The sequence below is a fragment of the Nymphalis io genome, chromosome 21, assembly GCF_905147045.1.
Source record: "Nymphalis io chromosome 21, ilAglIoxx1.1, whole genome shotgun sequence".
Taxonomy (NCBI): domain Eukaryota; kingdom Metazoa; phylum Arthropoda; class Insecta; order Lepidoptera; family Nymphalidae; genus Nymphalis; species Nymphalis io.
The window spans coordinates 5,575,477-5,719,655 of record NC_065908.1 but is presented as its reverse complement, the minus strand read 5'-3'; the positions used below and the strand labels follow the sequence as shown (position 1 = coordinate 5,719,655).

Genomic DNA, 144,179 nt, shown 5'->3' with positions numbered 1-144,179 from the left:
CTAAAAGAAAACACAGGATTATAATCAAATTCAAATTATTTTCTACTTACGTTTTAATTAAAATATGTTTTGTTTAAGTCTTACGAGCGCATTTGAATAGTTTCACAAGATTAATTTAAATTTAAAGTCACAACATGTTCCGAATGTAGATTCAGTCATGCTAGGATAAGCACTAGCGAGGAGTGCGGGGGGGGGGCGGTATTACCTTTGCCACCTGAGGAGAGCTCCGCCGAGCCACGAGCGGAGCAAAGCACGGGAGAGGCCGCGGATGCGTTATATCAACACGATCCTGTAGCCTCTGTGATCCGTGCCGAGAACGGCCATCGCAGGGGTTTTAGTGCGTAAGAATCCCACAATACCCAGTTCCCCCCCCATGGGAGCTGGGTACCTTTCTGAAGGTTTCCACTGCGTAAAAAAAAAGAAAAAGGCTAAGTGAAACGAATCGTCTGTTAGGTAGTACCCATCCAGACGGATTATAATATTTTTATTTAAATATATATTTATAGATACCGTCATACTTTGTACTTTACCCCGTCTTATTGCCTCTACTGGTGAAAGGGGTCTGGTTCATTTTTCGCTCAGACAATCGGAATTGCGATCCAAAGGAAAAATGCTACTAGCATTCTTGCCACCATTTCATGCGGTCACGATTTGTACAGTAGTAACGTCCTGTTAATGTCCTATTGCTGGGCTAAGGCCTCCTCTCCCTTTTGAGGAGAAGGTTGTTTGTACATTAACTATTTTTATTTGTATTAATTGAAGGCTTTAATGTAAATATATGTATATTTTAGTATATATTAATAAAATTTAATAATGCATTTCTATCTACACAATTATCAGTCTATTTATAGATGTTATAGTCTTGGGTTGAATATTAAGTTTTTCGCATATTTGTTACTTTCGCTACTTGGTTTAATATAGAATAAACGGTAGCACAATTTGATATAATGTATATTAAGGTTATGGAAGTAAAAAAGGTTTTTATATAATAATATAATTTTAAATAGAGAAATATATTAGCGTTTGTATTTAGTAAATAAGCTGCCTCGTTGCTCTTGGTCTAGCTAATAAAGCCGTAGATCGGGTCAATAAAAGTGATTGGGTTAATCTATCGATAAATTATCAGTAGCAGTTAAGAGTTTGCAAGTTGCCAGGGTTCACAGTGCCTTGGAAAGGACGTAAAGCCGTTATGTACGGACAGAATGTTTGGTTTGTCACGTGACATCCTCCAGTCCTGTAGGGTTGCTGTCTCTCGTTATTAGAGTAAGAAATAATGAGTATACCTGTCTTAGTGCTCGCTTGTGCACTGTCGTGTTTCCACCGTTGCTGTTTAGTATCTTTGAAGACGCGGTGATTGAAATCGTTTACAATGCAATCTTTGAAAATTTGTATACACACATCATACACGAGTATCTTGTTATTATACGACGAAACCAAGTTAGTATATTGTGTGAATAATTACCGAGACTAACATAGTTATAAATCAAATCTAAAACGCTTTAACACTGTAGAATTTAGATCAGCCATTTTAAACCCACGTGTAATGACACGTAAGATGAAAATGAAAACCAATGGGTAGGAAATTTTTCGTCTAAATAGTGCAATAAACATGCATTAAGGTTTTTTTTAAGCTCAGTAAGACTTATAATAATACTTGGTGGCTCTGTGCAAGCCCTTTGGGTATTACCACTCACTCATCATATATTCGACAACCAAATAGCAATACTTAGTATTGTTGTGTCCCGGTTAAAAGAGCGAGTGAGTTAGTGTAACATTTACGAGGATCGTAACAGCTTAGTTCTCAAGGTTGGTGGTGCATTGGTGATATAGAAATGGTTAATTTTCTTACAACGCCCGTCTCTATGGGCGGCTTTTATCTCGTACAGACAGATTTTCTCTCATTGTTTTACTTTACTAACGAGCACTAGGTGAATTATAAACACAAATTAAGCACATTAAAACATATATACATGGCCAGGTTTAAACTAGCAATCTTCGGTTACGATTCACGTATTCTAGTCACTGGACCCTCTCTTTTATAACCTTATATTTTTGTTTAATTTTTTATTGTATTTTTTTTTCAAATATTTAAATTATCATTTAAAGCTAAAACTCTGTATCAACAATAACTGTTTGTTCCGAATTAAGACTTTCTTATTCATATTATTTAAAAAAAAAAAACTTGTTACAACGCTGTTTAATGATATGGTTAATTATATTCTCATATCAAAAGTGACGTGACAATGTAAGGTCCACGAGAATAAATTACGCGATCAACTCATCATTTCACGATGATTTATATTGTACATATTTGGTAAAAAACACACTAAAAAGTACAAAGAAACAGGATATCAAAGTGAGAAATTTTGATATAGTTCTTAGTTATATTTGTTAACACTATAAGTAAACTAAATTTTATAAAAAAAACAGTCTTAGACGTCACTTGTAAAATTCAAAGTATTAAGTTGTTTTTTTTATTATGACGTCATAGAACAAACTCACTAAATGATACGACACGCGCTAAGTAATTTTCTTCTATTCGATGAAATCTCTTAAGAGCGCCGTAAAGCACGTCTTCCTAATTCCTTTATCAGATTACTTGCAACGTAAGCAAACCTTAAGAATCTACAATGTGAAACTTGCTCGCATATATAATTCATTTTTATCATATTACCATTATTGTACATATTTGCTCGAGTGTAATTTGAATAATGCAATATCACATACTAATATTGAAGAGGGCAGTTTATCGGTTTGCTTCGTTCAATTGACATAGTTGTGTGATTGAAATCGCGAAAGTTAAAAATAAATAATTTTTAAATGTAATTTATCGTCTAACTTGGACGGCAGCTAGTCATGATATTCAAATCCAGGTTTTGAAAGGTTTTTTTATTGAACAGTGAAAATATTTTCTGTTGGTATAATATCATAGACGTTATTTACATTCGCGTGCTTTTGAAAACAAATAATTCCGTATTTATAATTATATTCATTTTTTATTTTTTTTATTAAGTTACTTACCATTATAAATGCATGCATGCAGTGGATTGGATGTTTTTTTATTGAATCGTTCTGCTGGAGCTGGAACAGCGTGGTGAAATAAGCTCTAAACCTTTTCCTCGGTAGGAGAGGATTCACTAGCCCGGTGATAAGATTTCAGGTTTACTCTTAAGCTACACGATTGCAATAGAATGCGTATAAAAGCGATACTAAAAAATAATAATCGTCATTATTAATTGGCAAGAAAACATCATCTGACGAACACTAACAACCTATCAGATATATTTTAATGAGATGAAAAATCTATGATAAGCTAAATTAGATCTTAAGTTAGTCTTGTTTGTTATTCCTAAAACGCTTTATTTAAATGTAAAAAATGTTGTTTAATTTAGTTACGTAAAAAATAGGTACGGAGCCACTTAATAATAATGAAAGAGCTTCAGTTTCAGGTAAAAAAAACGTAGCGTGCGCTAAGATATATTAGCAGTCAGCGAGTTAATATAGCCGGATATATCGCTTGGTGCTGTATTAACTTTAGTTTTCTGTACATAACTTAGTTAGATATATAACTAAGTTAGAGCGATTATATAATATTTAAAGAGTAAGACGCGATTTTGGTAAATAGTCAGTACAGTACAGTACAGTAACAGCCTGTTAATGTCCCACTGCTGGGCTAAGGCCTCCTCTCCCTTTTTGAGGAGAAGGTTTAGAGCTTATTCCACCACGCTGCTCTAATGCGGGTTGGTAGAATACACATGTGACATAATTTCAATGAAATTAGACACATGCAGGTTTCCTCACGATGTTTTCCTTCACCGTCAAGCACGAGATGAATTATAATCACAAATTAAGCACATGAAAATTCAGTGGTGCTTACCCGGGTTTGAACCCACGATGATCGGTTAAGAATCACGCGTTCTAACCACTAGGCCATCTCGGCTTATTGTCATAAATAAATAATCGGTAAATAGTCAACACCCAATATATATACATATAAAATAATATTTTTTATTACAATGTACAGAAAGCTAAATTAATAACAACAGTTAAAATTTTACGTATCAGACCTTACGTTAGCTCGAAAATTACGCAAAATAAATAAAAACTTGTCGAATATTGTTTTAGGTATGAAGTGTGATTAAAGAAATCGTTACCGTAAGCCCTTAGTAAGCGGCTAGTTTATAACACTATTTAAATTTCAAATAATATAGCCAATTTATTATCTTAAATATTTTCCTAATATTTGAATAAATCTTGAAAGTAAGCAATTTTACAATAACAAATCTGATAATATAGAACAAAAATACATATTTTCGTAAGCATATTGTATCAGATATGCGAAAAAAATTTAATCCCGTAAACATTGCAACATATTGATTTTACCTCCACGCTGTTATAAATAAAAACAAAAATGATCCGTAGGAATTTATCGTGCAAACGTATATGGGAAAATTGAAAACGCTCCATAAATTGCAAATAGCTACGACGGAATAATACCTTATTGATTAAAACATATTTGATAACTTGTTTTTTTTTTAAAGTAATTTACATTCAAGAATTTTGTTGTAGATATCTTACAAATAATAATAATAATTATTATTATTATACCAACTATTATACAAGACCTTTAAATATATTTTTTCGTTTCCCCCATATCAACGGGGGGTTTTTGGTAGGACTCAGCGTTGCTGGGCACTTAAACACTAGCGACTTGTATCTTGGTGGGCGTTACGGAATCGCTTGCGCATATTACCGTGACGTCCCAATGGGTAGCCCACCTTTGCAGGCCTCTAATTCCTAAGGGGATTTTCGGGGTACAGAGTACCCCTAGCCTCGGCGGCACTTACGTTGAAGAGAAATGGCGTGCTTATGGTCAGCGAAGGCAATGCAATCCTAACTCCTACTCTGCGGCCTTCATCTGTAACATGACATTTTCGCAGACGGAGCCATCTCCGTCCAGCAGTTCTTTCTAAGGAAGATGGCGCTTGTCAGAATCGGCAGCGAGAAGTTTCCGCTTACGATGGCCGCCTGGGAATATATTTCCCACTTCATCAGGGTGTGATGCGCCATGTCCGACGGTGCACATTCGTGGCAGGAGTGTGTTTGGCCTTGCTTTCCGTTGCTGCTACCTACCAACCACATGTGTATTCCACCAAGCCGCATTGGAGCAGCGTGGTGGAATAAGCTCCAAACCTTCTCCTCAAATAGGGAGAGGAGGCCTTAGCCCAGCAGTGGGACATTTACAGGCTGTTACTTTACTTTTACTTTACCTACCAAAGTAACCATGTATGGTAAGCACCTTCCTCAGCATGTGCTTATAATCGCCATTGCGGCAAAAACCCTGGAAACTAAGACGCATTGTATACTGGCTTACTCATTCTTCAAACCGGAACACAACAATACTTAATGTTGCTGTTTGGCGTTAGTATATCTGATGTGTACATATTCAGGTGGGCATTAATTTATTTATAATCAGCTTACTTCAATGATAATATTAACATTGAAACTTGTTTATTATCCGGAACAACTCAACTATTTCAAATATAATATTTCGTAGCGGCCTGGGCTTGAAAGATAGTTCTGTAATTGATAGCGGTACTCTATGAATAATATTAAGTTAGCTCGATTCCTAGAATCAGAGAATTGCGACGTAAAGTTAGACCTATAGGGACTTGTAGGAGATATATATAACGTACGTATATACTCTGATATAGTAAGCACATTAAATGGCATGTGAGGATGTGATGGGTTATGAGTCTACTTTGCCTTAATTGGTTTTTGTTTGGTGGTAGGAAATTTGTAGGGTATTTACTTTTTTTAAATTAGCAATCGTTTCCATTGTTCTTCAATAACAGCTCGTAAATCTTCTATTGCTAGTCAAAAACCTTAAGGACTTCTCTTTCTTGTTTTGCTTAACGACCAGGTTTTTCACTTTATTAGTCGTTTCATAATATATCTGATAAAATTTTAAGTGAAACAAAGTCACAGGCTTTTATTTTTAATTTCATTCAATCAGAGATAAATTATAAATACATATTAGGAATTTGCTTTATCTGTGCTTTCTGTATTCGTCTCTCTCTTCTCTCTCTATATTCTTTTAAGGTCAACTTTTAATGACTACTGAGCCGGCATTTGAGTTATATGTTTGTTAAATATTTTACTCTGATACCTAACATCATCAATATCATAAATCGTCAACAGTCAATTAGTCAATCAGCTGGATAGTGGCTAAGATCTCTCCCAAGGTATGCCAAAACTCTCTGTTCTCTGCCTTCCGCATCCAGTTGAGCCCCACCACTTTCTTCACGTCATCGGTTTACCTGGCTGGGGGAGCTACGCTGACTTATCTGTTCCAACTACTATCGGTGCTTCGACATGTTTTAAGATAGCCGATCTAATCCTACTAGTAATTCAATATCATGTGCTATTTATAATAGCTTGGATTATTACTGATCTTGTAGTGTTATTACTTGAGTATAAGTTTTATTTTTTGTGTCGAAGCTATATTCAACTACGAATACTTAAGTTAATATATATATTTATTGATATTTTAATGATGTTTGAATGATATAGTATTTAATGTTTAATGAAAATATAAATAATAACATAGTATTTAACCGATTATTATTTTAGTTAATATATATATGTTATGTGAGGTTGATTGTTTGTTAGAATCCGCTTATCCCAAGATCTACAAGTCCGATTCGATAAAATATTTTTCTGTTCGATAAACTATTTATTTAAGAAGGTTATAGAGTATATTCTATAACATTACTCTACGCTACTTTACTTTTATATATCTCACTCTACTTAGTGTCAAAGAGTAAATTGTAATTTGTCCCTTAACCCGTTATAAATGGATGAAGATTAGTAAGCATATTGTTATCACATAGGGACTAATCACTCACATAAATCTGTCAAGTCCCCACTTCAAAATACAAGGTATATTTACCCGATATATCAAATAACTGTGTCAAGAAATAGATCCAAAATCCGTAAATGGGCTTTTGATCGATTATGATGTATGTTCATTTCATCGTACAAATAAAACAGTAACTATTTTATCAAATTATATTTAAAAAAAAATTTACGTGCTTTCGATATCTTTATGTATATAAAAGTTGAAATAATAATACAAGAACATTCAATTCACGCTTGTCACGTCAATGGTCTAAATTTAAAGCGGGTGAAACTGCGAAACGAATTTTCTTATATAATAATATAATGTACTAAAACCTTCTCAGAAACGCGTATTCTGGTATAAGTTTTTTGTATACATAAATACAAAAAAAAACTAACGATAATCTTAACAATGGATATTTCAATTGGCACAAATACCTTTTTTATTTGTATTGCAAAATTAATATCGACATACATATATTGTATTGAAGTTGGCTGTTTAATTAAAAACATAATATAACAATATTTACACTCGTATAAAAGTATAACTTATTTATATAATAGTAGGTAGTACTGGTGGTAGGGCTTTGTGCAAGCTCGTCTGGGTAGGTACCACCCACACATCAGATATTCTACCGCAAAACAGCAATACTTGATATTGTTGTGTTCCGGCTTGAAGGGTGAGTGAGCCAGTGTAATTACAGGCACAAGTGACATAAAATCTTAGTTCCCAAGGTTGGTGGCGCATTGGCTATAAGCGATGGTTGACATTTCTTACAATGCCAATGTCTAAGGGCGTTTGGTGACCACTTACCATCAGGTGGCCCATATGCTCGTCCACCTTCCTATTCTATAAAAAAAAAAGTATAACTTACCCGTAGCTTGAAAGTTGAACTTTAAGACTAACAAAAAGTTATTATTTATCTAAATAATAATCTATTAATATTGTTTGTTTTTTCTTTGATCTTCATAAATGGAACTGTCAGTCATATATCAAATACCAATTTTGTTTGTATTTGATATTTTTGACTTAACAAGGTTTAACGCTGGTGCGATTGCGCGATGCAGCTAGTTTGATATATTGCCCTTGATTGCTTCGCTGGCCTAGTAACATGATGTCCTGTACATCTACTGGTGGTAGGGCTTTGTGCAAGCTCGTCTGGGTAGGTACCACCCACTCATCAGATATTCTACCGCAAAACAGCAATACTTGATATTGTTGTGTTCCGGTTTGAAGGGTGAGTGAGCCAGTGTAATTACAGGCACAAGGGACATAAAATCTTAGTTCCCAAGGTTGGTGGCGCATTGGAAATGTAAGCGATGGTTGACATTTCTTACAATGCCAATGTCTAAGAGCGTTGGTGACCACTTACCATCAGGTGGCCCATATGCTCGTCCGCCTTCCTTTTCTATAAAAAAAAAAAAAAAAAAAAAAAAAAAAATCATAATATCGCCTAAAAAGCCTTTTTTTAGGTAAAATAAGTCAATACTACATGTGAATCTTCACCAAAGATTGCAGATTCAAACCCGGTCAAGCACCACTGAATATTCATGTGCATAATTTGCTTTCATAATACTCCCTTGCCTTGGCAGTAAAGAAAAAAATATGAGATTTTTTAAAATATTTTATTTCGAATTTTAAAGACACAGACGAAGCTTAGCAGTTTTGATAATATGATAGTTTGGGTAATATTTAAGTGTATTTCACATTTAAATATTATAATTAATTTTTTTTAATATAATTTGTTGGATATAATATTTTGATTTATTTTTCATATCTAATCATAAGAGTTTACCATGTTTATGCAAAGCAAGATCCTTGTCAAAATCTGTAATGACATGACACCAACACCGTTTCAAACGAACTTTAAGTAATGGTATATACGGGCAGAGTAAAATGAACTTTAACCATCTAATGATATAGTCTTATTTCCATTTATGCATAGAAAATATTACTATTATATAATAGTAATATTTCCTATGTATTTGCAACGCTTGATGCTAGTGACACGTTCTGATATTTATTTTTGCAAAAGCTTAACAAATGTCGGTATTGTGTCAATATTTTTGTTCGTAGCATGTGAACTGGGATAAAGAGATTAAATGTTATTCATTGGAAATATTTTCATATTGAAGTAAATAAATAAGAGTATTATATATTGCTTTGTACCTTTTCATGGATGCTTAGGAGATTATTTTCCAATCTGCTTATTCATTGTACTTTATATCCACCGGTTATTCTTGGACCTTTATAAACTGGAATTTGTTCGGGGTAAAAGTAACCTATGTATGTACTTATTATCGTAACAGTAACAGCCTGTGAATGTCCCACTGCTGGGCTAAAGGCCTCCTTTCCCTTTTTTTGAGGAGAAGATTTGGAGCTTATTTCACCACGCTGCTCCAGTGCGGGGTGGAATACACATGTGACAGAATTTCAGTGAAATTAGACACATGCAGGTTTCCTCACGGTGAAGGAAACCTCCGTAAAGCACGAGATGAATTATAATCACAAATTAAGCACATGAAAATTGAGTGGTGCTTACCCGGGTTTGAACTCATGATCATCGGTTATGATTCACGCGTTCTTACCACTGGGCCATCTCGGCTTGTATTTATTAGGCAATTTATAACTGTATAATGGCGTATATTACTAATCTGTAGCAATAGATAATGTTGATGGAATCTGTCACATTCCTGACTCGCTCTATCTAAATTTGCCACTGAGTATATATAGTCTGAAAGTGATAATCTTAAAATTATTAAATAAATTATAACTGTGCGAACAGTGGAAAGCTCTTCCTTAGTTTCGTTTACCATTTGATTCTCCGAAATTAGTTCAACGTAAACAATAATGTATGTGAATGCGAAAATCGCATAGATACATTGTACATTGCTCCATTGTTGTAGAAAAAATTAACTTCAATTAGTTTTTTTTTCTCTAAAATATGTAGCACCTCTGACTTGGTGGTAGGGCTTTATGCAAGTCCTAGGTAGGTATCACTTATTCATCACTTATTCTACCGCTAAACAGCAGTACTATTATTGTGTGTGTTGTGAGTGACTCTTCATTTTTTTTTACTTGTTTTAATTATATTTATTTAATCATAATTGTCGTTAGTTATATTCGTTTTTTTATTTGTTGAGCCACCTTTTGTTTGTCATTTTCAATTAAAGCGAAAACTACTTTAAAACATGAACATTATTCACAGCTTATTGCATAATTACGATAACAATTATTATGTACTTATACTTACTAATAATATAAATGCAAAAGTAAGTACGTTTATTTGATTTCACGTCTTAACTACTCAATCGATCATCTTTCGTAGCTCGCTACAAAATCTGACTACGACGTAGCAAATCGTAGATCACATATGTTATTTCCTCTATGCCAGCGATACTCAACCTTTTCTTTATGGGGGCCACAAACACGTTTTAGTCACGGTGTCGTGAACCGCAAAAAGAATTTGGATTCGGGATTGTTACAAATTAAATTAAACAACTATGAACGGATTTATCGCGTATATTTAAATATTTTTTATTATCATTTCATGATGTTTAACACTTTGCAGTGTCCGTGGTCACAAGCAGTTTTATAATTCAAATGACTTAGGTGTTTATAAAATGTTTGAAATTGAAAATAGTTAAAACTAAAGTAACAGCAGGCGGGCCAACCAGAAAAGCCCGGCGGGCTTATTCATCCTATTATAATGAAATCCGAAAATGTTTAATGTACATCTAAAAATTAGATTTACGTTATTGTTAAATGTGAGTTATGTATTTGTTCTCATTTACATAATAAAATTAATTTATGAAAAATATTATATATGAATCATATAATAAGTTTTATATATTTTAATTATATTGATACTTAAATATAAAAGAAGATTTGGAGTTTTGTTTTGGATAAATGGAAGAAATTTTTAAACATTATTTTGTAAATATTTTACATAATAACCCATAGTACCCGAAGAACCCGAACTATATCTATACAAACAAATAAAGTTTAAGCATATGTCTGTGATTTAAAAATAACTACCTTTTTACTTTATTATGTCTATTTGCAATCTACCCATTAATTTAAATATTTTATACGTATACTTCAATTAATGTATAATAATTATCATTATAAATTAATTCTCGCCGCGTGTTTGGCTAGTCTTATATTAATGTTAGCATGAGAATTAATCAGAGTTCCTAGAAGCTATTTGAGAAGATATTATATACATTGAATATTATTAAGGTAAATGTTAAATTATATTACCTTAAGAAGCTAATATAATTTCAACAGAAGTTCAAGTACGCGAATTTTAAACGGAATTGCGTATACATTAGGTATTACCGTTTAAAATGATAGTTTTAAATTATACATTATTCGAATCATGTTAAATTAGAACCATCAGCTATGCAACTGTCAAAAGGCATTAGTTTGTGCTGCTGTCTTCCAATTATGCGGTTGAATAAGCTAGAGTAATTACAGAGGCATAATATCTTGGAACCCAATTTAACGGTGATAAATATATATGGCAGGACTAATCCTTTCACGATAAAAACCCTTTGTGGTCGTATTATCCTAAAAAGTTAAAAACTCGACTTTTTAGAATATTACAAAATTTAATTGGAATAAGAACAAGTAGAAACATTACGTAGATTAACTAACAAACTTTGTATATTAGGTGAATATTTATAATGAATACGTTAAGCCGCGGCGAATTGTTTTAGTAGAATTTTTACACAAATATTTATTTCCTTCTGTTATCATTAATTTGACATTCGAAAGAAGTAGATAAAACATTGCCTAACTATATGAAGATATTCAACGTTCAAAAGTACGTTGATTATTATTTCTTCTTTATTTTATCGAGTTGGTTACTAGCATTTTACGAAAATAAAAATTCAATTTGGCTTAAAGCACGTACGCTAAAGTTACATAAAAAAAAAAATGTAAGCATATTAAATGCATTTAGGCTTAACGAAACCAATCTGCAGCCGTACCGTAATTGGTGAAAAAACATTAGGAAATGAAAACGATTTTAGGCACTTCATACTTAATTCTTGTTATTAAATTAATGTCAAATTAATTAAGGTTAAATAACTTTAAATTAATTGTAAATGATTGAATAAGATTAAATTATAATGAAAAAAAGTTCTTCACAAAATCAAAAGCCCTAACTTAACTTTCGTTCATCACGTCTAGCACTGAAAGTGTAAAACGAACATTAATACGTGTCCATGCAACAGATCAAAACAGGGCTATAAATTCGTTATTGTCGAAATGTCTAAGCGACAACCCGAATTTACTCGCTGGCGTTTGGCGATAGGTTTACAACATGCAATACGCACACGTTCAAACACGTGAACGTTGGATGATTGTAAAGATTTGTTTGTTTTTTATTATATTTATTTCCATCCTCCCAGATATTCAAATAAAGATGGTCCAGTGGTAAGAACGCTTGAATCTTAACCGATGATCGTGGGTTTAAACCCGGGCAAGCACCACTGAATTTTTATGTGCTTAATTTGTGATTATAATTCATCTCGTAGTATACCGTGAACGAAAACATCGTGAGGAAACCTGCTTGTGTCTAAATCCACTGAAATTCTGCCACATGTATATTCTACCAAGCCGCATTAGAGCAGCGTGGTAAAATAAGCTCCATACCTTCTCCTCAAAAAGGGAGAGGAGGCCTTAGCCCAGCAGTGGGAAATTCACAGGCTGTTACTGTAGATATTCAAATCTTTCTAAGGTTTTGTTTTTTGTTTAACATTATCATGTAAATAAGTTTATATTACAATGATTAAAGCGTTCCGTCAATTATTCAAAATAGATTCACAAAAATCTTATACATAAGTTATAATATTATAATTAATGTTACTTTATGGTTACTATATTTTATACTGTATTCCAGATCCCCCTAAGCTTAAAATATTATTATGCTAAATAATAATGATCAATGGTATTACGAATTGTTGTTCTCCAATTACCGGAGTGTAAGGATTACCTGTCACTATATTTAAATGTATAAGAAGGGCTCGATTAACGCCATATTAACTTAGTGTGTTTTATTCACAAAAGTGATTTTGTTTTTAATATCTTTGTTCTGGGACAATGTTCGTGAGTCATGAGATGATTTCCGTCGAGCTATTTCACCTCGTAAAGAAATACACAAAACCGGGTGCCAACCTTTGCTAGACGGAGAGACAACAAAAGAAGAAAAAATAAGAATATGTTTGGTGGTGACAGAATACTCAAACATCCACCAAATCTCAGTGGACTACCGTGGATGCTTCCATATCATATTACATATACAAAACATATAAATAACAAATTAAATTTAAAAAAAATCATAAAAATAATATATAATAAAATTTAATTAAGCTAAAACGAATACTGATTATTCGTGTGATATGTTAATTTTTGAAATTTGTATATACAAGTATATACTTAATTATGGCTAATCTTAATATGATTTTTTTGCCCTAATAGTCTGACTCACAGTTATATACATATATTATTTATTGTTAAATATGTAAGAAGTGTCAAGTAGCTAGCTATCCATGTGGAAATAGAAAGTGCCATCTGACCCACCAATTAGGTATTATCTTACCCGATTGTAATTTTCACTTAGCTCGAGGGTAAATTAGGTATATATATTCTTGGAAAGTAGGCTTTGCTATTTATTTACTTCATTTCGTTCGCACAACTGGATACCATAACATAAGCGCAATGTACATGAACACGAAAATAATAATAAAAGAATGAATTGTACTCTAGAACATGAAAACACAGCAAGCAACAATATAAAAGTGACTTCAACTCACTAGCAGCTCATAATAGTTCGCTTTACTTTTTATGAAAAAAAAAATTAATAATAGAAATTACCAACAACATTTTTCATCGTACATAAAATTGCTTTTGGGTTATAATTTTTTTTGGTTAATATTCGTTGAGTTTAGTGTTTTTTCTTTCTAATGGCTTAAGCAGAAGCTCAATTTAGCTTAAAGCGCTTATGCTAAAACTATATGAAAATATATAAACAGATTAAATTCAATTTGGATTAACGAAACTCATATCGTGTCTAAGCGTAATAAGCAAAAAAAAAAAACAAAAATTGAAGTCGATTGTTCTTCAATGTTTCTTCATCTTTTATTAAATTAATATTTAATTATTTGTGAAAGCTAATAACTTAATATTTAAAGTTTATAATTACGGCTTAAGATGAAATTATTAATGAACGTACTTTACCTTAAATTTGTAATTAATGGCTTTATATTAGCTGGATATTTAAAATACGACTAGCTATTCATCTCGGTTTCCACGAGTTGAATGAGATTCTACATAAAAAGTTTATATTTAAGGACGAATATAAAAAAATATGTTTTAAGGGTTATGCCTTTACTGGCGTACATAGAACATCTCACCGAAGTTTCATTACATTCGGGTGCAAAACTCCCGTACAAACTGTTCATAAATGAACGCTTATAGGACAGACAGAGACATTAATTTATATTTATTAATTTAAAAAGAACATCACTACGCTGATTTTTTTTATTTATTTTTTTCAGCCTTTGCCGTCCACTGCTGGGAGAAAGCATCCCCCATAGAACGCCAACCATCCCGATCTTGGGCAGTCCGCATCCATCCCGAATACATATATATATATATATATATATATATATATATGTATTCGGGATTTTTGCGATATTCTACCGCAAAACAGCAATACTTGATATTGTTGTGTTCCGGTTTGAAGGGTGAGTGAGCCAGTGTAATTACAGGCACAAGGGACATAAAATCTTAGTTCCCAAGGTTGGTGGCGCATTGGATATGTAAGCGATGGTTGACATTTCTTACAATGCCAATGTCTAAGAGCGTTGGTGACCACTTACCATCAGGTGGCCCATATGCTCGTCCGCCTTCCTATTCTATAAAAAAAAAAAAAAATATTATACAATATACAGTCGCTTACGGTTAAAACGCTGATTATATAGCTGCTTTATATAAAAAAATGTAAGTAGCTGTATATATATATATATATATCTTTAAGATATAATTAACCTCGACACCGTTTGACAGACCAACATGATAATTGGCACACATATATGTATTTGTGCTTATCCACGGAATTTTTATTAAATTTGTTGTAATTCACCGGTAACTGGTGCTACTAAATTTCTAAACTATTAAGCCGATTGCCATATAATTGGTAAACAATTGAGCATGAAGAATATTTTAACGCAAGTCAGGGATAATAGTTTACAAACGCACACGCCTGGCTTTATAAATATATAAACAACTATTTTGGAATACAGATTAATATTTTATATTATTAGGTAGGTAGGTACATATGAAATTAGCGTTTTGTCGTACTGACCACTTAGATCTGAAATATCTCCTTTTTGGTTAAGAATTCCAAATTCAAAATTTATAAATTCATTTAGCTGGTACATTTGAGTTTTGAGAACCGTCATTCATTTGTTTTTTCTTCATTATTTTTTTCTTTGGCGTCGCTTATTACCGCTCAATGGAAAACATGAAATATCGGTATATTTACGAGTACGTAGCACCAGTGCTGCAAAAACAGCTCGAACGATTAATGATGTGTACGGCGCTGGTGTCGCAAAAGAAAGCACGGTATGCTTTTGGTTTCAAGGTTTTTGTTCTGGAAATTTCGAACTTCAGAACCAACCGGCCGGCTGGGCGGCCGGAGACCAAAGTAGAAAATTAAGAATTGTGGAAGCGGATCCATCACAAAGCACTTCAGAGATAGCTGCAGGCTTCGGGGTAAGTGATAAAACTGTATTAATCCACTTGAAGTATATCGGGAAACGATGGGTATCGCTCAAGTTTTTTACTTTACCTCATGAATTGAGTGAATCGAACTTAAAAACACGCGTCGACTGCTGTGTTACTTTGCTTAACCGACACAATAATGAAGGGATTTTAAATCGAATCATTACTTGTGATGAAAAGTGGATACTGTACGATAATCGGAAGCGCTCTTTGCAATGGCTGAACCCTGGAGACACAGCCAAATCCTGCCTTAAACGAAAATTGACTCAGAAAAAGTAAATAAATAACCGAGATTTAATAAGAGACATTAAGAGAATATTTTATTTTTTTTCGGCGCTCTCTAGCCGTTCGAATTATTTAAACGATTAATATGGAGTGCATGCCACACGATAGTTTTTACGAGCGAATTACTCGAAAGAATAAATTAGCTATCAAAAATATGTTGTTCAAACTTCACTTTCGTTTTTTTACTGTTGTAAACTTATAAACGCCCTTTTTTAGACTAAGACTATTATATAATAGAACAATGATTAACAAATACCACTTCCAAGAAAGAAAAAAAAACTTCCAAAAAAGAAATTTTTGAATATAGACATCGTATGCAGATCTTGTCAATTCGTCCGATGGCCAAACCTTAGCAAATTCCAATAGAAACATATATTCAGTTATTCACTAAACATAAAATATGTGAATATCTGATTATACTAGTATTATAGTTTTTGAGTTGAGTTCAAGAGGAATCTTTTAGTGGAGAAAAATAACAACCACATATGTTTTTTGTAATTTTTAATTATAAAAAAGTCACACATGAATTATATTTAATAGAGATTGATTTCGTTATTTATAATCGCTCTAGGCCACTGCTGCTTCACGATAACGCAAGACCACACACTGCACAACAAACAATCACTAAGTTAGATAAGCTGCAATTGTAATGTCTGCGACATCCACCGTACTTCCCGGACCTAGACAAGGAAAAAAATTCAATTCCGATACGGCAGTCCAAACCGCTTTCTAAGAGTTTATTGATTCTCGCTCGATTCCCGATTCTCGAATCAATGAACTACCTATGAAATGGCAAAAGTGCATAGACAACAACGGTGCATACTTCGATTAATTAAATATATTTTACAAAAAAAAATGCTTTATATTCCTCCCGTACAAAACGCCAATTTTATATGTAAGGACCTAATATATATTCCATGGTCGTCCGATACAAAAAAAAATCATAGAAGACCTTCCTAAGAAACTGGTCCACACTTCTGGTGACCCCAGAGTTGGCGCTTATTTAGCCCAAAGGCTTAGTTTAGCGGTGCAGAGAGGAAATAGTGCCATCGTCTTGAGTACAATGCCACAGGACAATCTTATAGACGGCGTGTTTTTGCTTTAATTTTGTAATGTGTACTTTGTTCTTTTTATTTTAATTTTGTATTTTATAAAAATGCCTGTACACAGTTTCAGATAAATAATTTTCTATTTAAATGATTTCGAAAATTTCAAGATGGCAACGATGTTATTTTGAACAACTTTAGTGACATTAATTGCCTCTCCAGAGACCAGAAACAGGGGGATGCCGGTTATTACTGAATCTCATTTATGAAAAAGTGAGCCGCAGGGACACTTCAAAAGTAATGATGTTCTTGATACTAATACGAAATACAACCTCCGTTTTACAGTGACACTAGAAAAGAGTATGGATTTATAAATTAATAAGCCCTTAAAATGTATCTTAATGACATATTTTTATTTTAATGACAACACTTGCTTATTTGTTGTCAATTCCGACGGTAGGAAATAATAACACAAAAGTCTTATGCAGTTGTGTGTACATGGTTGTGTGTGTATCACTCGTTGCTTTAATTATTTACGAATACGCTTAAGCCTTGCTATGTAGTGCAAAAACTTTCCTTAAAAATATAAAATCTCGTCTTATTGCCTCTACTGGTGACAGGAGGGCTGGTTCATTTTTCGCCCCAAGGATAGGAATTGCGATTCAAAGGGGAAATGCTGCTAGCTATTCTTGCTATGATTCCACAAGGTCACGATTTGTACAGTAGGTATTTGTAATTCTTATTTTTATAAATTTAAGGCTTTAATGTAAATAATTCTGTAGTAGAATAATCTGTTTTTATTTTATTTTATTTCATATTTACTAATTGTTCTTTAATTAGAAATTATATCAATAAGGGCGTCCCAAGACTGCGTTATTTTTATCACAATCGTTGTTCATAATAAAATTGCTTTATAACATTATATTTTTTATTAAAAATTCCCACGGATTCGCTAACGTGGTATTCAGTTTGTTACAAAAATCCTTTAATAGCTGCTATTTTAACGTACATAACGCCTATTTGATTTATAAATCTGGCTGGTATCTTGCATAAAGCCATATTAAAAATTTCAGTTCATTGGAAATCTTAGACAGACATATAAATTTTATTTATTTGTTTAGATGCCTAAAATAGTGGATAAAAAAATATATATGAAAACTAAAAGTTGATATAGCTTTTGATGGACTCAATCGGTTTTGATAAAATAAAGACTAAACGGTACCGTGGAATACTTTTAACAATTACTAATTGCATTTGTAAATTTTAGCCGTTAAGAAAATTATCTCGGAGAAACGGAAAGATAGACAAAAATGAAAATAAATATTTTGGTAACTTGTAAATAACTATAGTTACGTAAAAATAGGCAGTTATTTTGAAAAAATAGACACGCTTCAATTTAATTTATTTGTACAATATAATAATGTCTTCCAGACCGATTTCGGCCACGGCGGCCAATCTCAAGAGAGATTAGCCAACTACGCAGGATATATTATAGTGCACACGTTTGTGCGCAAACACAGTTGCACTCTCTATTTCCTAACTCTCATAATCCAATGGGACGGCAATCCGACACGACTGGAAAGAGTTAAGCACAGAACCAACGGTTTTACGTGCTTTCCGAGTCACGGGAGTGTACACACTTCCAACTTTGTTGCAACTTTGCAGTTGTCGGCGGAGACCTCTCCTTGCCGAGCATCATCAACGCGATGCTCGGAAGTGATTAGTGCTGGTCGTAAATGGTCTCCTTCTGTGAAAATGTAATGTCACAGAAGGAGGCCGCGGAGCGGGAGCGGGAAGAGGACGCCACTGCAAACCTGCTTCGCCGAAGAAGACTGGGGAGAAGAATAAGGCGTTATGCGCACCTTTTCCCTCCACCGCAATAGGCGTCGCCGGGACTAGGGGGTTCTCAGTACCCTGGTAATCCTCCTAGAGAATGGAGGCGTCGCAGTAGCATGCGCAAGCGATCCCGTGGTGATCCTCGTTATGATGGAAAGGGTAGCGCTGGTTTTTTAGTGGGTATTCCGTTGTTCGGGGCGCACTCGGCGCCTCGGACATCGGCGAGCCCCACATATCCCCCCACTGTTCCCGTGGGGGAAACACGTAATGCGTTTTTCCAGCGTAAAAAAATAACAGATCTTTAATTATTGTGTTTTATATTTTATGAGATTATTTTTTATTATTATTAGCTCTATAATCACTTGGTGGTAGGGCGTTGTGTAAGCCCATCTGGGTAGGTACCACTCAGTCATTAGATATTTTACTGGTAAGCAGCAATACTTAATATTGTTGTGTTCCAGTTTGAAAAGTGAGTGAGCCAGTGTGACTACGTTTATTAGCGCATTGGCAATGTAATACAATGCCAATGTCTATGAGCGGTCGCCACTTATCATCAGATGGCCTATATGTCCGTCCGCTTATCAATATAATAAAAAAAAACACTGACAATAGGTGGCCATTAAGATTCCGGAATAAATAAAGTAATATATTAATTAACATATAATTCTCAATTTATTTATCAATTTTGTATGCGAAGTATGTTTGTTGTATCACGGATCCCAGATTGAAGAGAGAGTTAGCCAGTATAATATTAGATACAAGGGATATAACCCCTTGACAGTTCATGCACGAAGTAATAACTACTATTTACAGAAGACGCCTGCGAGACTCGATAGAGAAACGGTCCGTTGAATATCTTCGTGATAAAGATAAGCTTGAATTTCGCTCACACCTAGCAGCCGTATTCATAAACGTTGTTTAGCGAATCTTTAATTCAACTGTCATTTCACTCTTTCTACCATCATTGATTTGAAATTCGAAAGAAGAACAGGCTGTTACCTACATTTACTTACTTACCTACTTATACATTTAAACAGTTTGTTACTAGTATTCTTTTAGAACAATATTTACAAAAAGCAACAAAATAGTAGGTTAACTACTATTGGGCTAAAAGTTCTCAATTTGCTATTAATATAATATAAGGAACAATAATGGACATGCGTGCTGGTTAACCTTCGAAATAAACCGTAAAAATACGTACACATAAAATTTACTTTGTGAAATGTATATAATAAAATTGTCATATAACTCCAGTTTTCGAAATCCGAGCTTTTAACTTTAAACGCGATAAAACAATAACAAACCACAAACAACCTCTAAAACATAAAAAACCGCACTTCACAAAACCACGTGTAGGGTCACCCAATATGCGCATTTGTTTACTGAAATCTAGTCTTTATGTCAATATTTATAAAGTTCATATTGTAACTATGTTCATTTAGTTGAGATCGCTTTGCGTATCTCGATTCAGCGACAAAGGGGAATTCCGCAAACAATTTCCCTCAGAGCTTAACAAAGAATGTGAAAAAGGAGTGTGTTCGACTAAGTAGTAATATTTATAATATGTATATAGTAGCAATACATGTCATTACAGACTAATGAATATTTTGTATTAAAACTCTTATATGAATATATTTTAAAAGGAAACTCCAATACGTTTGTTTTTGTGAATAGTTTGGCGCAGAGGCTGTAAATTTGCGGAACAATTTTTTTTTTGCTGAGTTAGTTCAACTTACCCATCACATATTCTACCGCTAACCAGACAATGTTTAAGTCCTTAAAGTGTGTCACTGCTGCGTTAAGGCCTACCTCGTTTTGAGAAGAAGGATTGGAGCGTCTTCAAGCACGCTGATCCATTGTGAGCAGGTAGATACAAGTGGATCTACAAGTGATATAGTTTCAAACAAAAATTGCAGGTTGCTTTACGGTTTTCTTTCACGAAGGCATTCGATCGCTACACTTCTTGTTTTCCTTCGACCGACTCGTATGCCGTGACGGCAAACAGCATAACACTTATGCGGTCTAGGTCCTCTTTTCCGCTCTCTACTTGTGTGTGCATAGCGCGTTTTGCGTGGGTGTGTGAACTTTGCTATATATTTTAAATGTGTAATAAATATATATATCTATATTTACTTTCATATCGAAACTTATATTTGAATTTATTTTACTCCATAAATATAATATTTACGAAGTTGACTGTTGACATGAATGAATATGAATGAATATGAATATGAATACCCTGGGACATTTTTCACATCATTCATTCACGGCCATCTGATCCCAAATTAAGCTTGTCCAGAGCTTGTACTATACAAAACCAGACAACTGATATGCTACATAAACTATTTTTATTTTGTAAATACATACTTATATATATAATTACAACCAGACTCAGGACAAACAGACATGTTCATGCACACAAATATTTGTCCTGGGTGGGAATCGAACCCACAACCTTCGGCGTGAAAGACAAGCATCCACCAACTACGCCATCCGGCTCGTCAATGATCTGGGTGTAATTTTCTATATAATTATGTATTTACAAAAAAAAAGTAGTATATGTAGTATATCAGTTGTCTGGTTCCCATAGCACAAGCTTTGTACAAGCTTAATTTGGGATCAGATGGCCGTGTGTGAAAAATGTCCCAGGATATTATTATTTTCAAGATAGACGTAGTCCCATTTAGTAGAATTTAATGTAAGCAGTATCACATCAGCCTGGTATAAGCTCCAATCATTCTCCTCTAAAGGTAAAGAGCCCTTAGCACGGCAGTTGGACATTGACAGGCTGTTGCTTTCTATTATGTATATTATATTAAAATAATCAAATGTTGTCTTATCTCTTATGAGATTGAATACCATTGGCTACCATTGGTTATTTGATAATCATATCGAAATGTATGACGTAACATTAAGCATTCATCGTATTGACGACATGATATAAGTACCTACAGTTTTTCGCCCCTATTTTATCATCATCCTTCCTTAAACGCTTCGCTTGCTCATTTTTCACGCGCACGGCTTAGATTGGAATTTTCTATGGCTATTTGTGTTTTCAGGTTCTGTTCACGCGAGATCGAATATGTTTTTCCTAGGCAGGCAAATATACCGTGTCAAAGTTGTTCTATTGGCTCACTATCTATCTGAATGATTGCAACGTTGAATATAATAACTTGATATGCATAAAAATTCAAATATAATTGAAATTCGTAATATTATGTAAGCTGTAGATAAACAATATTTTTGTAGCAATATAGTACCTTATCCTCAAATATAAAGAACACTATGCCCAACTGTGGTATATATACAGACTGCTCCTTTATTTGACTTTTGGTCTCTTGGCCTTGGATATAAGACCACTGATGGTCCTGGGTTTATACCAGATCGGGTATCATTTTTATATTCATATATAATGTACTAGTCAAACTACCTTAAATTGCTGTTAATTCGTATTAAAGTTTAACAAGCTAGAGTATTCATCCGGATTTAACAAATTGTATTTTCAATGAAAGGAACTCTCATATTTGATTAATAGCAAAAATTTAATAGGGGTATATATATTTATATTAGATATATTATTCAAAATAATTTAAACATTGTTTAGCAACTTACTTAGTTAAACACTGATTTATTTCTTTCTCTCATTATTGATTTGACATTCGAAAGAAGAAGACACAGCGTTGTTTAACTAACTAGTCGCTAAGCAACGTTTATAATCCGTTTTAAAATAATTTGAATAACAACGGAGACTGATTAATATTTTTTTCTGTTCACTGCAATAAATAATTGATTAACAAATAATTTATTCGCATAATACAATGATTGATGAATTGAAACCTGTCGCGAATTAGAGAATTTTTGTAGATACTAAAAAAAAGATTAAGTATTAAGTGATTTACGATTTTTCATCTGCCATCTGCCATTATTAATCATAATGTTATACCTATTAGAAGTATTTCATAATGTTTGTTTAGCATCTGCAAATCATATTTCTCTTCCCGTCTATTTTGTACTTACTAATATTTTTTTTCCTTTTCTCTTTCTATTAAAAATAAAGATATGTTTAAACTATAAGCAAAACTTTTATACCGTACAAAGACTCGGTCTATGTCTAGTGTTAAAAGTCAACAAGCAACAAATTGCATCTGAAGAAACAGTAATATTGTTAATAAAATACCTTTTCAGATAATTGAAGTTGGAAATATTGCTACGAGTTATTATTTTACTAAGAAAAGCATACATACAGCGGTAGAAACGTGCGAAGCGGAAGCGATGCGAGACTTTTATAAATATGTCAAAATTGCGCATAAATAACGAACTCTTATCGTCTTTCTTTTATTAACCCATTGTGTGTTTAATAATATATATATTTTTATATAGAATAGGAAGGTGGACGAGCATATGGGCCACCTAATGGTAAGTGGTCACCAACGCCTATAGACATTGACATTGTAAGAAATTTTAACCATCGCTTTCATCACCAATGTGCCACCAACCTTGGGAACTAAGATTTTATGTCCCTTGTACCTGTAATTACACTGGCCCTTCAAACCGGAACACAACAATATCAAGTACTGCTGTTTTGCGGTAGAATATCTGATGAGTGGGTGGTACCTACCCAGACAAGCTTGCACAAAGCTCTACCACCAGTAAATATATATTATCAATTGCGTTATCTGTAGAGATCCATAGACTCATGTAATAAATACGTTACTTGTTATCACAAGTATTGATGTAACTTAATATTATATTACACTAGTTTTTCGCTATCGCTTAGCTTTTCCGCGCAAGTGTGGACCTACATTCATATTTGTAGGTGTGACGGATTGATTGGTGTAATTTAATTCGCTATTGAATTTTATTATTGTGTGCATTTAATTAAGCGTTTGGACATTGATAATACATAATGAAAATAGTAATAAGTAGATATGTATACAATTATTTAAATTCTGTTAGGTACAATTTTGGTGTCTTCAAATCCAGAGTAAACAGGTTTCTTATAGGCAAGCGTGCTACATCTTAGACCGTTTCCATGCTTAACATCCGGCAAGTCAACGGTCAAACGCTGGCCTATTAATTGTAAAACAAAATTAAGGGTCAACATTTCGGTGACTGGATAAGGAATAATCACTTTGAAATAGCACGGTAAGACTTTTTTTTTCTCGCAGTGGAAACCTTCAGAAAGGTACCGGTGACCCATGGGAGTGAAACCGGGTTATGTGTGATTCTTTCTCACTAAAACCACTGCGATGGTCGTCCTCAGCACGGATCAGAGAGGCTGCGGGATCGTGTTGATATAAGGCATCCGCGGCCTCTTCTGTGCTGTGCTCCGTGGCTCGGTAGAGCTCTCCTCAAGAGGCCAAGGTAATCTCGCCCCCCCGCACTTCTCGGTAGTACGTACGGCAGCGCGAGGCCATCTCGGCTGCTGTCCTCTTCAGGGCCGTCTGAAATAGGACACGTGAGGCAATAGGGTAATCTAATACGTAGAAGAAGAATTATTTAAAGTTATAAATTAAGTTATAAATTATTTACTTTTACCTTTAATTTCGATTATTATTTTCACTAAATCACACTTACCGTAATATATATATATAACGAAAAGAAATACGTCAATAAAAACTAACTTAAGTTCGGATACTGGCCGTTAATAAAATGAAAATGGGAAATAAATTAAAAAGTTTCATAATCAAATTGTCGCCATCTGCAGCTGCGTGACATTTCCTCCAGTCATTCAATATAAAGAGCTCTTTTCAATATATTCCTTCTCGTTGAGAAATACACTAAAAACCTTATTAAGGTGAACTTCTAATATTGACATCATATAATATATATTTTAAATGAATATGAAAGCAAATATGTTTACTTTTAAAGCCTTTAAAATTATTTATTTATTGTTAATATAAGGTGTTCCACCAGCATATTCACGAAATAAATATATATAAATCAATACAGTGATACAATATTACAGGCATTTACAATAATAAGGTATATAGATAACATAATAAACGAAGTAGTTGTAGAAGTCTAGTATAAAAATCGAATTTTAAATTTAATATTTATGAACGAACGCTCGATAATCCGCATGCATACGTGGCGACCAAATTTACCTTAAAAAGTAAGCTTTACCACCGTGCAGTCAGAGAGTAATCTGTGTACATCCCACGTGTTAACTTGGAAACTATTATGGCAAACGGTACCTGCCATATTGTATTTATTAAAGTGTTAGTGGAAATATATATTCTATAATTTTAATATTGAACTTATATAATATTAACGTTTATCACTTAACGTATAAATTAGAAGCGCTAAAGGTTAGTGTTATATCCTCTTAAGAATTTTTAGTAGACGGGCGGTGGCGTAGATGACGACTAATAATATTTTGTTGACAACCCGCGGTGGTGTGACAGAGACGGTGTCGAATTAATATCACAAAGAGCTGATATAACCACCGTTTTACTTATATTTTTGAAACAGTCATCTACTGTAAATGTAAAATGTAATGTTAAAGCTTGAGTTCGAATGTCGATAACATTCGAACACAAGTTAATGAAACAGCAACTGTATAGGCCATAAAGTTTAATCTTAAACTGACCAAAGGATCCATAGGACGATTTTTTTAAAGGCATTGTAAATTATTTTCTCGTAATATTATTATTTCTTGTGTCTAATCTACGAAACTTAAATTTTGGTCTTATCATATTACTAAAGATATAATTATTATTTAATAATTAATTTCACACTAGTATTGACTAATTTTTATTTATTTCATTATCAGCTCTCTATAGATCCGCCTACCGCCTTCGTGTTGGGGTTAGGGCGGACGTATAAGGGCGAACGCGGCGCTTCGCCACTCACTCGCGACTCAACTCGCCTCCCGACCACTCGGGGTGGCGTCGGACTCCAAACGACACTACGACCGCGCGCGTACGTATCAACATTTTTCTAACATGCTATTTTTTTTTTATTTGATGTGGTGTATTGTGGTGCTGCTCGGTGGGTTCTGTGTTAAGGTTTAGCGGTTAATATAGCGTTATTTTATTGCGTACAAAAATAACGGGACTTTTTTGCCGTAATCGTGCCGTAGGGGTTGTTTGAGATGATTTTTGATTGTTTCCTATATATCAGAGGCTTGAGAGGAATAGGAAATTGTCGCTTAATGTATTCGGTCTTTATATTTCTGTATTCAATTCTCAAAAGGTGAACGTTATAGCATTCATATTTCATTACATAGTGTCATTTTAAATGTAAAATAATTTATAATATTTTCACTGATAATTCTTACTATACAGATTAAGAGCTATTTCTTTCAATATTACAAGTTAACTATTAAAAGAATTGCGTTTTTAATGTGAAAATTTAATCGCCACGAAACGTATTTTGTAGTAACGTAATTAATATGAGTAAGTATAATTTGTTTAATGAAATTGTTGTACTAATCAATTTAATTATACTGACGACTCTGTGAAGGTCAGCATTACGATTAGTGACGTTGGCAGCCAAAATATTTCGTTATTTATTCATATTAATTAAAAATATTGTTAAAAATATTTAAATTAAGAATGCTAACGTTTGTAACAAGATAATGTTTTAACTTTAAAATAGCGCTTCGCATTTCATGACCTCAAATCCTGTATTGTAAATGAGCATTACCTTAAATGATTGCGATCTTTTTAAATGTCCATTCTTCATATTAATTCTATATTTTCTAGCAAATTAATTCGTATGTATGTAATATTTAGTTTAAATATGATGATATAAATATTTTTATATTATCACGAAAATACGTGATCAGATAAAAATATTACTACTAACCATCAGGTGGAGTAGAGTCATTTGCTCTCTCGTAGACATAAAAAAAACGTAAATTTGAAAAATTAAAAAAAATATATTTACCAGAACAGAATAATGTGGTGATGTTCTAGTGGTATTTTATATTGAAAAGACGTGATGTAAAAGTACTTTTTCAAATTTATTGCATTTTAATAAAATATAAAAAATATGTTTACATACTTGCCAGTTGAAAACGTTACTAATTGTTATCGCAATAAAAACTTTTTGTTATAAATAGGAACTATTTGTTATTTAATTGGAATTAGACTGACCTTCTTCAAACTATGATTCGATTTAATTTCTATATATTCAAATTAATATAAAAATAAAAACGAATACATTAAAATTATTATCGATACCAAAACTTTAAATTATAAAATATACCAGAACGCATATTATGTTTATATTTACTTGTAATACTAAATATTTCCTTACAAGTAAGAGACGAAAGAGTAAGTGATAAATTTACCCATAAAACAGGTTCTAGTTTGTTGACACGTAGATTTATCGAAGTAATTAATTTTTGTAAAATATTCTACGGGCAAATAAAGATTTAAACAACTTTCTAATATAAATAAAAAAATTCATTATCAATATGCTATACTACTAAATGAACCGAACAAACTTTCACGCCCATATACAAAATAAATACATAAGTAATAACTCGGTAAAAAAAAAACTTATTTAAACATGAGTATATATATTATCCCGAAACATCGTAACAAATCTAATATACCTCGATATATATAACGTTAGTAAAACTGAATTAACTAATAATTATAATAATATAAAAACTTTTTTAAGTATTTGAATAAAAATGATATGAATTAAAATAAATAACTAGGGAAAATAGCGATAAAAATAGTTTGAAATACATATCTAAAAAAATTTTTCCTTCTTGGGTCACCAAGCAGATGAGAAACATGAAAAAATATGGGTATTGTAATAATTTATAACTAAAGAATAACAATAAATATAAAACGTTAAAAAAGTATATAGTATACTAAATACGCTGCGGCGGCGAAGGCATAACGACCTAAGAGAGCGTCATTTGCCGTCATTTTGCGCGTCGTTTGCCGTCACGACATACGGGTCGTTCTTACCCCCAAGGCACACAAGGCATATATGTTAATGGAAAAACATGAATTATTATTTGTATAAAATTTAAGACGGTCATAAGAAAAAAAAATATTGAAATGTTAACTGAAATTATTTCACTTTTATAACATTTATGAATAATTTGATTTATAATTTGGCGAAATAGTTTAACTAAGGTATATCTTATTACAGTCTAGGTGTGTGCAATGTGGAAAGAGGTCTCATCATAGTGAAATGTTGATGCAAGACAATCTATCTTTGTATGTTAGACATGCGACGAACTTCAAAACTTGAGAGATTCGCCTGTTTGTATAGAGATTGCATATTATAATTATTATTATTATTGCTTTAAGGCTAATTGCAGATTTGCTTGATTGATTGAATTGAACCTATATAATTATTATTAAAAAGCCGAAATACCCTAGTGGTTAGAACGCGTGGCTACTGAATTTTCATGAGCTTAATTTTTTTTTTATAATTAATCTCGTGCTTGACGGTGAAGGAAAACATCGTGGGGAAACTACATGTGGGTAATTTTACTGAAATTCTGCCACATGTGTATTCCACCAACCCGCATTGGAGCAGCGTGGTGGTATAAGCTCAAACCTTCTCCTCAAAAAGGAGAGGGCATTCACAGGCGGCTAATAATATAATATAATACAATAAGTTCTTCGGGCTGTATTTTAGCCAAAGCATCTAAAAGCAATGAATAACCAATTTAAGCGTAAGTGCAACTACTTATGCACAAATGGTAGTGGACTCTCTGTACATTGTCATAGCTCAATAAAACTGCAATCCACTATGAAATAGGACAGATCAGACACATGGATTTAGGTGCTTTTCGAGCGATAAAAGTTGCAAAAATATTTCAATAAAATATACCCAACTTCAGGCTTTTATAAATTTATTTAAAGAATAAAATAAATAATTTTAACGGACTTGAATTAAGGTTAAGACCAAGATCTTAACATCTGGAAATATAAGTTGGCGATAACACAACGAGGCAATTACTCATTTAATAATACATATAGCAGAACACAGTTGAGGTTGCATAGTTAGTTTTGATACTTTTGCCCAGACTTTTAGAATATTAATGTTCATAAAGATAACATAACCATTTGGCTTAATTCTTTTCGACTCATACATACTCATAAACGTACTTAATCTAATAAATATGATTTATTTGAACATTGTAAAATGTATTCATATGAGCTTTATTATATTTTTTCCTACAATTCTAAAGTCCATGCAATAATACGAGCACTTAGTGTAATAACCCCACTGGAGTTAGGCGACAAATGCACACCTTTGCGCTATAATAGGCTTTATTGTGTAAGAATTAAAGATCACTATCGCATATGTTAATGGTGGTATTGACAATAGTAACAGGCCAATAAATAAGGTCTGAGTGGATTAACCCAGACATGCATAGTAAAAGGTACAACTATAGATACACAATTGCAAATGTCTGTAGGTATTTGTAAAGTCTTGTATTTAAGATAGTGTTCGTGGAATGCTCTTTGTTCATAGAAAATGAAATTGCATGTTTTTCCTAAAGCTGCGTCTCCACATAGGGAATATTGATGCACCTATTAGATCCGCCTTGATCAGATATGGCTATTTGGCTGTTTTAATTTAGTTTAGGAAGCCTTTAATCGATACGTATTTTGTGTTCCGCCAAACAATATATCGTTTTCTAATGTGACTAGACGATTGAAGTCAATCGAATAGATGGAGCGCCCTTTGGTATTAACACGGGTTGGTGACAAATGTTCCTGTAATGAGCTTAAGTTGTCAAAGAAATTAATTACAATGTTGAGCATTTTGAAGAATTGCATGCAGTCGCAATTATAAAAACTACCAACCCTTTTAACGGAACCGTAATTATGCTCTTAATTTCACTGTTAATCGTCGTATCTAAGTTATTTCGATTATATTTATTAAAACTTATCAATACTCTAATTATATTAATTCTTTTTTTGTTTTTAATAAATATTTAATAAATGCATTTGATAACATATAAAAATAATTTTAAGCAGATAAATTTAAGATATTATTTGATGTTAAAACAATAAATACATCACGATAAATGAATGTTGTTTTTTCAAAATTACCTCTAGTACTAATCTATAGTGGTATTATAACTCTGTATGTCTGTTACGTTTTCACGGCTAAACCACTAAACCGATTTTGATGAAATTTGGTACGAAGCAAGCTTGAACCCCAAGGAAAGACTAACAAACCATTTTTTACCTAACACCTGACCCAATAACACGCAGGTGATGTCGCGGGCGATAAGATAAATATAACAGAGATGACGTTTTAAAGAATTTGAATTGTACAAACCTTGATTTGTTACACGATTGCCCTAAAAGTAGTGTAATGTATACAGGGTTATGTTTATTTGTAAGTAAAGTTCTTTATTCCACCAAAACTTTCAAATGCCTTAACAGATTTGAATGTATGATGTTTAGTTAGGATGATCACATAATCCCGAATGACAATCGTTATAAATTCAATCATTTATTGATTCAGGACAGTCATGTGGTATTTGTGGTAGGGCGTTGTGGAAGCTCGTCAGGGTAGGTATCACCCACTTATCAGAAATTCTACAATAAAACAGCAGTACACCAAGTACTCATCGTTGTGTTCGAAGGGTGAGTGAGCCAGTAATTACATGCGCAAGGGTTCCCAAGGTTGGTGGCGCATTGGCGATGTAAGCCATGGTTAACATTTCTTACAATACCAATATCTATGAGCGTTGGTGATCACTTAACATCAGGTGGCCCAAATGCTCGTCCGCCTACCTATATTATAAAAAAAATATGTTTTCATGTGTTTAACCATGCAAAATCACGTAAAAGATTAGTAATTTTTCTTGGCACCACCCCTTTTCAATTTAAGTTTATGATGCTTGTTAAGTGTTGTCAGTGCGTATATATAGATTTTATCTTTCAATCATATGTAACCTCGTTTGGGTAGATACCACCAAGTCATCATTATTTTATCGCTAAGCATCAATACTTTGTAAATGAGTTATACATGTTTCGGCTTACATGGTAAAAAAATTGGTACAATTACACGAACAATACTATACTACTAATAATGGAATAATTTTCAATCGGTCGTAAGCAAAACGAATCGTTTTTTGAATATATCAATCGGCGTTTAGTTCAGTCATGTTTTCTTTAAAACTTATTCACCAATAAAGACTATTTTAAATAATGTAATATGTTATTTTATATAAATAAATATGCATTTAGAGAATTCAAAAAAGAAATTATTTGAATTATAATTATATATATATATCTTTAGTTTGTTCGTGTAATAGAAACCGATTATTCTATTACAATAAAAAAACAAATTGAATTTGAAATTGAACTTAGTTTGTGAAGCTGTATCAATCGGCAATCAAATATGTTGACAGTAAGCGTATTAAATCAAGGGAAATTATAATTTATTCCAATTCGCTGCGGAATTACGGGAATGGATATGTTTGTTTTATATTACATATAAAATATGGTTTTAATACAATAAAGCTAATAATTATGTCCTTATAATTAATATCGGTGTCAGGTATATTATATTATATTCTACCTCAAAACAGCAGTACTTGGTATTGTTGTATTCCGGTTTGAAGGGTGAGCGTGAGCCAGAGTAATTACAGGCATAAGGGACATAACATCTTAATTCCCAAGGTTGGTGGCGCATTGGTGATGTAAGCTATTGTGAACATTTCTTACAATGCCAATGTCTAAGAGCGTTGGTGACCACTTACCATCAGGTGGCCCATATGCTCTTAGACATTGGCATTGTAAGAAATGTCAACCATCGCTTACATATCCAATGCGCCACCAACCTTGGGAACTAAGATTTTATGTCCCTTGTGCCTGTAATTACACTGGCTCACTCACCCTTCAAACCGGAACACAACAATATCAAGTATTGCTGTTTTGCGATAGAATATCTGATGAGTGGGTGGTACCTACCCAGACGAGCTTGCACAAAGCCCTACCACCAGTAAATAATGGTATGAAAATAAAAATATACAGACATGCCTTAATTCCATGCGTGGCTTGGTACTCATCACGTGCCAATCCATCAGCTGTCAATTTGCATGTATTATATGTTTACATATTATGGCGTTTGAATTTTCTCAAAGAAATTCTCAATTTATCAAATCTATTCCATCATAAGTCAACAACGATAAACGATAAGTGATAACATATTTTATCTCAACTTGCAACACAACACTTATCATGTATCGTAAAAAAGACTGTTCCCCTTTTATTGCAAAGTATTTTTTATAGTCGGAATCAGCGCGTTACAAATAAAGTTTAATATTAAAATAATAATTTCCAAAGTAACACTTCTCTCCTTTTTGAGGAAAAACTTATTCCACCACGCTGCCCCAACACGTTTTAGTGGAAACATTTGTGACAGATTTTCACCCGGCACATGCAAGTTTCACCACGGAAAGTAGCCTTAACATACATAGCACGACCTGAATTATAAACAAAAATTAAGTAGTTGAAAATTTAGTTGCGTTTTCTTCAGTTTGAATCCGCAGCCTTCGGTTAAGATTGACGTGTTCTGCTGGATGATATCTGTTCTTTAAGTTTTTAATATTATCCTCAATTTCAAAACTGAAAACGTGACTATATTCGCTTTAATAAAACTATTCAAAATTACATTAAATCAGGGATGAGAAAGTAGAGAAGACTCGCCAGTATTGATATGTAGGTCGTATAAAAGTAATTTATGTGCTATTCTCCATTTGGTCTTGCAGTTCTGGATCTATGCCAGTACATTCTGTATTTGAAGGGCGCTTTTTTGAACTTATTTTTGAATTAAATTTTTCTACTTTGAAAATGAATTTACCTTGCTAACTGTAACAGGTGAACTAATCGATGACAAAGTCAAAATCTATATTCAATATAAAGCATTACACTTATGAAACAGCTAGATAACATGAAATTCCATCCATTTGTAACGTTACCGATACGTTTATAAACTTTTTTTTTAGGATTGACGTCACAACTCCATTTGTAACAACTTTTAAACAATCAATATATATATATATATATATATATATATATATATATATATATATATATATATATATATATATATATATATATATATATATATATATATATAGGGATGTTTGATTTTCATTCAGTAAATATAATAATAATCGTAAATTCTCATCATAAGCTTTTAAGTGTTGGTAGGGATAGCTGGTAACTGTAGAACTTGCTTGTTGATTATTATCAATAATCCTACTTATTTGGAAGGAAATGCCGCATACTTGAGAGGAACCGGCCAAAGAAAATAAGCAAGACTATATATTTTATTTAACTGACTTAAAAAAAGGAGGAGAACTCAAGTCTCTACGTATATATTTTTATATATGTTTAGGTATAACTTAGATATGATTTGAGGTGGATCTTGACCACACAGTCTTCGATTATAATTTCCCGTGGATCGATGTATCAAGATTGTATTAGAACAATCGTTCAAAAACCAACATATTTCGAACTCAATTTCAAGTATATGGATATCACTTCGCAAAGTACTAGATGATTTTACTGTTATTAATAAAAGTGGGCTAATATCCAAATCCTTAAACGAGAGAGATTCAATCACTTAGACCAGTTTCTTTTATTCTTATGATATATATTTTTTATTTATTTAACAAACAATAAAATATTTTCGTAATAGTTATAATCAGCGCGATAAAAACGTTAGTCGGTTTTACTGTGCGTGTTGTATTACCGTGCTGTGTTACATTGAATCTGATAAAAACAATATAAAATATTTTGAGGGTCAAATGTTTTTTTTGTTACGAGTAATATTTATTATACCATAAGTTAACATTAATTAACTTATTATTTGTTGAAATTAGAAATAGTAATAGTTACTACGATTTTGTTTACCCTTCAGAGCTAGTAAGTATATCACGAAGTGAAATTAGTTATTTATTATTCTGGGAAGGTTGTAGATAAGCTCCAATAGATGTTTCAAGATAAGACTTTGATTAGTTACATGGAGTTGATAAACAATTCTTAAATAATATATAACCAAAATCCTGTTTTAGTTGAAAAACAAGCATTTATTTAATTTTATCTATTTGTATGGGTAGTCGTGCAAATGAATTTAAAACCGTTTCCATCCAACCCAGCTTGTATTGATGATATCCAACCACCTAATTTGGTTGCACACCCTTTTTGTTTCGGTATCATTGTAATATTTCTAAATTTTATTAATTTTTTTCAATGCATCAATAAAAATAATTTTTCAAATGATTAAAAATGTTTTATTAAACAAAAACACAATATTGATTTTTATATGCTTTATTCATATATATTATTTAATCCTATTAATTTATAAGAAAATATTTAATTTAAATTTCAATTCTCGAAGCACATGTTCGCTTACATATAGTGACGCAACGTAAGCCGTAGCTTATGTATAGCTTATCTGTGAGCCGATATTACATGCTGAAAACGTATAAGGAAAAGTAGACACTACGAGTATTTATTTATATATAACATTCAATAGCAGTAAAAATAGTTATAATATATAAAACGCATGAAATAAAAAAAAAAATTATTATATCAGTTATATCTCCAACGCCCATAGACATTAGCATTGTAAGAAATGTTAATCATCGCTTACATCGCCAATGCGCATATTTATATATTTCATTCATTCACGTATATATATATATATATAGGCCTCTGCATCTTTGACAGATGATTTAAGCGGCATCGCGAAGGCACTTGCGTTCATGACTGAAAAGACCAATGCGAGAGAGGATCCTCCGGCCGCACTTCCGACAAGTGTATGCGCCCCCAGATCGGCGGGGGTTTGAAGCCCGCTCATAACGCCTAGTGCGTTTTTCTTTTAGTAGTTTAAACCAGTCATTGTCATGCTTTGATTGACCTTCGTGAATAAGGCGTCGCCACTTGGCACGGTCCTCTGCAAGTTCCTCCCATCGATTGCTAGGGATGTTAAACGCAACCATATCACGCTTAGCGCAATCTTTGTAACGGAGCATAGGCCGCCCAACAGACCTCTTTGCATCCACAACCTCTCCCAGTAGTATTTGCCTTGGTAGACGGGTCTGCTCCATTCGATGCACGTGTCCCAGCCACCGTAACCGTTTTTTTTTGAGAATGGCCATGATGCTAGGCAGCTGTGCCTCGCCTAGAACAGACTCGTTTGTCACGCGATCCTGCCATGTGATGCCCAGAATGTTCCGAAGACAGCGCAAGTGAAATGTGTTTAGTCGGCGTTCTTGTTTTGCGTACGTTGTCCACGTTTCTGCTCCATACAAGAGTGTGCTTAGGACACATGATTGGTAAACAAGCATTTTCATTTTTACCGTAAGATGTCTGTTATCCCAAGCCCTTGAACAGAGCCTCCCGAACATAGAGGCTGCTTTGCCGATGCGGAAGTCGATCTCTGCATCAAGCGAGAGATTGCTCGACAAATGCGACCCAAGGTAGCAAAATTTGTTAACCACCTGTAAAGGTGCGCCGTTAAGCAAGATGTCTGGTTGCTCTAAACATCCTTGCGCTAAAATAACGGTCTTCTTGCAGTTTATGGATATTGAGAAGAGGTCGCACGCTCTGGCAAATTTATCCATTAGACTCTGGAGTTGAGCTTGGTCATGAGAAACGAAGGCAGCGTCGTCAGCGAAGAGGAGACTATCTACAAATAGGTCCTCCCTGTAGCGTTTGGACTTGAGCATTGAGATGTTGTACAGCCTACCATCGGTTCGCGTGTGTAAGTGGACGCCTTGCTGTTCATCTCCAAAAGCAACCTTCAGAAGCACCGAGAAGAATATTCCGAACTAGGTGGGGGCCAGTGCACAACCTTGACGAACGCCACGGCGTACGTCGAATGGCGTGGATGCGTTGCCATTGTGCAGGACGGTGACTTCCATACCTTCGTGGAACGATTGCACTATCCTTAGGAGTTTTGGGGGGCATCCAATTCTGACAAGAACCGAGTACAACCCCTCTCTGCTCACGGAGTCAAAAGCCTTATTTAGGTCTACAAATGCAATGACTAGGGGGGTATGTTGCTCCCTACACTTTTCTTGTAGCTGTCTGAGTAAAAATATCATGTCGACAGTTGACCGTTGGGACCTAAAACCACATTGTGCCTCAGGGTATACGCGGTCGGCGAGCCTTTGTAGTTTGCCTAAAATGGCCATGGCAAAGGCTTTACTGACGATGCTAAGAAGAGATATACCGCGGTAACAGTTGCAGTCGCCACGATCGCCTTTGCCTTTATAAAGAGTGACGATGTTAGCATCTCGCATATCCTGAGGGACGTAGTTTTCTTCCCAGCACTTAGCCAGGTGGTTATGAAGGATGGGCAAGAGGCACTCAAGCTTGACGACTTCGGTGACAACATCGTCTTTTCCGGGGCTCTTTCCGCATTTGAGCTTCTTGACGGCCAGATAAAGTTCCTCTACTGTGGGTGCAACGTCTAGCTCGTGCCAAGTTGCCAGATTCGGGACAAGCTCCATTCCTTCTGGCTGAATATCCACTGGGCACGAGTAGAGCCCCTTGTAGTATTCTACCCATCTTGCCATCTGACGGGTGCTGTCTGTTATAACAGAACCGTCGGTTTCCTTGAGAGCTGCCGTCTTTGGAGAGGTGTTTCTATGGCGTTGATGAGATGGTTTCGAACCGCGAAACCTACACCGTGCTCTCGTGTTTCCAAGGAACTCTTGCCCTTCCAGTAAAAAGTGTAGTTAGCTTCACGCAAAGACCCTTCGTCTTCAGTTCTGGTCTGGCTACAATATCGATATTGAGCCTTTTAAGCTACACGTCGATACTGTAAGTTTTGCGCAGTTTTTGGGCGCAATCGGAGCTTCCGTAGGTGTTCGGGAAGCCTGTCTTCATCGTTCGGACATTCCATGTCGCAAAGCGCATGTAAGCAGCGTTGGTGTGGGTTTTGAGATTTTTGTTTCTTTGAGCAGGTGGTTAATGTCACAGCGTCAACGTCTAGCTGTAAGGCTTGTGTTCCGTTCACCCAGGCGGAATAAGTTAACGCTGAGGCGGATCAGTACCTTATTGATCGGAGGCTGCCCGACTTAAAGCAGGCGGTAACTGATCAATGGATCTACGATGGATCCTCCTACTGTCAAGAGTGGCCCCTGGCGTCCGCACTTACGCCTATTCGTGCTGACTTATAACCGGTGACTGCCACTCTCCGTGTTGTTTTCCACCTGCAAGACAGGTGAGCGAAGTGTCCTCTCCGTGGATGCTGCTACGCCTGGGCCTGGCGACTTTATGGCAACACGGGCTTGCCCAGTACCCATGCCACCCTCTCCTCCTCCCCAGCAGGATCCGCAGGAATGACGAGTCAATACGTGTGGTGCTGGTTTGGCCGCAGGTGACTGGCTTACGCCTAAACGGAGGCACCGCTCCGGGTTTAATATTAGTTTTCCTTCTTCTTTGGCGTGACGCTGGGATAATTTTGGGAAACAACGTATCAAGGAGAGGGGTGAGGATACTGTGATGATAGTGATTCCAACCAGCTATCGGACAGATAACTGGTAGATCCACCCTCTGGACAACACGTATATATAATATATGTAATAAGTAGCAAATTAAAATTTAGCGTGCAACTAAACGAGCAGATTAGAAATGTTTCTATTTTTCGGTAATGTTGGTACTCGTAGCTATCACTACCACAGGTATGATATAGTTAAATATACAAGTTTGATCATATTGAGTAAACTAAAGAGCTTTACTATTTATACGTGTGGACAAAAATATGTCACTTAAAATTTAGTCACTTTAAAACTTCATACGTGTTATATTAGAGGCAACGCTTGACATTTTTGCGATATTATTATTTTCTTATGGGAAAAAAGTCAATGGGCCTTTTTTCCGTTTATGTCCTTTTATTGACTGTCGATATATGCAAAGGTCCGTACCATATAAGGCATGGGTTGCTGATTTTGTTCATTGATGTGTTAATTACATCCGGTAATCTGTTTATTAAAAAATTTTTTTTTTCTATAAATACAGTATTAATATAATTCAATGGTCTCATTAGGGCGTTATGTAATGCTCAGTTACAAAAACAAAATAGAAATTTTATTTACGACAAAATTAGACCGGTTTGAATTGAAAAAAATCATAAATATATTTCATTATATTTATTAGATCGTAGGGCTTTGTTCAAGCCCCTCTGTGTCGGTACCGACTTATCACATATTCGGTTGTCCAACAGCGATACATAGTATTGTTATGTTCCGGTCTAAAGAGTGAATGACCCAGTGTAACTACAGGCTCAATTGACATAACATCTTAGTTCCCGAGTTTGATGATGCGTTATCTATGGGCGTTGGTGACAGACAAATGGGCCAACTGAATATGAGTTCAGTTGGTTCTCAGTTGGCCCATTTGCTTGTACACAGACAATATAACACCACGCTTTGACACACGGTGATATTGCAGTAACGTTTAACTCGGAAGAAGCCACGCAGAACAGCAAGTATAAGTATATACATATATACAAGTAAGTATGTACATAATATTCCGTACCTTTTGGTATTACGAATACATTTACTTACTAGTATATATTTTTAAGGTAGCTCTATTTTATCTTAAGATCCGTTGTAATCTGAAAAAGGCTTTCAGAAAATATGGTTTTCTTTTAAGTAAATTTCCAGCAAACAAAACACTATACTTTTATCCAATATAATATTAAGGAAATGAAGAAAATATTTTTTTTACTAAACATGTTCGCTCCGGAATGTAGTTTGTAAAAAAAGTTACGACAGTTATACCCAGAGGGCATCTGGCTGTTCAGCAATGATAATTCATTTTCGATGGGTAGAATGTACCCAAAGTTTGTCAGACACGGGTCCGTGAGTCTGTTTCTAGTGAACTACAAATTCAATAGAACAAAATATTAAAAGTAAACTTTTATACGTGTTTGATGACACGTGTATCGTGTATTTGATATCGCTTTTATTATGTAACCTTTATTGTTAGTTAGTTTCTTCGGTTTCGCGTGCATGTGGGAAAGTGTTCGGTATAAAATGTAATTTTCTGTATCGCTGACAACGTATATGCAAAATTTCATGATGAGCGGTTGAGTAGTTAAGACGTAACAAACAAACAAATTAACTTTTGTATCTATAATACTAAGTAAGGATGGTCCTCAGTCGTCAGAGAGTCACGGTAGTATGCGCAAGCGATCCCGTGGCGCTCCTCGTTTGACGGAAAGGATACCGCTGGTTTTTTAGTGGATATTCCGATGTTTGGGGCACACTAGGCGCCTTGGACGCCTTTACGCCGCCGGACCAATTTAATATATCTTTACTCTTATTATAATAAAGTTCATTTAATTCCCTTAATTTAAAATTACTAAGTTTATACAACGGCGCTGCCAAATTTTTTGCTTGATTTTCTATTAGATGTTATGTTTCTGCACGATGTTTTCATTCAATACCTAGATATATTATTAAAAAAAATTAGGCACTTTTGCACTCATCCGGGATTGATCCTGCAATCTTTAATATTAACGTTCTCTGGCCACTGGAATATCTCGAGCCTCTCGTTAAGTAGCTACTGCACGGTACTTTTACTTGAAGAAAAATACAAATATGTATTATAATATTTACTAGTTAGTAGGACATTGTGGAAGTCCGTCTGTGTACCATCAACTCATGACATATTCTACCGCCAATCAGCAAGACTGAGTATTGTTGTGTTCCGGTTTGAAGGGTGAGTGAGCCAGTTTAATTACAATTACAAGAGACATAACATCTTAGTTCCCAAGGTTGGTGACGCATTAGTAATGTGAGGTTAATGGTTACTATTTTTTAAAATGTCAATATCCAGTTGTGACCATCAGATGGACCTTTTGAAAATATTACCATAAAAAACGATTAAATGCAAACATAGACTAAAGATAAGATATTTACGATAGGTTTAACATTTAGTTCTAAAGATAACCCTAGTTTAAAATATTTTGCAATGCAAAATAAACAAATATTTTTTTTTGTGTAAAAATTATTGTTCTTTGTTCTTTTTGTAATTCGTGAAAGGTGTATTGTGAATCCGAAGCAGATATGTAAATACTACAATTTGCATATAATATGTAAAATTTAATTAAACTTCCAAATGAAATAGCATCGAGGATTTTATTCAACTTGTTACCTTGTTGGTGGTGAAATGAAATTAATATTTTGTGGTATAACCTTTTGGCACATTTCAGGTTTATGTCACTCTTAACTAAATTGTTACAACACTAACTGCTTGCGTGGTTTCACCCGCGGTAGACTGCTTCATTCCTCAGGGTTGTATAAATTTGCTTTTTAATATATGGGTTATAGAACACTATAAGATTTTCTCAGATCATACTGGTAGATCATAAGATTAGTGCATTCATATAAGCCCTTCTTTTTTATGTAAAAAATAGTTTAAGGTCACGTGTAAGGGGTGGGGGGGGGTGTTTAGGTACCCTAAGACCTATTCTATAACTCTGACGTAACCCTGATTTTGCATATGCGTATATGCAAAATTAAATGATGAACTGTTGAATAGTTAAGACGTAAAAGTGTAACAGTCACTTTCGCATTTATAATATCAGTTACGATATTTAACTGGTGATAGGACTTTGTGCAAGCTCGTCTGGGTAGATACCACTCACTCACCAGATATTCTACCGCAAAACAGCAGTACTCGTTATTGTTGTATTGCGGTTTGAAGGGTGAGTGAGCCAGTGTAATTACAGGCACAAGGGACATAACATCTTAGTTCTCAATGGTGGCGCATTGGCGATGTAAGCGATGGTTAACATTTCTCACAATGCTAATGTTTATTGGCGTTGGTGACAACTTACCATCAGGTGGCCGATATGTTCATCCGTCAACCTATACTATAGAAAAAAAAACAGTTTAAGAAGTTACAACATGCCTAAAGCCATCAGTAGTATATGAGCCATCTGCCGATGAGAAAGTTGCATATTAAATCCTGAGCTCTTAGGCTTTAGTTTTTTCCACCTAAGTGTTAAACTTATTGGAGAGGAAAATAGAATTAGTAATTCTTTTCAATAATTGCGTCGCACTTTCAAACAAGCATTGATTGTATTATTAAACTAAATTGTTTAAAATCGAATTTGTTATCTTGGCTATTGAAGAGTACACTACGTTTTATGTCATATACGGGTTTATTGTTAGCTGTTCAGATATTTTGGGATATTAACATTACAAAAACACTTTTCAAGTAATGTGACATTTTCATAAATCATTTTTATTTAAATAATGGACTAGAGATAAAATAGATCAATGGTAAGCAATTTATGACAATTCAAATCCATCAAGCTATTTGCAAAGGCAGGAAATCCTCACAAAAAAAAGAAAAAAAAACCTATCGAGGAGTATTTAAAATCACAGACACGACCTTGTTACATTTTAATTGTATATATTGCTAATAAATATTATATTTTAACATTTTCCTTTCAAGATTTTTTCGGAAATTAATTCACATATTTTTATTATACAAGTCCTGATTGTTTTTAGATATTTTTGATGATCATTGATCTTTTTGAAGATGAATAAAACAATATTTATGTATAAATTTGGACATGTTTTTTTAAAGACATTGTGGTAATAAAATATTTGTTTATTTTTCCGTCTTCAAAGGTGTTATTAAAACTTCAAATATTTTAAATTCTTTACAGTACGGTGACTGTCTCGTTAGTCTAGTAGCTAGCTTAAAAAGCTTTTGATTCCGATATCCTGGATTCAAGTCCCAGGTCGAGCTGAAAAGTAACTGTGTTTTTTTTTCTGCGAAAAATTCTAAGTAGCAGCGTAAAGTTCCTGCGCCATAGCTTCCGATTGTATCGGATTTTTCATCTCAGGTTTCGATGAGAATAAAGAAAAAGAAAGTGCACTTGTTTTCGAGCACAAAATTGTGCACTATCAAATGTAGTTTGAATTTTAATAATCGTATCGTATCGTAACAGGTTTGGAGCTTATTCCACCACGCTGCTCCAATGCGGGTTCGTGGAATACACATGTGGCAGAATTCCAGTGAAATTAGACACATGCAGATTTCCTCACGATGGTTTCCTTCACCGCAAAGCATGAGATGAATTATAATCACAAATTAAGCACATAAAAATTCAGTGGTGCTGACCCGGTTGGTGGTGTGAACCCGGGCAGGGTTTGAACCTACGATCATCACCGAGATGGTTCAGTGGTAAGAACGCGAGAATCTTAATTTTAATAAATGCATTATATATTATTTTTATTGTCTTGAAAGTGATTCTATATTTGTTCAATACAAATAAAAAATAAGTACTAAAAAAAAACATTACAAGAAATAGCAAGCAGCAACAGAAATACAATGCAGCATCATTTTTAAAATTTTACGAACAAATTCAATAGTGAATGGATGGAACAATAAACAACGCAATCGTTCGAGTTCTATTCTAAGTACATTGAACGGGAACTACCCTTGTTTATCAATAGTAAACGAAACACAGAAATTCACTTAATATCACAATGCAATATCCCTTAGCCAAACTAACTCCATTGCAACACCAAAGAGTTGACATTAAGAAGATTCTATCTACCATCATAATTAAAAGATATATTTTTTATATTAAATGTATAACTATTTATGTTATTCGGTCTAAAAATATTTATTTTATTAACAGTAAAAGGTCTTTTATATATACATTTAGTATTAAATAAGCACAATATATTAATATCTCAAGTCGGGTCTAAGTCAGAATAGCAGCAAGTAATTGCAGATACTGTCACAGATGTATATAAAAAAATTGCTAATTAATATAATTGTACGTTTGGTTTAAATTATATTGAGAGGAAACTGGGCTCTTGTGGACTATTTTATTTTTATTTTTTATTGTAACAAGTTTGAACTTACAATCAGTGGGGAGTCGAAGTGGTTTTTCGACCATGAGTTTAATGATTTTTAATATTTGTTGTTGTAAGTATTACAAGACAAATGGGATTATTAACAGAAATGCCAAATGTTATTTATTAAAAAAAATTTAAGCCTTAAATAGTTCAATATTTTTTTAACAAAAATGTACCCATTTATTCTGATATATACGTTCATCGCCAAGCATATAAAATTTATTATAAACACAAATAAAGCATAAGAAAATTCAGTGATACCCGGGTTTGAACCTAAAACCATCGCTTAACATTCACCGAGATGGGGCGAGATGGTCCAGTGGCTAGAACATGTTTTTTTTTTTTTATAGAATAGGAAGGCGGACGAGCATATGGGCCACCTGATGGTAAGTGGTCACCAACGCTCTTAGACATTGGCATTGTAAGAAATGTCAACCATCGCTTATAGCCAATGCGCCACCAACCTTGGGAACTAAGATTTTATGTCCCTTGTGCCTGTAATTACACTGGCTCACTCACCCTTCAAACCGGAACACAACAATATCAAGTATTGCTGTTTTGTGGTAGAATATCTGATGAGTGGGTGGTACCTACCCAGACGAGCTTGCACAAAGCCCTACCACCAGTAAATTTGTTTTTTCCTTAGAACACATATATTATAACAAAGCATTTTGTTGTTCAATCTTTATCATTGACCGTATCATTAAGATTCACCCATTTGGTTTCACTAACACATTTCAGCTCTAACATCATAAAGAATGACAAGTTGATCTTTGATTTACTTTCAGCAAAATAGATTCCATTTTTATTTTATCTATAGCAAAGGAAATTGTATAGAGATAACAAACGATGCTTCGGTAAACCTAAAAGCCATAGTAAAAGCTTTTACTATCTAAAAGGCTGGCCATAGAAAATAATGAACCTTATCTTAGTGATCGATCAAATTACTCGTTCATTTTGCTTCGTTGTATCTATTATATATGTATGTATAGTATATGCCACTTGATATTATATTTAATAGTTAGAAATATTCATACGTAAAGTACTGGAAAGACTCGGCCTTATATACTGTTCGATCCTTACAAGTAATTATTTAACCTTGCTTGTCAGTGAGTTGATTCTTGCTGAATTTTAAAACTCCATAGAATCACTCATTTTTTGCATGCATTTTGGGTGTTAGTAACTGAACAGACTTGCCAAAAGAGTAGCCAACAATTTTTCTGGTGATTCTGGTATTGTTCAGAATAAGCTTTAGAAAATTAGGCTATGCTATGCTTACATATTATTAATGCTTTATTAATATACAACATTTAAATTATGAATAAATCCCACTGATTTAGCAAAAATTAAAATTTTAAAATTTCATATTCATACCAATTTCCGTCAAGTTTTAAGTAATTTTATAAGTAACTTAAACACGTGGAATGCCATTATAAAGTTTAATGGTTCTTTTCTCGGAAAGAGATCTTGTAATGAAAAATATTTCTCCTCCGAGATTTCTTATCGAATTTATTTAATTCCGACAATTCGTTCAATGAGACATTTTTCAGATTCCCGTTCCAGGTTTACTTTTAAGCATTCTTCAAACTTAAATCAAATTTGTTTTATTTATGTAATAACTTCCACGCGCGGAAATCATCTGGATTTGGGAGTTTTTTTAGCCCTAAATAATCGATTTATTAGGGTTTTAGGGTATATAGCTTCAAACTACGGCCCTAAAGCTACTCCTAAGCAGTTACTATAAACGTTATCGACATTGTTCTGGCATTTCGTTAATGAATGCACTTCGTTATGTACCCATCGCTTATGTATTTATAGGAATTTATAATCATAATGTAAAGTGAGTGAAACCGTAGATAGTTTATTATATACAAGCGACTCAGCATGGTTGCAATTTCCTACTAAAGAAATATTTATTTTATAACGTTTATCTATTTGTTTATTTATGTACGTCATAAATAATATCAAAATTGATTTGTCGTAATTTTATTGTGAAACATAGATCAAAATTTGTGGATAAATTTTGATCTATGTTTATAGATTGAAATGGGTTATTTTAGCTGTCAATGTAAAAATTTTATTGTAACAGCTATCTCAGCTATGTGAACTATAATTTTTAAGAACATTAATATAAATGTATCTTCTCTAGTAAGCGTAAACTACGTAAGCGTACGATGATAGCTTTTTAACAAATTACCTTCATAGTTCAACCATTTTGTACAAAATAACTTTCTATCAATAAAAACCGTATCAAAATCCGTTGCATGATTTAAAGTAATAAGCAAAGACATAGTCAGGCAGACAGCGACTTTGTTTTATACTATTTAGATATTGTATGATGAATGAGTTCATTTCAGAAACTAAAAGTCGATTTGGAAAAATATCTTAACGCAAAATAATAGGATCCGTTTATTGTGTAATATAACTTCACTTTATGACCTTAAGGAGTGGAGCAGAAACCATAAACATCAATATGGTAAAGTGTATGAAATGGGTGTGTGTAATACTTTAACGTGAGTAAATTTAAAGCATTTAGACAGCTTATAAAAAAAACTCGAATTCTACAAGCCGATATAGTCTTGTGGTTAGAACACTATTATATATATTAGGACTTTAAACAAAGAGTAAACAGGTTCAAACTCTAACAGGCACTACTGAATTTTTAAGTGGTTAATTTGTGTTTATATTACTTCTCGTATTCGGTAGTGAAGGAAAATATCCTGAGGTAACTATATGGAAAGTGACCACATCTGTATCCAAGCCGTACTGGAGCAGCGCGGTGTAAAAAGCTGCTAACTTTCTCCTCTAAGGGGGTTCATAGCCCAGATGTGGGACATCATACTGGTACTTATATTAAAAATCAAAAAATTTTTATTCAAATAGACCTTTACAAGTACTTCCAATCGTCAAGTGCTACCAATATTATCCTCGTAACATTTAAAAATAAACGTAATATGTGGCTGATAACGAATCACCGTTAATTGGCTATTTTGTTAGCATCAGATTCAAAGTTTAATTAACATCGCTTAGGAAATTGGAACATATTATAATTAGAGCAATATCGTTAGCAAATTTCCAAAATCGATAACCGCTATCCGATATACCTTATAGCTATATATATGGCATTATTCTTAATTTAATATTTATTTATAAAGCTTATTGCATACATATGTATACATCTTACGGTATACGATACAAAAAACATATATTCAAAGAGTGCAAGGCTATAATAACAGCTTAAGAAAAGTAAGTGTAAACATATATTTTATTAAGTAAGTCAATCAAGACCTTATAAACGATGCTTAGCAGGCGATTAGTTAATCAATGCTGTATTCTTCTTTCGAATACCAAATCAATGATGATAGAAAGAGAGAAATCAGTGTTCAATTAAACAGCCGAAAAGCCTTAGGCCGAAGGACACGTTACAGAATTGATTTGCTTCATGAAATGTTAATATTTAATTCAATTTACATGCTATATAAATATTTATTATCTATTTATTCGTCGAATCAAATATTTATAGTGTAAAAATAAACAAGTTCATCCTTAACTTAAAGCATTGTATAGTTATATAACGCTTTGTCCCCATTTTCGAATGTCAAATTACTGAGGACGAAGAGATGAATAGTTGTATAAATATTCACCCGATTTATATCAACGTTCTTATTCGCTTGAATAGTCATTGTAATTAACTAATCAATTGAAAATTACGTTTATTATTAAGGCCGTTAATATGTTACACTCGACTGCTTAATCAAGATAATGAGACCAAATTAAAAATACACCTAATAATTTGTTCACAGCGGTTCTCACCGAGTGATAGAAATTATAATTTGTAATATTTGCGATATAGACTCCGTAGCGAGGCCGCTTTGGAGTTTTAATTTCAACTTTAAATTTCTACAAAACTCTTTCTAAAAAAAAATTTTAGGCACGTTTAACATAATTAATCTCTTATTTATTTAATCCAGTTACTGTAATAATAATTATAGTTTTTGTCATTACATTAAATTTTTTATTCGTCCTGTATCCTATTATTGTTTTAACATATTAATATGTAAGTCATACAAAAACATTGCTCATATATTCAATTTCAGTCAGCCAATGTCAATGACAAGCTATCTGTGGAAGAGATCTTAGTGTGTAATATACATTGTAAATGTGTATACTTAAATACAGGTGCACTTTGTATTTCTCCCGCATATAGAGTCCGAGGAGACAACAATCCGACACGACAGGAAATATTTCAAGCACAGGGTAAACAACTTGACGTGCATTTCCGGGAATTAAACAATGCCAACTCTCTAACGCTAGTTTACTACTGAGTATTGTTAGAAAACCCAAAAATGATTTTTCTCTTTCGTTTTTAATTTTGAACACATAACCTCGGGGTCTGCTCTCTAAAAAAACTAGATGCAAATAGCAGCAGTAGATATATAATTGGATAAAATACTTATTATAAAATTAAAAACAATTTTTGTATGTAATTTAAATAAAATTTAGAAACTATTGACGGCCTTTAATTTTTGTTAGAATGTAAATTCCGAACAAGTCTATATTTGGGGATTCAAAAGTACTTTTGATAAATACTAGCTTAGTACTTGTATACATAATAATATAATATAATAACATAATAGATCAAATAAAACTATATAGATTTAACTAGATTTAAATTTATTCGAACATTTTACAAGTAAAAAGGCTAAAAGTGTTATACTAAGCAGTTTTATTTGAAGGAAATATTGACATATTCTTGACTAACCTTTTGATGTGCAAGCAAATTTGATTTTTATTGTACGATGATAAGATGAAATTTCAATTGATACTAACTATACAGTTTACTTCAATCCATTCACTTTGAAACATTTCCAAGAGGTTTCAGCATCAGCAACAAAATATTTTTTTCGCCAACGATCTATTTGTTTAAGAATTCTGCTCATTATAAACTTAAATAAATTTCATTATAATTCATAAATTAGCTATAATTCATAAATAATTTTGTTTATATTTCATAAAATAAATAATTCATAAATTAAGGAACGTATAATTATAATAATTTATACTTGATTTTAAGAAACTAATTTGGCCAAATGATTAGAAAGCGTGAATTTTAAACGATGGTCGTGGGTTCAAGCATTTTCATGTGCTTAATTTGTGTTTATAATTCATCTCGTGCTTGACGGTGAAAGAAAACATCTTGAGGAAACCTAAATGTGTCTAATTTTACCAAATTCTTCCACGTGTGTATTCCATCAACCCACATTTAAGTAACGCTGTGGAATAAGCTCTAAACCTTCTTAAAAAGGTGAGGAGGCTTTAGCCAAGCAGTGGGACATTCGCAGGCTGTTACTAATGATATTTTAATTAACTCATCTGTCCATTGACTTAAAAGCTTGTAGATGTAGATGCGGATAGTTAGGAGGTAAAATATGATAAGTAGATGGTACCTAAACTTGCACAAAGTTCTACCACCAAGTAAATTAAGGCAACGAATTTAGAAGCAAGGAATGTAAGCGAGAGTAAAACGCAAGCGTTAATTGAATTCGGGATCTAGAGTGTTCGTTTTGATTGAACATCGTCATTAATCTGGCTGGTAAAATTTAAACGGCATTACTTAAAATAACTACTCGAGTCTATCAAGAGCTTTGTTTGCGAGTTCCTATAATGTAAAAGCTATTAAATAATAGTATCACAAATCTGACTACATTTTAGCTAATCCTAAAGGCAAATTTATTGTGTAGAAAATATATATGGACAAGATTAATATAAGTTATGATATTAGAATGATAACTGTTGATGTGTTTCTGTTAAGATCACCATTATCATTATCGCAACATTTAACAAGATCTAAAACCATTTTCAAATACTCCAACTCATCATTTAGATAAATACAAATTAATATGTTAAAAACTTTTTCTTCTTAGTGCACATTTTTAACGTTATAATTTCATTAATCCTGGTGGCTTGTGTTATTTATGTCCAGCCTGGTACGCCATCAATCTGACGGGCTTTACAGTTCTCATATCTGGGTCGTGCTTTTGTCAGTCAGCGTCCTCATTTAACACGTCACACATGAATGGCCAGTTAGCTGTGATTAAATGCACTTCACATTGTTTTATAATCCCTTATGGTAGCTATAAAGTTATTTGTTATGTCAGCTTTACGTTGACAGATTTCGTTTTATTTTTAACGTTAAATAAAATCAAAATATATGTTATTCAAGTAAACTCTTAAAATCGTACACACACATCGTGTGGTACACTTTAAAGTAAGAATATACAATTAATTTGTCTGGATTTTAATTCAACATGTTCTAAGTACTATAACTGGTAATTCAGTTAAAAGTAAAGTAACATGCCTGGGAATGTCCCACTGTTGGGCTAAGGCCTCCTTTCCTCTTTTGAGGACGAGTCTTACGCTACTTTGCTGCTCCAATGCAGGTTGGTAGATGCAACTAACTTACGGTTTTATTTTAAGAAAGAAACCACCCATAAAAGCTACAGGTCGAGATCAGGTCTAGGTCAGAATAAGCACCATAATCATTATTTATATTTCTTCCTATTTATAATTCATATTTATAACTTTTAAATTACTTTTTAACCAATATCATTGTATAGATAATCTTTTTATGAGAATAGAAAATTTACATCCACATGCTCATTATCGAATCAAACCAAATCTACTACCAGTTCGGAGAATTATACGAAGAAAAGAAATATTTTCTTTTTTTTTCATTTGGTTCACAATGCTCTCGTGAATGCATTTCATCTTTGATGGATCTTTTGTGTTTTCCCTTTTGACCATAGCCTTTCTTTAAGTGTATATTCGACAACAGTAATCAGGGCCACAGCAAAGTACAAATAGTATCTAATATTTTACTCACTCTCTTTCTCACACTCGGACGAAGCCACGGGTGTTATGCATATATGATTTGCCTATATTGGTATTATATATATTTTTTAATCTTGTACTTTGGCAACTTGTGATTATTTATTGCTACATTTTATCAGAATTACTTTATAGTTTTTAAGGCAATATTTAATTGAGTTGTCGTTAGAATAACATTATTAACATTCATTGATTCTCTTAGGACGTATGATTTTAATGGTATGGTTGTGTACTTCAATTAAAAAAAAAGTAACTCATGCGTTTTTATGTCTGTTCTTCTCGATAAAATTTCAGTTTCATTCCGAACCGCAGAATGGAGATACTTTATATTCAATTTATTCCTGCAACATAGTGATTCGAAAGTACGTATACTCTTATAGGTAACTTTAGTGAAGCATTAATATTTTTAAAAAAAATTACACCTAATCTCACCTAGATTGTAATTTTTTGGTATTTCTTATTAAATTTATAAATTTTATTTATATATTTTGCGTCAATAAAGTCAACAAAAATTAGCCCTATGCTATTTATGTTGGAATTTTTTTTCAAAGAATAAAATGGTTTGCATATTTCAAGAGAAATTTCTTTCTTGATAATAAACGTTGAATAGCAAGTCGCTATTACTTTCATTTTATAATATTAAAACATTTTTGCTTATTATGTAGATTCATCTACTTTTGTCTTAAAATAATGTTCTTCTTTTGTTTTAATTAAATAAAGAAATTTTTGAAATATTGCTATCTTAATTTTAAGAGGATTATTTCTATTAGATTTAGATTCGAATAAATTGAAAATCGAAGTATACTTGACGAACGTTAAGATCTCAAGAAGTATTAGTTAAAATGTTTAATGTTTATTAATAGAGTAATAAAGGAGAAATTATTATTTTATTCATATAAAAAATGCAAAATAAAATTCATGCTTGTCACGTTATTAATCTAAATTTATTTAGTAGTTATATCTGTTAGGTATTACAAAAAAAACCCTCTCTTCACTATATATACTTATATTTTACTATCAGTACCTATAGTTACATGTTTTGACGTTAATTTCAATTGGTGTTTATTTTAATTAAAATAATTGACCTCAAAATCATGAATAAATTCTTTATTCAAATAGGACCTTATGAAAACTTTTGAATTTACGAGATTAATATAGTTGTAAATGTAGTTCTATCAAAAATAACCGAAAAAAAATCTTAGCCTTTTAAAAATAATATGAGAAGTTATAACATAAATAAAATATAATATTTAAAAAAATATTGAATTATTTTTTTTATTTTACTATTAATAGGCCAGCGTTCGACCGTTGACTTGCCTGATGTTAAGCATCGACACGGTCTAAGATGTAGCACTCTTGCCTAAAAGAAACCTGTTTACTCTGGATTTGAAGATACCAACATTGTACCTATCGGGAAATACGGACTCAGGCAAAGCATTCCAAAGTTTCGCAGTGTGAATGATAAATGTAGACTCAAAGCGCTTCGTACGTAGGCGGGGAATTTCCACTGTGTACCTATGGCGCTTTGGTCGCGCTTGCCTGGCCGTTCGAATGTAAAAAGGGGCTGGAGGAATCAGTTCATGTAATTCCTGAGCACATTCTCCGAAATGTATCCCATAGAAGACTGAGAGTGATGCAACCACACATCGATGTTCCAGACTTTGGAGACTAGACTCGACCAATGTGTCGTCTCCTATCAACCTTCTGGCACGCCTCTCAATCAACTCTAGAGCCTGAAGGTGGTTCTTGGCAGAGCCATCCCAAAGGTGAGAGCAGTACTCCATACATGACCTCACTTGTGCTTTATATAAGTTGAGCAGTTGTTCTGGAGTAAAGTAACGTCTCACTTTGGAGAGGATACCAAGTTTTCGAGCGGCTATTTGGGCTTTGGACTCAATAAAAGAGCCGAAATTTAGAGTCGACGTGAGAGTAATGCCAAGAAGGGTCAAGATGGTTAGTTATAGGTACAGATACATTTCGGAAGGAGGTAGCTGGAATTCCCTCTTTTTGGCAGAAAACAAACACGCCTGCGTCTTAGATGCATTGAACTTGACCTGATTAGCATTGCCCCAATCGAACACTGCCTTAAGGGTCACGCTCAGGCGCTCTACCATGGCCTCTCTCTGAGCCTGGATTTGGGCCTCACTAGCTCGCGCGTTGGACTTGTAGCTCTCGACAACTGTGCAATCATCTGCGTACCCATGGATACTGGGCATCAGCAGATCATTAATGTGCAGCTGAAATAGTGTCGCCGAGAGCACTGGCCCCTGGGGAACACCGGCATTTATAGCCATTTGATCCGACGAGTGGCCATCAACCACTACTCGTAACGATTGATTCCTCAGGAAGTCTGAAATCCACGCACACAGGCTAGCAGGCAGGCCATATGCAGGAAGCTTGCTGATAAGGCCATCATGCCAAATCCTCAAATCCTTAAATCAAAGGCCTTCGAGATATCCAAAGAAACAGCAAGTGCCTCCCCGTGTTTCTCGATGGCCTCACTCCAGATGTGTGTGACGTACACCAGAAGATCACCAGTGGACCGGTTTCGGCGAAACCCGTACTGTCGGTCACTGAGAATGTCATTGGCTTCCAGGTACGTCAGGAGCCTAGTATTTAGGATATGTTCCATTGTCTTGCACGAACCGAGATGGGTCTGTAATTGGCAGGGTCAGCATGACTGCTCTTTTTAGGCACGGGCTGCACGTTAGCAAGCTTCCAGGACTTAGGCACTTGACCAGTCTCAAGAGAGAGGCGAAACAGACGTGTCAGGATAGGAGACAGTTCAGGTTCACAGTTCCTCAGGACAATTGCCGGAATGCCATCAGGTCCGCTTGCCTTGTTCACGTCTAGACTGCGTAGCGTTTTGCGAACTTCCTTTTGCCGAATGCGTATGTCACTCATATGAGTGTCGGCGCTAGGTGTTGCTGGAGGTGTTGCGCTACCAGTGTCAAGTACTCGTATAGCACCATGGACCAGCTGGGTAAGATCTAACGCTAAGGCTAACCTTCGCGTCTCTAACCCAGCATGGTCAGTGTCCTGGTATGGAAATAGCCACTCCTTGTGGTGGGCATTAAAATCCCCCAGAAACACCAATTGGGCTGTGGGGTACAACCGTTGAGCCGCATCAGCCGCCTCACTGAGGTATTCTGTGAGCCTTGTTGTCTCTTGATTCCCGCTGTGCGATCGGTAGACACAGGCATACAGGAATTTTTCCATACCCGTGTCCACCAAAGCCCATAGTACCGAAAATGTGGTGTCTTCAAATTGCCGGAGACGCCCATACGCCTGCTCGTGATTTAAAATTGTTCTCCAGGGTATACCCTGGGTAGGAAAGATACGATACGTCGGACGGACAACCAATCTGCGTCTCCGTAAGAAACAAGAGGTGGGGTTTCTCAGTCTCAAGGTGGTAGTGGACTGGCACGATATTAGAGTGCAACCCTCTAATGTTGCTGAGGTGCACTTTAAGCGAGAGGGAGTGCAACCGTTGTGAAACTTTCATCTTTTTTTGTTTCTTGGCCATTTGCTGCAGAGTTTAAAGGTAGAGAGTCGAAAGTAGAACTGTGCTGCTAAGACACGATGATACACACAAGGAATATCGCGCACACTGATGGGGGACTAGGCTGGAGACTGCGGGGACGCCCGAGCCCCCCCAAGGATGTCCATCGGGCCCTCTCATCCGGTCGCCGACAGGCACGATGGCGCAACCCCGGGATTTTTCGACAGTTGGCGGGGCAGCCTTTTGTGAGTGACTAGCTCAGTACTTGGGCCCCCATCTATCTACGGTCAACCAGCAGTGCACCGTGCCTCGGATCCCGCTACCCTCCACGATTAGTCTCCCGATGTTGCGATTCCAGTATGTATTGTTTTCGAGCTTTTGCAGGGACGCAACTGTTCTGACCCGGCTCTCAGAATGGTGTCACCGGACATCGTACCGGAACACAACAGCATTGTTTGGCGATACGGCTTTGTCCGGTGGGTGGTCACTAACCACGGCTGTGTCCTACCACCAGTTAGGTTGTCACCTGATTTGCACCACCCAGGGACCACGTGTGGGGTTACAAATTAAGGGTATTCTCCCACGGACGAGGGTGACTCGATCCCCATTTGTATTATCTATACATATTCTATATACAAATAAATAAAATTGAAGTGTCTGTGTGATTTTAAAATAATTGCCTATTTAACAATATAATAATTTAAATATTTTATATGAATAATTCGTACAGGCATTATGCACGTTAAAATGAAAGATATTCATTTTTCGAAGGATTTTTGGCACAGAATGAAGCTCATGTTGGCGAAGCTGTGGATTTTGCTTGTATTTTAAAATGATAAAAGTACGCTATATAAAAGTTAATGTTACTATTTTCTGCTTTTTAATAAAGAAATTGTCACACAGGTTTTAAATATTTAAAAGAAAATCACACACTTAAAACCGATATGATCTTTTTTTACCACCAAATTTGGTAGCACCAGAATAATACTACTAAAAACGCTTAAAAGAAAAATGAAAAACCAAAACGAAACGAATAAAAAAACAATTGTTATTTGAAAAGTCATTCCTCTGGACTACTTCTCTATTGTTTTAACATTTCGGATAGAGCGTCTCTTTTGAACAGTTTTTGTATATTTTAGTTCAGTAACTATGACATGAGATATTTTAAGCGTTTTTTTATTGTACAACAAGATCACTGGGATCTTTTTTTGTATTCGAGTTAAGTTACAGGCCGTCTAGCCATGTAAAAGTCGCAGGTTCGATTCTGACCCCTTGAGCTATTGTTGTCCCCACTACTAACACAAGCTGTTCGCTTAAATGGAGGGGTTAATAGGAATATAAATATTTTTTTCTTAAAACAGGTATTGTAAGTATTCTTTAAAAAAAACACTACAAAAGGCAAATCAAACTGTTATCCTGAAATATATTATTATTATTAAACAACTTTATTGCACAATCACAAAGAAAAAAAAGACAAAAATAAGTAAAATAGAAAAAGAAAAACAAAAGCTTAAGAATACTCATGCTATATAAGCATAATTGCGGACTGTAATATGATGCATCCAAGGGACGGTCTTATCAGTCAAGTGGTGATCTTTCCAGACAACCATGCATTGAGGTACTTGTATCGATATATGTTATTGTATAGCAATCAAAATATACAGGGACATGCTACAACTTAAACCAATAAAAAGATAAACCAAAGCCACCACCAAGCTAGAATCTATATTCTGAACCGATAGTAACATTAAATTAATTCCATTTTAAAAAAATATGCTCGCAAGAGCATATTTGAATAAAGTATATTTTGATTTTTAAAGCAAAAGGCATATTTATACAATTCCTCAAGTTCAGCGGTGGCCACCTAGCCATGTCAAAGTCGTAGATTTGAATCTAATCCTCGAGATCTCGTCCTTACTTTTGAAACTGGTTTTACGCCTAATTGGAAGGAATAATAGTAATTCGTAGAAAGTATATCCGTAATTACTTAAAAAAAGGTTGTTCGTGTTTTTTTAACAATAATCTATAACGGATTCGCTTATGTTTAGCAAGTGATTAGTTAAACAATGCTTATTTCGAATGTTAAATAATGTCAGTAAGAGATAAATGTTTAATAATACGTCACTAAGCTACGTTTATAAGTAAGATCATAATATAAAAGAGAGTTTACAGCATTTAAATATTAATAATGTTTTTGTTGGACTTTTATATAAATTGTTTTAAATAAGATATTATTAAATTTTATGTATTTGTGGATTTAACATACAGTTGTAAGACCAAACACCAGATCCAAATGCTTAATTAATGCTTGTATTTGTAATTGGTCTCCTATTCAATGGTGAAGGAAAACGTCGTGAGGAAACTTGCTTGTGTCAAATGATATTCTAATATACGTGTTTTATTAGAAACTTTTATTATATTATTGAAAACCAGTTTTGGAGTTGTGGACTTCATACCTCTCGAACGAGATGATTTTGTCCAGCTGTGGGATATTTACATACTGACACTTATTACTTAATATCTACCTGTTCCAGCTTCACAGGGTAGAATAAAGTTTTGCATTAACATATTTATATCGTAATAATGATACCTCTATTGGTTTACGTGGTGTGAACCATCATCAAATATTTCAGCCAATTTACACTACCTAAATGAATCATACACCTAACTTTTCTCATGAATCACTCCGTTCATTGGTGAAAATCGTATGAAAATCTGTTCGGCAGTTTGTGAGTTGATCGCGGTCTGACAGATAGACAGACATGGCGAGGGTATTTGTTTCATAATATTTAGAAATTCACTTTATGAGACTCAAAGCACACTTCCGGATAATGTTAGAAATTTTGTCCATTATTGCCCGATTTTTCACCAACCGAATAATTTGGAATGTTAGTACTAAATAAAAACATTTATATTACCATCCAGGCACATATTATATTGACAGTTTTATATCAGTAAAATAGCTAAATTGTATTAAAATGAGGTGTCGTGTCAGAACATAGAAGGTATTGCTCGCGGCGTTTTATATAATGCGTTTGAATGCGCTAGAAAATTTCCAAGCAATTTGCTTGAAATAAGTACACTTTACTCTCTTATTTTATATTCAGGCTGAGACGCGTGCTTAGAAAATTTAAATTTTAAAGTTTTGCGTTTCCTTTCCGCCTGTCTAAGTAAAAAAAAAAAAAACAAAAACAAAATACGACTGTCTTAAATAAATGAATGAATGATATAAGGATTTTAACGATACCTCCAATGTTTGTCAGGCATTTAAAAGTTATGGTGGAACAAACTCACATGAAGCCTGAAAACATAACAGTCCTTTTTTGAGCAGTCGTGTAACAAGAGAATTTAGGATCATTAAAGGCTTAAGGGGTATATGAGTAACTTTAACGTATTTCGAAGTTCCTGCAGCCACTAATACCAAAGCTGTAAGAAACCACAATCTATTAAAATTATAACGTCATTTAAAGTATCAATAGTATAAATCCTGTTATGAACTCATGTGAGTTTAAATTTTTTATATTTATTTGAAAAAAATCGATCCGTCAGTCGAAAAAAATATCTTTATAACCTATGCAAGGTTATAAAGATATTTTTGCATACATTTTATTTGCATACTTAAAGAAACACATCACAAAGGATGTAATACAAGGGAATTTATTATACAGTAACAGTAACAGCCTGTTAATGTCCCACTGCTGGGCTAAGGCCTCCTCTTCCTTTTGAGGAGAAGGTTTGGAGCTTATTATAGGTTTCGCTTAAAGGCACTGTTTAATTTTAGTAGTCCGTTCAAGTAGTTTTTCATACATATAATACATTTCTTTATTAATTAATCCTTTATTGCATACAATTTACAAATATTTAATAACATATAATAACAAGTAGAAAATATAGTTTGCAAAGGCGGCCGTATCACTTATAGTGACCTCTTCCAGGCAACCTCTGTAAAGAGAAATGTTTACGTATTTTTTGCATATTAAAAAAAAATAAAACAGACTTCCCTGCATTTAGGTACAAACTATAAATACAAAATTAACAGATAAGTTACCTATTACAGATATTTAAATTTAAAGTTTTTAGTTTCAGTGTAAATTCAAGCAAATATACGAAGTCAGTTTTATTTTTTTATCATAATGAATATATTTATACAATATTTAATATTGTGAATATTCAATTGGTATCGTCATATTGAAATCATTTATCGGTTTAAACAACAACGGTTTCAAACATTCAGTGGTATTTATTTTAAGCAGAGAGACTGACAGCTTCTTGAGAATATTCCTGAATTATATTTCGGAATGAAGAGTCTCTTGATTCCCGTATCTACACTGCCATGAACGTAATCTTAATTTAAATTGGTTGCTAAGTTACCAATAATTGTGAGCACTATATCAAAGGTAGTTAATAACATTTCAAAGGTTTGATATTTTAAAAGAAGACTTAAAAAGAAGTGAAAAAACTTTTTAAAAAACAAACTTTTATTTAAATGCGCTACAAAGAATAAAATAAACTTTTCCTTTAAAACTTTTACTATCAACTTAAATCATCATTACACAATGTATATGACATAAAAAAAAAGCTTGTCAGTACTTTTATTTAAAATTTTCAAAATAAAAACTAACCAGATCAAGTTATTTAATTTTTTTTATCTACGCAAGTAAATTTCGTATCATATTGTAGGAGTGCATCAAAAATAATTAGTCCGTCATCTTAGGTGTTCCGCCATGTAGCATTTAGAATGACGTCACACATAGCTGTGTGATCCAAACTATACAAAATTTCAGCTCAATTGGTTGAGATTTGCTTCAAAATTGAATTGCAAGATTTCACCCGAACAAACATACATTGCAAGTTAAATAAAAGCTTGTAAAAAAGAGGAGACGGTCCTTAATTCGTATGTCAATATATATATATATATATGTATGTTCGCGTTTATTATTTTGTGTATAAACTGATTTTAATGAAGATTTTTATATAGGGTTAAGTATGCTTAAGATAGTCTTCTCTTTAATTGGAATTGAATATTATTGGATAATATTGTATTGATTTGAAGTGTTCATTCAGGCTAACTATCAATATTTTTTTTAAATAGATTTTTTTTTATAATGGCATTGTTTCAAAGCGATGAAATGATGATGTTTGTTTGTATATATAACACACCGTTGGTACTTTACGAAGTTTTAAATCTAAAAGTCCTAGATTATGAACCTATGTATTCTAATAGGTTTTTCTTATTAGGACTTAGGAATTGGTAGTTATACACTTTTGTGCTACATGAATTACTCTTGTTTGCTATAGCTCCATTAATTCATACAATTGGGATGCTCAGTAAGTATCTAATGAGTAACCATGTCACGTATTGGTATTTACAATTAATTAATTTGATAAACATGTCAGCAACGCTTATAATTAATTAAATTCCGCGAATTACGCGCGTGATTTTCATAACAATACATTATGTAATTATATTATAATGAACTAAATATATTGGAGATGGCTTACGCTTATTAGACAACTTCATACATATATATAAAAACATGGATTTTGCTTTATATGTTTTAGATTAATAGAATAATATCAGATAAAGAAAATATCTCGATTCGTATATATTTAATACACAAATGGTACAAAATATTTTAATACAAGTCGTTTATCGAAAGAATCCATATAATATTTTACCATGAAAGAATATTTTCAGATACATTTTGTAAGAATTATATAACTTTTATTATACGTAACATTCTGAAACTCACAGCGTTTCGTGTAAATTTAATTGGAGTATTAAAACATTTTTTATGACATTGAAAGTTTTTTGTAATGAATATATTTTGATCTTTTCCTTACAGTGTTAGTAAAAAAAGTTAATAAACATGTCACGTGATATCTTTATTGCGTCTAACGTGACTTTACGAGCTCTCGTTAGATTTATTAAAAACGATAAGCGCCCACTTTTTTGTTCGTATGTTCTATGTAGGTATACATTTAGTTCTGTTGCCTGTTCCTTCGCACCCTATTCATATTTAAGGAAAAAAATTGTCATATATCTTCATTAAGAAAATTTTAGTAGTTTTATATATGTATATAGATTATATAATAATTTTAGTTTATTTTTGTTTTTTTTTTTTTTTTTTGTAGTGACCCGTGGGTACTTTAACAGTCAAAGAGTGTTTTTGATATACATCTGTCTATACCCGATATCATTTTTGTACTTTTATTCTCCGCAAACTTCTGCATCTGCGCCTTTTTGATTTTGTTGTTCGATACAAAATAGACAGTCTGGCAAATGGGTCAAATGGTGAGTCACCACCGTAGATAGACGTTGAGAACGGAAGCTAAAATGTTCGATCACCTTTCAAACCGGAATACAAAAATATTAAGTATTTTATTAGGTATATATTGTTCATTGCCTCGTTGGTCTAGTGGCTTGATGTAAGACCAAAGACCCGGAGGCCCTGGGTTCAATTCCCAGGTCGAGCCACTAAAAAGTTATTGGGTTTTTGAGTCTGGACGATGGAAGTGTGTACACTCCCGTGCCTTGGAAAGCACGTAAAGCCGTTGGTCCTGCGCCTAAACTCTTTCTAGTCGTAACGGATTGCCGTCCCATCGGATTGTGAGGGTTAAGAATAGAGAGTGCACCTGTGTTTGCGCACACACTTGTGCACTATAATATCTGCCGCGTAGTTTGCTAATCTCTCTTGTGATTGGCCGCCGTGGCCGAAATCGGTCTGGAGGACATTATTATTATTATTATTATTGTTCATTTATGCCTTCGTTACCTTTTTAATCTTGATTAAATACAACTGCAATATAACATCACTGCATTATTGTATAATTAATACAAGTTTGTGTAAACAATACACAGACGTGAAATCCTTCAATATTTTTACTGTAAGGAAGATGGATTGACTGTCCCCAACCCTTGTTTTGAGACAGCTTTATATTATGTATAGATGGTTCTAGAATGTAGGCGCCTCAACCACCCGTATGGTAATGTGGAGCCAACCTACCGGCAAATGCATTCCCAAGTAGGTTGGCGACAGGCAGGCGGGCGTTTGGTCGTAAAATACTGCCAAATTTGATTATATAACTGTACCTATAGTAAGCAATAAGCACAAGGGAAAGCAAATTATATGTAGCCATCCATAATTTTTTAAGATTTAATAACCCTTGTACCCTCAGAAGTACAATTGGTTGAAATTATGTCGTACAAATTGTATTCGTAAGATATTTAAAAACCAAACAAACACATTTGAATTCACATGTGCTTAATTTGTGTTTAAAATTCGTGAGTGGGCGTAAAGGTTTTTTTTCACAATAGAAACATTAATAAAATTAAGGAGCCATTGCGAAATATGTCATTTACTTCTTCGTTTTAACAACTATTGACTTAATTATTATTATTTACTATTATTTTAAACTGACAAATTGTATTAAAATGATTTTAAGTCCCATTATAAATACTTGAAGTGTCTGGGAATTTTCAAGCTCTGTCTTTTTCGTTACTTGATGCGAAACCATTTCCATTATTTTTAGTTCAATTTATTTTCTCTGTCTGACGTTGCAGTAAATAGAATTAAGAACGAACCATATATTAGACAAATTTTAAGGACCGCAAATGGAATTTCGTTCAGTAGATCCTTACGTACTTTGTAACTGTAAGCTTAAAAATTACTGCAAAACACGATTGTGAAAGATCAATAAGTCATACGGTATTAGCTTAATGGCTATAGTAATTATAATACTTTTTCTGATTTACTTCTTTCGCAAAACTGGTCATAGAAAATTATATGTTTGTTTATATATAACACTATGGATAAGAATAAAAAATATTGTATCTTACTAGATGCAAATAGTTTAAATAAATATAATGTAAAAGTTGCTTTGACTCACTAGCAGAATAGAATCGAGAATTAAATAAGACATTACATTTAGTTAGTGGCTTAATACATAATAAGTTGTTTTCACATGTTTATACAATATAAGTAAAGTATTTATTAATAAATATCACAGGATTAAATTATTCTTTTAACCCGTACAAAGTCGGAACGTGCCGCTAGTTTACTATAAAATAAATTTCATTAAGTAATATAAAACGGTTTATTTGTTATTCTGAATCTTACTCAGGACATAATTATTTTATGTTTCCGACTGTAAATTGTAATTACGAGAAAACGAAAAGTCAATGAACTGTATCGTTTAATGAAATAAAAATAGAATTGTTTCTTGTAATGAATTGGAATAGTACAAGCATCTTACAGTGTTAAAGTGTGGGGAGGCTGACATGGGGTGTCTTGACAAGACAACAAACTATTAAATGAAGTTTTGTTAATAAAACAAAAATGTCATGCTATATATATATAAAATAAATAAGAAAATAAAAACAAATATGCAGCGTATGCTCTTTTTCTTTCAAACAATCTTCATAGTTTTTCGGAAAAGAAGTATCGAAAAAAAAAATCATTTAATAAATTGCTGAGGCTATTCGTCTTTGTTAAAGGCGCCTTAGAAAAAATTATAGTCATTTATGATAAAAATATAGCGGTATGAACCGTATTCTGACAACATTATGATTTAATGTTTTAGCCGAAAATAAAATTCCATTTACCTAATAACCAATTTATAAAAAAACTTCATTTTGGTATAAATGCGTCAGATACTTTAATTCCACTCATTGAATAAAATAAAGTAATCTAAAGGCAAGTTTATTAGCACATTTATCAAAAACTTAATAAATATGATATTCGTATCAGAAAGCTGTTATACATATACTTGATAGCAACTGATAAAGTTCAGGCGCATAGCGCAGTGAATATTAGTTGTTATGTAATCAATACGACTGGGAATCAATTATCTACACAATCGATCTTTGGAGGAATGATAACATCTTAAATTTAGACGAAACTTTACATTTACACTAAGTTCAAATACGATTGAAATGATATTCAAGAAAATTTAATATTCATTTCGACAAGTAATAGTTTCTGCATTTCACATGGGGAGACTTCAAACTTAAAACGGAACTTATTTTAATTAGTATGATTTTGTTTATTTTTTTATTATATATATATATATATATATATATATATATATATATATACTTGCTAGCAGACCGACCGACAGACTTTGTCCCGTAATTTATCTGTAAATAAATTTCAAGGATATTTTATTTTATTTATTTAAATTAATATTAATTATCCGTTCAATGAAGCTATCTTACAGGTGTGTAATTACACACCTTACATTACAGGCCTCTAGATTTGATCGCAAGACAGATGCAAACGTCCCTCGACCACTTTGCAAATGATGATCAAACGCTGTGAACCGTGAAATAGGTCTCAAGGACTTCTTAAAGACCGGGTTTGTTAAGCTACCTTCGTTAAAACTTGACGGATTTGGTACAGTTATTTTTATGACCAATTTCTTTTTTTTATTAAAAAGCCGTATTTCTAACTAACCTTGAAAAATTATAAGAAATGGTTAATAAGGGCAACTTTTAATTGCTTCTTTGGGCTAGTTACAAAACTGGTGAGGAGAGCACCACTGAGCCACGAGCGGAGCACAGCGAAGAGGCCGCGGATGCGTTCTATCGTCACGATCCCGCAGCATATCTGATCGGTGCCGTATCGCAGTGGTTTTAGTGGAAAACCTTATGACTGAAGGTTTCTACTATGTGAAAAAAAGCTTATAAAGCTTCAGATCCCGAGGTTTTGAGTTTATTCATGGGTTTCGAGTTTCTTATTATTAATATAAGATATCGAATTTTTTCTGTATTTTTTTTCTAAGCAGACATTTTTGCAATATGACACTTCAGTGCTTTGAAAAACATGTTGTTTTTTTTTGTATCGCTGGAAAAACGCGTTTACACGTTTCCCCCACTTGAAGTGGGGGGGGGGGTATGAAGTGGGACTCGCCGGCGCCGAGCATGCGCCGGAATACCCACTAAAAAACCAGCGGTACTCCCGCTCCGTTGCCACCTTCTGCGACATAACATTTTCGCAGAAGGAGACCGTCTCCACCCAGCACCTTTCGCTACCAAGCATGGCGTTTATCACACTCGGCAGCGAAAGGTCTTCACCGACTAAGGCCGCCAGGGACAGGCGCTGAGGTCCCCAAGCGGCACACTCCATCAGAGTGTGGCACGCTGTGTCCGAAGGCGCACCACACTCATGGCAGGAGGGTGTCACCTCCCGCCTCGCTATCCGGTGCAGGTACTTACCGAAACAACCGTGTCCGGTAAGTACCTGCGTCAGCCTGAATGCGAGTGTGCCGTGACTCCGTTCCACCCAGCGACTCAAGTTGGGGCGGACCGCCTCCACTGTCACTAGGCCTGCCGAGGGGGACCTCAGGTCCTCCTCCCACCTGCGAATCAAGGCTCGCTGGGCTAGGGCCCTGACTCGCTCAACCTCCGCCGACTCTGGACGGACGCCGCTTGACCTCGTTTCCACCCGCAACCGGTGCACTTCCGCAAGCACCTCCGCCTGGAGTTCCCAGGGCGGATCGCTCCCGAGAAGTGTCGCTGCCGTCCATGATACCGTATGGTACCCACGTATCGCTCACCGCTATGACTCTTTGCGGCCTCCGCAGAAGAGCTCTGTTGCGAGCGGTGAGAGCATCCACCCAAATGGGTGCACCGTACAACGCCATGGAGCGTACCACGCCACCGTATAAACGCCGACATGGTGTTTCCGGCCCTCCTACATTGGGTAGGAGGCGGCCCAGGGTGGCAGCAGCGCTTATGAGCTTCGGACCGAGTTGGATAAAATGCTGCCTGAAGCTCCATTTTCCGTCCATGATCAGGCCCAGATACCTCATCTGGGCTTGCACCTTAATCACCCTCCCTTGGACGGTGATAGACGCCCCTCGAGGGGGATCCCGACGTGGACCGTGGAATAGGAGGGCCTCTGTTTTTGTGACAGAGACCCTCAAGCCCAGCATCCCAATCCAGTCCATTATGAGTGACACCCCGACCTCGGCCAGGCGGGCCGCATCCTGAAAGGTCCGCCCCGTCGCCGTGATGAGGGTGTCATACGCGTAGCACAACACCCTCATCCCGGGAAGGATAGGGGCCCTCAGGAGCCAATCGAATCCGACGTTCCACAGGATTGGGCCGAGTACCGACCCGAATGCCGCAGCCTACTCAACGCCGGACAAGTCGCCCATCGCCCCCCTCCCAGAGGACCACTCGGGCCCGGAGATATGCCTCCAACAGCCTTCTAAGATAGAAAGGCACCCCGTGGTATCAGAGTGACTCCCTTATAGTCTCGAAGGGAAGACAGTTGAAGGCGTTCGCTAGGTCCAGCGATACCGCCAGAACTACATCCTCTCGGGCCACCGCCTATGTGGTCCAGGTCTTTAGGGCGTCCAGGGCGTCAATGGTTGATCGACCCACCCTGAACCCGTACTGAGCCTCTGAAAGACCCGGCCCCACCTCGTTGAGGTGCTGAATAAGACGGGCAGCGAGGATCTTCTTGAAGAGCTTGCCCGTCTCATTCAGCAGCACAATTGGCCTATATGCCAAAGGAGAATCGAGTGGACGCCCCTCCTTCGGCATCAGAACCAACTTTCCCTCCTTCCACAGCTTCGGAAAGTGCCCACTGGAAAGACATTCATCAAACAGTTCCCGAAGCTCCGCTATTTCGGGCGACCACCAGTATACCTGGCGGCGCAGTACCCTGCGCCGGGTCCTCAGCATGGCCGCATTGCACACCTCCTTTTAGAGCGCTGCGCATGCGGTCCGCCAGCTCGTCGACACTGGCACCCGGAAGGAAGGAGGAAAGAAGGAGGACTTGGAAGGAGGGACTTCCCGCGGAACCCCACCGCTGCACGATAGCAGCTTCCCTGACCAGCTCACGATCTAGCTGGCCAAGGGACCACCTGGGGAGCGTGGTTGGCACCCTCAGAGGTTCCGCTGGCCTGCAAGAGATGGAGATCTCAAACCGGATGTATCCGACAGAGTCCGACAGAGTCTCCACCTCCTCCTCCACTCTCAAATTTCTCACTCTGCGCGCCGCGACAGGCGTAGCGAACGATAAGTCCACCATGGACTCTCCCTGCTGCCTCACGCAGGTGCACCTGCCCCCTGTTAAGGAGGGACAGGCTGGAGAGTAGGGCCCACACCTGGCCAGCCCTTCCTCGCGGATTCGTGACAGGATTTCCCCAGGCACGTGATTTCGCGTTGAAGTCACCGAGAACCACTATCGGCTTCGGAGACTGCCTGGAAACCGCAGCTCTGACAGAACCGAGGTAGCTCTCGAACTGCGCCAGGCCGCAGTTGGGGGAGAAGTACGTTCCTACTACTACGTACTCTCCCCACCTCGCCACTACGTAGCCCGAGCCCCTCTCAATGAGTGAAAGGGAAGGACCCGTACCACTCCGAGTGAGGACTGCCACGGTGCCGTCCAAGTACCCTACCCAGTGAGATAAGGGAGGGATGAAATAGGGCTCGCAGGCCACAGCCAGGTCAATTTGCCACTCCGCCATGGACTGCAGTAGCAGGTCCTGAGCCCCGGCGCAGTGGTTGACGTTCGTCTGGAGGAAGCTGAGTTTGTCGCTCATGTTGACATGGCTGCTTCCTCTTCGGCCTGGCGCCGTCCGACGTTTGTGATGGTGTGATTGCCTAATACCATCTTTCCTTTTGTGATGGGAGGGTTACACTCTCCCGAGCCCATCGCGTGCCCAGAGGGTCTTCCAGCGTCCGCACATACTGCACAGTGCAGCTTTCCAATGCAGGTCGAAGACTTGTGGCCCTCGACACCACACCGGAAGCAAAGCCCACCTCGTTCCGCCTTGGATGGGCAGAGCATCTTCGTGTGTCCAACGCCCATGCACTTGTAAAAGCGCAGAGGGCGCTTCTTCACCACCGTAATGGGACAGGCGACGCGGACCATACCCATATATCCGGGTCGACGCTGCAACGCTCCACACTTGACTGCCTCAGGCGTGCAGTCCCCTGCACGTGCGACTGCCGCAACCAGCTTCTCTGGGGTGACTGAGTCGTCGAGCCCCGTCACCTTCAGAACATGTTGATCCTACGTTTACATATTATCAAATTATGAGACTGCAATGCGATTTAAAATTTTAGCCGAATATTGGTAAGAGGCACATTATTATGATAGAATTCAAAACAAATTATCTCGTATAGACAAAGCAAATTCCCAAAAATATTCTAATACGATAATACCGTTGCTTAGATTTCTAACTCTGGTAATTACTCAATGAGGTCTTCTAATCGATGCAAGCAGTTCTCAATCAATTTGCTAAGAAGCGTGAAGCGTGAAATAGAGAAGTAGGTTCTAACAAAGAGCAAGGCTTAATTACGTCTCTGAATCGATCTGCTAATAGTGCGGCTTACACGCAAATAATACTGGCACTACACTTCACTATAAGGATATGCTGATTAAATACAACATAATGTTCTGTTCCGGGATCCAATAATAAAAATTCATATTTCATATGTATGTTTTTATGCGAGTTCTTTTATTCCACCTTAATTTTTAAATGCCTGAACAGATTTTGATGCATCGTTATCGTCCCCTTAACAAATCAATCATTCATTAAGGGGAATCGTGTTTTTATTTTTTATTTTTAATTCTTATAAAACGTATTGGTATCATCCAAAAGAATAATAAGAATCAAAATGTACATTAATACAATTAAAAGTTAATATTTGAACAACAACGGGAGCAAACAGTCATCAATCAGATTGCAAATGAGAATCACGAGCTATGAACCGTGAAATAGGCCTCCCGCAGTGAGTCTCCTTAATGCTATTGACTTTAATTACTTTCATTGAGGGATTCACTTGATAACATTAATTGCACCGACCTAGTTTGAGATTACATATAATTAATTCATATCATATCCTTGTTTGACATAATACTTTACTTTACTTTTCTTTAATACTTTATTGTACATCACACCACAAAGAGAAAAATACAAAACATGTATATTGCCTAAATAAATGTACAATTATGGCGACCTTATCGCTACACAGCGATCTCTTCCAGGTCTACTGGTGGTAGGGCTTTGTGCAAGCTCGTCTGGGTAGGTACCACCCACTCATCAGATATTCTACCGCAAAACAGGAATACTGGATATTGTTGTGTTCCGGTTTGAAGGGTGAGTGAGCCAGTGTAATTACAGGCACAAGGGACATAAAATCTTAGTTCCCAAGGTTGGTGGCGCATTGGATATGTAAGCGATGGTTGACATTTCTTACAATGCCAATGTCTAAGAGCGTTGGTGACCACTTACCATCAGGTGGCCCATATGCTCGTCCGCCTTCCTTTTCTATAAAAAAAAAAAAAACCGAGTAAAAGTAATTACAGATAGGATATGGGGTAGGTGGTGGTATGAAAAAAATAATATTAATATTTAATTAAAACAATACCAATTATTAAATGTAAATGTAAAATACACATATTATACATACATATATAATATAAAACAATTTATATATATAATATAAAATACACATACTATACATATATCCATAAATAAATTATAATATCAGTATATACAAAATTATAAGTATATGATATAAATGCATACTATATACAGCAACAACGAATAAAATGATAAGTCCTCAAACATAACAAAAAAGAAAAAAGAAAAGTAGATGACTAATACAAGAAATACTGAAATAAAAGAAATTATTGGTGATAAGGCATTTGAGACACTACTACTTTATTGCTTTGCTAAAAAAAAAGATCTTTCCACAAATCTATTTGTATATACATCTATATATATTTTATATGTAAATTGGTAATTATTGATAAGTCACGTCGGGGTTAGCGTGTTCTACCAATATTTACCTTTTCATATTTGTGGCCGCGTAAATACAAAAAATATTAAACACGCTTGAACTATGAATACTATTTAATTCTTTATAATTAAATATTGTTTCGACATGAAATAATAAGCACTTTATATGTATACTGGTTTGAAGAGTGAGCGTGATAAAACATAATTTATCGTCAGGTCTAGGTTACCACCAACCATCTGCTGGACTATTTGCTCATTTGTTAGTATCATAAAAAAATGCGTCTAAATGTCCCACTGCTGCGCTAAAGGCCTTTTCTCATGTTGAGGATAATGTTTGGAACTTATTCTACCACGCTCATTTAATCAATCAATCAACAGCCAATCATTGTCCACTGCTGAACATAGGCCTCTCCCAAGGTGCGCCAAAGCTCCCTGTCCTCCGCCTTCCGCATCCAGTTGGTGCCCGCCACGTTCTTAAGGTCGTCGGTCCACCTGGCTGGAGGGTGCCTTACGCTGCGCTTGCCGATTCGCGGTCTCCACTCTAGGACTCGTCTGCTCCAACGGCCATCGGTCCTACGACATACGTGACCAGCCCACTGCCTCTTCAGCCTGCTAATTTTGCAAGCTATGTCGGTGACTCCGGTTCGTTAAGTTAAGTTCGTTCATCTAAATGTACTCCAAAAACGTGCAATGGCGGCCATGTAAACTATGCATATAATTTTGACTAACGGCCGCCGTCAGCGAACCTTAAAAAATGTTACTAATTTATATAATTTATAATCATATTATATTTTACTTGGACTTTAAATAGTATATAATGGATAACTTTCCAATAGATTAGTTTATGCATTTCTTAAAGAAACATATCTTTTTTATTATATCAAAACAAAACTGGATGTTGTATCCTACGTCTGGATGTAAGTCAATTGAAACTTTAATTTATGAACGAAATGGCACTATTGGTTATTATTACGCAGCAATAGTGTCCACAACTGGCATACAAAGCGACCATTGACATAGATCGGTAGAAAAAGCTAAGATACGAATTTCTTTGGACAAATGCCAAGAAATTATTTGTGTGTAAAAATACAGATACTAAGAAACATAACTATATACTGTGAAATATACTCCCCGCTATTCCATCCGCATTTATTTTCCTGTTAGTTTCCAAGTTTTACTTAAATCTTAATAATAAACGTTACGATCAGTTCAATGGTGTCTTTATGTAACAACCGACAGACAAAACTTGTCATTTAAAGTCTCATAATTCGTAATTTTTATTTCAATCTATAATTATTTATGGCCTTTTATATTTTTTAAATAAGGAATTTAGAACGATACCTGTTTTTTTTTTACAAACCAGATTAAGTTTTCATTAGTATTTTGAATTAAAGCCTTCGTTATTTTAATAGACCTTTTACACTATTTCGTTTAATTTTTAGTAGCCCGACCATAAATTTTAACCTGTTCTAGCTTGAGTTTGGCAGCCTTAAAAGCTATATATATATATATATATATAGTTATAGTGTACATGATATAATATCATACAGTTTTAACTCAGTTTCATATAACTTACGGAACAGCTAAGCGTGGTCTGACACGGATTTACTGAAATGAAGTTCGTAATAGGAAAAGTTATTTGTAGTAAAAATCATGTGTGACATAATTTGATGTTTGTTTTTTATATATTGTTTTTATACATTTTGTACCTATTTTAAATAGCGTTAATAAATAAGTTTAACGGAATTAAAGGTTCAACGGATATTCGGTAAAAATGCATAGTTCGTGTTTAGGATCACTTCTCGATTCGTAAAGAAAAGTCTACATTCAAGTTGCACCGTTCAATCATTTCTCTAATTTTTATGATTATTAGACTTGCACACTAAAAAAATACTAAATCTAAATACAAAGAACATGACAGATTTTTTCTAAAAACTATCAGCTTAAAATTAAGACCATTTTAGGACTAATTCTGATTATCCCAGCTACCCTTTAGTTATCTGAGTATATGCTTTTCACAAAATTATGATTTATTAATAAAAGTAGATTTTCACGGGCTTATATTATTTAAAATAACTTATAATAGACTTAATCTTTTTCGATACTGCTTTCGATCAGTATTTGCTTAATGACGTTTAATATTTAATCCTAACTTTTTAATATTACAAATGCGAAAGTTAATTTGTTTGTTACGAGTAACTGCTCTGCCGATCATTATGAAATTTTGCATACACATTATCAAGGATTTATATATAAGCTTTAACGTAGCCAAATTTACATAGACTGTACAAATTTTAATTATACGATAGGACGCGGCGTATTCAATTTACAAGGATACATTTATGAGTTGTTTGCATGTAAGATTACAGCTGACTGCTGATCGGTGCATCGGCGCGAGCGTCGCCCATCGGACCTAGGCGTTCGGTAGAACAATGGGAACGGGCTGCGGCCGATCTATCAATTCGCTATTAATAAATGATGTTTGCGTGTCCGCTTTACATACAAATTTATAATATATTTTTACAATATTTATATTATATATGATTATGTTACATACTATTTATTTATTTATGATTATGCTACATCTACAATAAACGACAAATTTATATATAAATAGGATATAACCCACCTGCGTTAATTTCTTATCGAACTTGATAAACGAACAATAACAACAACTATATCAGAGCTTGAATATTTATTCAAGAACCAATGAAAACGTAATTTATTATCTCTGTGTTCAGAACTCCATGTCATATTTATTTTCTTAAATCTTTATTAGAGACTTATTGTTTCTTTGAATCGTCTCGTTATTTTTTTTACTATATATATACTAATAATATAAAGTAGAACAGTTTTTAGTTTGTTTGAATGAGCTAATAGGCCATGCCGTGCCGATAGTGATCAAAATAATCATTTCATACGTCATAGAACTCTACTCTATTCTACCGATTCTAAATGAATTATTCTACCACCAAACAGCATTAGTATTGCCAACTCTCGTTTCGAGCCAGTGTAATAATAAACGTAAGTGATGTAAGATCCCTTTTAGAGTTAGTTGCTACTTTGGCGGCATGACTATATACGTAGGCCCACTTACCGTCCTGTGATAGCCCCTTTAGCATGGATTGGGAAAGGCTGTCGGATCGTTTAAACATTACCAATCTTTTGTTTCTATCGAGCAGTGTCCGGTTGCCACTTTCTTCGGGGTAACTTGAAAGAGGACACGAGAGGACTCACTTAACTCCTGGACCATTTCAGCTCTTTTTAATTATATGTCTATTCATCATATTGTTGCCAACATATATTTTCCTTCACAAAACAAAACACAAGAATTATGTATTTTTTTTATAGAATAGGAAAGTGGACGAGCATATGGGCCGCTTGATGGTAAATAGTCACCAACGCCCATAGACATTGGTATTGTAAGAAATGTTAAACATCGCTTACATCGCCAATGCGCCACTAACCTTGGAAACGAAGATGTTATGTCCCTTGTGCCTGTATTTCACTGACACACGCACCCTTCAAACCGGAACACAACAATACCAAGTATTGCTGTTTTGCGGTAGAATATCTGATGAGTGGGTGGTACCTACCCAGACGAGCTTGCACAAAGCTCTACCACCAGTGATAATTACAAATATAGGCAAATTAATTAATTGAGTTTTCAAAAACGTTGGAGAGAATTATGTTATATAATTATCATATTTTACTAATTTATTTTATATTGTTTCTTAAATAATAATGTCCAAGATTTTTCCTGTCTTCCAGTTTCGTACTAATTATTGTGGCTTTCGTATAAGCCTGCGGAAACTGTATATTGGTATGACAACCGTCTTTACGACTGAAATAAGCTGAAGTGTCCAATTCTATCGTTAACAAGTGTCCTTGTTCATGCTCCAACAAATAAGCTGATAATCAAAAAAAAAATACTATTAATACAAAAGGCCCTAATTCCTTAAGATTCCGAGTAGAACGATATCTTCGGATCAATCAAATAACTGAAGCGTAGAACTGGTGGCATCGGATCCATTTTCTTCCCGTAAACTAATATATCTTTGACCTACTTCAAAAGGATATTCGTTATTTCGTTTACCGAGAGTATTTGGTAAGAATTAACTACAAATCCAACAAAGGCTATAGGGCAAGGGTAAATGGACTTTGGTTCTAACGCGTGTATTCGTTCTATCGTATTAAATCTTTGGGGTATTATGTTTTTTAATTTTGTATTTCCATGTTCATTTAGATTGGTTTGAACTAATGATTTAAATTTAAAATATTTCATTTTTAAATAATTTACAAATAAATAGTTATATTATTTAGTACAGCCAAATACATATAGCTTTGTACTGTATTTTGATGTCTGAGCTACTCAGGGTCATACGTACATATAATTTAGCACGTATGACATCTTAGTCCACATAAAAGGTGGCTATGGTTAGTTTAGAAGAAATTCTTTTATCGTGTACTCGTATAAATGAAACACGCTAATATATACACAAACCTACATAGTTTTCGAACGACATATCGACGCTTGACAGCCAAGACAAACTGATGGTGCTTGGCAAAGTAGAAGGGAAACGACCAAGTGGCCGCTGCCCCACACGGTGGTCGGACCAAGTTACCAACCTCACGGGTCTCCAAGTCACCACAGCCCTGAGGAAAGCTAAGGACAAGAAAGATTGGAGAAAATTAACTGAGATCGTGGACCCAGACCCTAGATCAGAGTGGACACAACCTTCAGCAATTGAGCAAACGACCGAGAAGAAGCATGTAGCATTATCGACGCTTAAAGAAACCTAATATATATATATATAAACATACATGGTGAAATCGAAAACCTTTTTTGAAGTTTAAAAGAAATTTTATAAATAATGTAATTATCACCCAAAATCATCCAAAATTTTTCTCGCTTCACCATAAGCATTGCACAATGAAAATGTCCTCTGGACCGGCATCAGCGACGGCGGCCCATCTCAAAAGAGATTAGCCAATTGCGCAGGACATATAAGGAAAGTGCACAAGTGTTTCCGCAATCAAAGATACATTCTTTATTCATTTATACTTATGGGACAAAAATCCAAAATGACTGAAAACAATTCAGGCGCAAGATCAACAGCTTTGCGTACATTTCAAGGCACGGGAGTGAACACACCTTCAATTTCCAGACTCCGGATTATTACTGAGATTCTTCGATAAAAATCCCTTAACTTTTTACTGGCCTGACCTGGGGGTTAAAACCAGGCCTTCGGGATCTGCAGCCCTATGTCTGGTTGCTGGACAAACGACGCTGTCTCCTCGCTCCATCATTTGAAAGCTTCTTGACCCAAATATGATAATTTGTGTTTTAAATTGTGATTACTCCGATAAAAACAAATGTATAACAATAACATCGGTAAATGGTTATATAATATTAATTACGGTGGCAGCAAATCGTTTTTGTTCTCTAATCACCGTCTGTTTCTGGAATTATCAGTAATTTGTTTCTCGGCTGAGCCAACAGCTGAGGACCGAAAATAGCTTCAACCCTTTAATATGATTATGGCAAACAGAAGTCATTACACGGCCCGGTTTATTTCTTGGTGTAACTACATTTGTGATTTAAATATACACTAAAAATTTAAATGTACCGTACCGTAACCGTAACAGCCTGTGAATGTCCCACTGCTGGGCTAAAGGCCTCCTCTCCTCTTTTTGAGGAGAAGGTTTACATAATGTTTAAAAATTTAAATGTACTTATTTAAATTACACTTAATATTCTAAAACATAAACATAAATTATAAAACATTTAAAAAATATCCTAGTACATAATAATTATGCATCTTAAATTTAATCATAAGAAAGATAAATGAAATACTTAAATTTCAAAGCAAAACTACGTCCTTCTTTTCGGAGGCATGTGTGTTGTGTCTATGTGTCTATGTGTTTTGTGTCATCGTATAAATGAAAATATTGCATATATATTATGGTTATAATTATTATTAAATGCTACTAAAAATTCGTTTTTACCACACATTCTATTTATGAAAATAATATTATACAATATTATATTCACGTCCTGTGGTGTCGCGCGTATAATCCAGCCATAAAACATTTACATATTTTACCCTTTTTAATTCAAATCGTGTTAATTTACTTCAGCTGGTTGTTTTTGTACGGACGGATGAACTGGAAAGCTATAAATAGCTGTATAAGCTCTCCTTATTTCATCTTTTATTTTAGATTATGTAATGTGACATAATCATTACCGGTCTTATTTATACAAGTTATTTAGCTGTTATTTAGTTTAATATTAATTTCTGATCGTTGATTTGACATTCGAATGAAAGAGATAGCATATACCTTAAAACATAAACGCTTTATTAATAGCGACTTTGGCGTAAGGTTTTATAAATATATTTTATATAAGATATTGGATATACTACATGTATATCCAATATCTTATATAAATTAAAATAATAATGTGTTCAGTAGTATGTAGACCGCCTGGGTTCTGCTTACTCAGTTTTGTAATGTCAAATATTAATAGTTAAGTATTTCGGTAATAGAGGCACTTAAGTTTAAAATCTGAGATAAGCCAGTATATACTTACAGGCATATGAGACAAAAACTGAAATCCCATGACAGTGCATTTATGATGAAAGGAATAGTTATACAGCGTCTCCAGCTGATTGTATGTTAATATATGGAAATATGTGGCAACTTATCATATGTATCGAAATACAGCGCAATAGTTTATAGACCGCCTTGTGATGTTAAAGTCGCAGGTTCGCTTCTGACCCTTGGGTTTGGACTTTGAGCTTAATTGGAGAGGTAAATATTTATATTGGATCCTTAAAAAAACCGGCATTCCTATTATACTTAAAAATAATTACTTATTAATATCACATTATTAAGCCAATCCAATACAAAACGGTCATTAAAGGTCATGAGAGACGTCATCAAACTTTCCGACACAAATATGAAATGACAAGGGGCTGCCTCTACGCATTGAACGCTAAACTTAAATAAAACTCACTTAGATTTTGGTCGTATGCGTATTTGACTTGACACAGAAACTTCCCTTTTAATGCGAACTCAAACTTGACTAAGTCCTTGGAGACGAACGTGTAAGCTTAAACCAATAAAACTGGGTACAAAAGGAATTGTGAATCTCTTTTTCGATTGTATTATGAGTTTTATAATAATTATTACAGTATAAACCATATTTGATGAATAAGATAATAAATTAAAAAGAAAATATAGTAATAATTAATAGTCTGTAAATGTCCCGCTTTTGGGCTACGACATCCTTTTCTTTTGAACGAAGGAGACGACTTGAAGCTTATCGCAGGCGAAAGTAATTATAAAGTTTATAATCTTATTTACAATTGATTTATTTGAAGCAATTTGAAGTTAAGTTAAGTTAAGCTCTTCTGCTGGTACAGACCATCGTGGTGTTTCCATTTATTTTGGTTTCTGTCAGTGACCAAATCATAAAATGTCTAACCCTCTAAACATACATATCTAAAACCTATTTAAATTTATGTGTACAAAAATAGATCATTCAATGTTTGATGAAGACGACTCATGAAGTACATCGATTTATGATGCTTACTCACTTCAATACTAGCAATGTCATTGCGTGCTAAAGTGATATTGAGCTAATGGACCTGATGACTCGACGACTTAATTTGTCCTTTATATTAATATAAAAAAATAAGACGCATAAAATTGAATTTTATTGTTCATACTAACTCTCGCTTCAAAGTTAAAGTCGAACAGAACAGAACAGAAACATTACACTTACGTATTGATTGTCAAAAATCTATTCACGGTTCTTCAACAAGCACTTCAGACTTGAGAAGAGCCGGCGAAAGAAACTCAGCGGGATTTTTTTTTATCGATTGTTATTTACATTGTTTTTATATATATTTGTGATTGAAACTACCGGAAGGCAATCGTTTCATTTCCAAAACTCACTCACACGGTGCTAATTAAATTTTAATATTTTTTTCCTGAATACTTTAGCTAATCGCTAATGATTATTGAAAAGAATATATGTATATTACATAAAGAACAAAGATTGATATAAAAATGATGAGTCAAATTTAATTTTTATTATAAAATTTATTCTAGAAATATAGAATGAGCCAATGGGTCGAATGATTGTAAGTTGGCACATATACTGGCAGTGTAAGAAATGTAAGCCACCTTATATATGTATAATATATTTTAAACGAATCACAAACATTCAATACGCGACTTTAATAATTCAAATAATTAAAAATAGTGTTAAATTGATTGATTTTGTACGGGCATGTTGTTTTTAAAATAGCACCAGCTCACTCATTGTCACAACCGCATCACAAACCGGATCCACAGCACTAAAATATACTACATATTTAAATACTGAATGTGCTGAATCAATTGTGTGTCTGTCGAAAACAATAATAGGAGAAATTGAAATGGTAACAAAACAATATACGGATTGTTATATTTCGACTTAAAAATAACATTCTCTTATCAAACAAAATAATCTTCATACATCCTCTATGTTAAATAAGTTATGAAAACATAAATACAGATACAATTAGCGGCTTATTATATAAAAATTATCTTTTTGTAATAATGACTTTTATAGGATAAAAAATTATGAACTTTGGGTTTCGTTATTACAATTTTCGAAAGGTTCTCTAATTTTTTTAAATAAAAGTTGGAAGTTAGTACACATCTGTGCCTCGGAAAGCAAGTAAAGCCGTCGGTCTTGAGCCTGAAATCTTTTCGTCGTGTTGGATTATCGTCCCATCGGACTAAGATAATAAGGGAATAAAGAATGCACTTATGTTTGCGTACACACGTTATAACCTTCTCCTCAAAAAGAGGGAGGAGGCCTTAGCCCAGCAGTGGGATATTTACAGGCTATTAGTGTTACTGTTGTAAACTATAATATGTCCTGCGTATTTGGGCTAGTTTTTCTCGAGAATGACCGCCGTATTCGAAGTCGGTCAGGAGGACATCATCATCTGTAGCTGTTATAAAAATATTATATAAAATAAACAAATCGGTTTTTCATAACGTGTGTTCTAAATGAGAAATTAATTGATTTTCCGCTTCTGACTTGAATCTTTATGAAATTGGGTGTTTGTGTTTCAATTAAATGTGGAAATTGCCGAGTAAATTCTAACTCGAAATTCAATCAAATCGTTCTATTTCCGTAGACGTAAGATGGAATCAAAGTAGCTCAGCGGCTTCGGAGAATATATCGGTAAGGTTCCTTAGGTTTTCTTGGTTTGTCATGTTATTTTAATATATTGATTTTCCGCATACAATCGTCAATGCAATTGTATGACTTAATATACTAAGTCACTTTATTTATTATATTATTCAACGATATTTAAGAATACCGTTTGGAGGATAATCAAGTCTTCATGTTGGAAGATCATGCAACAAACTCATAAGCCGTAATCGTTACATGTTTTATGGAGCCATTCGCATTTTCTGACAAAATACTTTTGAATGAACTCACGTATACACATTCATAAATAAAGTTTCGGGTAAAATAGTCATCCTAATCCAATTTGATTTACAAGTACGGTAAGGGTTCCACTCTTGACATAACTGACTCTTCAAAGATACCCCAGCGGAGAAATGGAAGGATATTTCTAAGTTAAGCACTTCAATCGTATAGGTACGGTGAAACTTGAGCGTGAATTCTATGAAGTTCACACAAAAAATAAAACTATATTGTAACATAATTATATTCACTTGTTGTAGTTATGGTATTGTGTTGTTGTAGAACTTTGTGCAAACCTGTAGGTATCATGCACTTATCATTTAATCTACCACTTATCAGCACCATTTAGTATTGTCGTGTTCCATTTTGTATGGTGAATGAGTTCAATGTCATTAAAAGCATAAGGGACACATTCATTTCACAGTTCCCAAGGTAAGTGTCGCGTTGCCTAGTGGTTAATGCTTCTTACAGCGCCTATGTCATGGCTGTAAGCATTTGGCAGTCCGTCATCCTACAAAATAGACATACATATACGTATATTCAAATGTGAACATCAATTTTGATAACCAAACCTAAACCCAAAAAACTTCATATAAAGCGATCTTCAGCTTTTAAATTATTAGGAAAATAATCCTAATAGTAATGAAAATATTTTCCTGGAACGAAATTCTACTGTGAGCCACTTTTATGCTTTTTATTATTTATTCCTGTTCATTCAAACAGTGGAATCAATAAATAAATGGTTATTTTCGTTTCTTTTCTACAATCAGATAAAATCATTTATATAAATAAAATTCGACTTCTATGCTACAAATTTATAGTCCAACCAGAGAAAGAATTTTTTTTATTGTCTTCCGGTATGAAACCAAGTATCTTAATAACATAATCTCACACAACATTTTGGTTAATCTATATGAGTTGCTAAGTAGGTATTATTACGATGGAAAACGAAGCTAAGGCTTTACATAAACCTACTTTCAACAAATGTTCCAAAGTTAACAAGATGGTTCTTTATTAAAATTTATAGCATAAAGACCCTAAACTTTTTATATCCGTAAATTTGTGTACAAATTGTTCGATCGATCAAAGAAACTCTTGAAAATATAACGGTTCCGATTAAGGAATGTTGTCTATTTTTTGTTATTTTAAATCGATTATAGAAATGTTATATAAAAAAAAATGATTATAGAAAAAAAAGTATTTTTCTGTAAAATTAAAAAGTCTGTAAAAAGTATTTGTCATACCATTTTTTAGCTTATAGAGTAATAATAATGCAAAACGATGCTTAGATGAACCTTATTTTTTTTACTGCTATAGTCAAAAATGTCATCATTGTAATTATATTCATTTGCTTTTTTTATTTAAGTTTTGCGTAGTTTGTTAACTTTGCATAAATATTGCATGCATTTGATTTGTATTCAGGGATACCAATCCTCCTTAATAGTTCTATTGTAACCACATTTCTTTACTACAAACATAATCTATACAAATTAATGAAATTGAGGTGTCTGTCTGTGATTTCAAAATAACTGCCTCTTTTAAAGTTAATATGGCTGTTTGCGAGTTAACATAACCAAAACATTTTTGTTTGTATGTTTGTCTGTCTGTTTGTCCGGGCTAATCTTTGAAACAGATAAAAATTACAAATTGAAATAAGTAAATAATTATTATAAGTATTTCAAGGTTTCGTTTAGTCGTTGTTTCATCCGATTGAGTCCATCAAAATTTATAAGAATGTACTTATTTTTGTTGTTTTTAATGTTGCGGCCATTAGTCTCATAGATGGCGATGTACTAAGTACGTCAATTTCTGAATCGCGGTGTCCAGATTTTCCAGAGAAGAGTAACCTTCTGCCATACATATTAGCATTCCCGTTTCGTCCAAATATGCGTTGTCGTTATTCTGCCGTCGTTTCGTCTGTGTTTTTTGAGGTTATCATTCGTTACTGTCATTATTACATTTATAATAATTAATACTTTGTGGCTTTAGGTTGCAATTATTAAATTAAGTAATGTTTTTGTTTTGAATTTTATAGATTATTACTTTTTACTTTCAAGCTTATCTATTCCTTTAATAAAAGTTAGCATTATTTTTTTAGTTTTATCCTTATTTATTTCATTAACTAATAATAGTTGTAATTATTATGATTTACTTGCTGCTGCTTTACCCATTGGCAACTATATGTAGCACGGTTACGTTTAAGATATCGTTGTTCTAGCAAATGGAAATACTACAACTAATATAATATATAAGGAGGCATTCCTATAATTCAGTTTATACAAATTATCTTTCATTACTAGAATAATTGAAACCATATTAATATAAATGCGAAAGGTTGTGTGTGTTGCGCATATTAGTTTTTTTTTATATATTTTCGGGAGGGCAAATGACTACTCCACCTGATGGTAAATGGTAGTAAGATCCAAACGCGACGACGTTAGTTAGTTACTTCTTAAACAACTTACATATACATAATAATTGAGTACATAAACAATTATGATAAGTAGTTTAGAAGTTATACGGGAACAGATGAACATACTCGTACATACTAAAAAAGGCCAAATCAAAAACCAACTTTGCCTTTTCCGTAGCCGGGAAAAACAGCGGAAAAACAATAAAACACGAGTTACAGTAATAAAATCTAAAGTACACTGAATCTCTCTGAACCTTTAAATTTTATATAAGAAAAGCCGTCTGGAACTTAACCGCAATCACACTAAAACAAGATGGTGTGAACTTGAGAATCAAAAACCCAATTGCTCGATCGAGTTTGATTACTTCAACATTTGATAAGGGAAATGTTAAGACGAAATGAACGAGCGAAGGAGAGGAAAAACAAACGGAACTGCGATTTAAATTTTTATCTTGTATAAATTGTATGGTTTTACATTTATACTGAAGAGAGTAATCGATTCTATACGAAAATTATGTTATATCGTTTTACGTTTACCTTTTATTATTTTTAAAGCAATATCAAAATTCCAGGCATATTATTCCATAAAAGTTAATATAGATAATATTTTTATTGCGGCCTAATATGGATTTCATACCACAACATCAATTTCAATATGTTTGTAAGCTTTTTGTTTTAGTTTCATTTATGACAACATTTTATTGATTTCGCGATATTTATCCCAAAAAATTATCCAATTCTACTTTAAGCGCTTGATCCGTAAACGTCCGTAATGTTAGAAAAAAAAACTAAAGAGCTTAATGCGCTTAGCAAACGGAAATAGCACTTTTTTTTTTATTTAATTACTTGTCAGTTGTCATCATGTTTTTACGTCAATTGTGGTTCAGTTCAGTGGTTCGTTATTGTTGTCTTTTGAGGAATATTATTCCGTAAAATTTAATATAGATAATATTTTTATTGCGGCCTAATATTATGAAATCCACAACATCAGTGTCAATACGTATGTAAGCTTTTTGTTTTAATATTCACTTATGACTCTCTCAACTCGAATACAGGAAGAACGTATTGAACTGTTCTTTCACCGATTCTTTAGTTTTTTTTTCTCATTTTTGTATTAGTCATTTATAGTTAAAACTTCGTCTTTTGTCTACATTAAATATTATTTGCAGGCAAGCAGCGGTTGGCTCTTGAGCAGCATGCCGCGCACCAGCGCAGTTATGCTGGTGCTAGCGGCTTTTCTGCTGGCAGACCAGTGCTCTTGTGCTTCCTACATTGATCCAGGTATACTCTTGGATATATTCTTCAAGAAATATTAAGCATTTAGTTAAAATAAATATACAAAAAATATAGCATTATTGTTATTAAATGTTCCGGTTTAATTTACTTACTATTTTTTATCGACATACGGTTGACATGTCTAAAATTAAAGCCACGAAGGCTTTAACGTTTTCGAGCTGACCCTTCGAAATTACTTCGATTCAAGTCATGTACGACTCACGTAGAAGTAAAAGTGTGGAATAATATCTCAAGCTTAATCAAATATATAAAAATTGACTTATAACTAAATAATAATAATCCTTTGAGATGTTATATTTGTGTTTGTTAATTCCATGTTTATAATCATATATTCTTGTAGGTGACGATGATATCGAAATAACTGGATCCGATTATGACGAAGACCCGGCTGACCTTCAATTGATTCAAGATGTTGGCAAGTGAGTTGGAACACATAATATATATTACGGGATAGGAGATGTTCCTGAATCTTAGATTAGCATATAATTCGAATATAAATTTGGTTAACTCAATTTAGCTGGAATTTCAGTATGGGAAATATTATCAAGCTGAAGTCAGCTCGAACCAATAATTTGGTTTCCTATTATGATTTTGTCCTGTGAATGTACGAACACGGACACAGACTTAGGCTAGCATTCGATGATGTGGTTTCAGACGTTCGTCGCTGATCTACGTTTTCAGGCGTGCGTGTATTCGGCGGGGAGGGAACTGCGACCATCGGCCAGGCGACTGTTGCCACTCCTCCTCATGCCGCTGCAATCTCTGGGGGTCCAATTGCCGCTGTCAGCGCATGGGCCTCTTCCAGAAATGGGGGTGAAACATCCGTAATCATTGCAGCGGCGTAATCAACACCGAGTATCGCCGCACCCAACGACCATTGCGTTTTATCACGGACCCGTTGCGTTAATAGCTTCTATCTTTAACTTCTCTTTCACTTCATATCTTTCAAAACTAAACATTTTAAATCGAAAACAGGGATGTAGATTTTATTTCGGATATATTTTTGGACCATTTTTACTAAATTTATAGTTCTTGTCTAAAATGTTAATTTTGTTACGTTCAATTTACTGTCTCTTTTCAATATTTTATTTTGTCTAATTGAGCCGAGCGTCCGCTTACATGGTTGGGCAATCACCCAGCCTTATTGCCCAATCAGTACGCTTCGACGCTGTGCTCGGCCAATTAGAAACCGATACTGCTTGTAGCACTGGATTCTTGGACAATCCGTTTATGTTCTATTTTCATTTCTGCCAACGAACCCATCGCAACGAAGCAGTCTTTATTCTATTGCAATGTATGTATGTAGAGTTAAGTAAGCTTAAAGTAGAGAACAGTAGCTAATTGATGGTAAACTTATGTCAATAGGAAGTAGAAAAAACTACAGATTAGAAAAATATATGTGTAACTTTTAAAATAAATGTTCTAGTCATTTAAGAGACTATCGGTAAAAAAACTTGGTGGAGGACGCTATTATAAGCCTTTATATAACATAACGCGACTTATTTGCGATTGGCAACTTAGTGTTTTAAAATACTTATTAATGTGTCAAAATATAATTCTTATATAATAAATAAAACGAATCTTTAATGTACTCTATGCGTCTCTCAGATAGGGGACATGGTATTGCAGCCTAGTAGAATCATCTATATGTAGTTTCTTATATAATATATTCCTGACAACGGAATGTAATTGTATTATTACTAATATTGGAATATGGAAAAGATATATTATTATTGTACTAATAAATGTTTATGGATGATATCAGTCTTTGTTATTTACAACCTGAATAATTATAGTTTATAAAACAAAAAGTCAGAAATAAATTCATGACCTTAGTGGTTATTGATTCCATGTTGATGTATGATTGGATCCTATGTTTTTTATTGAGTACCACTATGTAACATTTATTATATATATATTTTTTTAATTTCTGTATAGTCATTATTTATGTGCTTGCTGTGGTCTCCTCTAATTAAAGGAGCACACATATTTTAAAATTAATATTTTTCACGATTTAATGTACTCGTAAGTTGCGTATCCTTTGTTGGAGATCCTTAATAAGTTTTATTTATTTATTTTTGTTATTTATTGGACTCAAAATGAACTAAATGAGCCCTAACTCGAAGGAATTACTAGTTATTCAATAATTGCACTATACACACACACACACACACACACCTTACGTTACCAAAACAGCTGACAATACAAAATAATTATTTATAGTATTCGGAGTGACATATGTGCACTCATTTTTGCAAGTTTCATATCTATGTGACTATTAGAAGTAAATTAAAATCGATCACTTTTGTTTGCATTCCGACTGTGTTAGTTACAGTGCAGCTCATATACAGCGTTTTTGAATTTATTGATTTTTATTAATGTTTAATTAAATCCGTTTTTAAATTTAATTTTGAATGAACGACCTGAATACGAGCTTAATAATAAGAAGAATACGATTTATAAGATATAAATTATATTTTCATATAAGTGTCAACCCTAGTATAAAGCTGAATATTTTGAGCACGAATTCAAAGTATCTATATAATCCGCTTATCTACAGTAACAGCCTGTTAATGTCCCACTGCTGGGCTAAGGCCTCCTCTCCATTTTGAGGAGAAGGTTTGGAGCTTATTCCACCACGCTGCTCCAATGCGGGTTGGTAGAATACACATGTGGCAGAATTTCAATGAAATTAGACACATGCAGGTTTCCTCACGATGTTTTCCTTCACCGTCAAGCACGAGATAAATTATAAACACAAATTAAGCACATGAATATTCAGTGGTGCTTGCCCGGGTTTGAACCTACGATCATCGGTTAAGATTCACGCGTTCTTACCACTGGGCCATCTCCGCTTATCTATCAATCAATCAATCAATCAACAGCCAATCGTTGTCCACTGCTGAACATAGGCCTCTCCCAAGGTGCGCCAAAGCTCCCTGTCCTCCGCCTTCCGCATCCAGTTGGTGCCCGCCACCTTCTTAAGGTCGTCGGTCCACCTGGCTGGAGGGCGCCCTACGCTGCGCTTGCCGATTCGCGGTCTCCACTCTAGGACTCGTCTGCTCCAACGGCCATCGGTCCTACGACATACGTGACCAGCCCACTGCCACTTCAGCCTGCTAATTTTGCAAGCTATGTCGGTGACTCCGGTTCTTTTCCGGATAATCTCATTTCTGATCTTATCCTTCAAAGATACTCCGAGCATAGCTCGCTCCATAGCACGCTGAGCGACTTTGAATTTGTGGACTAGTCCCGCAGTTAGTGTCCACGTTTCGGCACCGTATGTCATGGCAGGTAAGACGCATTGGTTGAAGACTTTCGTCTTCAAACATTGCGGTATAGACGACTTGAGGACTTGACGAAGGTTGCCAAATGCTGCCCATCCCAAGCGAATTCTTCGATCGGCTTCCTTCTCAAAGTTGTTCCTACCGACTTGTATTATCTGTCCTAGGTAGGTATATTCACTAACAACTTCGAGAGGTTTCCCCTCGACGTATATCGGTCCCGGCACGACATGCCTATTGAACATGACCTTGGTCTTGTCCAAGTTCATACCGAGACCGACACACCGGGAAGACTCGCCTAGGCTACGCAGCATTTCGGTGAGTTGTTCCAGCGACTCTGCTATGATGACGATATCGTCGGCAAATCGAAGGTGTGAGATGTACTCGCCGTTTACATTGACTCCATACCTAGTCCAATCCAGCGTTTTGAAAACGTCTTCCAACGCGTTGGTGAACAGTTTCGAGGATATTACATCCCCCTGTCTCACCCCTCTGCGCAGTTGGATCGCCTTCGTCTTACAGTCCTGGATGTGGACAGTCATTGTAGCGGCGTTGTACAGACATCTCAGTACCTCGATATATCTCCAATCGATATGACATCTCTGCAATGAGTCGAGCACTGCCCAGGTTTCGATGGAGTCGAAGGCTTTCTCGTAGTCCACAAATGCCATACACAGCGGCTGATTGTACTCTTCGGTCTTCTGCACAATCTGCCGAACAGTATGGATGTGGTCCACGGTGCTGTAGCCTGATCGAAAGCCGGCTTGCTCTGGGGGCTGGAACTCGTCAAGTCGTCTGGCGAGACGGTTCGTGACGACTCTTGAGAACAGCTTATACACGTGACTCAGGAGGGAGATTGGTCTGTAGTTTTTCAAGAGGGTTTTATCACCTTTCTTGAAAAACAGTACCACCTCACTCCCGCTCCACGTTTCCGGGGTCTTGCCATGTTGGATGACGGAATTAAAGAGGCTTGCTAGCTCTTTCAGGACCGGGGTCCCGCCTGCCTTAAGCAACTCTGTTGTGATTCCGTCATCTCCCGGAGCTTTGTTGTTTTTAAGCTGTTCTAGAGCCGCCCTAATCTCTCCTTGGTCAACGACCGGGAGCTCCTCGGAGTAATGGCGCATAAGAGGGGCGCGCTGGTCATCAATACTGATTCCCACGGGTTTATCCGATCTTGAAGAGAACAACTGCCCATAAAACCTCTCTACTTCTCCGATAATCTCAGGCCTAGAGGTAACGACCCCACCATTTTCAGTTTTAAGTTTTGTCAGACGCGGCCTCCCAAACTTGCGAGCGAACACTTTCGATCCCCGATTTTGCTCAATCGCAGCCTTGATGGCACGGGTATTGGAGCGTCGGAGATCGCGTCGCGTCAGCGTTTTTATTGTTCGGTTTAAGGCCTTATCTGACAAAAACGATGATAGTTCTCGTCGTTTTCTCATGAGCTCGAGTGTCTCAGCAGAGAGTTTTGGTGCGTTGTCTCTTCTCTGTGGCGGAAAACACTTGCGGGATGTGTTTTGCAGTATTTTGACCAGCGTGTCGGTTCTCTCATCAATGCTGCTTATGGTTTCCAACGCGGTGAATTGATTTTGAAGTTCCATTTGGAACTTTTCGGAGCCTTGAGCAGCTTGGAGCATGGTAGGTCGGAGAGTAGACCTCATCATTCTCGATCTTTCGGCTTTTAAGTTGATATTTAGAGTGCCTCGAACCAAGCGGTGATCACTTCCGGTATTAAACCTGTTGATCACTGAAACATCTCTAAATATGTGCCTTTTATTCGAAATGATAAAGTCTATCTCGTTCCTTGTCACGTTATCGGGGCTTCGCCAGGTCCACCTCCTCTAAGGCTTCTTTTGAAAGAAAGAATTCATCAAAAAAAGCCCCTGCGCTTCGAGAAAGTTTACCAGCATTTGCCCCCTGTGATTTCTGCAGCCCAAGCCGTAAGGTCCGACTTTCGATTCACCGCTATCTTGTACTCCCACTTTAGCATTAAAGTCTCCCATAACAACATTGTAGTGGGCCCTCGAGGTGTCGTTGAGGGCCTTTGCGATGTCCTCGTACATCGCTTCGACCACATCATCAGAGTATGTCGAAGTTGGCGCATATACCTGTACGACCTTCAGGGAGTACCTGTCGGAAAGTTTTAGGACAAGGTACGCTACCCGGTTCGACACACTACTGATTTCCACAATGCTGCTAATGAGATCCTTTTTGACTAGAAAACCGACACCACCCTGGGAGAGGTTATCACCTTCGCGGAAGTAGAGTAAGTTACCGGACTCTAGAGTTATCGTGTCCTCCCCCTGTCTTCGGACTTCAGATAACCCCAGTATATGCCAGTTTATATGACTTAACTCTACTTCTAATTCGGCGAGGTGATGGTCCAGCCTCATCGAGCGTCCATTATACGTTGCCATTTTCAGTCGTTTTATACGGTAGCCTGCCGTGAACCGGTGATTCTTAGCACCCCCTGCCCTGCCGATACCGCGACCGCTACCTTGGTCGGGCCTAGCGGGCTTGCCGGTAACTGGGGGCCTTTTTTTGGGCGCATCTGCCATTTAGGGAGGGGTTTGCCCATACTCGCCGCGCTGGGCAGGCGTGTTGGCGAGCGCAGTAGGGGGTAAGATGTTTATGGGAGGGGGGACGCTGCTGCCCATCCCCCCTTTTCCCCGTCCCTCAGTCGCCTCTTACGACACCCACGGGATGAGATTGGGGGAGTACTATTCTAAGCCGGTACTCCACGGCTATCGGCCGCTTATCTAGAATGATCAAAATTATAAGTTTACAATACGACCTTGAGAAGCGGAGCAGTAACTGCAAATTTCAACCATAATGATAACCTAAATATAAAGGATTCATCTAAATTTAACGCAAGTGAATCGCGGTATACAATAAAATAAATAAACAACTAAGTAATACTTTAACTGTGATTGTTTTTGTTGCAAACCAATAAACATTGGTTGGCTTAACTTTAATTACTCTTTGATCCTTGAAATTTTGTTGTACTGTTGAAGTTCTTATACATAATAACATTTGAAATTACGCAATTTAGAAAATTCATGAATAAACTATAAAGTTTTTTATGAACACATTGTGTGTTTTTATGATTTTTTTGTATTAATGATATTTGTTTTTTTTTTATGTGGAGACTTTTTATTACTTTTTTATTTATTGTTAGTTAGTTAACATTATATGGCTGGAATATAATATATAATATATGATAGAGTTTTTATTTCTTTCTTAAGTACTGTATTTGTGTGATTTATTCGCTCCACTTTAGTTGATGCCTTTTTTGTTATAGAATAGGTAGGCGGACGAGCATATGGGTTACCTCTTGGTAAGTGGTGACCAACGCCCATGTACATTGGCATTGTAAGAAATGTTAACCATCGCTTACATCGATAATGTTACAATCGCAATTTATTGATTTCACGATTTGAATCCTGAAAAAATAACCAAATTCTATTTTAAGCGCTTGATCCGTAAACGTCCGTAATGTTAGAAAAAAAAAAAACTAAAGCGCGTAATGCGCTGAGCAAAAACGGAAAAAGCATATAATTTATTTTGATTTAACCACTTGTCATTGGTCATGTTTTTACATCAATTATGGTTCAATTCAGTGGTTCATTATTGTTGTGTTTTTTGTTTTCCTTTTTTCTACAAACGGATTGCATTAAAGGACATTGATTTCTGCAACTCTTAATATTATCTGGCTATGATTTGCGTACTACAATATGGGAAATTCTTATTATGAAGAAAAGCATGCCTACGATGTTTTCCTTTACCATTTTAATTCCTTGAACGCACGTTACTGTGCCACACGTGCGTAGATGTGTACCAGCGACGGAACCCCTGCCTCTCGAACAGGAAGAAGAATGAGAAGGTAGGAGCCTTCGTAAGTAGTAATGCATTCCAACTAAGTTTTTTTTTAACAATATTATAAATAATATATGGTACTTATTTTTAAATAATAGTTATATGTACCTGTAATGTATAACTAACATACTATGTACGTACGCCTGGTAAAACCGTAAAAAATATATCAGCTGCTTACTTAGTGAAATCATTGTTATTGATAATTAATATTTACATTATTATTTTAATTGTTTATAATTAATTACTCGATAATTAAAAATCTAATTGCCAAATAAAAACGAATAAGCTTGAAAGTTAGTATCGTAACATAGTACTGAAGGCACGTTGACATTAGGAATATATATATATAACCTCAAAATAGAAAACATTACTGTTAATAAGTAAATTCTTGGAAGTTTTCATTGTTTTAATCAACTTTCAAGGATTTGTATATGTTTTGTATAGGCGCAAAACAATGTCATTTAGCACCCTAACCTCAGTTTAAGCCTATGTAGATTTGTCTTAATTAGTAAATAAAGTAAAACAATGACTTCTTCGTTAGTCGAGTTCCAGAGGTGTTCTGCTGAATGCTTCAACATTCCGACTTGCAGAACAGTTTACGTCTCATGAAAGATGAAGATCATGGAAATACAACGGCGGCCGCTATTCGGTTAAAATTAACATGTTCAATGTCACTTTATATATAAAAATACGGAAGAACACCCGTTTATTAAGTATTATAATTTAAACAGATAACTTCTAACATAGAGAAACCTATTTTAAATAGTTAGGTTATAGGACCACAAGCCCGTGTCTTATAATGTTCGGGTTTGGTAAACCCTTAAAAATTAAATAATAAAAACGGACCGCATTTTTGGAGACTATGGCACTCCTTGTCCTTTCCCAGGGGGATTTCCTTACTTCCTAATGTAAAATAAATATTTGATGTTTATACAAGCGCTAAGAAGGTCCCGAAAATTTATTTACTTAACACAGAATAGTTCTGTAGTATATATTGTGTTTGAAAAATAAGATTAAAATTATGATGAATAAAATGCTTTTTATCGCTACCTATCTACACTATAAAATATAAATATAAAAACTTAATAGTCGGCTTCTTTAAAAATTTCACGAAAACAACTTAACCAATTTTGATTAAACTTGTTAACCTTAAATGATTAAAATTAAATAAATTTATAATTCATTTATGCATTTATATAATATTAATGCTGCAAAGACAGGAGCCAGAGATATACCAAACGAATCACTCATGAATTGTATGGAAGCCCAATGAAATACGAATTAATTATCTTCTAATACACACAAAACTCCATATGTGGGGCCGCAAATTAAAAAAGCTATTTTACAAACTATGGCCATGTCAATACGGCAACTGGCAAGAATAGATACATTTTATCTTTGAAACGCAAAGTAAGCAAAATAAACTAAATTGTTTGCTATCTATGATTTATAAAATACTTGCTTTTTTGAGTTACTGTGGCTATTTGAAACACCGAAAGGTAAACTATTGTTATATGTATGTCTGTTTGTACAAGGGTAATCTACAAAACGGGTAAAATTACAAAATAATCAAATACATATATTTACCGTTATTTTACGCATACAAGTAGGTAATACTGAAAAGACAAATTCGACGCGGGCAAAAACGCGGGGAACAGCAAATTATAAAATGAAATTGAAAAATAACGAAATATATAAACACTTAAAAGAAAACCATTTCTAACATTATATTAATATCTACACTGAAGATGTAATATTAATTTAGTAATTAATAAATTAATAAAATACATATTCAGTTCTATTAAATAAACATTTTTAATAAAATGTTTAATTCTTATTTGAAATTTGTCGTCTACAAGTATCAATTAAAGATTAGCTACTTGACTTTGCTAGCCAAGTATATATTTTTATTTTAAATAAGGTTGGACCTTTTAATAAATTCATACCATTTAAAAAAACCTTTTATAGCTAAGATAAAAGCTACATTAACTGCCTCTTTAATATCCAAGAAGGTGTAGGCTGTATGTTTACAGTTTACAGCTTACACGGCTCTATCGTTACTGTAGCACGTGATCTCGATGAAAATATTTAAAATATGCACTTTAGACATACATTTACGAATGCCTACGGTAATATTATAGAAAAATGTTTATAATCGTAAAAGAATTTCGCTATACAAGTCGGTTCGTGGGCGATGGTCATTTATAAATAATATAATTAAACTTAAAATATATATATTTTTTATAAGAAGCAAATTGAAAAATATTGTATATAACATAATTGCTTATATATTTAATTTAGTAACTAGTGGTATTAGTGTTGTCAGCAGCTTCAAAAATGTATGCAAAATCTCGGAGAGTTATTTTTTGAGGAGGAGTAGTTTGAAATAAGCTGGCAGTATTAGAATCACACATACTAATTTCAATAAAAGCTTTCTAAAGTTTTCCTATGTACGCGTATCAAAATTGCAACGCACGCGGGTTTGTCCTTGATGTTTTCGTTGCCATAATTCTAATAATCCATCCCGTATTCGACGGTAGATAACCGTCACGAAGAAACGGATGGAATTCTGCCATATGTGTGGAAGCGGGAAATTAACGGGCATTTCGTTTATTTAGCTCAGTGCTTGTTTGAATTTGGAATATAGATAATCAATTGAAGCTAACTAATTATTCAACGGATTTTTTTTAAGCTATTGAAATAGTAAACGGATTATATTTGTGCAGCTGTGCACTTAAGGTACTGTTTTCACTTCAAATTTTAATTAAAGCCAAATTCTGCATGGTTTTTAAATTATTGTTTAAGCCTATTTAGTTATCAACAATATATTCCCACACGAATAAGCTGTCTATAAAAAATTACGACAAGCAAGGATATGTCACAATTTTATTATACGTCGTAACATATTACGTAAACATGGAGAAGCTTATGAATCAAGAAGTATATAAGTGAATGATGCCATAGATTATATATATATATATATATATATATATATATATATATATATATATATATATATATTAACTATATTAGGGTTTAGAAATGTAGATATTTTTATACTATTATTTATTAGTATGTTCATATTAGTAAAATAATGTAAAATAATATATAATTATAGTATTCACTATATTTTTTTCCGTTTACTTATCTGTTGTACCCTACTTACTACTTTATACAATTAGCCCTCTGCTCTAAAACTGCTTGGAAGAGAATTGCTTTAGCAAAAAGTCGCTTGCACTTCATGCAACTTTATAGAATCGTTTCATAGTAATTGGTGTCTACAAGGTCCTATTTCTTTTGTATTCATTAATTTTGCTTCTTATTCCAATAGCGATAGGAAGAACTTATTCATTAAACACTCAGAGTTTCAATCTGAATTGCGTTGCAACGTGGAAATTCTAAAATTCTTGCCACAAATACATGCTGTCAGAATTTTTATTTTTATTATAGGTTTTTTTTTTGTATATACTTAAATCAATCCTTGTGTAATTATGTAAATAAATGTTGATTTATTATGTAATGACGATTCAAAAGCAAATATATTATATTATTGTACACCAAAAGAGTAAAAATAAAAATACAGCTACAAACAATAATTAATTTTAATTATGTAGTAAAAAGTATTATGCTTTTGTGTATTATTTAAAGGCAGACCGCAAACTTCACTTCTAAAACTGAACGCAATTATAATATGAATGTGTTGAATCTTAGCTAGAACAATACCAATGTCCTAGTCTATTATTATAAACGAGTAAGACAATGCTGAATGTACAAACATTTTATATAGTAGGTATAAAATAATATTTTATTAAAAACATTTGGTATTTTTTCTTCTGTGTTCTTTTTTTTTAATTTTATTTTTCAACTACTAAGGCATTTCGGACAAAGTATATTTTGTTTTTATATAGAAAATGTGCTAGTGTTTTTTAAAAGTACCCTAAAACTATGTAAGTTAAGGGATGTATAAAGTCAAAGAATTTCAAACAGAAACAATTTTACACACAGAGGTAATAAAATTTCTTATGCATTTGTTCCATTCCTTGCTCAGTTGCTATGAATATTAAAACGGGCTGTTTGTTTACTTTTTTAAATTGCATAACGCTGTTCTTGTATCTATCTTCACAATATTCGGTTATTTCACACAATCTGCTGCACAGGTAACACGGTAATGTCATATATATATTATATATGTCTTATAGTGCATATGTTTAATACACTACGCTCGCTGCCTCAGCCAGTATCGGGATAATTGACGTCGAAATTTCGAACGTTTTTCATTTCCGCGGTCAATTGAAAGGTAAAGCCAAATTGGCCTCAAAAAGCTTTGTGTGCTCAACAAGGCGAGACAGTACTTCACGTTGGCTTGTCGCCTAAAACTTTACAAGGCACAAATTCGCTCCACATGGAGCCCCAGTACCAGCTTATTTGACCGAAATCAACGTAGACCAGCTCGAATTGTCGACGATCAAGCTCTTTCCGAGCGGCTTGATCATTTGGACTTGCGTAAAGATGTTGGATCATTCTGCAATACTGCAGAATCAAGGCCAACAGGCTCAAAGGCAAAACATAATACAAAAAAGAACACAAGCAAACAGTGTCAGGCACACTCTTTGCTCTATTCATTTATTTGTTAATGTCATCATTACATATATCATTATAAATATTTATAGATATAGTAAAAATGTTTACAGTATTAGTATCTGATATATATAATAATTACAGACGTGCACAAAATTGACAGATTTCTTCGTATACAATTCATATAGTAAATCTAATTTACAATTAAAAAGCAATACGTTTAGATTCTACCGTCAGATGTTTTTTTTTTATATTTATTGTGATTATTCAATAAAATAAATTAATTGAATCGTTGTGTTTTATTTGTGTGTCATTATAAAATCAATTATATCGTATTATTTAAAAGAAAAAAAATGTTCCGTGAGTTTTACGGCTTGAGAATTATTACGTTTAACGGTTAAAGTAAGGTAGGCGTTGTACTCCCTTTTTTTGCGTTGTACTCCTTGGTAATACTCCTCTGTAATACTTTGTAAGATTAAAATTATTTTCCAAATCACTTTTGAAACTTAAAATTCAGGATGCGAATAAATTTTACGTCGCTCTACATAAGGAAATAGGGCGTTATACAAAGCTTCAGACTACAAGAAGCTAAAATAATAGCTTACCGTAGTAGTATAGCTACTTAGGATTTTTGCTCATTTTGTGTATAATCTTCTAACTTATAAATAACAAATTTTATAAAATTTATGTTATCTATTTTTTTTTTAATTTATGAATGAAGTTATTGTGTTCATAGATTTAGTTTTTTTTAATTTTTTTAATTACTTTTTTGTCCCGAAGCAAAAGTCATGCATCGTCTATGTGACGACAAATATGGGATTTAAAACGTTGTTCCTCGTGTACATAAGGTCTCGCTAACTCAAACAAATCTCTGACTATGAAACCGTAACAGCAAAAATGTTGGCTAGTGCATAAAACTTAAATTTACCTTAAAGCATATTGGCATTGGCACTGCTCGAAATAAAAACAAGCTTAATCAAAGGGAAAATGCTACTATGATTCTTTCCACTATTTTAAATTTAAATTTGTATGTAATTAAGGATTTAATGTTAATAAAATCAAATTTAAGCATAAATAAAAAATAAGCTTATACTTCTAACGTTTCAGTTTAATCCACCACACCACTCCAATGCGGACTGATACATACATATCTAGAGGATTTTCATCCAACACATACAAGTTGTCTCACGATGTTTTACTTTACTGCCGAGCAAGAGATGAATTATTATTAATAAAAGTTAGTCACATCCAAATTTAGCGTTGCTTGCCTGGGTTTGAACCCAAAATTTTCACATTAAGATTAGGCTATCTGGGCTCTTAATGATACTTTATTCTATAAAGTACAACTTACAATCAAATAAATACATGTATGTATATATAGAATAATCGCTAGCTAGTAAGTAATAGACCCTTAATTAATGTCTTACTGCCGGGCAAAGACCTCCTTTCTTATAAGGAAAGGACACTGAATTTAATTTACCGAGCTTTTCCAAGTATTAGAGCGTATCCACACACCGGCTTTACACGTTTTATCGGCTTCCTTTCGTAAATTTGTTTATCAATATAGCTTAAGACGCGGCAGTATCGTTGTGATTCAAGATTATGGAGTAAGTTGGATATAAAATTATTCTTAGTGGTGTTTCTTGGTGGTTGGGATAGCCCGACCACCAAGAAACACCACTAAGAATAATTTTATATGCACACAGGTGCAAACCCGCCTGCGTATGGGTGGTACCCATTCATCACATATTATACCGACAAACAAGGATATTTAATATTGTTATATTTCGCTTTGCAAGGTTGTGATCCAGTGTAACTACGAGTACAAGGGACATAACATCACAGTTCCCAAGCTTGACAAAATAGCAATGTAAGAAATGTTTAAAATTCCTTACATTGCCTTCCTTACTTTCCTTACAATGTTTATGGGCAGTTGTGATCACAACTGCCATAAGGTAGCCCAATTGTCAGTCTACCTACCTATTAAAAAAAACATTATATATATTGGGTAAGAACAAGTCCAAGAAATGCAGCAGCTACATGATTCGCCACTTGATTTTCGCTGCGGAAAAAGCAAGCGTGTGTGGATGCAACTTTATACTTTGGGTACCTCTTTCCATATATTTCAAATTGCAGGTTTCCTAACGTTGTTTTCCGGCACTTTGGAGCACAAAATGGATTGTAAGCAGAAATGTAGAACAAACAAAAGTAGATGAATGAATAAAACTATTTGGTTGAAATTCAGGTATTTTATTCTATGAGTTCATCGTGGAATTATATAAATTTATTCTAATGACGTTGCTGTATAAAGCGCAAGTATTGATTTTTTGGTGAAGTACTGCAAATAAATGATGGACGAAATAGGATTTTTCAACATCCAAGATTTTATTATAAGAATAGCTGCTGCTGCTAATTGCTCTTATTCTATTTGAAGAGTAAGAAAACAGACCAAGGTGTCAAGAGTCAGGAACGACTGGCGTTTTTACATCGCCAGCGGAACGGACTGCATAAACCGTTGCACTATTAATGATAAGAGAAAAGTTAAAAATAAATTAGACACCAACATAAATAAAATTAATTAAATGAATATTTCTTCAAATAAAAGAAGAAACAGAATACAGTTTCATTAATGGTCGAGCAATATATAAGGAAAAAAGGGTCCTTATTTTGAGGTCACCGAAGCGATAAAGCTAATACATCCAGTAATTTAAATAATTGGAATCCAATCCAAGCACAATTATATATTTTTTAAGTATCCACATAAATAGGCAAAGACAAAACAGTGAAGTACCTTATTCTCATCTGCTTGTCAACCGATTTACTTTCTTATTTTATTTAGTAGCCATTAACGAACTTAAGTTTTATCAATATAAAAAAATAGACATAAGAGTAGGAATAAAAGCGTTCATACGAAAAATAATATATATTTTCCTTTAACATAATTACCCTAACGTATATCTAGAAAAAGCTATCCCATCAAAAACATAAACGTGAAATGAGAGCCAAGTTCAATATTATTATATATGCCTTGGTTGTTTACTTCAACGACAAAAGCAGTGAGATCTAAATGGGTGCCAAGTTCAATGGATAGCATGAAAACCAGGCAAGTCAGACCTTAGGCTTCAATATAGTATCCTAAGTTGTAAAAAGAAATGATATTTTAAGTTGTTATAAAATATTTTATGTTGTTATAAATAAATTTCTGGGCTGGCTCTCATTTCACATGTATGTTTTTGATGGAATGTCATTACTTTTTGTGCAGAGTTTTATCGCATCTTTCCCCAAACCGCTGCTCCTCGGCTGCCGCACCGTGTGCCGTGGTTTGAAATACCTATTATTTATTTAATAAAAGTAATGATCTTACAATATTGATGTGCGCTAAATATTGAAATAATAATTAATACTAAATCCCAGTTAATTACGTAAATACGAAAGTCGATTCTTAGTTATAAGTACTAAAACTGTTTGAATAAAAAATAAATTAGGGGTAGTATTTCACTTATATATTCACGTCAAGACCTTAAAATCCACATAAAGACCGGCTGTCATCAATTATGATTGCTGATTTTTACATAACAGGCACTATTAGTAATTGTTCCTAATAGAATCAATTAATTGAAAAATTATAATAAAATGATAAAAATGAATTATTCCTTTGTTCCCAACTACCAATATGGATGCAAAATATGAACTTTCTAGGTTATCTGGAACTGGGTTAGTTATCTATAGGTCAGTCAGTGATAAAAATGTCGATTTTTGGACATTTATATCTTAATAACCATTTGTGTGTTTTTGAAATTTAGAACAAATATCTATCTTGCAAGTCTCAATATGAGCCAAATTTTACATGTTTGTGTGAAATAGTTTTTGAGTTATGTTTATATGAAATGGTTCGTGTTGTTCGTTCTGTTTTGTTCTGTTCGTTACACACGTTGCTGCTCGCCAGTTCTGTTAGCTTGAACTTTTTTTTTTCTCGCAGTGGAAACCTTCAGAAAGGTACCCAGGTCCTATGGGGGTGGAACCGGGTTATGTGGGATTCTTACCCACTAAAACCACTGCGATGGCCGTCTTCAGCACGGATCGGAGAGGCTGCGGGATCGTGTTGATATAACGCATCCGCGGCCTCTCCAATGCTTTGCTCCTCTCGTGGCTCGACGGAGCTCTCATCAGGGGGCGAATATTGCCCCCCCGCACTTTTCGCTAGTGCGTACGGCAGCGCGAGGCCATCCCGGCTGCCGTCCTCCACAGGGCCGTCTGAAACAGGACACGCGAGGCCCCCACCTCACGCATCCACGAACCCCAGGGTTACGCCCTATCTTTTAAGCCCCGGGCATCTAGACGACGAGTTTGAACTTGGCTTGACATGCTACCACGTGTCTAGATTTTGATATAAAAGTTCTGTGTTTAAATTCAATATGATTTCCAATGCAATAGTATATATTACTATGCAAAGTGTATCATGCCTAAATATAGAAATATTTAAAATTACATGCACACATTCTGCAGTGCAATACATTCAATAGTTTAACATAGCATGGTTCTAAAATTTTATTATATTTTAATACGAAATGGTTGTAAATAATGCAAGTTAATCGTTAAATACTTTTAATAATAAATATGAAATAAATTTAGCATAACATAACAAAAAAAAATAAAAAAAATAACATTGTATTCGAATATTGAAAACATGACAACAAAACACAAATAAATGCCATTACCAACTTAGTTACTCGTCCATTTCTGTTATTCGTACGTCATCTATCAATTTCTTTAAAAGTTTGAGGGATCTTTGAAAGCTTTTATAAGATTTTACGACTTATTGACTGTCGAAAAATATGCGATTTAGTATATACGTGTTAATATTGACTGAGTCTATTACGATGTATCCATCCAAAAATCACATCCCTTACTACGAAATAATTGACCTTTATATACTCTATATTTAAAATGTCGAGACGTTATGTACATTGAAGAAAAACAAACGTTAGCGCGGTTCAGAGATATAGTTACTTAAAAGTTTTAGATAAAAAAAAAACACAATAACAATTCCCATTGTTTTCGAAATCAAAACCAGCAATATTGGTATACAGTTTAATTAAATTTTACGAGGGTCAAATATTTTATGCATTTGTCTCAAATAAACTCAATGCTTTACTTTATAGGCGATGTTTTAAGGCTGACTTTTTACGAGCCTATATTACTTGGGCTCAAATTCACCGTAATAAACATTTAAAGGATTCAAATAAAGGGGAAATAAATTTGAGCTATTTGGTAAGATTTAGCTTAACTCAACATTACCTAATTTATTTCTACATCACCTGTATGGAATTGCTTAGCTCCAAGTAAGGAAGATACAGTATGTATGACATACTTCATAGTTACTATTGCTAATTAACTATTGAAACTAGTTGTAACATAATATAACATATTCCAAACGACATAAGTATGAACTATAAATTCAAAAGGTTTTAACATATAAATCAAGTGGTACCTATCAGGGTTCGAATCCAATTTTTGGTTAAAATTCTCGCGTTCTACTTACCGCCTCACCGCTCACTATATATTATTTAATCACAATAAATGCTTTGTTAAGTTACTAATTTAGCATAGAAAGTAAAAATAACGTTTAATTACATGTCGTATTGCTTGTACTGATACTGTAATAGCAAATTCGAAAAATGTCGACTATTACCTTCTTATTAACACAACCCATATTCCCCGGAGAGAACCTTCATTTTGTTCTTTTACTTATTAATAAGAATAATAGTATTCTGGGACATTATTCACACACGGCCATCTGATCCCAAACTAAGCAGAGCTTGTACTATGGACACCAGACAACTGATATACTACATATACTACTTTTCTTTTGTAAATACATACTTATATAGATAATTACACACAGACTCAGGACAAACAGAAACAAAACATGTTCATGCACACAAATGTATGTCCTGGGTGTTAATCAAGCCCACAACCTTCGGCGTGAAAGGCAAGTATCTACTACGCCAACCGCATATATAACAATATCCCGTAATAATTAAGATATTCATTCATCGTGTCGTCTATTCTTATAACATTGCTTATAAATCTCCTCCTTGATGTAGTTAGCTTGTAAGACGGCATATTATCATTAGAATAATTTGCTAAGAAATCAGCAGGCTGGAATTACGTAAATAAGCATGGAAAGTCGTTTGTCTTGCATTTGATATTTGCATTGTCTTTATTATTATGAGAGTGCAACTGTTGTAACCGTGTTTAAATAGCTTGCTAGACCTTGAGATTATGCGCCGTAGCAAAAATTCGACAATCAGGATTAATATTAATTAACTTTGACATTGTTTTTATTATTAAAAACTCATGTTAAAACATATTTATAAAAGCTTTAAAAGCCATTTTATGGGTCATGCGAGTAGAGAATTGCTAACGTCAATGTCACCAAAAAATTCTTTGATGTGAAACTTATTTTGGCACTTTGAGAGTATAACTTCAAATTCCATTTGGAGGTAACGTTTCATAATGAAACGTCATGAAAAAACGTGAATTAAATTTCACCTCTGTTGCAATTATTTCAGCGCGATGCCAAAGATAATGAAAATCAAATCCTTTCTCAGTTTTCGTTTTTGATTTTTAAATTTATTTTTGGAATAATCAAGACAACCAGACATACGACCTGATGGATCGTTATTACATTCGCCTATGGACACAATGACTGACGCTGCCCGCTACGGGTCTAATATACTATGACATCGATTAAGCTTGTAATTACACTAACTCACATACTCTTCCAACACAGATATACAAAATGTTTTTATTTGACAACAAATTAAATGGTGACTCAGTCGTATCCATCCTAAGTTCAAGCACATTATGATTAAAAAATAATAGATTTCTCTAGGGAGTTGAATTCTATTTATTTACTTGTTTATTATATAAATTGGAATTTTTCTAAGAGTGGTTTGGCCTGTCCACACTATTAATGTGTAATTTAAAAAAGGTTTTACATTACTTGACAGAGGTGCGCTCATTCAGCGCTATACTTATATATTATTATATATATATTATCCGTGCAGTGACGGAGAAAGAATACATTTCACTGCCCCTCTCTTTCCTATGGGTGTCGTAAGAGGCGACTAAGGGATATCTAAGCGACCATCTGCTCATCTGGTGGTAGGATGCTAACATCCGCCTGGCTTGTTACCACCGTACGCATGGTGAAAAACTCGTGAAGTGGCTTGCGGCCGCGTTTCGAAGTCAGCCAGCGTACAGCCAGTGCCCGAGCGAGTATTGCCGCGATGGGTGTTTTGGTCCAGTGAAGACGGCTGTTGAACCAATGCCGGGGGAAACTGTATTGACCTGCCGGACAGGGAGATCTGAAGAAAGGGCTTTTCCACTGGCCGCCCGTGGCATAGTACAGGGGCCCGAGCGTGCCTAACCAGCTCGCGAGGCTGCCCCACCAGGCCACACATAATCTCGGGTGGACCGTCGTGCCGGTTGGTGACCGGAAGGTGGGGTCCCAGCGGCCACTTCCGGAGGGGTTCGGGGGCCCTTCCGTCCGACGGATCAGTATATTTTCCCTTTTGGCAACCATTTGGGGAAACACGCCTCCATACTTTGCCCATCCCTGTCGTGGCAATACATCGCTCGCTTCACGTCTCTTTTCCTTATTTTTCCAAATGGTGGCGCAACTAATAAATAACGGTCGTTCAGCGGTGCAAACCCCCCCCTTCCCCACGCTGTTTGAGGTCGAGTTCTGTAACATCCGAGGACTCCACGCTAACCTCAACGCTGTCCACTACCATCTCGAGACAGCACGGCCAGCAATGTTGTTTCTCACGGAGACGCAAATACTCCGCCCTACCGACACCAGCTACCTTAACTATCCCGTCTACATGCTTGAAGAATCTTTTAAAGCGAAAGCCGGAGTATGCTTGTTCGTCAGGGCGGATGTTTGTTGTCACCGATTGCGCTGCTTGGAGGACCCCTCCTTCTCCATGTTGGTGGTACGTGTGGACCTGGTTCGTCAGAGTCGAGTCTACGTGTGCCTCTACAGATCCCACAATGGTAACTTGGAGACAAGCCGATTATTTGACCATCTTAGTCGGGTGGCAGATGCTGCGCAAGAGCAGTTTCCTAACGCAGAATTGGTGTTTTTGGGAGATTTTAATGCTCACCATGAATCATGGTTGAAATCCCTCAAAACTGACCATGCTGGAAGAACTGCACATGCTTTTGCTCTGACACACGACTTGACCCAACTGGTTGATCAGCCCACCAGGATCCCAGACATTGATGGGCAAGCCTTCTCTTCTGGATCTTCTGCTGACTTCTCACCCGGTGGAATATCAGGTTGTGGTTCAAGCTCCACTTGGTTCTTCGGATCACGGCCTTATATCCACCAAAGTGCCACAGGCCAAGCTGCCGCCATCAGCGGTATGCAAACGTCGCGTTTGGCACTATAAGCCGGCAGATTGGGACGGTATGCGCGATTACTATGCGTCAGTCCCTTGGAAGGAACGTTGCTTCAGTGGGAATGACCCGACAGCTAGTGCCGCTGCTGTTGCTGATGAGATCATGTTAGGAATGGGATACTACATTCCTAGCTCAGATCTCATCAATAGGGGTACGCGTAACCGTTGTTCACGCGTGAATGTGCCGACGCTGTATAATCTAAGCAGGCGGCATATCGCGCGTGGATCAACGACTGCGTTAACAGGGCATCTAATATTGACTCACTGAAAGCAAACTACAATAAAAATTCCAAGTCCTGTAGGAAGGCATACACGAGAGCGGATGCACAGCGCATTGTACAGATTGGTCATGACCTTATTTCGCATCCTAGGGGCTCCCATAGCTTCTGGCGTCTGACCAAGTCTGTGCAAAACAATTTCTGCCAACCTTCGCTGCCACCGCTCAGAAATCCGGACGGATCGCTAGCTCACAGTTCGCAGGAGAAAGCCGATCTCCTGGCTAAACTCTTTGCCGACAACTCCGTGATCGATGATTGTAGTGCGCTGCCACCAACAATACCTTCATGTGGCCACACAACACCTGACATCAAAAGCAGGCAGCGTGATGTGCGTGCGGAGCTACAATCACTTGATATAAGGAAAGCTAGCGGTCCCGATGGAATACCGGCCATACTGCTGAAGAAGTGCGCGGCGGAGTTGTCTCCTGTGTTAACGCGCCTGTTCCAACTTTCTCTCTTTTCGGGATGTGTGCCGGGGGCTTGGAGAAGAGCTAATGTGCAAGCGGTTACCAAAAAAGGGGATCGGTCTGACCCGGCAAATAGCTATCACCTCAGTACTTTGTAAGGTGATGGAACGGATTCTAAACAACCAACTGATCCATTACCTAGAAGATCACTGTCTAATTAATGATCGTCAGTACGAATTTCGACCAAAACGGTCCACAGGTGATCTTCTAGCGTACGTAACACACCTCTGGGGTGAAGCTATCGACAAGCATGGAGAATCGTCGGCTGTCAGCCTCGATATCTCCAAGGCTTTCGACAGGGTCTGGCACAGAAGTCTTCTCTCCAAGCTACCGGCATATGGTCTGCCTGCTCAGCTATGCACCTGGATTGCTAGCTTCCTACACAAGCGTAGCCTTCGTGTTTTAGTAGATGGTTGCGCTTCACAATTCTATGTAGTGAATGCCCCCAGCATTCACTACATAGAATTCCCCCAGGAATCTGTACTATCTCCAACACTCTTTCTTTTGCATATCAATGATATGCTCTCTCTTGGGAACATACATTGCTATGCAGACGATAGTACAGTGCATGGTGGATACCACGGACGCGCAGTGGCTGGGCGGGCGGAAACTGAGGAGAGGCGGGAGAATCTTGTCATTGAACTCGATAGGACGTTAGAGCTCATCGCCAAATGGGGTTCTGATAATCTTGTTGAGTTTAATGCCAAGAAAACACAGGTGTGCGCTCTCACAGCGAAAAAGTCACCATTTTCCCCTCTTCCCTTCCTCTGTGGCACACCGCTGATGATACAAAGCAAAATCGCCATGCTGGGGATGGACGTTCGCTGCGACCTTAGTCCAAGGGATTACATCGAGGCTATTATAAAAACAGCTTCACGGAAACTCGGAGTTCTGAACAAGGTGCGGCGTTTTTTCACGCCACAACAACTGTGCCTGTTATACAAAACACAGGTACGGTCTTGCGTTGAATATTACTCGCACCTTTGGGATGGCTCCGCTAAGTACCTACTGGAGGCCTTGGACCGGTTGCAGCGACGCGCAGTACGCATTATTGGCGACGTAAAGGTCACAAACACCCTTGAACCGAGCGCTTTCTATCGACTTTATCACGGCGAGTGCTCTGAGGAATTATTCTCTCTAATTCCTGCTTCCCCCTTCCTTCTTAAGTCCACGCGAGCTGGTTTTCGATGTCACCGCCTAACTGTGACATCAAGTCCATCGCGCACAAAGAAATTTGGCAACTCCTTTCTTTATCGCACTACCAAAAAATGGAATTCCTTACCAGCTCCCCTCCTCTTACAACCCGGGTTCCTTCAAACGAGGCGTGAAGAGGCATCTTGCGGGCCGGCAAGGCGGGGACGGCTAGTACAGAACATTCTTCCCGACTGTACTGGCCGTCGTCGCGTTTGGACTCTACTACCATCAGGTGGAATAGAGTCATTTGCCATCCCGGCGCATATAAAAAAAATACTGTAGCGTCGAAAATCGTCACTGAAATATTTTCTATGAAACCGTTTAGATATCGGAGCGTCAAATAGCGATGTCGCTATTTATATATTAGATATTAGTACGGAGTTGAATAGTTTGCCGATGTTTTTTTGAAAAGATATACGAAGACCTAGTATTCGAAAAATGTAATCCTATCACCCAGGCTATTCTCGAACTTTCTGTTTTTTCCACGTTAAGAAAGTGTTTTTTTGGTTGGAATATAAAGGACATCCTTTATATTCCAACCAAAGCTTTAGAGATCGACAGTATTATATATATAATAAACATAAGTTCTTTGTACGTTAAATTAATAAGCTTGAAGTCGACATCATTATTTATACTTGAGGTATGCGAGGCAAAAAAAAAAGATTATCAAGAATAATATACCTACAAAGCCAATTTTTTTATTAAATACACAAATAAATTCTTTGTATCTGGCAAACGATAAATATTCACTAATTAATATATGACCATATACTCCTGATCGATTTCAGCCATGGCGGTCACTTTCAATGGACATTAATCCAGACGTCAATGTATCAAACAGATAAAAATAATACAAAAAGTCAACGACTTTCATTATTTAACATCAAATTTACTTTAAATTCTAATCCGCTTATTCCTATTAACTTTACAAATAAATTAGTTTAGTTTACGGAAAACTACAGAGTGTAACTAGGAATTATACCGTGAATAGCTTATTTCATGGAAATGTACTAAATTTTAATATTCAACTTGACCATTATCTGTTGCTTGTTAAATGCGCACACTTTGCTGGTGTGGAGATTTCATTTTAGAATTCATGGAATACTTTTAGAATTTGCGCGCAATTAGAGTAAAATCATTGTTATGTTGGTGTGCGTGGTGATGTTGTATTGAGAAAAACTTTGGCGTGTCCGTGAAGTTACACAAGTCTGGTAATTTAAATGAAATTTAATGATTACTTTGCTAGAAGAAAGATTGTATGTTTTTTTTTTATCTGACTATATCTATTAATTATGTCTGTAAAAAATTTCATACTCCTCATACCATAAGAAGAGAGCAAACGCGGTTCATAAATACGTTCGTCTTTAAACATATCTTGCACGAAAACACCATAAACCAGAAACGGACGAAAAATTTGTCATTTAACAATTGTGTTAATATGAATCATGCATTAACGAACATTTTACAACAAGAAAATCCACAAAGTAAAGTTATATAATTAAAGATCGAAGAAAAAAACATGGTAAACATTAAAACTCAGGACTAAGTATAATCTTAGTAAATACTGTAGACCTCTAAGAGTTCGATCATTAAAGAAAAACAGGATAAAATGTCTTTACGAAATCGTGGAAAGAATGCTATTATATGCAATTTATCCGCTGCATCGGAAATCCGATCCTTTGAACAAACAAAATCACTAACAGATGCGACCAGTCAGTGTTAAATTAATACTCACAGTGCTGTTTTTAAAAAGACGCCTTTGAGATTTATTTTTATACTGCTTAACCATAATTTTATTTGAATAATTGTGAATAAACGCTTGTAAGTTTTTATTTTTTTCGAACTGTCTAGTTGCTGTTGGCCCTAATGGCCTTTACAGCGTTACCGGGTGGGTTGGGCGAGTTGAACTCAGCGGGATGTTGGGAGCCACACGAGGGGCTCAAGAGAAACGGACATCCTAAGGGCGCCTCCTGTGAGGCCGAACCTCGGCTTTGGACGCCGTTGACCTCGGAAGGGGCCTGTAAGTACGTACGTACGTAGTTAAGGATGATTAAAAATCCTATCATGAAAAAAATATTTATTTACATATTAGTTATTCAGTAATTCTGTTCTTGTTAATATCAAAGAATGGATGTACGATGAATATAGTCCCAATAGACGCTAAATCATAATTGACAGAGGTCTTGGAATTGGACTAATACAGTGAATGGCTTCATAAATTCCGATGGGGTCGATTGGTTTCGGTAAGGTACAAACTGTATTTTATCAACAAAATTCTTTCTTTTTAGTTATGAGATTGCGGTTAATTAAATTTTTTTCTACAGCAGATTCAATTTACCGCGAAGAGCTCGAAGTAATATTTCACTTTATTAATTTTGAAAATGGATGATAATAATCTGTTTTTGCTATAAAATATGTCACCTTGGTATTGGATGGATAATGTACGAATAACTTTGCAAATTATTTTCCTAAAATGCATCTTCTACTTTTAGGTAGGGCTTGTGTAAGCCTTGGTCGGAGTAGGTAGCTCCGACTCATATATCCTACCGCAAAACAGCAGTATTTAGTATTCTTGCGTTCCAGTTTCGAGTGAGCCAGTGCTTACAGGCACGGGGGATATAACATATTAGTACCTGGGTAGTGCTTGTTAATATTTTATACAATAATTTTATTAAGTTTATTTTAATAAATTATGAAACAAAGTTAAAAAATCTTTTATTTGTACTTATGTCTTAAAACAAAATTAAATATTTGTTTCCAAAGTAAATAAATACATTCAAAGACACTTAGAATGAAGGGTTTTTATTCAAGGCTTATTTCGATTTATTATTTGTGTAGCTTAAAGCCAATATTAATTATTTTTCGTAAGATAGTGTTATACAGTGATTTAATTTAAATTCATTTATTTATTTAATGAGCATACTAATAGTATACATATTACACGATAGCACACAATATATACACATAATCAATTTCAGTTATGTAGGTATATCAGTTATAAGTGTACATAACATTCATAGATAATATGAATCATAAAACAACAACAGAAATTTAAAGTAATATATTAAGTAGATCCATTGTAAACATTAATACCTGTTCCGAACCGAACGGAATAAACTTTTAATAAATTCCTTATCAGAATTTATATTAGGTCCTTACATATGAAATTGGCGTTTTGTACGAAAGGAATAGAAAGTCAATTTTTTGGTAAAATATATTTAATTAATCAAAGTATATAACAACGGTGCATCGTTGTTATCGATGCACTTTTGCCATCTCGTAGGTAGTTCATTGATCCCTTCACTAAAAAAACCGTGGGGGCGAGAATCAATAAACTCTTTGAAGGCAGTTTGGACTGCCGCGTCGGAGTTGAATTTTTTCCTTGAAAGAAGTTATCGAAATTCCGGAAAAATGGTAATCTGTTGGAGCAAAGTCCGGGGAGTACGGTGGATGTCGCAAACATTCCAATTGTAGCTCATCTAAATTAGTGGTTGTTTGTTGTGCAGTGTGTGGTCTCGGTTGTTTAGCAGCTACTTCTTCCTTCATGGTTTGCAGTTGCTGACAATAGATATCTGCCTTAATCGTTTGGACAGATTTTAGAAAGCTGTAGTGAACGACACCGGCGCTCCGCCAAACACTCACAAGTAACTTTTTCTGAGTCAATTTTCGTTTAGGGCAGGATTTGGCTGTGTCTCCAGGGTTCAGCTATTGCGACGAGCGCTTCCGATTATCGTACAGTATCCACTTTTCGTCACAAGTAATGATTCGATTTAAAATCCCTTCATTATTGTGTCGGTTGAGCAAAGTAACACAGCAGTTGACGCGTGTTTGCAAGTTCGATTCACTCAATTCATGAGGTACCCATCGTTCAAGTTTTTTTACTTTCCCGATTTGCTTCAAGTAGATTAATACAGTTTTATCACTTACCCCGAAGCCTGCAGCTATCTCTGAAGTGCTTTGTGATGGATCTGCTTCCACAATAGCCTTTAATTCTTCATTTTCCACTTTGGTCTCCGGCCGTCCACGGGGTTGGTTCTGAAGGACGAAATTTCCAGAACGAAAACGTTGAAACCAAAAACGTACCGTGCTTTCTTTTGCGACACCAGTACAGTACACATTATTAATCCTTCGAGCTGTTTCTGCAGCACTGGTGCCACGGTAGAACTCGTACTCGTAAATATACCGATATTTCATGTTTTTCATTCTGCGGTAATAAGCGACGTGAAAGAAAAAAACAATGAGGAAAAAACAAATGCATGACTGTTTTCAAAACTCAAATGTACCAGCTAAATGAATTTATAAATTTGAATTTGGAATTCTTAACCAAAGAGGAGATATTTCTGATCAAAGTGGTCAGTACGACAAAATGCTAACTTTATATGTAAAGACCTAATACTAGAAATTTAATAATTAATTTTTATTTTTATTTATCAGGCAAATTATTTTGTCTATAAGCAAGATTTATCTAGTCTTTTATTTAAAAATATAATGACACGGCAAGAATAACTTGCCGGTCAGGAATACCCGGGTAAAGAGGGCAACCCCGAGGCTCGTACCCAGACTGGCTTTTTGGGCCAGTCAGGAGAAACTGTAATCTGTGTTCTTTGTGAGTTCTATCATCATATATATGATTGTGGGCTACTGTGATTCCTTCAGCAACTGACACGTACTGGACCCAGTCTACGTAAGCTGGTTGGTGCTGTTAAGGGTAGGTGCTTAGACTCAATTCCCTATTGTACGTTATATAAATTTGACAATTCCTATTGTGCGTTATATACTACGCACTATTTCAGTTTTGAAAGTATAAGTATAAGCTTATCAAACAATATTTAAATATAGACATGTCTCGCTCGCTCTTTGAAATAATTAGATCGTTATTATAAACACAAATTAGTTTAACTATAGTTACGTAACACTCCATTACACGTTTTCAACCATACTACATAATAACATAGAAGTAGTTAACGAGCGTTGAACATAAATTGTACAAGTTTATTATTTTCCGCGAAACCGTCAATCCAGGCTAAAATTATTTACTGGCGGAGTTTTATTGGATGACTAACGAATAACGACATTGCGGTAAGTGGGAACACGAATGGAATCAACAATTTTCTTAGCGAGTAACTAGGGAATACTTTTAACCGACTGGAACGAACTAAGTGGGCTAATGTCGTTTTTGTTTTTTATTTTTTTTATTTTATATAGAAACACAGACTGTCAAATAACATTGGCTCTGTAAGAAATATTACATCCTCAATGTGCCACCAATCTTGGTAACTAAGATATTATGTTTCTTGTGCCTGTAGTTACACTAGCTTACTCACCCTTCCAACTGAAACGGTAAAATATGTATTCACTTTACACGACAGATGGGAACAACATCACCTGTTGCATAAGCCGTGTTATAAAATTAACATATAATGTATATTGTGCCTGTAAATTCAATATCTTGGTTAGCTTTTAAAAAAGAAAGATACACAACGTATTCTTAAGTAAAATAATAATTGATTTTACTTAGAAATCTAACTACCTTGTTGATTTGGTTAGGTCATAAACGAAGAAGCTTATCAGTTAGCCACTCGGGCTAAATCTGAGAAACAGGCTTTGATCCCAGAACCTCGGGGTCTGTATCCTCATAAGCTAGTAATAATTAAACCAACAAGCCTAGACACTAGACAATCAGATAATATAAATAATATTATATAAGTAGGTAAATATTACAATTTGATTAAACTTGACAAAGAAATGTAAGTTGATTGTGTCTCCGATGTTCGTCAAGATTAATATAAGCACTATGAACACGATCTTAACAATTTTCCAAGTAAAGGCGGAATTCTGATGCAAATTAAATAGCATTCAAGGCACGTTTAGTATGTGAATCTAGTTGTGATACGGTTATAGGAAACGATGTTTTTGTACGCTCGGTTTAATGTAATGTACGCTTAGAAACAGTAACGTAAAAGTTTACGTGAAATGAATTTTAAAAAGCGAAAAATAGAGTATATGGAAACAAAACATGAACAGACCTTAACTATTCCGTATAATATGTTTTATTGCATCAATTTTATATAAGTAGGTGGACGGGCAAATTGACCACCTAATGGTAAGTGGTAACCACTGCCCATAGGCCCTCTTAAGAAATATTAATCGTTCCTTAAATCACCAATGTGCCACCAATCCACCAAATAGCAAAACCAAATTAAGATGTTATGTCCCTCGTACCGGTAGTTACAGTGGCTCACTCACCCTCTTAACCGGAGCACAAAAATACTAATTATAATATTCCTGTTTGGCGGTAAAATATGCGTTGAGTGGGTGGTACCTAACCAGACGAGTTTGCACAAAGCTCTAATATATGGTACAAAATTATGGATTCACGAACATGCGTTTTTGAATATTACCAAAGTTTTTATCGGAACTAGCCTACCACCAAGTTGATTCCATAATTATGTGTCCTTATCTTATCCAGTTATGTCGTGATGATGTAAAAAAGAGATATAATTACTTTTGCATTTATGTGCCTGATATTACATATTTCAATTACTACCAATTACCGAATTATGAAGAAACTATTATAAATACATTATGCTTACTTTTAACGCTTCAGAATTGTATAAAAAGCAAGCTAATGTTTGAAATAATTATATAGTTTAAAAGATATTTTTCACTGGTAAATGTATAACATATTTCTCGCAATAAAATTATAAAATATTGCTTTGACTGGGAATAGATATTAAAACTGAAAAGTCAATCTTGTTTTAAGATTGGAACTTCCACGAGTGTACTCGTAGGTTGATTCCCTTTGTAGAACTAATTCCGTAGAATGCTAACCCACGAAGATAATTTATATTACCTAAGTAATATAATATTGCATTCCTTTGGTCTGTCATTCATCAAGTTTTATTGTATTAGCAGTAGCTCTGTGTCCTTTGTTTTTGGAGAAAATTATTAGCTTAATATGGATTTTGGCTCAGTTTTAATGGAATTTATTTTCTTATGATGCTTAGAGTTGCTCCTTAGAGTATACCATGCATATCTTTTTTTTTTTTTTTTTATATGCCCCGGGATGGCAAATGACTCTACTCCACCTGATGGTAAGTGGTAGTAGAGTCCAAACGCGACGACGGCCAGTACAGTCGGGAAGAATGTTCTGTACTAGCCGTCCCCGCCTTGCCGGCCCGCAAGATGCCTCTTCACGCCTCCTTTGAAGGAACCCGGGTTGTAAGAGGAGGGGAACACGTGAGCTGGTAAGGAATTCCATTTTTTGATAGTGTGACAAAGAAAGGAGTTGCCAAATTTCTTTGTTCGCGATGGAATTGATGTCACAGTTAGGCGGTGACATCGAGAACCAGCTCGCGTGGACTTAAGAAGGAAGGGGTAAGCAGGAATTAGAGAGAATAATTCCTCAGAGCACTCGCCGTGATACAGACGATAGAAAGTGCTCAGTGTTGCTATCTCGCGACGCAATTGTAAAGGTTCAAGGGTGTTTGTGACCTTTACGTCGCCAATAATGCGTACTGCACGTCGCTGCAACCGGTCCAAGGCCTCCTTGTGTATTATAAAAATGGCTGTACATTGTTTACAATTTAATTTTTTAAATATTTACAATTATAGTTCTATTATAGCCAAAAAAATAATATTGAAATACTTGCTGAATTTTATCGTGATTAATGTTGATGATAAAATGCCATAAATATCAGACAAACATAAAATGTAAAGTAAATAAAGTACGTAACTATTCCCAGAAGATTTGGAGGAGGACATTATATAAAACATTCATTGCATATAAATGTTTGACTTATTTAATAATGCAGCTACAATTATTTTACGTCCACTAACCTTATTGACTCATTCGAGAGATGATCGTAAGATTCAGTAACAGTAACAGCCTGTTAATGTCCCACTGCTGGACTAAGGCCTCCTCTCCCTTTTGAGGAGAAGGTTTGGAGCTTATTCCACCACGCTGCTCTAATGCGGGTTGGTAGAATACACATGTGGCAGGATTTCAATGAAATTAGACACATGCAGGTTTCCTCACGATGTTTTCCTTCACCGTCAAGCACGAGATGAATTATAAACACAAATTAAGCACATGAAAATTCAGTGGTGCTTGCCCGGGTTTGAACCCACGATCATCGGTTAAGATTCACGCGTTCGAACCACTGGGCCATCTCGGCTCGTAAGATTCGTTAGTGTGTAATTAATTAGGTGGTTAAAGTGCCTAATTTCAAGTTCTTAGATCTAGTAGTTACATGGTGGTACACTGATCGTAAATTATTTATATTTACTTGTAGTATAACATAGGTTATATGAAGATATCGTTTAGAGGTCACCACGCTCTCTCCGTTAATTTGTTATAATGAGAGTTGATGCACATGAGACGAAATTCCATCACGTGATCGTACTGTATATATTGAATCTGCAGGACGATCACGTTCGTCATTCGTTGACACAAATCATATACGTAAACTTAATACCCGGATTAAAGTTAAGTACTTACCCGGATTTAAATATGGAATGTTCAGTTATTTTATAATAAGTGTTTTAACCACATAATCTTAAATTTCATATATATTGATTAAATAAAAAAAGAATATGTTTCATATTAGGAATTATATTTCAATTATTCTTTATGGTCGTCTATTATTTTTATTTATATTAACTTTTATTCAGATAATATACACGTAAAGTATATAAAACTTACTCCTTAGTTGTAGCAGGCTAGCTCATAAGGTCGGATTGGTGAAACTTGTTGGATAGTTCGGTCGAGAAATTTTCAGTCAGAATTAGACGTTGGCAATATTACACTCCTGTGGTTCCAAGACCATGTAAAGCCGTATATCCCGCTCTCTTGCCTTGATCTCACTTCTGTCTTTGAGTTTTATCTGATTATGGAATAAGGTAACAGTATGAATTTGTTTAATTCATCTAGTTTTAGTTGACGATAATAAGTAAATAACTAAGTCAATAAGATTTTTTTATCATATCCAAACAAGCTTAACTCTTGCTTAAAAATTGGTAATAATTATTAAAAGAACAAAAACCAAAAGGCTAGGCATCTCATTCCTAGGCGTCTATATAACGTGCATTTTCAATGCCACACCATGCAGAAAATACATTTATCGATTTTACTTTTGTTTCTCTTCCCAATTCTGTTATGGAACCTATTTCACGAAAATATAACACTATTTCCATCCAGACAAGGTTATAACTTTTAAAACTCTCATGCCAAAAATATAGTCCATTTAGATTGAACGATATGGAATAACTATTTTGGAACTTGTTAGAATTAAGGAAGATACTGTGTGATGAAATTTAAATTTTATTTCCCTCATACTAAGTCTCAGATTCGTATACAATCTACAATAGATCTTAATAGATGAATTATTATTGATTAACCTTTGTTGAATAAATCAATAGTCTTCTCGTTGATGGTAATCTGGAATATATTAAATATTCGTTTTAAGTAATTGAAGTATTCTTATCTATTTTCCTTCGTTAATATGAGTCTTAAACTATAACCGTGTATCTGATCGTATTTCTCACGAATAACATCTCAGAAACCAACTGAAATACTTCAAATGTTACAGCCAGAAACTGTAACATTTGAAACCTGCTCTGCCAACGTCCTCTTTTTTACCTTTCAGTCGCGGCAACTAATTAGTTCCAAATAAACAATTGAAGGCTTATTGAGACCAAAGTATACAATATTTTTTTTGTTTATAAGTAGAAGCTTTAGCACTAATTTCTATATTGCTAATGTACCAAAATTACATACTTCCAAATAATCTTTTATCCACGACTAATTTGTAATAATATGGTTTTATTGCTTGTCCACTTAGACCATATCTCAATATAAGACTTTATTTAGGCCCAAAAGGGCTTGGGTGAATACTATTAATAAATTATTCTTCCGTACACAAAACTGTAAAAATTATTAGTAAACCAATGAAGCAGCTCATTAACAACATCAAAAATAGCTTGAACTTTTCGCAACCAATATCGTGAAGTAAATCAGTTACAACCATCAGGCCGTGAATTCGTTCGTGAGCCTTCTCAAATAAGCAAAAAAAAATAGATCTTTCGATAAACCATTGTACACAAAGTTTCAAGATGTGATAGTGCATGGCCCATTAATAGCATATTGGCAAACGTAGCGTAGGACGCCCTCCAGCTAGGTGGTGTGACGATATACGCAAGGTGGCAGATGGAGATTAAGAGCTGTAGATCGCTCTCAGTGGCGTGCCATTGGAGAGACCTATATCCAGCGGTGAACGACAAAAGGATGATGATGATGATCATGAAACAAAATGTTGCATTTAATATAATATCATCGCATTCTTACAAATTCAAAAAGACGTTCTAAAGAATAACTATTAAATTTATAGCTTGTATTTATTGGTAAAATGCTTTATACAAAAGTGGTTTTAAAATACTTATAGCATAAACTTTCAATAGTGTATATTTTAAATCAGCTTTAAAGCAGTCTTATTGGAATGGAGACATATCCTGTCCTCTGAGAACTCCTCAATTTCCCAGTTCTGAGAACTTTATATAATATTGTTCTAGGAAGTAAAGCGAAAAGCCGAATATATTATATAAAACTTGGATTTATATTTCATATCAGCAACCATTCAAATATTTATGAACAAAAATAACTCAAATTACTAATAATAAAAATTACAATAATCACAATGATATTGTTCTAGGAAGTAAAGCGAAAAGCCGAATATCTTATATAAAACTTGGATTTATATTTCATATCAGCAACCATTCAAATATTTATGAACAAAAATAACTCAAATTACTAATAATAAAAATTACAATGATCATAACGATTACTGTTGAATTTTATCAACAGATAATTAAACTGACTATTATAGGCAAACCAACTTGTGTAAACATTATGTCTTTTAACGTGTACTAAAATAAAAATTTAAAAGTAGCTATCTTTAATTTGAACTTTAGGTATATATACTTAAGGCCATAATGTAAATAATTCTTGTGTTAATAAATATTATATTTAAATATGAAAAATATATTAATTATTTATTTATTGTGCGGTGCAATTTTAATCTGTGTTTGTTGCTAGGGTAAAGGTTTCTTACCTTGACAAGGAGCTTACTTTATTTCCTTCCCAACCACGCAAGACGTTTATTGTATAGAAACAAAAATTAAATTAATTCATTGCTTGCCTGGGTTAAAATCCACAATCTTCGATGCAGATTCATGTATTTTAACCACTGGTCTTAGTTCTTACTTAATTAATATCTGAATTGCATTTATTTTATTTTTTACATACAGCAAAAAGTTCAATGATTACCACTTTTGTGCTTATTTATCTTTCATATAATGTTGTACGGAATAATTTGCTGTAAATTCCCCGAAATGAACCTTAAGTACAGTACAAAAATGTTTCTACAGTACATGGCTGCTAGCCAATTAGGTAGTTCAAGTAATTACCGAAGTATATGGCGTCAAGCCAAAGTCTCCACTTGGATTTAACGTAAGCCTATTTGGATAAAATTCAAAATTAATAAATATATCTAATAGCAAAATGAGCAAGATATGGTTACATCAATATAATATTTCATAATTATCGTAACGAGAGGTAATTTCGAAGGAAACCTTTATTATAAATTAATTATGAAATTGTACACTTAGTAGAATAATATTCGAGGTTATATACCAAACCAAGTAATTTTGGAGTACAGGAACAGTCCGTAAATGCTCCACGGCTGGGCTAAGACTCCACTCTTCTTTAGGTTTGACACTTCCTCCGCCATGCTATCCAATGCAGATCGATGAATACATATATCTTCACGATGTTTTCGCTGACCTTCGAGCGCGAGTTGACCTACACAATACTTACATCAGCCTAATTTAGGCACATATAAATTCAGAGGTGCTTGCCCGGATTTGAAACATAACTATTACGTGTTCGAATCACTGGAACTTTCATGTCAAAATTTGAGAAGTAAATTAAGATTGCTATAAAAAACATCCTCATTCATTCTTTATTAATTATGAAAAAGTATCTAAATTTATTCTGTCTAGTGAATTCCAGTGAAAATCTAAAATCTCTGAATACAAACTATGGTGATTCAACCGTACAACGAACGGCAAAAAAAACGTCAAGGCGTTTTAATATGAAAACGGATTTTATGAAACGACACTAATTCACCTTTTGAAGTATATTTTAATATCTGTAGACTTATTTGAAATTTTATGGAAATATATTTTTATTTTAATGTAAGAACTGTCCCTATTTTTTACTTTGGAATGCTTTAATATTATAATTATTAATGTTAAGTTTATTAATATATTTTACTTTTATTAAAATATATTAGTTTGATTGAATTTACCTTTGTAGATATGATCTTGACTTGCGTGAAGGTTTCGGCTAGGGAAGGTACTATACCTTCAAAATAAATGTAATATATTATTCCAAAAAAATAAATAAAAATGGATACCAAACTGTAACTGTGATATTCATTTTATGCAAATTTCAAATATTTTTAACTATAGGAAACTTTTGCAAATTTTAAAAAAGTAAAATAAATATGACTTAGGTATATACATACACAAAACATAAAATCAACGACAGACAAAGAAAGAATTTTTGAAAAACCGAATCCAACTCCAGAATCCATTTTATCATTTTTTTTTTTTTTTTTTATTTCACACACTTTACAAACATTTAGTAACATATAATAGCAAGTAGAACATATAGTATGCAACGGCGGCCTTAACTTTTATAGTGATCTCTTCCAGGCAACCTCTGTAAAGAGAAATGTTTATGTGTTTTTAGCCAGGATCACTTATCGGGCATGGTGTGTGATTAATTTTAGCTTTAAAAATAGCTTAATAGTTACAAAATTATTAATGCCTTTAATATTAAACATCGTATCACTAGTAGATACCCAAATACACATAGGACGTGAGATATTGCTAAACTGACATTGCAATATATTCATTCAACCACTTTTTACTCACTAATTGACGTATTCTATGTTATTACAACCACTAACGATCACTCGCAAATTTGATGACCCTCAAATGCAGCTCAATTCAAAACTTAATACTTGCGTTTTAAGTTTAAAACAGATTTTCTTCATAGAGTCAAATAAAAAATCTTTATTCAATATAACTATATTGAATAAAGATTTTTCATCGTTAAAATCTATCGTTGGTTCGAAAATAAACACCTCACACCTAAAAATAACTGGCGAACGAAACTCAGCGAGATCTCTCAATATTATCTCAGTATATAATAATATTAATGAAACTATATAAATGACCTACTTTACACTTGGTCAAATATTTGCTTTGTCACCGTAACCGTAACAGCCTGTGAGTGTCACTGCTGGGCTAAAGGCCTCCTCTCCTCTTTTTGAGGAGAAGATTTGGAGCTTATTCCACCACGCTGCTCCAATGCGGGTTGGTGGAATACACATGTGGCAGAATTTCAGTGAAATTAGACACATGCAGGTTTCCTCACGATGTTTTCCTTCACCGTAAAGCGCGATATGAATTATAATCACAAATTAAGCACATGAAAATTCAGTGGTGCTTGCCCGGGTTTGAACCCACGATCATCGGTTAAGATTCACGCGTTCTTACCACTGGGCCATCTCACACCATGCTTATAAAAAGTGGCTAAAACACGAGAATCATAGCCGAAAATGCAGGCTAGCACCACTGGATTTTTGAGTGCTTACTTTGTGTGTATAGTTCATCTCGTCAGTGAAGGAAGACATCGTGAAGAAACATGCGTGTGTTTTTATCAGGCATGAAATACCCATAAGGTATTTATATCATTCAGTATAAAAAATAAATATTAAAGCGTTTCAATATTAAGTAAACGTGAAGAGTAATTCATGTCGTAACGTTACACACGTTAACGTTGCACTCAAATTGCAACCTGAACAGTTTCAAATAGTAAGAAATCATAACGTTGCGTAATGTTTTGTAACGAGTGAAATTGCTTTGTGGTCGATTACATACGATATATGACATACGATTTTACGCTGGTTTCAATTACAGTCATAGATCGAACTGTAATTAAAAATTGTCCGTTCGTTACCGATTGAAAAAGGTAGAGTTATTCTGTAAGAAGAAAATCGAAATTCACCGCAAAACACTTGTGAAACATTGAAAAGTGATATGCGTCATTGACTTGTACTTGTTTGTAACTTTTAAAGGATACACGCATTAAAATTGCGTATCACCGTAATGTTTTCAACGTTTCACTAGTAAGACACGAAATAAGTTCTTACGGATTAGTACTGATGTTTGAAAGGCGTGCTGAGCAATCGACCTTACGAGCAAGTAAGCTCGACCACTTTTCTGAGCGGCTTATATAAAATACATATATTTAAGTTTAGAAGTTAGTTATATCTGTTATTACATTTTCCAGATATTATATAATATTTCTAGTATAAAATTAACTAAATGTTCTTATAGATAAGTTTTGGACCGATTTCCTCCACCACGATACTCATGGTGGCCCATTTGTTCATCCACCTACTAATTCTATAAAAAAAAATTAACAGGTTAACGTCGGTTAAGAGTCACGTATTCCTGTTGTTGGATCACCTCGGTTCCATGCATCATTTGTTTGTACGCTCATAGAACGATTAATTATATTTGCTTCAAATACATATAAGATTCCTGCTTCTATAAAAGTTTCCTATAAATATAATATATTAAGAATAAACAACGTACGTAATAAGATATTAGTTAATATTTTACTAGGACAATTATTTTATTATACTTGATGTAGGGCTTTGTGCAAGCACGTCTGAGTAGGTAATATCCACTCAGTATTGTTACGATATTAGTAGAGTTAGTGATCCGGTTTGAAGGGTGAGCTAGTGTAACTACAGGCATAAGGAACATAACATTTACTGGTGGTAGGGCTTTGTGCAAGCTCGTCTGGGTAGGTACCACCCACTCATTAGATATTCTACCGCAAAACAGCAATACTTGATATTGTTGTGTTCCGGTTTGAAGGGTGAGTGAGCCAGTGTAATTACAGGCACAAGGGACATAAAATCTTAGTTCCCAAGGTTGGTGGCGCATTGGATATGTAAGCGATGGTTGACATTTCTTACAATGCTAATGTCTAAGAGCGTTGGTGACCACTTACCATCAGGTGGCCCATATGCTCGTCCGCCTTCCTATTCTATAAAAAAAAAAAAAAACATCTTAGTTCCCAAGGTATGAGGTAAATTGACGACGTAAGGAACGATTAATATTTCTTACAACGCCAATATTTACGGACGGCGGTGACCACTTACCAGTTGGTTCATTCGCCCGTCTACCTATTTTATAATAAAACATACAGCAAAGAACCTAAAAATCATTACAATGTTTATATATTAAAAGAAGTGTTAGTGAGTTTCTAAATTGAATATTTTGTATTATATTCTTATTTTATAAGTCACGAATATATCGTATCACATATTAAATTAAAAATAAAATCCGTATCCGTAATCCGTAACAGCCTGTGAATGTCCCACTGCTGGGCTAAAGGCCTCCTCTCCTCTTTTTGAGGAGAAGGTTTGGAGCTTATTCCACCACGCTGCTCCAATGCGGGTTGGTAGAATTCACATGTGGCAGAATTTCAGTGAAATTAGACACATGCAGGTTTCCTCACGATGTTTTCCTTCACCGTAAAGCACGAGATGAATTATAATCACAAATTAAGCACATGAAAATTCAGTGGTGCTTGCCCGGGTTTGAACCCACGATCATCGGTTAAGATTCACGCGCTCTTACCACAGGGCCATCTCGGCTTTTTTGATTATTATTATTTGATTCTCATATTTTCATGTTACAGGATTTAAATCGTTGCGTAACATTTTGTATGTTATGCTACCGGTTCGGATTGCAGTTTTACCCATAAAATCCTACAGAAACAGAGTAAACAACTGTCCATTATATTAATAAAAATGAATTATCTATTTAAGAAAACAAGTACATACGTTGAATTATGTAGTAAAGGTTTTTGCTCAAAAACCACGAATTTCACAAATTAAAATATTAATCGTGTTTCCTTAAATAAATTATGTTTAAAATACATGAACGCTTGGAATAAATAATAGATTTCGTAATTAAAGTATTAATTAAGCTATTTTAATTGACTTGAAATAATTTGTAAATACAATGGAAACATATTTTACACTTTGGCGATTGACATTTGTGATTCAGCTCCACTGCCTCGCTTGTTTAATATCCGCGAACTAACGCTGTTCGATCGATGCGACACAGCAATTGGTTGAATTTGAAAGCGTTGGGAAATTGGCAAATAGTAACACGGAAACATGAACAAATATTTGTTTATTCAAATATCTTTCTTTATATTCCGAGATGGCGTAGTGGTTAGAGCGCGTGAATCTTAACCGTGGGCTTTAAACCCGGGCAAGCACCAATGAATTTTCATGTGCTTAATATGTGTTTATAATTCATCTCGTGCTTGACGGTAAAGGAAAAACATCGTGAGGAAACCTGCACGAGTCTAATTTCATTGAAATTCTGCTACATGTGTATTCTACTAATCCGCATTGGAGCAGCGTGGTGTTATAAGCACCAAACCTTCTCAAAAGTGAGAGGAGGCCTTAGTCCAGCAGTGGAACATTAACAGGCTGTTACTGTATATACCTTTAGAATTCTTCTGTACGTGTCTGAATTCCTCCTAAAAGGGTAATAAAAAAACTTTGGTATTTTTATTAGGAATCGTTATATAATCGTTATATAATATTATAATAATTCAATTCATTTTATTAATTCGTATATAAAAGTAGTGTTTCAAGGTGTACACAATTATAGACTAACATAACATGCAAAATAAAGTTTTTGCTCATTTAAGTATACTCTAATTGACGAAAATCAAAAAAAGAACACACAAAACAAAATTTTGACATTCTGCATCTAACTATGAATCTATAAACTTAAAAAGATAAATATTTTGTAAGGTAAAAAAAAAAATAATTCACCCGTTCGAAGACGGTACAGACAGTTTGTTGTTATAAAAAAATTTTTCTTTTTGTTTTTTGAAAATCGAATATACAGACTGTTTAGTATTTTGACATTGCAGTGTAATTCCAGCAGTAGATAACTTCTGACCCAACTTAGGGGTTAATTAAGTACACCATACAATCGTGTATATAATATATAATACATAGAGTGGAGACCGCGAATCGGCAAGCGCAGCGTAGGGCGCCCTCCAGCCAGGTGGACCGACGACTTTAAGAAGGTGACGGGCACCAACTGGATGCGGAAGGCGGAGGACAGGGAGCTTTGGCGCACCTTGGGAAAGGCCTATGTTCAGCAGTAGACAACGATTGGCTATTGATTGATTGATTGATTGATACAATCGTGCACTTAATCATTAACCGGATAGTGTCGAAGAACCAAACCACCGAACGCATTCCCAAGGGAAGTTGAATTCAGACAGATGGCTGGCTGCAAAAATCTGCCTATATGGATTTCATGTAGACTTGATACGTTTACTCAAAAATAAAATAAGACAAGCGAGTGATAAAATATTGAAATTTGTGTAAACTATATTTGAAGAATAGAAGGTATGTGAAATTTTGTAATTAAATAACAATTACTAAATTAGTGAGTAGTGCTTAAATTCATATTACTAAACACATAATTGAATTTTCTTCTTATCTAAATAATTGTAAGCTAAAGGATAAGTCACTTTCAGTTATTTACAATAAGTCCGAGGACCTTTTGTTCTCGTATTATGGCGCCGAAGTAAAAACCTATATTTGATCTATTTTGGTAGTATTTATTCTATCCATTATTTACAATGAGTAAACACTTAACATTAATCCAATAAAACGAAATTAATTGATAAATATAGTATATAAACGAAGCTATGCGTTCGTTCGTTTATCTTCATTTATGTCCTATATTAAAGTGCACTTTATCTACAATATTTAAATAAGCATATATCTTAATACTTAAAACTAAATATGATGAGTATATGATTACTCGATAACCCAGTAGCTAGGAAACAAATGATCCGATGGTCCGTTGAAAATTATAAAAATTTTATTGAAAATTTACTTGATGGGACTTTTAGCCTTAAAAAGAGAGATGGTTGTTTCGAAAAATATTAATTGGTATAATTATGTTAATTATACTAATTAATATTTTTCGAAACAACATATATTTTAACTGTATTGGCATATGTATGCCAGTACAGTTAAAATCGATTCTACGAATTGTAATTAAAAACAATAACGTTCGAATTTCAAAAGCAGAAACAAAATAAAAAAAAAACAATTTCATTATTTCGAGTCGATTGTGGCTTTGAAAGTTGGAAGCAACATCCATTGAGAACGAAACTACGTCAGCTAAGGTTAGGTAAATACTAAGTAGGGGTGTGAATGAGGTAACTAAATAAACGATGCAATATAAAAAGGCCCAGTAAATTCATCGAATTGACCGTAAGGGTCGAGGTTTCAAATTGTTCAGTTAGTCAGTTATGTGTATGTATGTGTGATAGAAAAACATTGATAAATATTATATAAAAACGAGAAGTAAGTAATAATTTGCACCAGTTTTACCTCGCAACGCTTTTACTTTTGATAATAATTTAATGATGATGATCTCCTCCAGACCAATTTCAGCCAAAGCGGCCATTCTTCAAAGACTACCAGCTGCGTAGGAAATGTTATAGTGGACAATTGTGTGCGCAAACACAGATGCACTCTGTATTCCTTCATATCATAATCCGATAGGATAGCAATTCGATAAGACCGTAGAGAGTTCAGGCACAAGACCAATGGCTTCATGTGCTTTCCAAAGCACGAGATTTTCAAGATCTATTTCCCTATAGACTAGCCATAGCATCAAAAAGTTAGTTCATAAAATAACCTATAGTAATAATATGCTTAAATTATTATCCTTAATTTTTAATGGGAACTACAGAACAAAGTTGAGGTAGAATTTAAATTAAGACCTAAACCTGTATTCACTGTCAACCCTGACTTGGACTTCATCATCAGTTCTGAATACAATGGAACCAACCTTAGTTTTCTAAAAATAACACGGAAACGTGTAACTTGAAACCTGTTTAAAAATATATTCTTCATTCTTCAGTTTGTTTTCCGTTTATTTATAAATGTCTGCCTTTCAATATTTTTGATATCAAGTACTAAGCGTTTTTCAAATAGCTTCAGATTTTAATCTTTTTTATTTTCTCAGGTACAATACACTTAACTACAATAATGTATTGATGCTAAATTGATTCTGCTACATTGGCTTAGTAAATAATAATAAATATTATTATTTATATAAAATATGTACAGAAAATATGGTTTTTAAAAAATAGGTAGGCGGACGAGCATATGGGCCACCTCTTGGTAAGTGGTCACCAAAACCCATAGACATTAGCATTAAGAAATGTTAACCATCAACTACATCGCCAACGCGCCATCAACCTTGGGAATTAAGATATTATGATCTTAATGCTATTGACAAAGTGTAAAACATTAAAAATAGCCTTGTTGATTTATCGATTTATACTGGTAGTAGAGCTTTGTGCAAGCTCGTCTGGGTAGGTACCACCCACTCATCAGATATTCTACCCCAAAACAGCATTACTTGGTATTGTTGTATTCCAATTTGAAGGGTGAGTAAGTCAGTGTAATTACAGGCACAAGGGACATAACATCTTAGTTCCCAAGGTTTGTGGCCCATTGGTGATGTAAGCGATGGTTAACATTTCTTACTATGCCAATGTCTATGGGCGTTGGTGAACACTTACCATCATGTGGCTATATGCTCGTCTGCATTTGTATTCTATAAAAAAAAACAAGAGTATCTTAAGAGTAGGTTCAATTCAAGGTTAGAGTATTTGCTTCTGACTCATTCTCCTCATTCGAAAATATTCTTTGAATCGGTGACCTTATACTAGACCAACGAGGGAGTTAGCCAATGACTTACATTACCATATCAAACTAATTCACTAAACTATGAACAAAACTGAGTCATAAGTTCAAGAGAATTCTCTTCGGTACTTCAGGAGTGAATGGTTTGAACATTAATACATTAAATTACCGAAAGTTCTCAAATATTCAACTTCGAATTAATAGTGTATAATTTAATTCAAATGAATAAATTTAGTGGTATTTTTCAGTTGTAATTGCTTTGACTATCAGTAAGTGCAATACTCAATATAAACATGGATTAAAGAAATTTGAATTTATTACCAAATATTAACACAATTTTTATGGTTGGTACTCGTAGAGACCTTTCGCGCCGCATGTGTGTACTAACATGTCTGTTTGTCCTGAGTCTGGGTGTAATTATCTATTTAGGTATGTATTTACAGAAAAAAAGTAGTATATGTAGTGTATCAGTTGTTTGATTTGCATAATACGAGCTCGGCTTAGTTTCGGATCAGATAACCATGTGTGAATGATGTCCCAGGATATAATATTTAAATTAAAAATTAACTGTCGTTGAGGGTGCTCATATCGAGAAATATCAGTCCAATTTAAATTCTATAAACATATTTATAAATTCAAAACATTAAATTCATAATAAAGTTTTGGAAAATAAAAGGATAAAACATTTTAAATAAAGATCCAGAATCGTAATGTAAATATATATTTCGTTATACGGTACCTTTTTGGATAGTAGTTATAAGTAAAACAAACTGTATATAAGGTGTCTGTTTAATTAATCTGACTTGAGCTACGACTTATTTTGTTTAAGGTAATTCTATCCAAAATGGTCAATAAAAAAAAATAGCAAATAAACAATCTTTTATACATATTATTTACATGTCTGTTTGTCCTGAGTCTGGGTGTAATTATCTACATAAGTATGTATTTACAAAAGAAAAATAGTATATGTGATAGATATATAGATAGTTGTCTGGTTTCCATAGTACAAGCTCTGTACAAGCTTAATTTGGGATCAGATGGCCGTGTGTGAAAAATGTCCCAGGATATTATTATTATTATTATTTATATGTTATCAAGATACACGATTGCTTTAGTAAAGTCATTAGTGAAGGTATGCTATATAACAACGAAGATAAAGATAATATTGAATAAAATTGCTTACACGAAAACTTAAGACTATAACTACCCGTAAAATGACAATGAAATATGAGACGAGAAGTTTTGTGACAGTTAAATTTCTTAAAGTTTCAAACAATTTAATTTAAAATTCTGAACTTATGTAAACGTTCAATTTGTTATATCAAGTTTGACAAATGTTTTATCTAATTCTGGAAAATATACAATCTTACATGTATTATCATGCTTGATACAGTACTTTAGTCATTTACTGGAGGTAGGGCTTTGTGCAAGCTCGTCTGGATAGGTACCACCTACTCATCAGATATTTTACCTCAAAACAGCAGTACATAATATTGTTGTGTTCTGGTTTGAAGGGTAAGTGAGCCAGTGTACTTACAGGCACAAAGGACGTAACAAGTTTTTGTGGAAGAATCCTAATAATCAATTCATATTGTCCGCGTCTGTCTGTCTCTTTGTCTATCTGTTCACTGGTAGTAGGGCTTTTTGCAAGCTTGTGTGAGTAGGTACCGCGCACGCATCAGATATTCTACCGCAAAACAGCAGTACTTGGTATTGTTGTGTTCCGGTTTGAAGGGTGAGTGAGCCAGTGTAATTACAGGCAAATGGGACATAACATCTTAGTTCTCAAGGTTGGTGGCGCATTGGCGATGTTAGCGATGGTTAACATTTCTTACAATGCCAATGTCTATGGGCGTTGGTGACCACTTACCATCAGGTGGCCCATATGCACGTTCGCCTTCCATATATAAAATGAGGACAAATTTAACGTTGACCAAAAAAACTCTTATATATGTTTTGCCTCAAAGAGATCACTATGATTGATAATACCGCCTTTGCATCTTTTATTGCTTACCAATTCTTTTTTTTGTAGTAATTTTTTTATATACTTAGTCCAATCAAGCTATTTGTACCAATAAATTTGGAGACATTCTTATTTTTGTAACGCCTAACTGAAATATTTACTAAACCAATATACATAAAATTTATACCAAAAGATGCAATGCGTTTTGTGTGAATTATCTCTCCTAAACCAAATAAATGATATAAGAATATGTATAAATTAATTTGGAATTGTATTTGTATCAAGTATCAAACAAATAGTAGCTTTATTTCAAATGAAGCGAATAGTACACGAATATCCAACTTCAATTTCAAGTAAAAGAACTCGTCTACGTGAATGTAACTTTATATCAATCAACTTAAGAATTCCTCTCACGATTTAAAACCAGCTAAAAGCGAAATCTCTCGGTATAGCAATAGTTGGCTGCATTGTTCCTAAACCAATGCAGCTTTGTTGATTTGGGATATATAGATTTTTATAATCGGTTAAAATAAAATAAGTCGAATGTTAATGGGAGTAGACATTCCCTTATTTAATTATAGTCATGAATAAATGGCTTCTACATATTTTATACCTGCTATTCCTTACTTTTCTTAGTGTTGATTTTTTTATTTGATTGAGCCGAGATAAACAAATTTAGAACAAATTAATCTCATAACTCCAAATGTTTTCCTCAAAAAGATTTCCTTTTTTTGCTTTTCATGCGTATCACACATGAATTGCGCATGTATCATTTATATAACTTCATTTTTTATTTATTGTCTCCAAACATCAGACTGTACTGAGCTTAATACTGACTAAAGAGCTGACTTGTAATTGAACACAATGACAATTTGTAATTGAGTAAAATCTGGTGCAAGACTCTATAAAGCGTTTTATTGAGTAATCACTGCCGGTGTCTATATTTCCGGAACTTTCAACCCCAATGTCTTTAAAGCTGGAACAAATTGGCATTTAATAGTCACTCCATCATCGACCACATCTTAACAAAACCGTCTTGCAAGCAATCAATTGCGACCATTATTTCATAAAAAAAAACCAAGTGTATTGTCGTTATTGGTCTAAACAATTTCTCCTTCTTGGGTGTGCTTAAAAATAAATAAAGGGATAAGCTTTTATACTTATGTAATTATTTGTGTCTTTTTTATTTCTGCTACGTACATATAATCAAGTATAAAACATTTTCGGTGAGTGAGGTTCACAGTGCTCTATTAAGACAACATATTTCAACCATCAAATAATTAAGATAATGCTTTTGTATAAAGAACAATCTTAAAGACATAGTTTTCATTATCTACATAACTGTGTACACCTACTGTTATGACATAATGGAAATTTTAAGCGGTATACATTCCTTAGCAATGATACCCATGGGGGTAGGGACGGTGTGTGCGATTTACGATTGTTCATTAACATAATATTTCGGCAGTTTGATTGCATAATCACCGAGGGGTATTTATTTTATTTTTTATACAATACATTACAATAATATGGACATATGGTAAACATACTGTAACGAGCTTGTATGTAAGAAAATGTCATCATTGAAAACAAGCATCGATTTATTACTACAATGTACAAAATACGATAATTCAAAATACTAAATAGATTAGTCGTTAACAAATGGCCATAATCCTCATTATAGCCACTATAATGAGGATTATATATATTTCTTGTACAGAAACATATTTACATTCATCGATGGAGAATGTATTTTACATAAAACTATTTATGCGTTTTTATTACATACCTATGGATTTCTGTATATAGATGTAAGATACCGCAGTCAATACGTTTGAAACAAAAGAGAGTCCATTTATGTCTATATATGGCAATAAGACCATGACGGCAGGTCATCTGCAAAACTTCGATCACATTTTATAGTAATAAGGCGAATGGACATATGTCATTTGATTCGTGTCAAGTCATCATCATGTCATCTCTAGAAGAATCATAACCAATAATTACAAACTAAGGGAAACAATACTTCTGATGTGCTTACTTTTTATTCATAATGAAGCTCTAGCTCGGCGGTTAGTAAAATATCGTGTCGGCTTAAAAGTGCTTGTAAGAGTTATTTTTTTTATATAGAATAGGAAGGTGGACGAGCATATGGGCCACCTGCGGGTGGTCAAGTGGTCACCAAACGCCCTTAGACATTGGCATTGTAAGAAATGTCAACCATCGCTTATAGCCAATGCGCCACCAACCTTGGGAACTAAGATTTTATGTCCCTTGTGCCTGTAATTACACTGGCTCACTCACCCTTCAAACCGGAACACAACAATAATAAGTACTGCTGTTTTGCAGTAGAATTTCTGATGAGTGGGTGGTACCTACCCAGACGAGCTTGCACAAAGCTCTACCACCAGTTAACTTAAATAAACAAAATATTATATATTTTGATTTCAATTTTGTTTAATGAATGGTATGCACAAAGCTTAACAACTAAATACAATTCGCATGCTACTTTTTTACATACTCACTTTTTCGTTGGAGTTGACGTATCTTTACAGATTACTCTGTGTCACTTAACTTAACCGCGTGTATTTTATAAGTATTAACATTCAGGCGGCATCATAATAATCTTTCTCCATGTAAACAACTTACTGTTTATGAATTCACGCTCCATTGCCGTTTTAGATAATGAAAGAGATGCCGTATAAAATAAATATTATGGTAAGTACCATATAAAAATATTCATAAGGAACGGTTAAATGAAACTTTTCTTTTAAGGATTGTCGTATTCAATGAAGTATGTCGTATTCTTTCTTATACAAGTAGAAGTAAAGTATTCTACAAAATATTTAAATTGATCGCCAAAACATAATAAGATTATTCACAACTGCTTTAAAATGTTTATAAATAAGGCGTATCACCCGATAAAAGATTATAATAATGTCCTCCGGTACCGATATCAGCCACGGCGGCCAATCTCAAGACATATTAGCCAGTTGCGCAGGTCAAATAATAGTTTGTGCGTGTGTGTGCACAAACACAGATGCATTCTCTATTCGAATTCAGTCGTGGTACCAAAGGTTTGATGCGCTTTACGAGGCACGGGAGCGTTCACACTTCCAACATCCAGACTAAGGCTGCTACTGAGTATTTTCGACAGAAAAACCCAATAACTTTTACTGGCCTGACTTGGGATTTAAAAAGTATATATAAATGATAAGAACCGTGAAGTTAGAATTCGTTCAATTTCCTTCAAGAATTAAATAAATAATACTAAAATTTTATTTGATTAGAGCAACAACTGAGTTTCTGGGCGATTAAACATTTTAAGTTTAGTAATATTTACATTTTAAGTGATCAATAAAATAAATTATATATATAGTAAATTAGTACTGATGTCATTAAAAGTTAAAAAAAATATATTTTATAATTTTGATTCTGTAATATTTAAATCCGATATTTAAGCCGAGATGACCTAGTGGTTAGAACGCGTGCATCTTAACCGATGATCGTGGGTTCAAACCCGGGCAAGCACCACTGAATTTTCATGTGCTTAATTTGTGTTTATAATTCATCTCGTGCTTGACGATGAAGGAAAACATCGTGAGGAAACCTGCATGTGCCTAATTTCATTGAAATTATACCACATGTGTATTCTACCAACCCGCATTGGAGCAGCGTGGTGGAATAAGCTCCAAAACCTTCTCCTCAAAAAGGGAGAGGAGGCCTTATCCCAGCAGTGGGACATTAACAGGCTGTTACTACTATATAATATTTAAATCATGTTTCGTGAAATTTTAATAGTAATTTGTTCTACAAGTTATTCAAGCTGTTGGTCGACTGTCGGTTGAAAACTTCGAGTGTTTCACAGCATCACTGCTATGATTAAACAGGACTTTGTGTAAACTTCATTCTATAATATTATAAGCGGATAAGTTTAAATGTCTCAAATTCTACGACACACAATTGGTAAATGAGTTTTAATGAGACAACTGTGACCTAAATTTGTACATTCCAAACGAAGAATAATTGAAAACTTGCTGAATGTTAACACATCATATCCCTGAACTTAACTTTCCATTCGTTCACTCGTCCCCTTGTAATATAAATAAACAATTAAATTAACGAATACCTTTTAACTCCAAACATTTTATTATCTATATAATATTGCATATAACAGCCGGGATTATGTATTCATACACAGTACAAGTTGTTTTAACAATAAAGTACTATATCATGTGTTGTGGCTTAGTGCAAAGTTTTATGATGGAGACATTAATTTGTCTGTAGATAAAGTGAAAGTACGCTTATATGGATAATCATATTTATATACAAAACTTCGTTTCATTTAGCTTTAAGGTGCGTAAATATGTAAAGTAACAGTCTGCAAATATCTCACCGCTGGGTAAAGACTTCTGCGCTTTTAAGGTAGATTTGAAGATTCTTCTTATATTACATTTATTCGTGTATTGAATTATAATATTTGTTACGAAAATAATTTGAACATAACCAATTAAACAAATTATGAATTATTCTAGTTACCTAGTTATTATCAATTGCAAATATGTATAAGGTTACTTAATGGTTTTATTTGACGCTTTAAACAAATCCGTGTCGATTTTGGTAAATCACTTGCAAAAGGAGCACTAGTCCTTTTGCAAGTGATTAAAAAAAAAACACTTAGGTGTTAATATATAATATATGTCTTGATGTAAGAAATAATAAAATATATGCATTAATTTGTTAAATACTATCGAATAATTACGCGTTTAAAAATGTTACGAAAGACAGAACTAATTGATCTACGTCTGCCTATTTAAAAACGCTTCCAAAATAGTCTAGGCTATAGCCGAAATAAAGTGTTTTGTTTAACGTTATAACACTAAGTTTAGCTATAGCTAAGAAGACTGAAAATCTGATATTAGAATTTATTTCGAGCTTTGGCGATAGATGTATCAAACCTAAAATAGTAGATCTTTGTTTTTATACAGCCATGAACACTATTATACATATCTAATTTGTTCTGAATTATTTAATAAAAGAAAACATACCGAGGAATAATATAAGAGTCTAAATAATTTTATTTAGACTCTTATATTATTCCTCGGTAAATTATTACTGGTGGTAGGGCTTTGTGCAAGCTCGTCTGGGTAGGTACCACCCACTCATCAGATATTCTACCGCAAAACAGCAATACTTGATATTGTTGTGTTCCGGTTTGAAGGGTGAGTGAGCCAGTGTAATTACAGGCACAAGGGACATAAAATCTTAGTTCCCAAGGTTGGTGGCGCATTGGCTATAAGCGATGGTTGACATTTCTTAGAATGCCAATGTCTAAGGGCGTTTGGTGACCACTTACCATCAGGTTGCCCATACGCTCGTCCACCTTCCTATTCTATAAAAAAAAAAAAAAATAAGTTTAAGCAAACTTTTAAATATAGAATTACTAAGACTAACTCGAACAAGTTCCGCTCTGCCCGGTGAAACAGAGCTATAAAAAACATATAATTTGGTTTTTAGAGAAAGTATTGATAAAACTATTACACTAACAAGACTTAAAAAATAAAGCCACACCAATATGAAATTATAATACACAAAAATTTGAAACTACAACTTGTACTAACATATTACAGACAAACATTACCACAGAATTGTCGAGACATTGTGTCAAAATTGGTAGCTTAGGTACAGACTAAAGCTTTAAGTCAGGTAAAAAATAAAATTGAACCCAATAAAGGTGACGGTGATCCTCAACGGAGCTTAGCTAACTTCGCAGGAGATAGAAATGTATTAACCGAAGGGAACGGCGGGAAAACCGAACTAACACACTTGGGGGATATAAGCAACAAATAATAAAGTCACTTGCTTTAAAATAATGTCTCTTATATCGGTTTAGAAGTTGGTATCTTCGAGAGTACTTGATATTTTAATGTAACATATATTACAGGGTACATTTTTACTGGGATTTCATATAAAAACATAAAGATTGCACTAGTAGACAAAGACCCGTCGTTATATTTCCCTTCATAAAAAGAAAATTCTTAACTTTTATTTTTATACAGCATAATTTAAATTAATAACTATACGACCTGGCAATAGAATATTTACGAAAAAACATAGTTTGAAAGTAACTGATGTAAATTTGATGTGCATCAATACAAAAAAACTTTTAAAATATAATAAATGTTATTAAAGCGTCGACCTCGCCTGTTTCACGCGTTTGCCGGACAAACGGTCCTCCACTAATTGGGTCTGAAAACCTGAAATTGCTTTGCATTTTGCCCTTTGACCGCAACACGAATGCTCACAAAAATACCTAATTTAAATGCGTGCCTTTTTTCGTCTGAAATATTGAAAATGAACGATATATTAAGCTAACTGTGTCTCGCAGTTTTATCCTTTTTTTGTATCATATTATATACTAATCAAAACAAAATTAAATTAATAATGTATATAAAGATTAAATGTTGTTGCAATTAAATACTAAGGTTACCCTGAAATTCTTCCTATAATAATCTAATTATTGACATTATTTTGAGAACATGCAAATAGCCATAATACATCAAAAGATGCATGATTATTTATTTTAACTCACAGACAGACACTTAAATTTTATTTATATTATATTTTATAATTCAGTTCTATTTCAGAATTGTAATTGACAATATTTTCAATGACTATAATTGAGATAGCTAAGCGGAAAATTCTGTTCGAAGGAACTATTTTTATATTTATAGGAACACTGCAATCTATTTTCTCTTGCACAGTCCATTACTTCAGCAGACATTTTTAAAACTGGGATATATATATTTTAAGATAGCTTTGGCGAAGGTTTTTATTCTTATTAATCTTACTTCATTATCAGTGTAGTATAAAGACTAATTTCTAAAAACGCAGTAAAATTGAAATATAATATGTAATTCAATTAGGTGTTATTATTCAAAGAATACATCGAAAACTGTCTGATTTGGTGCCATACACCACAAACAATAAATCTTATTATTTTGTAATTCGGTTATTATTAAGTAGCACTAACACTAAGAATTCAATAAATAAATAAATTTGATAAAGTTTGTTAGAAGGACTAAATGAAAATTACTATTTTTTATCTTTAATATTCCCTACAGTACAGTACATTTCCCACTGCTGGGCTAAGGATTCCTCTCCCTTTTGAGGAGACGGTTTGGAGCTTATTCCACCACGCTGCTCAAATGCGGATTGGTAGAATACACATGTGGCAGAATTTCAATGAAATTAGACAAATGCTGGTTTCCTCACGATGTTTTCCTTTACCGTCAAGCACGAGATGAATTATAAACACAAATTAATCACATAAACATTCAGTGGTGCTTGCCCGGGTTTGAACCCACGATCATCGGTTAAGATTCACGCGTTCTCACCACTAGGCCATCTCGGCTTATTCCCTAGCAATAAAAATGTATCCAAAGTATAATTGCAATAAATTTAAATGGAATTAAAACATTTATAACATTTATTTTATAGTAAAGAAAAAACAGAAATTTTATTCTCGTTGAAAACTCAATTCATTGGATTTTTTTCATTACAACTGTATTTATTATCTGTCACATTTTTATATTGATAAATCATATCAGTCTTGTTGGTATTGGACTTTTTTTTATAATAATTATTTAACACGTAGATTTTAACGTGGGCTCATTGCTTATTAATTTCTACTGGCTTGTTAGATATTGCCCAAGGGTTTCTTTGTGTACTTAACCTGTCCGTAATATGGTACTCCGAACTAGATACCATTATAATCGATAACTTATTCCAACAACAGGAGTAAAGGCAAATAGACAAAGTTGACATTGAATTAGACAATATAATTGGTCGAGATTTTTTTTATAGAATAAGATGGCGGACGAGCATATGGGCTATCTGATGATAAGTGGTCACCAACGCCCATAGACATTGGCATTGTAAAAAATGTTAATCATCGCTTATATCACCAATGCGCCACCAACCTTGGGAACTAAGATGCTATGTCCCTTGTGTCTGGGTTACTAATAACTACACTGGCTCACTCACCCTTCAAACCGGAACAAAACAATACCAAGTACCGCTATTTTGCGGTAGAATATCTGATGAGTGGGTGGTACCTACCCAGACGAGCCTGCACAAAGCTCTAATATATGGTATAAAATTATGGATTCACGAACATGCGTTTTTAAATATTACCAAAGTTTTTATCGGAACTTTGAGAGTAAAATTAAAGTATATATAAGTAGTTCAGTGATACAGTGCTTAATAAATAAGGATATAAATTAATCAAGATCTGTTTTAGTGTATACTATAGCAGAACTATTAGCAAACCGTTTCAATCAATCAATCAATCAACAGCCAATCGTTGTCCACTGCTGAACATAGGCCTCTCCCAAGGTGCGCCAAAGCTCCCTGTCCTCCGCCTTCCGCATCCAGTTGGTGCCCGCCACCTTCTTAAGGTCGTCGGTCCACCTGGCTGGAGGGCGCCCTACGCTGCGCTTGCCGATTCGCGGTCTCCACTCTAGGACTCGTCTGCTCCAACGGCCATCGGTCCTACGACATACGTGACCAGCCCACTGCCACTTCAGCTTGCTAATTTTGCAAGCTATGTCGGTGACTCTCTCGACGTATATCGGTCCCGGCACGACATGCCTATTGAACATGACCTTGGTCTTGTCCAAGTTCATACCGAGACCGACACACCGGGAAGACTCGCCTAGGCTACGCAGCATTTCGGTGAGTTGTTCCAGCGACTCTGCTATGATGACGATATCGTCGGCAAATCGAAGGTGTGAGATGTACTCGCCGTTTACATTGACTCCATACCTAGTCCAATCCAGCGTTTTGAAAACGTCTTCCAACGCGTTGGTGAACAGTTTCGGGGATATTACATCCCCCTGTCTCACCCCTCTGCGCAGTTGGATCGCCTTCGTCTTACAGTCCTGGATGTGGACAGTCATTGTAGCGGCGTTGTACAGACATCTCAGTACCTCGATATATCTCCAATCGATATGACATCTCTGCAATGAGTCGAGCACTGCCCAGGTTTCGATGGAGTCGAAGGCTTTCTTGTAGTTCACAAATGCCATACACAGCGGCACTGTACTCTTCGGTCTTCTGCACAATCTGCCGAACAGTATGGATGTGGTCCACGGTGCTGTAGTCTGATCGAAAGCCGGCTTGCTCTGGGGGCTGGAACTCGTCAAGTCGTCTGGCGAGACGGTTCGTGACGACTCTTGAGAACAGCTTATACACGTGACTCAGGAGGGAGATTGGTCTATAGTTTTTCAAGAGGGTTTTATCACCTTTCTTGAAAAACAGTACCACCTCACTCCCGCTCCACGTTTCCGGGGTCTTGCCATGTTGGATGACGGAATTAAAGAGGCTTGCTAGCTCTTTCAGGACCGGAGTCCCGCCTGCCTTAAGCAACTCTGTTGTGATTCCGTCATTTCCCGGAGCTTTGTTAAGCTGTTCTAGAGCCGCCCTAATCTCGCCTTGGTCAACGACCGGGAGCTCCTCGGAGTAATGGCGCATAAGAGGGGCGCGCTGGACATCAATACTGATTCCCACGGGTTTATCCGATCTTGAAGAGAACAACTGCCCATAAAACCTCTCTACTTCTCCGACAATCTCAGGCCTAGAGGTAACGACCCCACCATTTTCAGTTTTAAGTTTTGTCAGACGCGGCCTCCCAAACTTGCGAGCGAACACTTTCGATCCCCGATTTTGCTCAATCGCAGCCTTGATGGCACGGGTATTGGAGCGTCGGAGATCGCGTCGCGTCAGCGTTTTTATTATTCGATTTAAGGCCTTATCTGACAAAAACGATGGTAGTTCTCGTCATTTTCTCATGAGCTCGAGTGTCTCAGCAGAGAGTTTTGGTGCGTTGTCTCTTCTCTGTGGCGGAAAACACTTGCGGAATGTGTTTTGCAGTATTTTGACCAGCGTGTCGGTTCTCTCATCAATGCTGCTTATGGTTTCCAACGCGGTGAATTGATTTTGAAGTTCCATTTGGAACTTTTCGGAACCTTGAGCAGCTTGGAGCATGGTAGGTCGGAGAGTAGACCTCATCATTCTCGATCTTTCGGCTTTTAAGTTGATATTTAGAGTGCCTCGAACCAAGCGGTGATCACTTCCGGTATTAAACCTGTTGATCACTGAAACATCTCTAAATATGTGCCTTTTATTCGAAATGATAAAGTCTATCTCGTTTCTTGTCACGTTATCGGGGCTTCGCCAGGTCCACCTCCTCTGAGGCTTCTTTTGAAAGAAAGAATTCATCAAAAAAAGCCCCTGCGCTTCGAGAAAGTTTACCAGCATTTGCCCCCTGTGATTTCTGCAGCCCAAGCCGTAAGGTCCGACTTTCGATTCACCGCTATCCTGTTCTCCCACTTTAGCATTAAAGTCTCCCATAACAACATTGTAGTGGGCCTTCGAGGTGTCGTCGAGGGCCTTTGCGATGTCCTCGTACATCGCTTCGACCACATCATCAGAGTATGTCGAAGTTGGCGCATATACCTGTACGACCTTCAGGGAGTACCTGTCGGAAAGTTTTAGGACAAGGTACGCTACCCGGTTCGACACACTACTGATTTCCACAATGCTGCTAATGAGATCCTTTTTGACTAGAAAACCGACACCACCCTGGGAGAGGTTATCACCTTCGCGGAAGTAGAGTAAGTTACCGGACTCTAGAGTTATCGTGTCCTCCCCCTGTCTTCGGACTTCAGATAACCCCAGTATATGCCAGTTTATATGACTTAACTCTACTTCTAATTCGGCGAGGTGATGGTCCAGCCTCATCGAGCGTCCATTATACGTTGCCATGTGCAGTCGTTTTATACGGTAGCCTGCCGTGAACCGGTGATTCTTAGCACCCCCTGCCCTGCCGATACCGCGACCGCTACCTTGGTCGGGCCTAGCGGGCTTGCCGGTAACTGGGGGCCATTTTTTTGGGCGCATCTGCCATTAAGGGAGGGGTTTGCCCATACTCGCCGCGCTGGGCAGGCGTGTTGGCGAGCGCAGTAGGGGGGTAAGATGTTTATGGGAAGGGGGACGCTGCTGCCCATCCCCCTTTTCCCCGTCCCTCAGTCGCCTCTTACGACACCCACGGGATGAGATTGGGGGAGTACTATTCTAAGCCGGTACTCCACGGCATGCATATAAACCGTTTGGTATATATCAATCTAAGGTTTGTTTATCTTTCCCTCTTTAGAAATCACTTCTATTATCACAATCCTCAATTCAACGTCGATGAGTTATCAATCATTTTATTTAAGCTATTTCTAACCCATATGTGTCACTATTATATGACGACGAGACAGTGGCGCCGTCATCGATTTCGACTATTAAATTTTAGACGAGAGTAATTGCATACTTTTTGATGTTATGTCACTCTGGCGAAACGTCAAACGGGCAGCCATCTCGTGGTTGAACGTCATCAACTGATCGCCGTTTATTTTTATTACGCTTCAATTACAACATACGATGGATTTACCTAATGTCTCTATTGATGCGTCGATTTATACATTTAGTTTAAACTCGTCTCGTTTTTTATCAATCAGTTTACATGTCAACGTTGGTCTTATTTAAATTTAAAAAAAAAAGTTACTGTGAAATAATACTACAAAAACTAGAAAATTTTCACTTGTTCTGTGTATATTGCTTGATATATTTGTTTGTTCCAAAGCCAATTTTAATTATTCTTAAATATTCTTTGTGATTATAATTCATCTCGTGCTTGACGGTGAAGGAAAACATCGTGAGGAAACCTGCATGTGTCTAATTTCACTGAAATTCTGCCACATGTGTATTCCACCAACCCGCATTGGAGCAGCGTGGTGGAATAAGCTCCAAACCTTCTCCTCAAAAAGAGGTGCGGAGGCCTTTAGCCCAGCAGTGGGACATTCACAATTATTCTTACTTAATTTAATAAAATGAGGGACGGCCTAAATAAATCCCACCAATAAGGGTGAACGGAGAGTGTTAAATTATGAGATTCGTCACTCGTTGTGAGTATAATTCGTAAACAATAAACTTCACCCATTGCAAATTTATTTTGATCCAATTTAATAAATAGATTATCCTTTACTATGGCCAATATAAATAAGAAGAAAAAATCTTCACTACTGCGGAAAAAAAGAAAAACTGTCTTAATTTCTTATTTTAAATATAGATAATATCGATGAGAGAAGCTGTCCAGTCTAAGACAGAGCTTATGGATTCTTATCCAAGTCTAAGCCTCACAAAGAAGCTAGTAACAGTATAATCCTTTAACCCAGCATATATCTCTTTCTGAGAAAACTCGTTTCAAAATTAAACTTTGTTAAATAAGTTTCAGATATAAGAATAAGAAAAACTTTAAAAAGGACTTTAGATGCAGGTATTTAAGACACAAAATATTAAGTAAATTATCAATCTAAACATTAGAAAAGAATATGTAGTGTATTAACAAAAAAATAAAAAACACAAGCGCACACAATACACACACACATTTAAGTATTACATAACGTATACAAGTCAACAATAAAAAGAAATCGGTCATAAAAAAACACATCCATAATAATAAAAAATAATATGTTACAGTGTCTTCCTGATCTCTCCCAAATAGTTATAACATTAAGTTTTATGTTCGGTTTGAGAACTTATAATAAGAAATGGAGAGAAGGTGGATAACGCACATTAAGACTGTATAACGTTTCGAAATGAAACGTTTTTCACGTGGATATAATGAAGAGGGTTTATTTTTTCAAAACAAACAGTGCAAGCCTGGCTAGCAAAATAGATTTTTCAAAAATGCAATGATGCCGTTTTAGTTTTCATCAAAATCGGATCCGAGTCGCCTTTGAATATTTTTTGCTTTTCATTTCAAAAGTTCAACCTATATAGTTGATACTGTAAATAGTTTGAAAATAATCACCCAATGTTTAAAAAAATATATATTTATAATACCTCACATCACAAAAGCCAAAGTTTGTTTATTACACTTGTTCGTCTTAACTCAACCGATCATCATGAAATTTTGCATCCACGTTGTAAAGGATACAGAAATGGACTTACGCTACCTGATATCTGGCCACCTAACTTGACACGCAAAAGCTTCGGGAACAAACTAGTAATCTCATAAAAAACAAACATACTATTTTTATAACCATAGCTCAAGTAAAAATAGTTAATCGATTTATATATTTAAAAACTTAAACAGGCACTTTGACGTAATCAAGCGTGTAATAGCGTCATAAAGTGACCCGTATTGAGAAAAGTATCATATGTTTTATAACTCTCTACCAGTTAACCACTATAAATAGCAGAAGAAAACGACACTCATTGTGCGGTGTAAGTTACAGGCAAATGCGATATATTTAATAAATGAAATTTAAAAGTGCTTGTAAAATACAATATTACGTATTCCATTTAATAGCTTTGCTATATTATGCACTACAAACAGTTCTTGATATATCCTATTATAATATATACAATACTTTTCTACCTATCTACTTATATATACACTGTAATTTTATTTCCAAATAGCAAGTTTATTTGCCTTTACGATGAGTTTGTGGTTTGAATTATTACAGTCAAGGTCGAATATTACTTTCATACACATTTCCTACACGTCCTGCAATGAGTACTTAAGAGACTTAGAATTAAATTTATATTTAAGTAACAGCCTGTACCTATCCCACTGCTGGGCCTTAGTGGTTCCATTTTAACTATAAATGCAATCTGAGGAAAATTAAATTAATTATTTCTTAAGGGAATCTGCCTTTAATAAATATTAAGTTTTAAATTTATTATGATCACTACATATTATAAAACAATCTGCCTACCGTCTGTCTGTCTGAACCCTAACAACGCAAACTACTGAAGGGATTTTCATACTGTTTTTACCATTGTACGGTTTGGTTGATAATTTATTATTAAGGTTGAAAAAAATCATATCGACTAGGATCTTTACTAGTGTGCCGCGTAAACCAATAGAAATATAATATATTACGTCATATGTGGACCCTTACACTGCTGGTGCAAACCCTGTACGGTACAGTAGATAGTTATTACAGAAACAATATTCCAAACGGTTTAACTTCGAAATAAAAAATATTATTAAAAGATTTTATCTTCATATTAAATCGTATTAATAAAACCTGGACACAAAATGACTACCCGCTAATAACTCGTGATTTACCATTTATTTTGTTACTAGCAGTAAAAGTAACCCTCCAAGGGACATAAGTCAGTTGTAACGGGATACCGTATAGTTAATTCACCCTCATTCGTAAACGAACCTAACAACGTAGTGAAAGATATAAGAGGAAAACCGTGTTCTTTTAAAATGGCAAACTTTGGAGTAAGTAATACTCAATTGATGAAGTTTTTCAATTCACATTAATTTTATCTGAAATCATATATATCGGTGCAAACATGATTTTATGTCGCGCTTGTTATAATTAAAACAATTTAAAACATAGTTATTTAAGCTTTAATAATTGTGTAATCATTATTATTGTAATGTACGTAATTATTTAGTTGATTATAAACACATAACTATGTGATTGATGATTTTGTGAGTTGTGTATGCGTGAATCGTCATAAATGTTAATAGTTTAATATTAGTTTACATATTGAACTTTATTACGGTTCTAAAATCATCTTATATTTTTAGACAATTATATAAGTCATTATTTACACATTGTTATAACAATGATTTATGTTCTTATTGAGTTGACTATTTATTTGTAATTCTGTCATCTAATTCTAGATGGCGCTCAAACGCCACTAGGAGTGGTGAATAAGAAGTGTTTAATATTACAAGAACGGTAACTTTATAATTTAAAAAATTAGTAAAGGTTATAAGACGATTTTAGAAATAATTACTTCTTATTAATTTGTTAAATTAGTACTTGAGAGTTGCCAAATTATTATAAGTCCTATCTATATACGCTAACGGTGCTAGGTGGGTAGCTCTCAGGTAAAACAGTCCGCGTCGGTAAAAAGAGCCGATGCCACATCAGAGTAAGGCTGGTCGCGAGTCAGAACGAAAAGAGCGGCTGACCGAGGCGGACGTGCTGTGAATAAGTTATGTATTACTTTCTGTTTTCTATTATTTACGATTTGTGTTATTATAAGAAAAACTTATGAAATTAGCTTTATTTCTCCTTTATCATTTTTATATTATAAATACTTGTTTACTATTTTATTTAGTATAAATAAATAAGTGTTGTTTTGATTAAAACTGTTAATTTACATGCTGTAGTTTGTTTTACTGATTGAAATTTAAACACGTACAAATTATTAGTTTAATAAGATTGAAAGTGGTGAACATGACGTCAGTCATGCTGACGTCATGCTTTTTAAAAACAGTCTAGAGGCCTCTACTTCGTCATATATAATCTGTTAGTGATCGTTAGTTTCTGAGCAAGTTGCCCAATTGAGGTCATAATACAAAACAATTTATGGAATATACTTGTTTTCACCCGCAACTTTTCCTGCTTGTTGGCGTGGGGGCAAGTATTAGGTCTAAAAAAGGAAACGGGAGTAAATGGATGTTTTCTCGTGTTATTTTGTGGCTAAAATATTGTGAGCTGGCACTGAAGGTTATTAAGTATAGGCTATATATTAGTAATGTAGTTTGCCATTTTTTTATATTACACTGGTATTCGCCCGCAATTTTGGTGGGGGGAGAGAGGTGGGTAGCGCCCCTTTAATTAAAAATACTCTATATCGTTTCTTGGGATTCAAGCTTGCTCCATACCAAATTTCATAAAAATCGATTCAGTGGATTGAAAAAACGTAACAGATAGGCAGAGTTACTTTAACATTAATATTATTAGTATAAATAATATATATAAAGTGCAAGTTGGTGATTTAGCAAGTATTCATCCAAAATATGCATTTTTATCACAATGATTTCACCACTATATAATAACTCATAGCGCTATATTTTAATATGCGATTCAAGGTTGAAATTCAGATGTTCTATCCTTTTAGCTTCAACTCGGTTAAGTAACAAACGATGAGGTTAATGTAACAATAGTAAGAATAAGTTTTGAATACGTGTGAAGAATAAGTAAGTCAATCTACAGCAACTTCGATTCACGTAGGAACCAAATCTCAGTCGAAAATTGTAAGATACAATTCACTTTAAGGATATCCCTGAAACCATATTGGGAATCGAAAATTTTAAGACTGAGCAACGAAAGAACGATTGTTCTTTCGTTTCTTTGAACTACTGTTGCCAGTGTAACGTTTGTATATGGTATTTAAATAAAACACCCTTTCGTATGCAAATTTCATATATGCCAATCTAATTTCATCTTCACGTTTCGTTACAGAACTAAGCAGGAACTGCAACAGGCATATATTTTTTTCTGTGGGGAGATTCGTGGGGAGATTATCTAGAAATGAGGCTTGTACTTTAATTATTAATATTTTTATAAAAGTAAACGTACGAATAAAAATAACACTTAGGAAGTGTCTATAACAAAAGTTATTTAATATTTATAAAATTATATTCCAAAAATCGAACGCTAAGTAAATTATGAAATTTGAACGTAAATGTCAAGAAGTTAAGCTCGTATTCAGGTTTCGAAGCCAGAAGTAATACTTATAATGTCACTCAAAGAACCTTTTTAGTTAAGTCAAGATCTGCCGTTACTGAAACTTCTGAAGAAGCTGCGGAGTCTGCACTAAACTTTACTAATACGGGAATGGTCTGAGTGAGACTTTATGGTTGTTTTAAAGATAAACTTTCTTAACTTAGTGCGTCAATATTAGCCTGATTTAGGACCATTAACGGTTTTAAGCATTATTTTATTTATTGTAATAGAAACACCAACAAAGTTACATCCGTAAGTTATTAGGTTACACATACTTCCACTTAAAGGTAGTCAACATTGAAAATTAGGCTAGTTAAAGTATATTCTACCGCAAAACAGCAGTACCTGGTATTGTTGTGTTCCGGTTTGAAGGGTGAGTGAGCCTGTGTAATTAGCCAGGCACAAGGGACATAACATCTTACTTCGCAAGGTTGGTGACGCATTGGTGATGTAAGCTATGTTTAACATTTCTTGCAATGCAAATGTCTATGGGCATTGGTGACCACATACCATCAGGTGACCCATATGCTTTTAATATAAAGTCTTAGAAGTATAAGGAATGTCGGATGTGTTTTGTATTAATGTAGTCCAGAGAATAACATATGAATATTAATACAATACTAACCACTCATCCCGCTAGAACAAGGGTCTACATGAAATTTTGTTATTGAAGGACAAACATACAAAAATTTTGTTTTTTTTTATCTTGGGTCAGGATCTAACGCGTTTTTCCAGCGTTAAAAAAAAACAAAAAAACCTATCTGCCTACGCAGAACGAGTCACCAAATCATTATCACAATCCGATCAATGTCTTAGATAAATTAAGCACAGACCACTCATATGTAATCTTGCTTTTACTTTTTATTTATAGAATGTTTTTATTTCTTTACTGTTTTATTCAATATGAGTATTTCATTTCCACGATCTGCCATTTTCAATAAAGAATAACTTGCTGACGCGTTGACGTAAAATATATTTTAATTACGGAATTATAAATGTATGCAATTAAATTGCTTGTTTTTTATTTCAATTAATATTCATAAACGGTTTTTCTGCTTGCATGATACAGTACCACCATATATTATAAAACAAAGTCCTCTGTCTGTCTGTCTGACCGCGATAAGCTCAAAAACTACCGGACAGACTTTTATACGGTTTTCAATAATGAACGGGGTAATTCATGAGAAAGGCTTAGGTGTAAGATAACACAAGAGCTATATTACGTATTAGGATATAAATGTTCCATATAGACCATTATTTAACGCATGCGAAGTCGGGTCGGGTCGGGTAGTTAGTTAATGATATACATATGTATTAATTGCGTAATTATAATGCACGTACAGACTGACTCGTTGGTCTAGTGGCTAGATGTAAGGCCGCAGTCCCGGAGGTCCTAGGTATAAATCCCAGGTCGGGACAATAAAATTTTCAATAGCAGACCTGAGTCTGGAAGTTGGAAGTGTGCACTCCTTTGCCTCGGAAGCACGTAGAACTCTTTCTTAAGACTATTATTATTATAATGCACACGTATATTGCCAAAAATAACGAGATGTGTAGTATTGTAAGAAAGCAAAATTATACCTTTAAATAATATTGATCATATAACGTATAACCGTCTCTCAATGTCATCATAAAATTCCAGCTGCAATATTTTCCCATTGTCCGTGCTGTTTGTTCTTTGTTCATAAATCTTTGTCATAAAATTGCATTATTATTACATACCATAAGGAAATACGCTCCTGTATGCAGAACAATAACTTCTGATATATATTATAAATTTTGGACAGAAATTAATATCTATTATTCATTTTAATTATATTATAAGTACGATAGTTTGTTTATTTTATTATTTGGATGCTTGTTACTGAATTACTCGAAATTATTTTCAATTTCGAACGGATTCTAATTTCAAATGTTTTATAGGAAGTTTATTATATGTGAAATATTATGCGTTGTTATGATTATTAAAACTAATTGAATTTTTAGCTTAGTGGAACAGAGCCTGATAATAAATTTTAAAACAGTATTTAACTATTTATTCTATTAATAATCGTATTTGTTTCTTGTTATAGTTGATATTATATGAATAAAGTTTTGCTACTAATTAACTCTTTTATAATATCGTTATTTTATAATATACTATTAGAGACAAAGATAAAATGTGTGGCCTGGGTTTTAAGCATTTACGAAGACTCATCGCTACGTTATTAAGCAACCTTATATTTCGTAAATACTCTTTGAAATTGTGGTTTAATAATATCTGTGTTGTCTGAGGATAAATAGTACGGTTTGACTAACATAACATTGTTTGAAAGTTTTAATAACAATTTTCGCTTCGCACTAATTTAAAACAGCTATATAATTTTTAGAGACATACAGTCAGCTTCAGAACAATGTGTACAATGAGAAACATTGATAAATTTCCACAACTCGTGTTAATTTTGCCGTTGAATTTAAATTGTATTTTAAATATTACTTACACAG

The 144,179-nt window shown here is 34.7% G+C and overlaps 1 protein-coding gene across 2 annotated transcripts; it reads left to right on the top strand.

Annotated features, from left to right (window-relative positions):
* The first annotated feature begins 25,648 nt into the window (after positions 1 to 25,648).
* LOC126776936 (U8-agatoxin-Ao1a-like) lies at positions 25,649 to 82,835 on the top strand. 2 transcript variants are annotated; one of them, XM_050499809.1, is made up of 4 exons: positions 25,649 to 25,785; positions 80,950 to 81,061; positions 81,417 to 81,495; positions 81,758 to 82,835. In XM_050499809.1, the coding sequence occupies exons 2-4, from the start codon at positions 80,977 to 80,979 to the stop codon at positions 81,891 to 81,893; spliced, it is 300 nt and encodes a 99-aa protein (XP_050355766.1). In that variant the 5' UTR covers positions 25,649 to 25,785; positions 80,950 to 80,976; the 3' UTR covers positions 81,894 to 82,835. The 2 variants fall into 2 exon arrangements, with proteins under 2 accessions (XP_050355766.1, XP_050355765.1); XM_050499808.1 differs by having other exon boundaries at positions 81,731 to 82,835.
* Positions 82,836 to 144,179: the final 61,344 nt, after the last annotated feature.

What these genes read in the sequence shown, in the direction of transcription:
- LOC126776936 (XM_050499808.1), top strand. Translation starts at nt 80,977, where the DNA reads ATGCCGCGCACCAGCGCAGTTATGCTGGTGCTAGCGGCTTTTCTGCTG. An exon ending in TGCTTCCTACATTGATCCAG is followed by an intron (nt 81,062 to 81,416) that starts GTATACTCTTGG and finishes ATATTCTTGTAG; the next exon opens with GTGACGATGATATCGAAATA. An exon ending in TTGATTCAAGATGTTGGCAA is followed by an intron (nt 81,496 to 81,730) that starts GTGAGTTGGAAC and finishes ATGTGGTTTCAG; the next exon opens with ACGTTCGTCGCTGATCTACG.